The sequence below is a fragment of the Akebia trifoliata genome, chromosome 14 (genome assembly GCF_017979445.1).
Source record: "Akebia trifoliata isolate Shusen 1 chromosome 14, ASM1797944v1, whole genome shotgun sequence".
Lineage (NCBI taxonomy): Eukaryota > Viridiplantae > Streptophyta > Magnoliopsida > Ranunculales > Lardizabalaceae > Akebia > Akebia trifoliata.
In genome coordinates, this window is record NC_141388.1 from 9,176,253 (window position 1) to 9,290,433 (window position 114,181).

General features: G+C 35.4%; 7 protein-coding genes, 2 long non-coding RNA genes and 1 pseudogene across 30 annotated transcripts in view; 9 read left to right on the plus strand and 1 right to left on the minus strand.

The window, feature by feature from the left end:
• LOC147386067 (cysteine--tRNA ligase, chloroplastic/mitochondrial-like) overlaps positions 1–8,642 on the plus strand; it is a 9,899-nt gene extending 1,257 nt beyond the window's left edge. For 2 of the 4 annotated variants that reach the window (XM_086422541.1, XM_086422540.1), the window contains exons 3-10: positions 2,621–2,684; positions 4,908–5,069; positions 5,775–5,945; positions 6,031–6,312; positions 6,404–6,529; positions 7,395–7,625; positions 7,759–7,869; positions 7,952–8,642. In XM_086422541.1, the coding sequence (XP_086278667.1) occupies positions 2,621–2,684; positions 4,908–5,069; positions 5,775–5,945; positions 6,031–6,312; positions 6,404–6,529; positions 7,395–7,625; positions 7,759–7,869; positions 7,952–8,209 (1,405 nt within the window). In that variant the 3' untranslated portion in view covers positions 8,210–8,642. The remainder of the gene's footprint in view (positions 1–2,620; positions 2,685–4,907; positions 5,070–5,774; positions 5,946–6,030; positions 6,313–6,403; positions 6,530–7,394; positions 7,626–7,758; positions 7,870–7,951) is intronic. The other 2 variants (XM_086422542.1, XM_086422543.1) reach the window with 2 other exon arrangements.
• Positions 8,643–19,662: 11,020 nt separating this feature from the next.
• LOC147386068 (Protein kinase superfamily protein) lies at positions 19,663–38,900 on the plus strand. Of its 4 annotated transcripts, XM_086424210.1 has the most exons (14): positions 19,666–20,165; positions 21,645–23,984; positions 24,105–24,222; positions 24,348–24,406; positions 29,932–29,996; positions 31,430–31,523; positions 31,612–31,692; positions 31,823–31,931; positions 35,757–35,829; positions 35,922–36,304; positions 36,417–36,781; positions 36,969–37,245; positions 37,990–38,060; positions 38,363–38,900. In XM_086424210.1, the coding sequence occupies exons 2-14, from the start codon at positions 23,952–23,954 to the stop codon at positions 38,600–38,602; spliced, it is 1,968 nt and encodes a 655-aa protein (XP_086280336.1). In that variant the 5' UTR covers positions 19,666–20,165; positions 21,645–23,951; the 3' UTR covers positions 38,603–38,900. The 4 variants fall into 4 exon arrangements, with proteins under 4 accessions (XP_086280335.1, XP_086280333.1, XP_086280334.1 ...); XM_086424209.1 differs by lacking the exons at positions 21,645–23,984; positions 38,363–38,900 and adding an exon at positions 38,204–38,356 and having other exon boundaries at positions 19,663–20,165; XM_086424207.1 differs by lacking the exon at positions 21,645–23,984 and having other exon boundaries at positions 19,664–20,165.
• A 2,679-nt stretch (positions 38,901–41,579) lies between these two features.
• On the plus strand, positions 41,580–49,560 carry LOC147386069 (uncharacterized). The gene is made up of 15 exons (XM_086424226.1): positions 41,580–41,814; positions 41,960–42,044; positions 42,160–42,197; positions 42,496–42,585; positions 42,683–42,736; positions 43,426–43,503; positions 43,603–43,671; positions 43,756–43,911; positions 43,996–44,122; positions 44,265–44,302; positions 44,786–44,875; positions 44,971–45,075; positions 47,488–47,670; positions 48,953–49,062; positions 49,184–49,560. Exons 1-15 carry the CDS (start codon positions 41,779–41,781, stop codon positions 49,257–49,259), a joined length of 1,335 nt encoding a protein of 444 aa, XP_086280352.1. The 5' UTR covers positions 41,580–41,778; the 3' UTR covers positions 49,260–49,560.
• A 4,938-nt stretch (positions 49,561–54,498) lies between these two features.
• LOC147386070 (putative receptor protein kinase ZmPK1) lies at positions 54,499–57,381 on the plus strand. The gene has a single exon (XM_086424205.1). It carries the CDS (start codon positions 54,745–54,747, stop codon positions 57,217–57,219), a length of 2,475 nt encoding a protein of 824 aa, XP_086280331.1. The 5' UTR covers positions 54,499–54,744; the 3' UTR covers positions 57,220–57,381.
• A 1,087-nt stretch (positions 57,382–58,468) lies between these two features.
• Positions 58,469–65,186, plus strand: LOC147386071 (putative receptor protein kinase ZmPK1; annotated as a pseudogene). Its single transcript, XR_015171857.1, has 5 exons — positions 58,469–59,421; positions 61,580–61,683; positions 62,222–62,552; positions 62,606–63,202; positions 63,820–65,186. The product of XR_015171857.1 is annotated as a putative receptor protein kinase ZmPK1 (transcript).
• Positions 65,187–66,235: 1,049 nt separating this feature from the next.
• LOC147386072 (uncharacterized) lies at positions 66,236–85,522 on the plus strand. Of its 4 annotated transcripts, none has more exons than XR_015172250.1 (10): positions 66,236–66,705; positions 81,624–81,723; positions 82,121–82,370; positions 83,410–83,512; positions 83,601–83,681; positions 83,836–83,999; positions 84,210–84,386; positions 84,483–84,598; positions 84,750–85,021; positions 85,107–85,522. It is a non-coding gene; the product is annotated as an uncharacterized LOC147386072 (long non-coding RNA). The 4 variants fall into 4 exon arrangements; XR_015172251.1 differs by having other exon boundaries at positions 66,237–66,705; positions 83,410–83,508; positions 84,750–84,982; XR_015172249.1 differs by having other exon boundaries at positions 66,238–66,705; positions 84,750–84,982.
• Positions 68,575–81,520, minus strand: LOC147386073 (uncharacterized). Of its 9 annotated transcripts, none has more exons than XM_086424224.1 (10): positions 81,006–81,520; positions 80,547–80,684; positions 71,904–72,031; positions 71,651–71,820; positions 71,264–71,559; positions 71,115–71,189; positions 69,677–69,751; positions 69,340–69,576; positions 68,983–69,207; positions 68,575–68,777 (listed from the first exon to the last, which is right to left on the minus strand). In XM_086424224.1, the coding sequence occupies exons 7-9, from the start codon at positions 69,734–69,736 to the stop codon at positions 68,989–68,991; spliced, it is 516 nt and encodes a 171-aa protein (XP_086280350.1). In that variant the 5' UTR covers positions 69,737–69,751; positions 71,115–71,189; positions 71,264–71,559; positions 71,651–71,820; positions 71,904–72,031; positions 80,547–80,684; positions 81,006–81,520; the 3' UTR covers positions 68,575–68,777; positions 68,983–68,988. The 9 variants fall into 9 exon arrangements, with proteins under 9 accessions (XP_086280350.1, XP_086280345.1, XP_086280346.1 ...); XM_086424219.1 differs by having other exon boundaries at positions 68,983–69,261; positions 80,637–80,684; positions 81,006–81,516; XM_086424220.1 differs by having other exon boundaries at positions 68,983–69,261; positions 80,571–80,684; positions 81,006–81,516.
• Positions 76,210–80,341, plus strand: LOC147386074 (uncharacterized). The gene is made up of 3 exons (XR_015172253.1): positions 76,210–76,768; positions 76,884–78,077; positions 79,964–80,341. It is a non-coding gene; the product is annotated as an uncharacterized LOC147386074 (long non-coding RNA).
• Positions 85,523–89,376: 3,854 nt separating the features above from the next.
• LOC147386075 (putative receptor protein kinase ZmPK1) lies at positions 89,377–92,031 on the plus strand. The gene has a single exon (XM_086424206.1). The coding sequence runs from the start codon at positions 89,479–89,481 to the stop codon at positions 91,930–91,932; it is 2,454 nt and encodes an 817-aa protein (XP_086280332.1). The 5' UTR covers positions 89,377–89,478; the 3' UTR covers positions 91,933–92,031.
• Positions 92,032–100,786: 8,755 nt separating this feature from the next.
• LOC147386076 (serine/threonine-protein kinase ATG1c-like) lies at positions 100,787–112,028 on the plus strand. 4 transcript variants are annotated; one of them, XM_086424214.1, is made up of 14 exons: positions 100,787–101,195; positions 101,613–101,654; positions 101,813–101,863; positions 102,387–102,461; positions 103,596–103,660; positions 105,100–105,193; positions 105,283–105,363; positions 105,494–105,602; positions 108,742–108,814; positions 108,913–109,289; positions 109,402–109,766; positions 109,954–110,230; positions 110,975–111,045; positions 111,191–111,343. In XM_086424214.1, the coding sequence occupies exons 1-14, from the start codon at positions 101,115–101,117 to the stop codon at positions 111,308–111,310; spliced, it is 1,881 nt and encodes a 626-aa protein (XP_086280340.1). In that variant the 5' UTR covers positions 100,787–101,114; the 3' UTR covers positions 111,311–111,343. The 4 variants fall into 4 exon arrangements, with proteins under 4 accessions (XP_086280340.1, XP_086280338.1, XP_086280339.1 ...); XM_086424212.1 differs by lacking the exon at positions 111,191–111,343 and adding an exon at positions 111,350–112,028 and having other exon boundaries at positions 100,802–101,195; XM_086424215.1 differs by lacking the exon at positions 111,191–111,343 and adding an exon at positions 111,350–112,028 and having other exon boundaries at positions 101,155–101,195; positions 101,813–101,958.
• The last annotated feature ends 2,153 nt before the right edge of the window (positions 112,029–114,181 follow it).

Sequence of the window (114,181 nt, forward strand, 5' to 3'; positions counted from 1 at the left end):
CTGAAATTTGCTGGGGTTTCTGTTTGATTTCCAAGATGTCAATGATTGAATATTTCTTCTCCCATGTTTGATTTAAGGCATCTTCTCATATAGTCAATGAAGTCGATGAATTGCTTTTGGAAGATCATCACTTTTATGGGAAAAATAGGGTAGCATTCTACACTAATTTTAAATAGAAAGTTTGTGTAGTTTTAATGACAGGATATGCAATTATTGGTCTTCCAATGTGAATTTTGTTCCATTGGGGCTATAAAAGTAAATTGGGAATTGCTGGTTTGGTGTACTTGGGTAAATCCCATAACAACTGTTAAGTATTTTACCAAAATAAATAAATAAATCCTGCAAATGTTTGCTACCTTTTGGAGAGGAGCTCTTCCGGGGTCGTAATTTTTGCCGAATTTTGTCTCCATGGAGTTGTCATAGGCGGGTCTCAGTGACAGCAAACAAGTATATTTGGTATATGATTTGCAGGGTTTTTCAAGTGCAGGGGAATGAACAAGGTCTAGAGTATTTGGAATGTTCTATATCTTTGGTGGTCATGGTTCTGAATTCTGATTAAATTCTTAGAATTTTGGGGTCTTATTTTTGTCAGTTCACATTTTTAATATGGGTATTCTCTCAACATCATGTTTTTCACATACTTTCCGGCTCAATTTGGTGGATCAAATCCTTTGATAGGGCAAATTGACTAGTTGAGACAACACACACTTAAGATGTGAATATGTGACGGAATAGAGTAAGGAACTGGGGGTGATTCAACAATTCAAGTCTGATTATATTTTCCTAGGTGGTATGTTGCTTTAGTCCTTGTTAACTTTGGAAACCTTGCAGCTTTTCAGAGGCGGGCATAAAATATATTCATTTGCACATACAGTCTCTCTTTGGGAAATTTAGTTGCTTTGGATGCCTAGCTTATGCGATATTTGTGGGTATGCAGGTTGCGATAATGAAATTGCAAGGTTTCTTTGGCCATAGAAATGCTAAGATATAATTGGAGTTGGGTCACCTATGAAAATAAAAATAAATATTGGAGACAGGTTCTATGTACATTTGCTCAACAAAGTTCTTTGTTATTAATTTTATACAGAGGAGAAAAGCTTGCAGTTAATCTCCACACTTGGCAGGCCTTTCTTGTGTTTCTTTGATTTCATATTGTATCCAGTTTGTTGCACTCACTGCAATATTATATGAGCACTTGATTTGCGATTGTTCCATAACAGAGATAGTCCAAGGTTCTTGGAGATATATATAGCAACGCCGAGAAGCTGTTCTTGTCTATGACAAGAAGAGGGCATGTGCTGTTGTGTTATAGTTGAGTTTCACCTTAAGACTCTTTCTTCCCTCTTACCCTATCTCTTTTTCACGCCCCATCCCATTTTTCTGTTAACACTCTTAGTTTTATATAAAATTGAGTGGTGGAACTTGATTTTTGTTGTCAACCCCAAATATTTGGGTAGATGTAACTATTGTGATGATAATTAACACCCCCAATTCTAGATAGAATCGAACGGTGGAGTACAATTGCGTTGTTGACCCAGACTAATTTTGGAAATAAGATGATCTTAAGACTTGTTTTTCATTGGTGAAAAGGATGCATTTTCCTTTGTCAATGAAGAGTTCTTTGAGATATGATTATGGGTTGTAATGCATCAAAACACCATATTAGAAGAATTTGAATAGGTATGAAAAACTAAGCTTTGAGTTGAGAGTTAGTACCACACCAACGATATTCCCAGAACCTTACCTAATCCCTTCCCCACTCTAAACACAATTCTATTATGGAATTCAGTAAGTACTTTGAGCATGCATATTTCCAAACCCACACTCGTAAGAGTACCCCACTTGATGACTTATCAACCCCCAGTTACACCAAATGATGGAAAAGAAGTCACCGACGTCCGACAAATTGGTCAAAGGCTGAAAGTAGGGTCCCGCCCCTTCTCCTATCTATCGGATCTCTTCCTCACGTTCTGTACACATTGCTTACGATCCGAGAAAGCCATGGCTTCTTGCTTCACGCATTCAGTTTCCCACCTCTCTACTTCCCTTGCTTTGTCTGGATTTGATAGCCCATCTCACTTCACTCACCTTTAGTACCCCCTGCCTGCTATTCACATTAGCCCATACTCATTGACCACTCAATAGTCTGCTACCTGGATGGATGGCTTTTTTCCAAAGATTATAGCATTGGAGTGTCTTCATCTCAGCATAAGCAATATTATTTGAGTAATACGTCTTCAAACTTAGTTGCGGGAACCTTCTAGCCAAGGTCATGTTGTCACTTTGGGATCCCATGCCTGCTTCTTCTTAAAATAATATATATATATATATATAGAGAGAGAGAGAGAGAGGCCTCCAAACCACCTATGTGTATCGCTGATGTTTCCTTTTTTGGCATCTACTAACACAACTTAACCACCAAAAAAAAGATTGAAGACCCAAAAAGGAACACCCCCCCTCCCTTCGCATGCATTTGTAAATGTTGTGTTTGTATTTGTATTGAGCACACACAATTTAATGGTTTTGATTTATTTAGTTTGGATGTGGTAGATTAAATCATTTTGTTAGGATGGTTAATTTTTGGAAGCTAATCCAATTTAGTTGGTTGACTTTTGAGCAGATACTTGCAATACTTGGGTTACGAAGTGAACTATGTTCGCAACTTCACAGATGTCGATGACAAGGTAGACCTCTCAATGGAAATTACTAATTTTATTTCATTTCATTATTTGACAATACAAAATACTATCTGATCGTGGAATATTTGATCATATTTTTTTGTGGAAAAGTGGGAAAACTATGTTGATGGATAGCAATGTTATTATTTTTTGTATTTCTTTATATGGTAATGAGCTACTATGTTTATTTAGACTAAGGTCTGTCTTTCATGTACCTACAAAGGGGATTGTGGTTCTATACAAATTGCTGTCACATTCATACTTGACCAGAGTCTGAGGATGTTCCTATATTGTGGACGCTAAAGTGCTAAAATGTATTTGTGTGAGTTCTGATAAAACAAGGTTTCAAAACTCATTTTGAGGCATTGTTTCAAATATGAGAAAAACCAAGATGGTCTAGACTAAAACATTCCTAGACAATCTAGAACATTCAATATTTTGGGTCAGTGTTTTGTTCCGTTATCAATCAAAACCAGAATGTTCCACCGAAACATTTCGGAACAGAACGGAATTTTGAAACATGATCCCGAGTATGTAAATTTTTCCTCATTTTATTGAATTAGTGACATACATAATCAAGGAAGGAAATGTAATCGTGGATACCATTTTTTCTTATCCAATTAAATCAAGGCATGTGTCTCCTCAGGATAATCAAAGATCTATGATACATATAACATCAGGATTATAAAAAACCTGTAGACATCAAACTGCCTACTTGTACATACGTATGGGAGCTTGGATAAAATCAAGAATATGGAGAAATACTAATGATGAGCTCGGAAGTTATATATCCGAGAAGTATTAAGGATGTATAGATCTGCCCAGCAAAAAATGCCGATCATAATTAAAGCATTGTTTGTTAAATTTATTCCAAGGAGAATTTTACTACTCAGATATCGCCAATAACAACTCAATAGAAAGTATAGACCGAGGACATTTTGTTAAAACATCTTTTAAGGCATGTCCAGGCACCATTCACCCCAGGAAATTTATTGCACAAGTCTAGGCACTAACTCAGAACTATATGCAAAGATTGAATAAGATAAAACATTGAAGAGAGTTGGCCTCTTTCATGATCAAATTTTTGTGCATCCAAATCACAACATTAAATGAGATCTGGTCAGAGTTATCGATAAAGTAGAGGTTGGAACATTCTGTGTCAGAAATCATACTGTTTAAATATCTTTTTACATTGCATTAAGTCTCTGAAACCCTTACACCTCTCTTGAATATTTTTAATAAATGTGATGGACATCTTACAAAACACTCTAAGTATTTTACAACAAATCAAATGTCTAGCTTAGAAGACACCTGGACCACACATCTAGTGACACCTATCCACTCAACTTCGCTTAAGAATATGTAGATTTGAAGAGCGGGTTGAGTCACTTTCACTCCTCCTATGTTCACTAGCTTAATCTACAGAACGCATTTGGTGGGCACCCACCGGTGTTTCACCTTCATTCCTTCAACCTGGAGGCTCGAATCCCTTCTATTTCTCTTCCATTTGATTCGAAGATGATGAAGATCAAGCAACGAAAACCATTCAATCAAGTGAAGGCCCTCTAAAGTCTAATCACCCGGAGTACAAATCTCAGGGACATGTGTGGCTCAAAAAACCACTACAGTAATGATTAGCAAATGGCATGCAACGAGCTCATCAATCACACATATAAACCACATAGCTAGTAGAAAGTATAACCCAATCTAGTGTAATACCTGTTTTTGATAGGTCTAATCTATTTTCGCTCACGCTGGTCTCACCTGGATCAAGGAGGAAGGTTGTACAGTTAGGCAGCCGGTGTATACTTTTTGCTGAATTTCTTCACATGCATTTTTTTATTCAATTTTTCTACTCATGCTAGCATATTATGCTTTAATAGAATTTACTTGCCAACCCCATATAGTTGGGATGAGACATTCTTAATAATGATATATGTGCACGTACATGCAATATGATAAATCTGCATGGTTATTGAAACCAAGAAACCTATTAAAATAGTTTTAACAAGTGTCCTGTTACATATTTTGATTTTTCTAGATGGAGGCAAAGAATGCTTTTATATCCTACTGAGGGCAAATATTAGGACTTGGGCATAAATATAATCTCTCATCTTTAACAAAATGCAAAAGATTCATGTTGTTAGTTCTGTGGACTTTCTACGTTTGGGACTCCAAAATACTTCTTATTTTTCTTCAATGATGGATTCTAATTTTGAGCTTTTGCAGATAATTCGCAGAGCAAATGAACTGGGGGAAGATCCATTGAACTTGAGTAGCCGCTTCTGCCAAGAGTTTCTTGATGATATGACTGATCTTCAGTGCCTTCCTCCTACCCATCAACCACGTGTTTCTGATCACATGGACCAGATCAGGGATATGATAACGCAGGTGTTCCTTCTTCACTTCATGCTTCGATCTTTGACAACTGTTCATTAATTGAGTACAAAACAATTGTCTCCTTTTTGAAGGCAAAGGAGCTGCAATTGAAGCATTAATCACCTTTTATTTACTTTCTAACTATCCTGTTATAATGTTATAGTGGTCTTATTATCGTGTAGAATGTGAAGATACCAAAGTTGGTTGCAAGTTGAAACATTAAGGGATGTTCGTTTTATGTTTAACTTTTTTAGTCCATTTTTCATAGGGTTGGGAGTTTCAGAATGGGATGGTTTCCATGGTGGGACCCCTGCCTTGCTTAATATTAGTACTCAATTCATCTTGATGTGGCCCCTACAGATCCATTTAATAATACCTTATAGTTATAAATATGATTTTCCTAAACCGATAAAAGAAATTGGTACTTCCTTTTCAAGGGACGCTTCTATTGAAGAGATATAATACTGATACATCTGTTGGTAATTCCACCAAATGTTGTATTCTCGATACAGTCATTTGCAGTTAAATTGTTTAAAACCCTTGCTCTAAGGTAATCTATCCATACCTATCAAAAAGAGGAACACAAAAAAACAAAAAAAAGGAAAAAAGAGAAGAAAACCCAAAATCAAACTAAGATTGTATGCATGTTTCTCTTATGTTATGCATGCCTTTGAGTTTGTATGGGACATGTTTTTTTATGGTTGGTGTCACTGGCAGATTATTCGTAATGATTGTGCCTATGCCGTTGATGGAGACGTGTACTTCTCTGTTGATAAGTTCCCTGCTTATGGACGGTTATCTGGAAGAAAAGTTGAAGACAATCGAGCTGGTGAACGAGTTGCAGTTGACTCAAGAAAACAAAACCCTGCTGACTTTGCATTGTGGAAGGTGAGAGAATCTTCCTAACACGCTTTATGTTTATAATCCTTTGTGCCTTCATTTAAATTTGACAATGGTTTTCCAATTGTTGTAGGCTGCAAAGCCTGGCGAGCCAAGTTGGGACAGCCCTTGGGGCCCTGGGAGACCAGGATGGCACATTGAGTGCAGTGCCATGAGTGCCCATTACCTGACATTTTCCTTCGATATTCATGGAGGAGGGATGGATTTGGTCTTTCCACATCATGAAAATGAGTATGCTCAGAGCTGTGCTGCCTGCTCGGAGTGCAACATCAGTTACTGGATGCATAATGGTTTTGTTACTGAAAACAATGAGAAAATGTCCAAATCACTGGGAAATTTTTTCACTATTCGCGAAGTAAGCAGTGAACAGCACTTCTCTTATTTAGTGTTTAATTTTTATTGCCAATTATTTTTATTGCGAGACTAACCTATTACTTTTGTTTTAGGTTACCAAACAATACCATCCATTGGCCTTGAGATATTTTTTGATGAGCACACATTATCGATCTCCTGTAAACTACTCGGATTTATCACTTGAAATTGCATCAGATTCTATTTTCTACATCTATCAGGTAAATGGCCCTTATGAATTCTCAAGGAATCATATTTTTTTTCATTGACAGTGGTCTAATAACTTAACTGTGACTAAGAAAATGTTTTGTCAATTGGCTTGCTTTCTGACATGCAGTGTGTCAATTGTGGGACCCGAATCTTTGCCAATCAAATGGGTAGATCATCTGGTCCTACAATACACCCATTAGATGATCCTGACCAATAAAATGTCACTCTCTCTTCGTCCCATTTGTAATGCCAATAAGCTATTCGTTCTAGCTAGTTTTGGCCAAAGGTGTTCGCTAGGCGAAGCCCAAAGAATATTAGATGTTTTCCATCCTTTATGTGCGCCACATCGCAGTGTCTAGGACCCTCTATTCTTTAGCTTTAGTAATGGTTTAACTCCTTGAAAGTGACAGTTTTTCAAGTTTGTGAAGTCTATGATTGTGATATACTAGCTGGGTTGATACTCATGTTCACCTACTAAGAACTAGTACCAACTTTCCTCTATTAAATTGGAAGTAATAATTCCTGGTCCTGATTTGATGGATCCCATCTAGGATATATAGGTCAAAGTCAACCTCATTTGATCATCATTATTATACAGTTTATTACGTTCTTTGAGGACCCAAGATAAACATGAAATTGAACAATGGCAGAAGGTAAAGGTAATGTGCTGATTCGATGTTTGTTGATCATTTGATAGGGTTGTATTTAGACCTAAAAGATCTATGTTAGATTCTCGCTGCGTATGCACCAAATTCTTTTGGATCTACTTAACTTCCATCTTACCTGTACTAAATATTCTCTGACACGAGCACAGTAGTTATGAAAGATCCATCAGGTACGTGAATATGCTAAATGAGCTGGTTGCATGTTTGTTAGACTTTGAGCGATTGTGAAGTGGCTGCATCCCCATTTCGAGAGCGAACTCTCAAGGAGGGAACAAATGCCAGACCGGAGCGAATCACATCTGAGGTGCAAGACTGCATTAATAAGTTGCGCAATGATTTCCAAACTAAAATGTCAGATGATCTGCACACCCAGGATTTCTTGAATGCTACTCTTCAAGAAACTTTAAGGCTCATGAACAAATCTTTAGACTCTCTAAAGAAGGTATGCATTTTTATCTGAATCTAACATTGCTTATATGTAGACACATGCGCACAAAGAAACAATATAACTGTAATGTTTGTGTATACTTATGAAATCACTCAACTTTCTCTCCCATAACTCTTTGCATTGCCAGAAGAAGCAACAACAACCATCATCTTTTCAGTCCCTTATTGCATTAGAGAGAGAAGTTAAAGACGTTCTGAATACTCTGGGACTGATGTCATCATCATCAAGTTATCATGAGGTACTTGAAGGTTACAAGCATGTTTTGTGAATGTTTATAAACTATTGTTCTCTTCTATGAAGTGCTCACTCACCCCAATCAGGCATTTTCAACTGGACAGGTTCTGCTGCAGTTGAAGGACAAGGCACTGAAGAGAGCAGAGTTGACAGAGGACAATGTGACATTGCTCATAGAGGAAAGAACTAATGCAAGGAAAACCAAAGAGTATGCGAAGAGTGACCAAATCAGGCTTGATCTGAAAGCTAAGGGCATTGCTCTTATGGACTTGGGGAAGGAAACGATATGGCGACCTTGTGTCCCGGACAGACTCCTACAGCCCACGCCACCACCTTCAACTTGAGGTATGCAAGCCTGACCATACACCATTCAGTGTTGTGTGGGGGGTGTGAATTACTCTTTTTGCTGGAAAACTATAAAATTGTTGTTGGCAATTTTCTTTTTTATTTATTTTGTTTGTTCCTAGGGTTTTTACAACCATGTACAATGAGGCCGGGACCAATGGCCATGGGTCTTGGGTCAAAGGCCTAACGGCATTAGAATTGTGGATGGTCCCGCTGCATGGAACAGTGACCAAGCAAGCAAAATTCTCTGAGAACTTTTTAAAGCCATTTTATCATGTTTGTGAGGAACCTTAATCTAGAATTCTGGGTTAAACCCATGTTATACTAAAATGAGAAGAGTTGGGACATTGTAACTGCACTTGTCTTGTTTATTCAGATATTCTTGAAAACTGAAGTCTATATAAATTGTATCACTTACCCTCCTATCCACAATGTCACTTTTTGAGAAGTTTTTTGCTCAAGACTTTTTCATTGCAGCACTCAGCCTCCACTGTGTGACATGTGCAGCCTAATGAGGGTAGTTTTGTAAATTTAAGAATGCCCTCAATACATGTGGGCTAATGTGGATTGGGCGGCGCTGGATCCTGTGAGCACTGTGAACCTTGTCTCTTCCTCTTTCTTATGTGGCGACACTCTTGTATATAAAGAGCCAATTTTCACCCTTCCAAGGGGCTATTATTGTCATTCATGTTCAATTTAGTTTACAAAATTTAATATTTACCAAATGATCATTCACACTTTTAGATCCCAAAAAGCACATTTTGGATAAAACCTAGACTTCAAATTACACTATCTCTAGTATTAATGGAGGGGATAAACTTCAACCATTAATGGAGGTCTAAAATCTCATCTGTTAGGTGTATGTTTCGGCAATGTCGGTCCACTACTGCAACATACGTTGGATAGCTACCTAACTCATGTTGCCTTTGAATACAACATGGTCCTACAACATTGCCCCCAGCACTGCACTGAAGTGGTGAATGGTGATGTGCACAAAACCATACATAGTTTTGTCAATCTTTTCCTTGAGATATGACGAGTGTTGTACACACTCGAGAAAAACAATGGTTCTTTGCACGAACAGTATTGTACGAAGTGTTATAGGATGTCAGTGTAGCACAGCTCAATTAGGAATTCTTTTAACTCTCTCCATAGAAGCCTACTTAGTATACCAAACTCATTCATCAGATCTATCTTGACTCTCACCAATCAAAAAAAAAAAAAAACTTCTCTCTCTCTCTCTCTCTCTCTCGCTTACTTGATTGTTCCATTGCACCATTAGCTCTGTCGTTCAATCCAATCTCATCATGCCATCTTTAAAAGACTTTCATCGAAAACTTGACTCACTCAAGAAGAAATTAAGTCTAACTCTGCCCAAGAACCTGTATGAACGAATCACAAAAGATGACAAACATGCAGTCCCAAAAGGCTCCATACCAATTTATGTGGGAGAAGGTTGGAAGAGATACGTTGTTCCGTTGAAGTATCTATCATCCCCAACATTTCAAGAATTACTCAAGCAATCCAACGATGAGGATGAGTTGGACATCAAAGTTGATGGGCCCTTTATCATCTCATGCACCATTGGGATGTTCGACGAGGTGATGAATAAAATGAAGCTATCCATGAAGAAATCCGCTGTTTTCAAGAACGATTTGATATTATAATCTCTTGGATAAGGTTATCCATAGTAGTTACACGAATTAATGCTTAAATGTTTCATATATGTGTGTCTTGGTCATCTTTCTTCCTTTTCTTCATTCTTTTTTCATAAGTTTCTTTGCTATCTCGAATTCAGGCATTTTATTTTGTACATGAACACTCCTTCAATAAAGGAAGACGTGGTTTTGGATAGAATTGAATGAACAAGATTGTTTTGTTGAACTCAAATATTTGGGATAAGGTTTCGTTGAATTCACGAGTATCTCTTGAAACAAGGGAGGGTGACTACTATACTTATCTTGTGCATAGTGGGAAAATTCCACGACTGTAGGGATTAGTCCCATCCCAAAAATGTGGGGGAAATCCCTCTTCTAGGTTTCCTTTGCTTTTAGAAGGAAAAAATGGAAACTTGGCAGAATCTTTGACTGAACAAGGCACTGGAGTACCGTGGCTAACTTGAAATGGCTGAGGCAAAGGGCCTATAGGATATGCACATGGACAAGGGAATGTAGATTAGATAGGAATGCCTATGAAAGTACCTCATGCATGGCTCAGGCATATATCATTGAGATGCCTCGGCCAACAAGATAGGCCGAGGTGACATGATTTTCCTTTGAAAATAACTCAGCCAAGGAAACAATCTGAGGTGATTTAAAGCATGTTCTTCTCACCACACGAAGGCCAGAGAGCATAGCCGATGTAAATTATATTTGTCATCATGGACCTCGTGTAATTGAATAAGCCATGGTGATTATAGAATGTGATAAGCAAACCTACCTATTCAAACCTGGTCGAGGTGTTGTTTATAAAACATACTGATCTTGGGTTGATACAACTGAGCTCTGAGGTCATGTTCCCTGGTTCCATGCACTAAGACTTCCATTTAACGGAGTCTTAGTGCATGATTGTGCATGTTTTGATTGGAATTGGCATTTTGACACATTAAGTTGATGTCAGTACGTATGTTGGGTAAGTCATGATGATTGGTATCAAAGTTTACATTGAGGTAACACGTATGTCAGAATATGCTATAGAATGTGATTTATGTCATAAGGTGGGTGCAAATAGAACGGCTCAAACATTAATGTTCTACAAAGCGAGGCTCAAGTCTAATATGTGAGCCAACTTCTGAACTCATGCATGTGGAAGTATGATCAGAGTCCGTCTCTTTGTATTTTGTAACAAGAGTCATGATTTTCTGTCACCCCCTTTGATATATGCCCCCCTGCACTCTCTGACATGGCATGGGCTAGAACTATAGATTTTTCCCCAGGATACATAACTGTACATCCCCATAAATATGTGCAGTTTTGTACCTCGAGGAAAAATCTATGGTTCTAATACATGCCACGCCAGGGAGCATATGGGGAGCATGTTAGATTGGGGGGGGGGGGGGGGGGGGGTATCATTATTCATGTAACAATAGTCATGTTTCTTTCTCTAAGGGCCATTATAAATACCCACACGATCTTATGTAAGAAAAAACACAAATTCATCAAATAATAGTTCTTATTGTCTAGACCCTAAAAGCTTTTCTTGGGCATGACTAACAAAGATTCAATTATACATGCAATTGTGATTCCTAAGGAAGTGATTCGATGTTAGTGCTTTTTATTGGAATCATCGTTGCTCCAAACTCAGTTTTAGTTGTCAAAAAAGTCTTTTCGGATGGTATGAATCATGGTTCAAAGTTTTTATGCAGTTTAGAAATGTTTCGGCATGGATACCTGATAGAAACATTTTACCAAAATGAGATTTTAAACACTGGTCTAGATTGAATGGCTAGAACCAAAGTAACATTTAATGTGTGAAGTAAGCAAGCCACAGGGCCAAACCTGAGCCTTAAATGGAGGTCTCCAATTCATTTCTCATACACATATATTTCGTTAAGTGTCGGTTCAAGAATCGATGGAGTTTGACAACTACCCAACTCCATGTCCCTTTGTATACTTCATTGTACCCTGATTTGGGCATGTTGATCCATCGATGTTTAGCTTATCTAGGGTTGGCAATGGTTCGGGTCATGTCGTGTTTGTTAAATGTTTAGTGAAATAATAATTTAGCTTATCGAGGAAAAACATCTATGGTTTTGTGCTCTCCTCCATATCAACGTAGTGTTTAACATAATGTCCTCTACAGTCACTTTAACATCTTTCAATTTTTTATAAAATATTTGAGTTACCAATCTATTTTCAAATTGAAGAGTGCTTTTGACCTTCGTCGCATACAAATGAAAAATGACCTAAATACCCTTATCTTCAACCTTTGCAAGATGGTCATCTTCAACCTCCTAGGTAAAATTTCTACCCTACTTTTCAACCTTTTAGATCTATCTATCTAAACCTTCAAATCTCAACAAGATAACATGATTTTTGAAATAGAAGATGATGGAATTTTAGATAGAAAGATCAACTACATTCAACTAGGATTCAAGTTGAGATTGAAAATAATGGATTGGAGATGAGGTTCACTAGACTAATTATTTACCTCATAGCTTGACGAGCTTGAGGATGATTGATTTTTGGAAAGAAAAGTCTCTGTAAATTTGAAGAAAATAGAACGGTTACAAGAAAATCTTTAATTCTTTTGTGTTTTCTATCGATTCACGAAAAAATCTTTAAACCTTCTTTTTCTTTTTTATTTGGTTTTGAATTTTTATACATTTTCAAGGCAAATTTACCAAAACATGCATGATATATCGATTATTTATCAAAATTGTGAGCTGTACATTTTAGTTTCAAAAATGATAATATACCATTTTCGAAAATATTTTATTTTACCAAAACGGTAAAAATAATAATTTTCATATTTTTTGTGGGAAGAATCCTTCTAGCAAGAGATCAAAATATATTATATACAATATCAAAAAGATCATTCTAACATGAGATCAGGAAAGGGTATTTTCAATAGCATAAATCTGAAAATTATTGTGTTTACCGTTTTAGTAAAATAAAATATTTTTGAAAACGGTAAATTACCATTTTTGAAAATAAAATATACAGTGCTCCATTTTGATAAATAAGTTTGAAAAGTTTTTCATTTAGGTAAATTTCTCTATTTATTAAATATAATTTAATAAATACAAATGGGTCAAATCAAATTGAACCTGGGTTGAATCCGATCCACCCGCTTAAGCAAAATTTCGATTTGACCACCGATTTGGTTTTTAAAACATTGAGTAAAAGTTGGGATGGTGTCAACAAAAACATATGTGGCCTTCTCTGCACAGAATAGTAAAAGATTTTAAATAATCTTTTTTTTTTTTAAATATATAATTGAATTTAGGAATAAACTTGATATTGTCACCGTAATACCAACTGGCAAACTTTTTGGGCCCACTAACCTTATGGACCAACTTTTTGTGGACCATATAAGAATATCAAGACGACTCCTAGTCATCTACCATGAGATTCAATTATTTTTTGGAACTAAAACCAAAAGGCCCATATAGATAAATCACCAATCAAGCTGATCTTTTTGTGCTTTTCAAAATAGGAAATTGGGTGAATTAATATAAGATGTTTCACAATGGGATCTTGGGTGAATTGATGTGAATGGACGAGTCACAATCCTTGTTAGCAATTTGAAATATGGCAAAAGTTCGAGTTCTGTTCATTTTTGGGTTGCGAAAATCCGATTTAAAATTCGATAAATGGCAAATATGCGGCAAATGCTTCTTTTTTATCTGTCTCATTTCAAAAATTTGGTAATATTGTCATTATTTTTACAAAGATAAAATAGACATTTGTAACCTGAAAAGGTGGATTCCTCCAAAATTTTGTAGCATGGCCACTTCAAAGTCGACTTGTGTTACACATCACAACTTACAAGTTTACACTTTGCAACATACAATAACATTTTTTTTTTCGACCGAGTTTTATAAAAAATTGTAAAAAAAACTTATATTATTCTTTTTTAACTTAAAATGCATGAATTATTCAAAATAATTCAATAATCTGGAGAATAATACTTTCATTGAAAAGAAATAAAAAATTCGTGAATTTTTAACGAATTAAACAGGAGATTGCTAACAAGGGTCACATTGATTATCTCGCCTGATTGCTTCCAAAATAAGGATGATTCGATCAAGTTACCTCTATCTTGAAAGTGTTCTCTAAATCGATAATTTAATATAAAAAAACCGCTTAGAAATTAGCTATATTAGGCAAAGTACAAGATTAGATTTACCTTCAACTGAAAGTCGACGGACCAATGTTTGGATGAATTAACAATGGAAACTTGATTACATTCTAAATTTTAATTAATTAATTTAAGTTTTGAAGGGTATATTTTGAAAAAAAAAAAAAAAGACTCAAAATTTCATCGTTAAATCATCAATAGAAAAGAATGTTGATACATGTCAAAGAGGGTAAACCTAGTCTAGCATTTTGCAAGGGTTTATCTCTAAAATTGCTAATTTCTCAAGGGGAATTTTACTAAATTATATGTTTCTAAATCACGATCCATAAGGCGAGAATGCAATCAAAATCAAAGTTATACAATCCTTAGTAGGACATCTAACGATTTGTTTGTTAGTGATTTTTGGGCATTTGAACTAAAAAAGCTAAAAAACACGTTTGTTGATAACAGCTTTTGCTTCATCAGCTTTTACAAAAAGTCCAAAACTACATTTTCAAGAAGCTATGTTGGGGTTGCTTTCGTCCAAGAGGCATGAGAAGCCAACACTGAAAAAAGTATGGGGGGTGAAATGACGATTTCACCCCTCATTCTTCTTAACTCATTGATTAAACAATATAATCAATTCGATCTCTCACTCTCTACTACTTTTTAGTCAGCTTTTGTAACAAATAAGATTTTTCTGGACGCAACATCCCAGACTCTGAGCTTCTTCTTATCCTAGATACATAATCCTGACGTAGAAGCTTAAATCTGTTACAAACAGACCCTAAATTTTCGGTCCTACTTCGAGTCGAACTTGTAATCAATTTCATCAAAGACTAAGAGTTCTCATCTTTTTCTTTATAAAACCAAGCTTACTCTATGAGACTCGTTCATCAAAATCTCTCCCTTATCTTTCTTTTTCTCTGTTCCATAACCTTCATACAATCCAATCACGTTTTCTGCCAAAATTGTTAGTCAAAAACTCAGCTCACTCAAGAAGAAATTGAGTCTAACTCAGCCCAAGAACTCATATGAACAAGTCACGAAAGGTGACAACCATGCAATGGTCCCAAAAGCCTTATGTAACATTTTTTCAGCTGTAGATTAATCTCTTTGATCAGATCATCCACAGTAGTCTCTTATGTGATGAACTATTTTTTTTTTTTTTTTTTTTTAAATATTATGTAATGAACTGATTTAATCTAGCATAGTATTTGTATTTCTTTCATGCGTGCGACTTAGTTTGACATTTTGTTCGCTCTCTTGAATTTTATTAATTTATCTATAAACATTCCTTCAATAGTAGGAGCTTTAACTCTAGATAGAATGAATGGATAAGTAAGGTACTTTATCTAATTAATCACAAATTTTTGGGAAGGAATATTTCTCATATAGCGAACTGTTATTGGCACCCCGACTTCACTTATTGCGCTCCAATTTCTTAAATCACATTCAACTTAAAATTTAAACGAGCGGATCCTCTGAAGTACGAGTTCCGTGTAGTACCCTATAGTGACATTAAAGTAGTAGAAATTGACTCCTTGAAAATAAAATCTAACATCTCACACTTGTATGGATCATTGTGTATATATCAGATTTAAAAAAAATTGGCCAAAAAAAAAAAAAAAAAACATTTTTTAAAGCCTGATGAAGGCTTTGAAAATCAGGGGCAGAGCTACATAGGGCCCAGTGGGAGCTATAGCCCTACTGAAGTTTGAAAAATGAATAGAAATTTACCAAGTGGTCTCATTTATATATTTTAGGGGAAGTTAGATCTATTGTATTTAGCGTATCAAAAGCATATGATCATTATTTTTAGATGGATTTACTTAATAGAAGTTGTATAGTTTATAAAATTTTCTTAAAAGTGGTGCTTTCAATGTTAAACTTTTTTTTTTAATTTTTAAATTTCATGATGAGGTGACCCGTAGGGCTAACTAAGGGGTAAGGCAACTAACCTCTTAGATCACCATACCTTACTCAAATCCCCTGAGTACATGCAATACCCCACATATCCAGCAAGTCAGGATAAATCCTTGTGGGTGACCAACAAGGGGGTTTGAACACAAGACCTCTCTTTTTTTGGATAGGGGCCTTAGCTGCTGTGCCCATCACTCATTTGTTAAATTATTTCATTTTTAGTGTAAAAATTATAGATTTTTAATTTTATTATAATTATTCGAATATGTAAGTATCCATTTTAAAAGGTTCTATGACCCCTATTTTGGAACTACTTGAATGGTCCCTTGGAAGTAAGGTCCAATGAATGGAAAAATATTGTTGAACACCATTCTCTAGTTAAGAATAGCAAAAGAATTCTGAGTGTAATCAAAACATGAAAATTTTAACTCTCACCTTTTTTGTTAGGCAAACGGGATTAGTAGTTAGTAATTTGTTGGCACTTTCAAATTTAAGTCTCACAAGAATGGAATTTCCATGCCCGTGTTTGAAAAACCTAATTCTAATTTGAGCCTTCATTCCTTCAAGAATGCAATCAAATGATATGTGGTGGTCGATTTTGTGATAAATCAACTTCGATCACGATTTCATTATTAAATATACAAAATAATAATAAAAACATCGAAAAATAGAGAAGACAATATTTTTTTATGTGATTCGGCAAACGTGCCTACACCCATAGGCTTGGGAAGCCATTCACTAGAAATCTCACGGTTACATAACCTCCTCACCTCCCTCTATTTTTTCCTCATTTTTTCCCTTCTCTACAATGCCCTTAAGGCTTTTAAATAGAAAAATCCTAAAAAGAGCCATAATCCTAATTAAGTTATAATTGACTATATTACATTTATCCAAATTAATAATTACATAAAAAGGGGAAGAATCATTTTAAATTGAGATTATTCCTTAATAAGATAAAATCATCTTCAAATAATGTCTGTCTTGAGATACGTGTTGATAGTGTGAATGGACGATCTATATGGGAGATGATTTAATCCCTCCACATGATACCTTGTGTTCTTTCCTTACAATATGATTTTACATACTTCTTTTAAGTAAAAATGCTTCTATGTAAAAATCAATTTTTTGTAAAGTGCAATTCTAGTGAATCTATATCCTCACAAAGAATATAATACCACAAACATCTATCATCCTTACAAGAGCAAAGATCTGATTTTAATATTGACATTCAATATGTTACCTCTAGATAAGTATTGATTAAGATCTTGATTTGGTGAAATGTAACTCCCATCCAAACTACCTAATAGCTACAACTCAATAGGCTCATGTGGATGTGATTTGGAGGATCCACCTTTTAGATTAGAGCGCGATGATTTTCAAGCTTTTGTTGGATGCGTTTGGGTTGGCACTAAAAGCCTCTAATGCCCAAGTTAGTCTCAAAAGCATTTTTGGGAGATTTTAGGGTTAGAAGTTAGAACAAGGTGCCTTGTTATTTGATTTGTCCTTCCCTAATTAATCGTGCATATTTTGCAATGATTATGATTCTCTAAAATTTTACCTTATCTTTAAAATAGGAATTCCTTAGGTTGGTTCCTTGATCATCTGAGAGAGATGCTTCCAAGAAGTATTCCTTGACAAATGACTCTCCAACAATGTTTCTCTGAGACACTTTGTTCAATTATTTGGACTAGCTCATTCAGATTAACATCGTGCATGAATCCCAAGATGACACATGTAATCATCTGAATCACACAATTTTTACCCTCGAGAGCTACCAAGTTAAAATAGAAAGGAGTCTAGATCGTGTACACCCAGGTGGAGGATCCAACACCTCAATACATGCCACATAAGTCACAATTCAAGGAAATTATAAAAATTAGATATTTTAAGTTTTAATTTCTAAGATTGTGGCTTTGATGCCATGTATTGAGGTGTGGGTGGAGGATTTCAATCCACCAACCCTAGGTGTATAGGATCCTTACTCAACATAAAGAGATCTAAGTTGAAAACAAATATGATCAAATAAATTAAAACAAAGAAAAAAATAAAATTATCTTGTAAGAATAGATGTTGAAAAACCTATGAAGACTAGAGTAGATTTTCGACAAGAAACTTGGATACATTAATAGTGAATTTGATCTCACTAGCTTTCTTAACATAAAAAAAGGAATAAATCCATTATGAGGAACAAATAGAGTGAGCAAAGAATTATTCCTTTGTCTTCCTTGAATTCTCTTATCTCTTTCTTGAGAGATTGATTTTAATTTGAGCATCAAAATGTAAATAACAAGTATTTTATAAGATGGCCGGGAAATCAGAAGAAGTTGAGATCTCAATGGCTCAAATCTCGAGGTGTCTAAATAAATAAATAAAAGTTTCTTCAAATTCCTCAACTTGATCTCTATCGTTGACAAGCCATATGCCACATCATCGATTGGTGCATAAATAACTAAATGATTCAAGACCATGGACACGTGAAAAATAACTTACATAGAAAACACATGTTATCTTTGGAATACATGTTTTGTCCCGACATGGTTAGGGATTGCGTGTTGTGGAGGAGACATTTGTCATGAATCCAATCCCATGCTTTCAAAGTTATTCTCTTTTTGCCCCCTTGACCTATTGGAGCCGATATTTACGATATATCTATAATTATTTGAGAATTTCCTCTTAAGAAATGTAGTTTCATCGTTTTGTCAACTCAAATTAAAGATTAAAGATTGTATGAATTATTAAAAAGCATTTATGCTTCACATACACATTCACGTCAAGAAGTGCTATATGAAGTTTCAACTTGAGGTCACTCCAATGCAACTTTAAAAATAATTTACCATTAGAGGTTTAAAAGCTTGATGATGAGTGTACAAAATGTCTAATGTTACATGTATATGATGACTAGAAGTGTCAATGGATCGGTTCTTATAGGATCTAAAACCAAACTCGTTCATTTTTCTCGGTTCCAATTCTTATCGGTTTTTATTTTTTATCCTCAAATCAATGGACCCTTAACTAGAATCGTCAAAATATTTCTCTTTAAATCGTTCTAATTGTCGGGTTCTATCGGTTCTTATCAATTTTTTTTCTCAATTGATTTGGTTCCAAGTAAGGGAGGAGTTAGGATTTTGCTCATGTGAGGGCAATCGAGTAGAAAAATTTTTGTGAGGACAATTAAGAATGAAAAAAATAGTTGTAGGGGGCAACTAAGAGTTGAAAAAAAAATTATGAAGGCCATGGTGATAGATATATTTTATCCGCCATTAAAATCTGTCGCAATAGTTCACTAATTCATAGACTTTGAAAATTCTTTTGGGGGTAAGTGCCCCCACAACCCTCACTCTAAATCCACCCTTAGGTCCAAGAGACTTGACTTGACTTAAGTCAAATCTAATAAAAAAGGACCAGAGCCATCCAATCGATTTTTGTTTTGGTTCGGTTATGATTAAATGGATACCCATTGACACCCATTGGTGAGAGGAGGAGTGAGGGGCTAGGCAGGTCAATCTTCAGGTTCAGGATTCGGGCTAGGCTGGCTTCCAATTTCCAGGTCAAGGATATTTTATCTAAAATCCGGGTTGGGGTAGGCCTGATTTTGGACCAGGTCAGATTTGACCCAAATAATTCGGGTCGGATCATTGGCTAACGGGTCACGGTAATGCATCTCAGAGCATAACACAAAAGGAGCGTAATGGGCACAGCACGTATCAAAGAAAAGCCCAATTATAATCTATTTATCAGCTAGGCCTTTTGGCTTGATTAAGCCAAAACAAATCCTCTCATTGTCTGATATCAAATCACCAATCTTTAATTAAATGTAAACTAAAGTTCATTACGACTCCATTAAATCAATGTCTCCTCCCTCTCTCAACATCTAAATCATCTCTCTCTGTGATCGAACCAGAAAATTTCTCAGATTTTCCACATCAATACTCGAATTAGGGTTTCTAGCTGGTTTTAGGGAGGAATTCTTCTGTTGTGTTTAGTGGATTTTTTTCTTCTTTAATGGTTATGGCTCAATCGGCGAGCAGAGCTAGGGTTGTTGGAGATTACATAGTCGGTCAACAAATTGGATCGGGTTCGTACTCTCTAGTCTGGCACGCAAGGCACCGAGTCCATGGCATGGAGTTTGCGATTAAGGAGATCGTGATGGATCGATTGAGCAAGAAATTGCAGGAGAGTCTCTTATCTGAGATCGTAATCCTGAAGAAGATTAACCATCCCAATATTATTCGCTTACATGATATCATCGAGGTCGGTGAAGTAAAGTTTGCATTTTTATTTCTTTTGTTCTTTTGGTACTTGTTTAGATCGTTCTTTGTTGTTTAATTATCGATTAAATGTTGAAGAATAACAAGGAAATTCAGCTCAATAGAAATTTACCAAAAAATTATAAACTTGATTAACTAGGTTAGAATTACTAGAATGTAGAAGATGATGCAATCTTGCTCAATTGAGTTCAGGAAGAGCAACAAAGTATTATTAATATGTAAATATGAGTGAGGGAACTTATTGATTTAGATGGACTGAAGCACTTGTTGTGCGCCTTTAATCTGATGCTGAGAGTTTCGGCTTGGCAACCTCCAACAATCCCAGTCTTAGTAAGTTAGTACTTGATGTATCCAGATTACAGAGAACTCAATTTTAAATAGAGGACTTGCTAGAATGTAATAAAGCTTTCAAAAATGGGAAAAGCAAAGGATGAAATATTTACAAGAATTGAGAGAATAGCCTTTGATGGTTGTGTATAATTTTGAACCCTGAAGCAAAGAAATAAATTGACAAACCAAGGCACATAATCACTCCTTGGTGAGTTCATTGAGACATGAAGAATAACCAACTGTCACAAATCTGAAAAAAAAAAAAAAAAAAAAAAATCCTTTACCAACCTAAATTTGGTCCAAAGAAGGTCAAGAAATATCATAAAAATCTTACAGCATACAACTAGTAGCAGGGATATGAGTGAAATAGAAAGAGCTTTGGTTTCTTTAATATAACCATAAACCACAAACGTTTTGTGTTACATTTATGAAGCCCAGTAAACTAAAATTTCTGCCATTGAAGTGCTCGAACAATTGCCTGATTAGAGAAGTTTATAGGTAATGGTGATGTTTTGTCTTGATTTCCGTTTTTAAAGAGTCTAAAGAATGGATCACACATTCTTTACTATTTTAGTTTTGAAGTTGTCTATTAGCTTTGTGAGGATTTTGTTTATGAATTCTTTACTGCATATCTAAGGGTTAGGCATTATGCTCTATTTACTTATCTTGATGTAAATCCATGATTGAAACATCGTGGGATTTGGTTTCATCCTTTGAAATGAGATTTCGAAGCAAGGAGCTCTCGTTGGAGGATGTTATTGTCTCTATTATGGGGTGTTTGGTTTTTTGGTGTAAGATTTATAAAGAGTTTAGGGGTGTTTTCTTTGACGACTTCACAGGCAGATGGGAGTGGGTTTGTAATATTACTCCTGCGTAGGCCCTGGTCTTCTTTTGTTTTTGTACTTTGTGGTCATCTCAACCACTTATTAATATACCTATTTGCATTTGCCTATAAAAAAAGTTAGATGAGTAAATCCACTTTCTTTCCATAATATCTATAGTATGTTGAGAAGATCCTAGGCCTGACTAGATTGAATTTTAAAGCTGATTGTAGTTGGGTTCCGAGTTTCATTTTCAATCGTTCTTGGGGTTCTGGAGTTGGACTAATTGTATAACTTTATCCTATTTGCAGGTTGGAAGGATTGAGTGAAAAGCTTTTCCTTAGGAAGTTCTAGAGTATTCGAGAGGATTATCAAGTTAGATAATGCTAGTGAGCTCAATTGATTCTTATTCACAATTGACGTGGGAAAAATAATGGGGATGACTTACAATAGAATAAGTTTTCCTTAGAAGATTTCATGCAATGCAGGGTGGAATAAGGACAATTGATGTAGGACAACCTAGATTTATTCGATTATAAGGTTGTTCTACTTAGGAAGGGTGGTAGAAAGGCTAACTAGGTGGTGATGAAGAAGAAAAAAAAAAAATCATTTTTAAAGAAAAAAGTATTTTGATATCTCAAATGGCTATATGTTGAAAGAATAAATGCAAAATTTTGCAATTAAGGCTTGAGGAAGGTTTACGGTATTTGGTTGGGGTTAGGTAATAGAGTATAGGTCAAATTTGGGAAAGAGGTTAATGGTATAGTTGTTTATTGTTTAGGAAGGATTGGATGGGTTTCTTGATGGATTCAAGAATTCAAGAACCAATAATTCAAGATTTCTTCAAAATCAAGAAACATGAAAAAGATAGGAAAGATATAGGATTCGATGGAGAAGAATATAGATGATACTGTGGTCTCACACCAAGAATGATATTACATCATGATCCAATCAATGGAGAAATCTCAATAAGAAAGCGGTAAAATATATTTATTCCATAACCTGTTAAAAATCAATTACCCTGCCATATAAATAGGCTTTCTCATATTAGACTCCAAACCCCAATCCTACTATTACTTAAACATTATTGATAAAAAAAAACTATTACTTAAACATTGATATTTTTTACCTTGAGAAGCCAATCCCGTGTAAACCTAATACCTATTTGTATTTTGGCCATAATTGTCTCAAAACTCTTCAGAATTGCAAAATCTTGGGCTTGTTGGATAAGTAGTTGAATAACCTTTCAAATGACACAAAAATCAACTTAATTTTTACGAGTTTTGACCCCTCGAGGCCTAAAAAAAAAAACGCGAATAGTGTCTAGACTCGAATCAAACTCTTAAAATAACTAAAGACAACTCAAAACTAAAAATAATTCATCTAAAATAATCTCGACAAAACAAAAATGATAAAATAAATCTATTTCCAAACAAGTGCAAACCTAAATAATCACAAAAGTTCCTTTGGTTTGTGTCCTGCATTAACAACACCTACCCAATTTAGGTTCCTTTTGTTTTCTGCTTTTCTTTTTGTACTAACCATCGAGGTATTAAACTTACAAGCTATACTATAGAAGTATTTATCAAAAAACCAATTTGGACTTATGCTAGGTAGATCACTCATCGAGGCAATTTTTCTACTTGGACAAATGATAGAGAAAGGAGGAAGAGTCTTCATATAATTTTATTGACTTGGAGAAAACAAACTACTAAATACCTAGAGAGCTAATCTGGTGGGCATTAAGAAAGAAAGGAGTCTAAAATGGATAATATTGACATAGTAAAGGACTTTTATGATAGGATTGTGACTAGTTAAGCACATTGAGAGGAGGTGAATGAGTTCTGAATTACAATTGGGTTTTGAGTTTGTATTTGTTTCTCTAGTTATTGATGAAGTAATTATCCATGTTTAAGAGCATGTATCTTGGTGTATGTTATGTGCGGACAATGTAGTATTAATTGTTGAAACTATCGATGGAATCAACCTAATATGTAAGAGTGTAAATTTAGCAATGGTACCAGGGTGAGAAATGTTTTGTAGAAATTGATGGTCTAGAAATACCTCAAAGCAACTACTTTCATTGTCTTTTATACGTAAGGATTGAAAGATTGAGTCCTGGTTATACATCGGCTACTACTTTTTGTCCTCAAAGAAAATTTTGTAAAACTTAACTCCATTTGCAGTTTGTTGGGGATTTGGAAAGAAAGGAATGACCAGGTGTTTGAAGGAAAGGGAGAGCCTATACCAGCTATAATTATTTCAATTTTGGAATTTTCATTTTTTTTGTTGTAAACTTTTTAAGGTGTTCTAGGGTGTCTATTTTGAGGATTTCAAGAAGCATCATGGTAATAATTTGACCATAGTAGAGATGGGTATTATTGCGATGAATGAGTGGAAAGACTAGGAAAGATGAAATTAGAAATGACTGCATCCAAGAAAATGTAGGAGAAACTCCAATAGACAACTAAGAGAAAGTTGACTAAGATAGTTTGGGCACGATGAACAAAGCAATTACAAATATTCAAGTTGAAGATCCTAAAAGAGTGAGAGGAAGACCTAAAGAAACACACTCAATAACATAAGATTTGTTTCTGGACAAAGGGGAATGGAGGGACATGATTATTTTAGCTGATCTCAAATCGTTGGGGGTAAGGCTCTAGTGATGATGATGATTCTCTGTAACAATAACTAGCCTGTCCCAACCAGAATTTGAAGTCCTCGTTTAATATTTATGAATATTCGTTTTTTGTCTCATATATGTCTTTTAGGTTCCTGGAAGAATACATCTTGTATTGGAGTACTGCAGAGGAGGGGATCTTTCTTTGTACATTCAACGTCATGGAAAAGTTCCAGAAGCAACTGCAAAGCACTTCATGCAGCAGCTAGGTACATCTAGCATTACTTTGGGAACACTTCCCTGATTTCGTTTGGTTGTCATTTCTTCACTTTCCTCTAGGTCTTCTGTCTTCAGTGAGTTCATGTTGTAACATTGTGAGTTGCTTCTACTGCAGCTGCTGGTCTGCAGATGCTCTGTAAACACAATCTCATACATCGAGATCTAAAGCCACAGGTTGGTTCTGGTCTTTTTCATTCAACATCCTTGCTCATGCTATTTTTAAATTGACTGCTTTTATAACTGATGATTCTGTTTCTATCTGGCTGCCAAGTTTAGAAGCAAGTTTATGCAGAAAATTGTGTCTTTTAAAGTATTTAATTGATAATTGTGTTTTCTGTTTGATTTGCTTTATTTTAATTAAATGGATTGGGAATCTCAATGTTGGCTTATATTGCCTAAATGATTAATTTCAGTCTGCTTTCTGATGGTTCATATTTTTATTATTCTATGTCTAAGAGTAGAGTTTATTAAAGATGCTGAATCATATTCTCTTTTTGTTTAAGACTTTTAAGTTTTTTTTCTTTCAATCCCATTAATATCAAGTGAAAACTCTGTAGATTTGGAGAATTTTGGTGAGAACTGGCTAGCTTTTATGACATTGTTTAATTATATCATAAGCATGATCTTTTTAAAGTTTACTTTAATTGTGTTTATATTTATGGATATCAAAAGGATAAGAAATAGGGAATGCAATTTTGAAATAAGGGAGACCTTGCCTAGTTCCTGGGGCATAATTGAAACCTAGGTGATAGGGTGGCTAGCTGTTATGGTCATTTTTTTATGGTCTGGCAATGGCCATGAGTCCGTGACCTTTGCTTGGTCATGTGGGCAAAGCAGTTTGGTTGGATGAGGGGTTCATGAGTGGGGTTTTGGTAGATACACATGGATGGTATTTTCCTACATATGTAATATGTTTGGCCCCATTTTTTATATTTCCATTCTCTAAGTGGGTGGAGGCTTAGCATCATCTTTAAGGAGGGGACATTAATTGACCCCTCCTTGTGGCCAAGGTGTTGGCCACTCAATGAGTGTTCATTGGGGCTGGCAATCCAAGATTGACTCTTGGGATCTTGGAGGTTGTCTTTAGCGTTCCTTTTGGTACTGGACATGCTTTAAGACAATGGTTTGGCAGGAGAGGTCCATTGGTTCACCAGGTTTGCGATGCTGCACTCCATGCAAAATGTTGTGTCACTCTCCTATGTTGTGCCTTATGTTGGGAAGCATGGTGCTCCTAGGCCTAGTTTCCCATGATAGTGTAGCTTGGTTGCACAATAAAGAGGCAACATTATGCCTGGATGCTTCTAGTGGATGATATTGGCACATTGGCTTGGCCAGTGTTTTGTGTGCATTGCAAGATATCGGTTTCCATCTTTTACTTGGATGATGATCTAATGATTATGTTGTAGATGTGGGGGGACCCTTCAATACTTTATGTGCAGGTTGTGTATTCCATACTGTTGGGGCTACGCTTGGATGACTGTTGGCATGATTGACCACCAAACATCCAAGCATGGTTTTGGGTCTGATAGTTACTTGAATGGTTTCAAGGATTGCTTTAGCCAAGTATTGGCTAGAAAACCACACAGTCCCTCCACTTTGAAAAAATTTCAAACCTTGACATGAGGCCATCATGCAAAGGCAGCCATCTTAGTTTCTTAGTGGTCTCCTTTTGATCAGTTTCTCCTTGATAGCAACCGAAAACAAATGAATGCATGGTAAATTCGACAAGCTTAGACGTTCCCTTGCAATAATGGTAGAAACTCTTTTACTAATTTTGTTATCTAATCATTTACTTCCCTAGATTAGAAGTCAAACAAATGTTCCTCCCTAAGAATACCCTCAGTTTACCTCTTAGAACTTCCTTTCTGCTATGGATTGGTGAATCATCTGGATCAATGAATTAACTAAATACTGGCCATTATTAGGAGATTTAAATCCCTTTTGAGATAATTTTGGAAAAAGTTGGATGGCGTATTATAGATAATTCCATATAGGGAGAGGATATTTATAAGAAGAGACCAAAAGAGCATATAGGGACAGAGGGTATAGGATACTAAAATGTTAATTGGCAAGGGTTGCGGAAAAGAAATGAGATGTGGATTACATTCTATGAATTTGTCATCGCATATAGGGAAAGATAGTATAGGACAAAAAAATGTTAATGGACAAGGGTTGTGAAAAAGAAATGAGATGTGGATTGCCTTACATGAAATTGTCATGGCATATAGTTTGATACTTTAAAAAGTGAGACAAACATCTAGGGTCTGTATGATTTCTCTTATGCAGGGAATATGGGCCGGAAAATGATTTCCTTTGGAAAATGCTATTTTTAGGCGTATGATTATGTATTTTCCTGAGAATTCAATTTCCTGCCCTATTTCCCACCCTGGGAGGGAAAATATTTTCCCTTCCCAACCCCCAGGTAAACGATTTCCCACCTCCTAATGTTATTCTCTCATGATTACACCTATCCCCAAAACTAAATATCGTTATTTGAAAACTCAACTTGACTCAGATGTCTATCAAGTTAAGTCGACAATTTGAGAGCCTACTCTAGTGAATCAAATAAAAATATATAAATTTATAAATATTTAGAAAGTAGATTTTAATATTTGAAACAAATTAAAAAAATTGTTCTCCAAAATTTTTTATATATAGGCAAGTGATTAACTTGATTAAGTTTTTAACCTAACTTGGTGCATTTTGGAGATAACTCGATCGAGATTGTTTGCCAAGTTGACTCGATGATTTGGTTCCATTTAGTTTTGGTATTGAATCGCCTTGAAATCCAATCAAATTGAGTCAACTAAGTCAACTCAACAGGTTTCAAAATTATGCTAAAAAGCAACTTTTTTTTTTTTTTTTTCCCTAGTGCAATCAAATGGTGGAATTCATTTTCCCATGACCATATTCCCAAGGAATTCATATTCTCTTGAAGACAAATTCCCTACAATCATACAGGGGCAGAGCTAGGATTTTGTCCATGTGGGGCAACTAAAAGTAGAAATTTTTTTATGGGGGTAACAAAGTGAAAAATATTTTGTGGGGGCAACTAGGGGTGGAATTTTTTTTATGGGGCAATAGCAGCGGATTTTTTTATCCGCTTCTATGGCAATAGCTCATTAATCTGTAGACTTTGAAAATTCTTGTGGGGAAAAGTGTCCCCATTGTAAATCCGCCCCTGATCATACAAATCCATTATGACTTTTAAAAGGTGAACTAGTGGAAATCAGGTAGAATTTTTTTCTTCTAAAAAGAGAAGTGAAATAATTGGAAGGTTATTCCAGGGGGAGGGTTTAACTGTGTAGCATGGGTTAATAATCATGGATGTTTGGATTAAGAAGTGGAAGAGAAGACTGAAAATTAAATGTTCTCAAGAATTTGGTGGTGGAACTTAAAACGAGTAGACAGTCTCTTAGGGAAAAAAAATTTGATAGATGAAGGAAAATGGAATTTAGATGCAAAAAACTATAATGATGTGAGATGAAATGACCAGTTGTATTAGAAGAGTGGTGAAAGAAGTTCTTGGAGATTCTAATGGGGAAAGTCACTCACAACAAAAAATATTGATGGTGGAGGTTGAATTTTAAAAGGTTACCAGAGAAAAAGGACTAAATGGTGTATGATATAGATTTGAAAACTATCAAAAACAAAAGCATAGAGGTTTGCAAGTGCATGGAAGAAACTAGATTGTCCTAGTTAACTTTTTAATAAGATTTTGGGGACTCAAAAAATGCCAAATGTATGGATTAGAAAATGATAAAGAAGAGGTTAAAATAAGAAACAATGATATCTGATAACCAATTTTGCTTAACGCAAGGGAGATCAACTATTGCGGTTGTTGTCGTACGTGGCAATTAATGGAGAAGTTTTGGAAAAGATGAATAATTTACAAATGATTTTTAATGACTTAAAAGACATAGGATGGAGTCTCCAAAGAGTTAATTTGTGGGTATCAGGAAAAAAAGAGTTTCAAGCGAGTATATTGATCTTATTAAGGACATGAATGCTGAGGTTATAACTTGTATTAAAACAGTGGTGGTGTCAACAAAATGAGGGAGTTTCCAGTTACAATGGATTTGCACTAAGGATCTGATAAGTCCATATTTTGCACTGGTTACAGTGGATTAACTGCTCATATTCAAGGAGAGGTCCCTTGGTGCAATTTATATATGATTTAGTATTGGTAGATGAAACCGAGTGGGAATAAATTCAAAACTTGATCTATGGAGGGTATATTTAAAAACTTGAGTTTTAAGAGTACACTATTGAAAATTAAAGAACAATAAATACCCATAAGAAACCACTTCTATTTTTTTAAGTTCAATTATTCATGAAGTTTGGAAAATGTTTAGTAAGTGAACCATAGAATTAGATTTGTGGGGATAAAGTTTGTGCTTTCAGAATATTATGTGATCAATATGGAATTAATTTTTTTTTTTTGATCGATAAAGATAATTTATTGAGAAGAAAACGAGGGGGTCGAGGTGACCAACCCTAAAACAAAGTGAACTACAAGACAAAAGAAAATGACAAAACAAAAGAAAAGGAAAAAACAAAGCTTGACCCCCGAGCTAGTCTCATTGTAACGCGCACACCCTGTCCCAACACACGACAAAGTCTTCAAAGAAAACCCCCTTGAACTCCTTATAAAGTTTACTCCAAGAAAACATGAGCTCCAAAACGGAAAGAATCAATCTTTCCATCGTATTACTTTCCTCCAAAGACTGTCCCCTTCCTCACCGAATCTCCAAAGCCACTTTCCCAACAAAGCCAAATTTATCGAACCAAATTTGTGAAAGCCCAATCCCCCATTCTTCTTGGGCAAACATAACTTACTCCAACATACCCAATGATGTTTTCTCAAACCATCCTTACCATGCCACAGGAAGTCATGGCAGATTCTTTCTAATTGAACTTCCACATGGATCAGCCATGCTTTATAGAGCTGAGTGTTTGGCAGTTGAGAAACTTGTTCATTGAATGATTGTAGCAGAGATGACATTCAGGTATAGCTCAAATGGGAGATTAGATAAGGAAAGTCGATTGAGATGGTTTGGATATGTGTATAAAAGATCAACAGCATCATCAGTTAACAGTACTATGTGCAAGTGAAGGCTCTGTAAGGGAGGGAGGAAGGTCATGAATTGCGTGGATGGAAATTATAAGGATATTAAGAGACAGCCATGGCTGAAGATATGGTTCATAAGAGTTGAATGGAGAAAGTGATTGGTCTTGCCGACCCCATTATTTGGGATTTTATTTTCTTATATGAGAATGCAATTGTATTGACCTCTAATTTTGCTTTCATTCAATTTGTATAGTCTGCCTAGCCTTAAAGGTTGTATAGTTATTTTTGTTGCACAACCTTATTCTGGTTGCTGGCCATTTTATGTTCCCCCATGTACATTAATTATGTTTGCTGTACTTAATACACACCTTGTTAATAAAATACAGATTGTTATTATTCACTACCAAAGCGCACAACAGATGCTGTTAGATGTATAAACTGCTTGTGCCTTTTAGCCATTAAAGTAAACCTCATAATTTTGTAGTTTTCTCGTCTAGTGTGAAATGTGGAACTCTAGTTTCAGTTCAACATGGTTGGTTGGAGTTTTAGTAATGTCAAGGTCTTTTATTTGAAATGTAATTCTCTTGCATCAGTGAATATTTTCTGATATCTCTCATTTCTGTAACAGAATCTCCTCCTCTCCACAAATGACAACCATTCTGTACTGAAAATTGCAGATTTTGGCTTTGCAAGGTGAGATATAAATATGTTCTTTCACATAAAGAATTATTAGTCCTGCTGTTTTTCCCCTTATGAATACTATGGAAACAACAAAAGGATCTCTGCCACTTGTGACCTTCAATTTAGCTGGTCAATATTATTGGATACAACAGCTTCGTGTACAAGGAAATTAAATGAAGCCCCTTTGCAGAAGCATATCGAATGTAAATATTGTTTTCTCTTGGCTTGCTGAAAAATATTTGGAAACAAGGGTTCCAATATTGAAGGCTAGTTATAGGCTTAAAAAGGGACAAATTTTATCCGAAATCCGAGTGATCCGAATCCGAATTTAGTGGGTTTGGTTCCTTCAAGTATATCCAAATTAAAATATGGGTAGATGTCCCTTGATCCGAGTCGGATCTAGGTCGTATAAAGATCCATCCCTATATCTACCAAGATCCAAATGATATATTACCTTGCAAGTATATTTTTATATTTTTCAAACTATCTTTCATTAACCAACAATGGTTGGGTGTAGTGGTCAAGGCCTCTCTTCAAAATGGAGAGGTCTTGAGTTCAAGTCATCATTTTGCTACATTTTAGCAATTTTATTTGAAATAACCTTGAATGTTTTGATATTATCCTACCTGAATTAATTAATTAGGTCGGATCGGATGTGGATATGGATTTAATTAAAATAAAATGGTTCGGATATGGTTTTAGTTAGTAGGATTCAAGTCAGATTCGGATTCAGATATGGATCCGGATAAAAAATCGGATATGTATATGGACATACTCATATCCTTCCCGAACCTGACCTGCTTTAAGCCCTAGCTGGTTAAGTCAATTATTCAATATTACTGCTCAGTAAACAAATTTCACTCTAGGAGGAATGTGAGCTTTCCAAACTTTCAGCACTAGGGGGAGAGATGACTAACTTGACGGGAAATGGAAAACAGAATTAAGAGAACACGACCTTAAAACCTTAGGATCCCACTTCGGCCTCTTATATATCCTTCTCAGGAATTATAACTCCAGGCTTGTCAAAAGAAACTGACAGTTGGTCAATGTTGTCTTGTTTAAGATTTATTGCTTTTTTTTGTTGGTAGATTTATTGCTTTTGATAAATAACAAACTTCAATAAAAAGAAAATGAAGAAACAGTGATAGCTTGAGAAGAGAGTTCCTCATTTATATTATGTCTTCAGTGAAGATGCTGCTCCTTGTCACCCTTGTCCTCTCGCAGTAGTCTCTAATCTTCTTCTTCTTCTTTTTTTTCCTTCTCTTTTTGAATGAGTGGGGAATAATCTTATATATAGTTGAATTGCTATTTTGGTAGCTTCCGCAATTGCCACTTTTTCTTCTTGTGAGATGTAAGAGTTTTCTTTTTGAGGTCGCTAATACCTGTTCAAGGTTCTTGAAGATTCTTCCAGTTAAGGTTCAAACAGTAAAGTTTTCTTTTGGCAGGTCTCTGCAACCGAGAGGCCTAGCAGAAACACTGTGTGGTTCACCACTCTATATGGCTCCAGAAATAATGCAACTCCAAAAGTATGATGCAAAGGTGACATTGAAACTCTTTTCTGTGTAATAGGTCCCATCAAATTTTTTTCTCAAGCTGTTCTTCCATTAACCTTGAACTGGATACGCAGGCAGATCTTTGGAGTGTTGGTGCTATCCTGTTTCAGCTTGTAACTGGGAAAACCCCATTCACTGGAAATAATCAAATTCAGGTCTGGGTACTTTCTTTCATATTCTGTTCTCTAAAGTAGTTAGTACTATACTTGGAGTTTCATTTAGTAGAGTAATCATTATGCTGCCTTTGGCATAACCTAATAAGCCTTCTCATCTCTTGCTGAGCAGTTGCTGCAAAACATTCTGAGGTCAAACGAGTTGCGTTTCCCTCCAGATAGTAAGGATCTGAGTTCTGACTGCATTGATTTATGTCAGAAGTTGTTACGCATTAATCCAGGTATGTTTTTTTTCCCGCTCAGTCAAGATTCTGATTGAAGCTGTAAGTGCTAGAGACCATGACAATTTTTCTTTATGCTAATATTTTGCAACCACCACATTTTTCACTAGGGACCATGATTCTCCCATTTCTTAATTTGGGACTACTAAAGGACAATTAATTAAAGATAAAAGGAAAATCTAGATATGAGAGATCCAACTAGGTCAGCCAGCAAACAAACTATAATTTGGGAATTTAAATGCTTATTTCTATTACAAAACAGAATCCAACTTTAATACTGGTGAATGTCCCATCCTGATGCATATGAGATATGACCAATAGCAAGGGTGGAGAACTCATTGTTGTAACTAGTGCAATAATCACCTCAAGTGGGGATGTGATGTAGGATTACTAGCTCTGATGCCAAAATTGATGCAAGGGCTGCGATTAAAGGAAGGCTCTAATATGGGTTTAGGGCATGGTATTAAAAATCGACATATTTTGATTATTTCGGTAATATGTTGATTTCAACAGCTAGCAAAACGAAATTCATGATACAAAGTCCTTATGTATATGTTTCGGTCGAAATTACTCTTTATATCGGTAAAACTTTCGAGGAATAGCAGATTTTGATCAAAACACTTAAAGAACAGCAGAAAAATGAAACCATTTCCACGAAATATTTCAATTTTCTGAAATACTTCGTTTATATTAAATAATGAAAATAAATAATTAAAAGAAGATAAAAACAGGTGAGAGAGAGAGATAAGTGTCTTCGTCTTCGTCTTCATCTTCATCGGAGAGATTAACGTCTTCCTCACCTTGTTGAAACCAAGAAACAGAGGTGAAGTATGTGGGTTTATCATTCAAGACTTCAACAGTATAATTTGGCTATTTTGGACTATAAAGATTTAAGCTGTGAAGCAATAGAAACATGCCATGTAGAGAATACAATTTGCTAGCGTGATTTATTTTGACAGCGTATCCTCCTTTACAATGAGTCGGGATTTGCTGTCAAACACTAAGAGTGTGTCTTTGTTAAAAAGATGCCATCTGGTCACATTTAATTAACACGTGGCTGTTCATTGTACAGTTAACGTAGTAGCAACCTCATTTGGTAAACCTCAAATCCCAAAAATTATTGATATCCCTAATGTTTTCATACTGTTGACGTGCCTTCCTCGACCTCTGTCTTCTCTAATAGACTAGTGTGAAATGATATAAATGCCCCCATCTCACTTGTGATAAGAAAAGAACCTTTTGATTTTTGTTCCAAAAGCCAGTCATCTTCAAATACTTGAGTAAAATTTAACCCTACAGTTCAACCTTAAGATTCTATCTAAAGAAATGAAAATTTCATCAATCCACCCATGATTTTCTCCATTACTTAAGAAATAATTTTATTGTTACATCCTCATTTTATGTTTTCATGCATGATTTATCATTTTATGAAGTTGGAACAAAAATTATGTAATATTTCTATCATTTCCACATTATTTCCATAATTTTCACGAAATTGTAATTGTTTACACACATGTCGAAATATTTTCATTTCCAAGCTGACCAAAATATTAGTCGAAATCAAATTTTAATACCTTGGTTAGGGACTTTATTGGGCTCTATCTAGGGTTTAATGTTGCCAGGTTATAGGGTTTACTGGTTGAAAATAGGGGATCTATCCCGGGTCTATATGGCTTAAAAAACTTAACTGAAATAACTCTAAAACCAGTATGAATATTGGCTCAAAAGTGCTGTAAATTAGACTAAACCTGGATGTATGTGTCTGATTTTTAGGTTAGAAAAATGGCAAACAAAATTATGCACTTGATGATTTTGGAAGCAAATGGATTGTTGAATAAGTTGCTCAGCTCAAGGAAATCGGATCCATGGAATAACACCAAAAATCTGGATTTCTGGGTTGATTGCAGCCTATAGAGGTGTGGGATGTTCCATGTTTTGTCTTAAATAACTTAGAAACAAAGTAAAATTCCTAAATCTAATATACTAACATACAAATCAAGCAATTGAAAAAAAAACACCTCCTAACAACTCTAATACTTGTTGACCACTCAATTAAAAATAAAAAACCTGCCTAACAAAACTCTTTTCAAGCTTCGGTTACCTATTTGAAAAAGAAGATCCATCTATGTCTGGAACCCATTCTTCCCATCATTATTTCAGAAAGCTCCAATTGATGTGCTCATATTTCTTCTCCAAATCGATCTTGCACATAATACCAGGGATTCTATACCTCGATCTTGAGTCAATACCTTGTTGGCTATCAAAACCTAATTTAAGATTTGACCTTTAATGAAATTTTTAAAAGGAATTTTACTAAAAATTGTAAAGTATGTAGTTTGTTGGAGGTTCATTCTGGCACTATTCCTGTGTCTCCTCCTGTAGTGAGCTGGGCCAACACTAGAAAACATCATTTTAGGGCTGTACTCTCAATGGGCTGACCTTTGGGCCTTCTTGGACTTGCTGAAACTGGCATTACATTGAGATAATAACCTAAATGTGTGATGATACATGAGCTTAAGAATTTTCCAATTTGGTATGAATCTTGGACCTGATTATGAGGGGCAAAAAATTCCATTGAAATCTGACCTTCAGCCTCTGATTTGTGTGCACAGCTCCTGCATTAGGATGCTTGCTTCAACCATCTGATCATGCTAAGAATCACCTCATCCATGACCAAAGAAGCAGGATCGTTAAGAAACTTAATCCAATAATTATATGCTATAGTTCTTGGGATTTTGACCTCAAAAGAATTTGAAAGACTTGGAGATACATCTTGTTGATTATCTAACGAATCTAATTCTTATGTTTCCATATTCCCTAGCAAGGAAGATTGGCTAATTTGAAAGGTCACAAGGGATAAGGTTTTCTTGGTCAAATCTGTTTATAATTCTCTAGTTCAGGTGCCAAGCCAATCAAAAAGTCTCAGTGTACTTTTGGAGTTAAAAAAAAAATACCCTCTTAGGTTTGCTTTCTTCACCTGGTCCAGCTGCAAATAAATTCTACTTGTTAACAATCTTGTCCTGCATATCAGTTCAGTTTACTTTTGTTCCATGTGGAAAGCATTCGATGAGTCAATTAATCAGATTTTTATCCATTGTGATATTGCATATCTGTGTGGTCGTATTTTATGGCATCATTTGTATTCTTTGGATGTTATCCTTTTTTGGTCTTTTCTTTATTTGAGAGTTGGCATTGTTGGATCTTTCAAGAAAGAAGGCACCTAGTACCTTTCGCCATATGCTGGGCATTTGGAAGGAGAGAAACTCTTGAATGTTTGAAGGAAATGAGCAATTGGTTCAAGAGATTATCATTAGCATCTTGGATTTTATATTCATTTTGTATAAGATGATTGAGGATTTTATATTCTTTGAAGACTTTTCAATTCTTAATATGGGGGGCTAAACTGATGTACATTTTCCTCGTTGATGGTCATTTCGACCATCATTTTTCTTAATACACATATTATAATCATACCTCTGTAAAGAAATAAAGTTTGTTTGCAACCATTGCTGCTCTTCTGTGCTCCTGTGCCCTCTTCACTTCATGCAACAAAGATACCAACTCCAACTAGATGTTATTGGATGCGAGGCTAGCATGTACAGTTTTACTAATATCATTGGAACTGGCAAATACTGCTTGATGTTCCAAACTATGAAGTCCCATGATTTCTTTGATACTAACGTCAAGATCATATCTTTGTTTGTCCATAAGAAGATTGCTCTTATAAATGCCCATTATTTATTCTTTATTATGTCTATGCTACAAGGAGTTGGGATAACGCTTTTATGACGACTCTTCTGTTTCCTCATATTTACATGCCTACAGTGGAGCGGTTAACATTTGAAGAGTTTTTTAGCCACCCTTTGCTTTCCCAAAACCAACCAGAGGACAGATTGAGGTAAGCAAGACTCCAATCACATATATTCTTGGGTCTTTCCACTAGTGACACTCTCATTCAATATTTTTGGTAAATTATTACTTTATTTGCAGGGGTAGGACGGCATCAAGGACTGGAGAAGGTTTTTCTTCAGCTGAATGCAGTCTTGGGAGGCATGCAGATGACAGTTCTCAAGAGGATTGTCTGCCTTTCCTTCTAGATGACGATTCTAGTGGTCCTGATGGGAGCCCATCCTTTCCTTCGAGGAGGGCCTCGATGAGGTCTACTTATGGATTTTCTCTCGATACAAAACTTGATAAAAAGGCAGTACCTTATAACACTTCCACCAACATGGATATTGCTTCCAGATATGGTAATGTCACGCATAAAGTGGAAAGTACGGGTTTTAGGCTTGACCACCGTAGATCTTCAGATGAAGATCTGAAAGAACCCACTATAGCCTTCAACCAAAGAACAACAAAGGCTTCTTCCCGAGGTGCCAAGATTACCGGTTATTTACTTTTTCGTATCAATATTACTTTATCCAATTTCCAAAAATGTATTATTACTATAGAATTATTAATGTCTTATTTGCATGGACTTCACAGTTGTGGATTCATTGGAGTTCAGTGATCAGGATTATGTCCTTGTATCTGGGCCCCCACTAGAGGTGTCATCTTCATCAGTAAGTGCATCCAGGCCACACCATTCACCATGCAAATCAGAGAGTTCACCCATGGCATCTGTAAACAAAAGCAGTGCAGTAAGTGCTCCGATGCCAATTATTGGTGCAACAATCAGCAACACGTGTGGGTTTGGAAGCATGGGAAGCCACAGCTCTGCACCTTCTGGGACTTCACAGGGATCCATGGATATGGGAGATGCTTTGGAGCAGCCATCAGCTCACTGTCTGACAAGAATTAGGTCATTGCAACAGTGTGCGTCTACCATCACAGAATTAGTGAATGAGAAGGTAATGTCACAACAAGCCAACTTCTTCTATTGAACCAGTATCCTTGTCTTTCTTCCATAAAAGTCTGTTGTCAATCCTCTTCTATGGCTGCTGTCAATTGGTACTCTACTCATTGTCTATCTAACAATACCTCAGTCCTTTTCTGCATTAAGATTTCTTTGTTGTACTTATCTTTGTTCTTCTAAAGATTGAGGCAGGTAAGCAGTTAGAAGCCTTCTCAATTCAACTGGTAATTCTGGCAATTTGGAAGCAAGCATTGCATATTTGTCATACACAGGCTGCATCAGCTATTGAAGGAAGTCCAACTCAAGAAGCGACTCGAGTCAAGAGAAGCACCAACAAGAAGCAAAGTAGTCCTGACATCCAAGAATGTCTTAATGTTGTCGACTCTCAGATTGAGAGGGAGTTTCTTCTTGAAGTTGGACATGCTGAAGAACTTTCTAATGCTCTAGAGCCTATTGATGGTATGTTTGCCCTTCAATGTTTATTCTATATTACCTACGACCTAGGAAGGATTCAATGCTCTTCAGGGATCCCAGATAGGGAGGCATTCATATTGACATGATATGATGCCGATGTGGGTATCTAGTACTATTGGGTACTGATTGGATAATATTTTTTCCCTGCATTGAGTCCTTGGGAAACATATTATAATATGAATAGTACCTTGTGAAGAACCTTATCATAAGACTTAGTAAATATTAGAATTTTCATTGCATTTGGCATGTTATATATAAAGGGTGAAACATGCTAATTAGCTTTAAATGAAAAGAAAAATTAAAATGCAATCTATCAGGATACTGGATGTGATCATGGAATATGAATTTGTTCTGGATTTGGGGAAATTTAATTAGTTGTAATCCTGCTTCCCAATGTCCCATGTATCTAATTTATCAGAATTTTAGTTTAGCTTTGTAGCTGTGCCTCAGTACCCTAAGATTTGGGGTTGGGAAATTCTGTAGCTTGATCTGTACCTTTTCCTTATCTGTATCCATAATTGGGTGACATTAACTCCTATATATCTCTATCGATAATACCTGCAATGCATGGGGAATATGTTAATATACTCGGGGTAACATAACTCCCATATCTTTATTGACTTGTTTGTATTTCTGATAATAATGTTTTGACAAGCATGGGGAATTGATAAGAAATCATTTTGGTTCCCTTATTTTCATATTTGAAAATCAGCGTCATCATGATTGCAGGAAGTACTGCGATGCCAGATGCAATGGAGATCATATTCCAATCTGCTCTTGCGTCGGGCAGAAATGGTGCTGTGAGTATTTTTCTCTTCCTTCCCGTTAAGAGCGTATCATGCATTCCCATAGAATTTTGAAACAATGCTAATTGCAAAAACTGGGTTTTTTCTAGTCTAAATATATCTTTGAAGGAATAAAGGAATTCTTTTCCTTGTTTTAGATGGCCAGAATGAAATGGTACTCATGTATGGGGTTCAGGCTCTTCATTCCATGCGCCACTCCTTTGAGAAACCTAGGCTGGCAACCAAACCAACATTCTCAAAAAGGAATATTGCAATAATCAGTTGAAAAAAACTCAAGTTGTTTTTTTTGGGGGCAGGTTGATGAGCTGATAGGCGATATGGAGAACGCAACATCCCTATATTCAAAAGCGGTACGATTGCTACTTTTCCTCCTAGTGGAAGCACCTTCCCTCATCCTCAACCCTCCTTTCTCTCTGACGAACTCAGACCGTTTTCGGCTCCGGCAATACATTGATATCCTGAATAACAGGCAAGGCCATTCAAGGTCTCAGAGGATGGCCATTCTCAAGTGTGAGGATCAACAATGCCCACCTTGAAACCAAACCAAGTATTTCTTTCAATGCCTAGGTGGATGTCTGGACATGTTTACTATTGTATAATCATTTATTTGTACAGCATTCTTTTGGCCGAACTCTTGGATGACATGCAAGGAATATTAGGGGTGGATTGAATTGTGTGAATGTGCTCATTTCTCTAACTTGTAGATAACTTTTCAAATGAATCAACTTGTGAAGTGTTGCGCCATAACCAACCTTAATCTGGCATGTATTAGATTCAAAGTCTTCTATGTCGTGATTCATGGTTTTTAATTCCAATTTTCTTTTGGCTTTCCAACTCATTGTCATGGATCTAACAATCAATATTTAAGTTTTAGCTATTTTGGATCTCAAATACTGTACAATTTATACATCAAGATCAACACAAGCTTTAGTAATCAGAACTGATTGAATAACTCGATTTATAACCCCCCCCCCCCTCTGGAGAGCTTACTCAAACCCCCTTCCAATTTAATAAACCCATGAACGATAGAACTGCAAATCAAATGAAACATTAGCCAGATTTGGGAAACAAATGAGAAAATGATCTCCGCCAGTGTTCAAAGTACTTGGCAGGGATTCTAGTTTTCTTTCCGAAGAGACTGCACCTCATCGATTCAGCTTTCTTTTGCATGACTCAATTCATCACACTTGACATCTCAATCTGTAGAATGGCACGAGGGGGCGGGGGTAAAAGGCAAAGCCACCCAAGCAGCTGCAGTTTCTTCAAGAGCGCATTGAAACAGCTGAAGGGTAAAAGATGAGATTTCCTGCTGCGGATCGAGCTGAAGTGGACTTTCTGGGTCTGTGATGATGATTGTAAGACATCAAAACTTTTTCTTGGATGAGCACACTAGAACTGGACCTCTAGCTTAAGGTTGCTAGTGCTATTTTGTGATGGGCATAAATGACCTTATGGGGACGTTAGCATTATCCAACATATTCTTTTTCCATTGTTACTCTTGTCTATTTTGTCTTTTAGTGAAAAAGATAAGGGTATATTAATCTTTTACATAATAAATATAGTTATTATGCCCTTATTTATTTATATTTTATACGTAACAGTATAACACCCCAACATATTTTATGTAGTGCCTGTGATGGGCATAAATGATGTGTCCTTGACACTACACCGTGTGTGTAACTCTTTTTTAAGTTGATGGCCATCGCTTAACTGCGTCACAGCAAAAAATCAATTTTATTGAAGTTTTAGTTGTTCTATGAAGAAGAATGAGGGGAAAAAAAAACTAAAAGAGTAGTTTAACAGACTAAAAATACAAATGCTTATTAAGAAGCTTAAAATTGTCCATCTGCATGACTTTTGGAGCTGTCACCCACAAGAGGTGGTCCTATGATTGAGTTGCTCCAATTGATTTGTAGGTGATTCATGTGTCCGATATAAAGAAGGGAGCATTTGAGTTCTACTCATGGCATGGCTACTAAGATAGTGATATGGGGAGTTCGGTAAAATTTCATATTCTTTTTTTAATTCATTCTCTTTTCTGTCCACAATCTAGGTTTCTCATTTGTCTATCTGCCTGTGCGAATTATTAATTCTTTTGTTTAGGGCTTTATTCTGCTTAATCCATTGAATCTGGCATATATCCAACCCATGGTTGATGACATATTGGGCATCCAATCGGTGCTAGGAAACTAGGCCAAAAAAAAAAAAAAAAAAGATTAGGTAGCTGAGTCATCCGATAAATGGGCCAAAACCACAATATAATCTCATCTCAACGAATCTCCTATTGCACCGCTTCTACTCCGCCTTTTATCATTATAATCTTTAATTAAAGTGTGATAAATAATTTAAGAAATTGAGAGTGTAATAAGTAAAAGTTTGGGTGCCAATAGTAGCTCTCTAAAAATTTTCTCAAGGTGAGGGAGGGGTTTATAATTGTAAAAAAAATTAATCTAGAGAAGCTAACTACTTAATGGGGGTGGGCTATTCGCACCCACTTTTTTGCCCATCTCACCTGCTTAAATGCAATTTTATAATAAATAGTGAAATTACTTGCCACACCCACTTAAAAAAAGACAAACTTTTGTTTGGTAAGAACATATCAAAAATTTCCATTGAGACTCAATCGGATACAACTGAATTTACCTGAAAGAACTTGATAAGAACTTATTGATTGGAATACTGTAGGAACCTACTAAGACCATTTAGATAAATTTAATAGAATCCTATTGAATCTATGTTTGAGTTACCGACCTATTAATTGAAACTTCATTTGAATATATATATATTTTTTTGGTATTAAGATCTTCTAACGACTCCTAGATTAGGAGTTGAGGTTTCCATGATCATTCTTAACCTATTTTGCATGTTCTAAGAGCAACTCCAACACACTTTGGCTTGAGCTCTATATTATTTCCCAATTGTTATTTTATAGAGTCAGAACCCTTCACAAACACTCCAATGCACTTGGAGATTCTCTACTTTGAAATATTTTGGAGAGAAAAGAAAAATAAGAGAGTGAGTTTATCTTTCTTTACTTGTTGCAAGTAAAAAACAATGGTAATTATGAGATATTCCAATGTAACTGAATTTGTCGAGAGTCCTTTTAGTTAGTATGGTTGGAGTGTAAACCCCTTAAATAGGCATAATGACTCTTCATAATAAAATGGTTATCATATATATCTATCAAAATATGCCTATTTGTGTTGGAGTTGTTTCGAGGGTATTGCTTATTGTACCATGAAATCCTTGCTGAAACCTTACTTGAAACTTACATAAATGCAAAGAAGAAAAAGAATGAAAAAGATGGAGAGTCGAATAAGAGATTGAGAGAGAAGAAGAGACTGAATGAGATTCGATTAGGATGGTGAGTGTATGAGTAAAATTGGAACTACTCATTTCCCCCACTTTTTAGGTAGGTGGATAAAAACAATAAGTGGGTGCGACAAGTAAAAAGGTGGGTGCACGAAACTTCTTAAAAACCAATTTCTAATCGCTGTCATCGATGTCAATTTGCAACCGTGATTCTTATAGAAGTGATTCTAAGAGAAGGCGCAACTCACAACCGCGTTCTAACAAAATTAGAAAATCAAATTCCAGTTTGTTTGCCATTTGTAAAATAAATTTTTGAAAACTTTCTGGAGAAACCCCAAATTGACGCCTCTTTCGTTCTTACACGGAGCGATTTCTCTTTGTTTGATTCACTCTTTCAGTAATGGAGGCGCATCATGCATCTCTTGGTCGAAGAACGGTACCGATCTCATCATCATCAACATCATAATCCTCGTTTTCGTCTTTGATGTCTTCTGATTTATAAATTTTCTAATTCTGATTTATAAATTTGATGTCTTCTGATTTTTAAATTTTCCTCATTTAAATTATTTTCTAATTCTCAGTTGGAAGAAATCCGTCAAAAGAGAGCAGCTGAAAGATTAAGCAAAGCTTCTTCCGGACCAGATCTGCAGAACTCGACTCCGTACGGTCTGTCGATCTTCCTCTTAAAATCTACCCTAATTCTTTGTTATAAGAATTATTTTTTTTTTTATGTTTTTCGGTTTTAAACATTATTAATTTGTTTTGTGAATTATTATTATAGAGATGGCAAGATCAGAGAGCTCAAATCGACTCTCTGAGGTAAGATTTTTTCATCCTTGTTCATGATAAATCTTCTTGTTGCAAAAAATTTGATTTCGAGATTATCTGCTCTTCTTTGATAATTAGTCTAAAAATCACAACTTTTACCTTATGTTGAACACATAATTATATGTTATTTCAAGAGTCAAAAATATATATATATTATTTTCAGTATCGATTAAGTTTTGTTCAGAGAAAAATTGATAGTAAGCTGACTCTATTTGTCAATTTTTTGGCTACATTTGTTGGTGAGAATTTTTGTTAATTTGATTTCATTTTTCTGCTAAATCTATCACAGACGGATGTTAATGGATTAGTATCTCAAATTAAAGACCTTGAGAGAATGAACACAGAATTGGAAGAAGAAAACAAGAACTTAGTCTCAAAGGTATCGTTATCGGATCAAAGATGTTTCCTTTTAAACAATGAAGCAAGTTGGCAGTATTGTTTTATTTGCTATAAGAGTTTGCTGTATCTTCTTTCAGCTTCATGTGAAGGAGGTTGAGAATGACACACTGCAGAAGCGTTTAAACGATCTGGTAAATGCTTGGAATTCAATTTCATCTTTTGTTTTATCATCTCCTTTATATTTTGTATGCGAGTGACATTCTATCCAATTGGTAGCTTAGATTTTTTTTTCCGTCAAAGAAGTCCAAAGCATTGTCACCAAGTTGGGGTTCAGGAATAAGTTGGCAAGGGAAAAATTTGAAGAATATGGTAAAATCAGAAAAAAAAATTCATGAAAAAATCGAACTAGGGTTAGGACCATATACCATGTTTTACAATAACAAATCACCTAACCCTATATTAAATTACAACAAGTAACCATAGGTCTACTACACAATCAAGGTTTATATTGTTCAAATTATAAAAAGATGACAATCGTGAGTGTAAGTTAAGATTCTTCAATTGATCTAAATCAATGTCATCTCCATTTGTATCCTCATTATCCTACACTTCATCAATGGTCATCTTCCTTCTCTTACTAGTGCATTAAGGACATCTTTTATTTTTTTTCGATTTAATCACAAAATTGTGATTTAGTTGTGAAGTTCTTCAAAGTCGAGACTTAATGAAAAAGTCGCTATTAGATCGGTGAAGGAAAATATCACGATTTAATTGCGAAGTTTTCAGTAAGTCGCAGATTTTGGTGACTACACTCTGAAAGAATGTGGCTTTGATATGTTTACTTCTCTATTTATTTGCCCCATTCTCGGCATAATTGCAGGAACAAAACAGTTTACCATCACTAAGGAAAACTCTCAGGGATATCGCAATGGAAAAAGATGCAGCAGTTGTTGCAAGGGTGCAGAATCCTACTCTGTCTCTCTTTTAAAATTGCTTAAAATTTGCCACATTTGTTTGATTCTATGCATTATACACGAATTCTGATATTTTAGTATAGGAGGATCTCTCATCCCAGCTTCGAATGATTAAGAAACGTTTGAAGGAGGCGGAAGAGGAACAATACAGAGTAATGCAAATTATTTTTAGCCTTAATTTTTTTTAAATGAAGGTCATAGAGACGTTGTTGTTCTAATGGGTTTTATTCTTGCAGACTGAGGAACATGCGGCAGCCTTGAGAGCGGAATTGAATTCTCTACAACATCAAGCTATGATGGATCCACTTGGTGGCATGTCCTCTATGGGTATCTCACCAGATCATTTGCAAGTCATGGAAAAGGAGTTATCGAATTTGAAATCTGAGTTGCAGGTCAGAATTTGTTTATAATATTTTTGGACCGTCTTCGTGAGAATACTTTATTTATGGGTTTCTTATCGTTGATCAAAATAATAGCAAGAGTCAATGTTGAGGCAAGAGGAGCGACAAAGATTAACAGAGGAGCAAGCTCGAACATCTGCCCTTATGGCTGATAAGAAAGAGCTGGAAGAAAGGCTTGCAACTTTATCCAAAAAGACCTTAGGTAGTTCTCATAGAGTACACGAATAAATCTTTTGAATATCTTGTATGCTATCATTTTAAACTTAAAACTTTAGAAGCCATTTTTTCCGGATGATTTTGTTCCACTAATTGTGGCTCTATTTTTTTTTTTTTTAATGATGCAGAAGCCTCAGAAGAAGCTGCTAGCAAGGCATTTTCAATGGTGAGAAGTTGATGCCCACTTGCAGACTTGGTACACATTGTTGTAGAACTTTGTACACATTCATTGTTGTAGAACTTCCAGTTGACTGGCCACCCTTGGATTCAATGTGTCACTAGAGCACTCTGATTGGATATGTTAGGTTAACAAAATTACAATAAATGATGCATAATGAGTTCATTACTTGGATGTTTACTATTTCTGGTTGACATTTTTTGGGCACATGGATACAAGGGGTGGCCAACCGGATGTATTGGATTGTTTAGCTTGTGCACATGCACGATAGGAAGCCATAATAACCATAACGACCCAGGGCTATCTCCTCACTTCTCTTTCTTTGATGTCCCTTTTCATGTTTACTCCATGGTACTTTATCGTGGAGTAATAAATTGGTATGTTCTAATATATGTAAGTTGTGACACTGATGTAGCTGGAAATGCTAGTATATCTAGAGGTTCATGTTTGCTTGTTACAACATCTTTGCAGGAAGACAAGGAGAAACTTGAGAAACAATTGCATGATATGGCAGTGATGGTTGAGAGACTGGAAATTAGCCGCCAAAAACTTCTGATGGAGGTACCATTTATGCTCATTTGGGCATCTTGAGTTACCTGATTAGGAAATGCAAATTGCTATACTAAGGCGCATTTATTTCATTATCTTGGTGACAGATTGACTCTCAGTCTTCGGAGATAGAGAGGCTTTTTGAAGAAAATTCTAATCTCTCGGCCTCATATGAAGATATGGTGGGAGTAGTGGGCCATTGGGAGAATCAGGTATGTCTCAGGCATGAAGTAGACAAGATGTTTGCTTGCAATTAAATCTATATCTTTTGTTATTTGCCCATGTATATTCAGACCCTCTGTTGCCTTGGTCCATTATTGCAGTTTAGGAACTGGCATATGCCTAGATCCTGTGCTTCTCGTTGTTATAAAGAAATCTAATTGGCATATCATATAGACAATAGGACTTGTCTTCTAATGAGATTCCAGTTATGGGCACTCGTTGTCAGGTTCTGATCCACCATCTTGTATTATCCTGATTGATTTGGTCAGATGATTGTGACTAGCTATTCATTTCAACTCCTTGAATGCCAGAAGAATATGACTGATGGAATAAAGAGGAAAAAAACTAGCATGCATTCCAATTGGGTCATTCTTCAATATATCTTGCAATGTATATGATTGCACATAATGGTCCTTTCTTGCCTGCTTAAAAGCTCAATTGTGTAGTCAATTAAGTTGCATTAGTTTTCTTTGGGCATTGGAAGATTTTGCATTCCAGAACCTTTTTTGTTTTTTTGAATAAGAAAAAAGGTTGTGGGGTTTGGATCTTATCTGTTGTAGTACCATGCACAGATTTTACCAACTATCCGAGTTGGTACCTAAGTCATAACTTTTACATGTTTGGAATTACTACATAATAAAATGAAATTCAAAGTACATTTTGAATTGACTGTAAGAATGATGCCAACGACTCAATGTACCGTAGGTCAATATGCAGAGGTGATTGCGCCTTCTTTCAGTTGTTCCACCTAGTGAAATAGACTTGTTTGGATTATTGCATAATCTTAACCATCTGCTCTGGTGTTTGTTCCCCTTTTTTCGTGGTTCTCACCCAGAAATATAGGACAGGCTTGATTGGATTACTGGATGTTAAATTTTCTTAAGCTACTTACAAGTTATAAGAAATAAAAAAAATAAAATTCTTGATCTGTTCACTACGTTTTACTTATGGCCCAAAAGAATCTTAGGAAGGTGGTCTGGATCATTGTACAAGATTGCTTTTTGTCTTGGGAGGTCGCCTTGGTGAGAGTGATACCCATTGCATGCGGTTAGTAGGTACTGAACCCCCAACATATTTTCTGGATGGTCTACATGGCAAGTGCATCTGAATTGTATTTTGTAAACATATGTATTAATGACAGACATTTAGGATTTTCACTATGCTGCACATGTATCAACATCCGACCGCACCTGGACACTTCCTAACAAGTTAATCCTTATTTAATGGTTTTCTATAGAAATAATTTCTAAAGGAGGGTTGGTATAAATCATCTTCTATACTCTATATATATAAATCATCTACTAATTGTTAAATATAATAAGTGGTTTGATACCTAGAATCTTTTATTATGGTACACAGTAATGTTTTCCTTTACTGTTCATATATTTCTTTCAGTATTTTTATTTACAAAAACTAATGAGTTCAGTATGGTTAAAATATTATATTATAGTAATTGAGTATGGACACAACTGCGTTTTGGGGCTTTTGAGAGGCGCTGTGTTTTATATGTATCTGTGCTGGAGACTGACACACGTCCGTGTCCTTATCATCTAGTTGTTAACAGATTAAAAAAATGGGACCAAATTGATTGAGGGCCAATCAAACTAAGAGGTTATCCTGAAGAAGTCCAGTCAAATAAGGCATGAATCACACTTATCAAAAAAAAAATAAGGCATGAATCACATGCTCATATTTATTTGCCTTTTTTTTTTCTGGGTTGTGTGCTTCAACCAATCATTTTGAGAATGTTTATTTTGATTGATTGCTATTAATTCAACTGTAACAGTTTTAATTGCCAATCACTTATAAATTATAATGGGATTGTTGGTAAGGATGCACAACACTTGCACATCTCTGCATATGTCTGTTTCCGTGTTAAGACAACATGGGGGTTTACTGACATTAGAAAGCACAAGAAAGAGAACATCGAAAGGATCAATTCTCAAAATAAGCAACTAAGAGGAAATTGAAGACTGAAGTAAGAGGCATAGTAACTCATAATTAACAGATCTTTTTTCTCACTTTTATGTCTTTAAGCAACAAATAATGATTCAAGTGAAGTATTTAAAATCTTTTGAAAGGGAAATCTTCATCTATCAAAGTTTTGATGGGCTGATTACCTTTCATCTTTTACCATCTTATGAACTTGAGATCAGGACATGGCTCCGATTTTTAGATTTAGATCCATTGAAGCCACACTACAAATGATGGAGTGCTACCTGGTTAAACCTAGAACCACTTATATTGCTTCTATGCCATCCTGGATGAGCAACTCTGCTTGCATTGCAAAGTTTAGTTATTTCTGTTCAGGCTCAATTTTGTTTCTTTTATTGATTTGACATGTCTATGTTGGTGCTGTAATATTCAGTACTTACAATTTGCCCAACACATGAAACATGCAGGTGAAAGATTGCCTTAAGCAGAATGAGGAGCTCCGTGGCTTGCTGGATAAGTTGAGAAATGAACAGATTAACATGCTGCCTTTAAATGATAAGGATGTTGATTCAGGATTATTGAAAGCTGGGGAAGATAGTGGAAACATGTCAGATGCCAAGACCAATACAGCTGAAAATCTATTACTAAAGGTCAGTTCTTGGATCAAAATAAAACGAGTAGTTGTCCTTTGTTATATTTTATTATTTTAAATGAAAAATGGATTTTAGTTGTTGGATTGGTTTCTCACATTTTGATTCACTGTCCATTTATTCGTGAACTCTGGGTTCATTTCTTGGGCCTCTTTAATTGCTCTTGGGTGTTTCCATTTTCGGTCTTGTCTCTTTTCCAAGAGTGGAACCATAATGTCTTCTCGGGTAGGGAAAGGTACCTTTGGTCCATTACCCCTTTTGCTGTATGCTTGGTATTATGGTTAGAAAGAAATCGAAGAGTATTCAATGGGATTGCTTTGGAATTCCAAGATGTAATTTTGGAAGTAATAGGCTTTCTGTTCTTTTGGAGCAAATTGGGATCCGACTTCGAAGGGGTGGTTTTTGAAGATTTTGTGTTTAGATGAGAATCTTTATGCCCAAACTAGAATTGTCATTGTTTTAATTACTTTGTATTTATCTCTTGTATTGTGGCCGGTTATCTTGACCAGTCATTCTATTTTAATATAATTGATCTGCTTATCAAAAAAAAGATGGATCCCCCCACCTGCACCTGCAGATGTTTGAATGAAAATATAAGGGTGGAGGCCTGGGGTGTGGGCTCAGTTGATCACTTACTTGGTTTGAATCCGCATAGAGAAAGACCCAAACACACATAAAATGCATATGGGACATGGGACTTCAAATGATAATTACTTGTGTGCATACGTGAGTTCTTTTCAATGATTTGGCTTTCCATCTCACTTGTATCATAATCTCAATGGGACACAATAATTTCAAGTTTGGCTTTACATCTCGTTTGTGAAATAAATCCGTTTCGAAAGGATCTGTATCCCATATTTCCATCCCTCGAAAAGTTTCTCAACATGTTCACTGCCACTGATCACTGCTTTCCAATTACTCAAAGAGGTATATGGTGCGTCATTCAGCTCCTCTCATTTTAATGCCCATCATTGAGATCCTACATGTGAGACCTTTCACATCAACTTAACCACCTTATGCATCACATTGTTTTGAACTCGAATGATAAACAACAAATGCTCCAGATTAATGCCCAAGATCAGGATAATAGGGATGGTCAAGCCAATCTTAGACCATTGATTGCTGGGTCCTAATCATGCAAAGGTTTCCCATGCAATGGCATAACTAATGGAGACGTGTTCAGTGTTCCAACCAACATCAATATAATCTTTCCTATTAACTCTGAAAGATTTGAAATAAGTTTTATTTACAAGACCCTTTTGCGTGGGAATTTTTAATGCAGGGGCAACTTGCAAAGGAACAGAGCCGAGCAGAACAACTTTCCGCCGAGGTCATGAAGCTTTCGGTTCAACTTCAATACTCTGTTCAAGCATATCAGAGTCTTGCACGCCTGTAAAATTTTCTAGAGAGCTATTTTCTTCTTGTTCTATTCTATGTTTCACATCTGTTAAAGATCCATGCAAGTAGGAAAGCTGGTTTTCTTACTTCTTCCATTTCACAATGAATATTGCAGCTACAAACCTGTGCTTCGGAACATCGAAAGTGGTCTCATCAAAATGAAGCAAGATGGCTCTGTGGTGGTGCAGTGAATACAGAAATATAACACCCCGTTAAAGATTATAGGTTATGTCGTCCCTTGTGGGATCATCTCCATATTGCCGTTCATGTGGAATCACTACCGATGCATTATCGGTGATGGCTTATTGCCAATGTTCAATTATAATGTATAATTTTAAGGGAGAGCCTCTTTATCATATCCACAAGTCATAGTAATCACAATGTTCCAATTCTTGTACCTAATTTGTTTTGTTCTTTTTATTTGGTGGACCTCCCACATTGTATATCAGGCTGACTGCAAAATTCTATAGAATGGATTTTTATTGATTTTCATCGAAAGCTTTATTAGTCATGATCATTCATGGTATTTATGATCGACTTCATCCTTGTTACTTTGGACTGATCATCATGGGGCTTTAGGCCATTTTACTTAATCTATAAGAGAAGACTGAAGTCGAGGAACTTGTTGCTCTAGCATTCCTCAGCCAGAGCATGTTGGGTGTTTGACGAGAAGTCTGACAGAAGTGTTGTTTCTTGGACTGCTATAATCGTTTGTTGTGTGAAAAATGGGTGAACATTTGTAGAGATTGAGAGTTGGGTATTGGAAATCTAGGATTTTGGGTTGGGAAATCAACGGGTGAGGAATTAATCTCTGGTTTGTGTTCATGCATTGGGATGTCACTGAATATCATGACTTTTTGTAAGTGATTCCGGAAGTTGCAGTCATGTAAGGTTTGTCCATGAGTTGAAGAAAATTTTAATGAAGCCTTCTGTCACGATATTACATTCAACATGCTTAAGGCCCATTTAACACAAGCAATCACCCTCCTAAATGTTTGAGTAAAGACATCAAAGAAACGAAACAGCACACTTAAGAATTTGAAAGAAAATTGTGTTGACCACAAGTTTTTGGATGAATCTTTTTATCATGTTACCTTCAAATTTTCTTTAATTAATCCTTTAAATTACAAAAATACCTTCGCAATATATTAAATGGTAAAATATTATATAACATGCCATTTCTTATTTAATTTTTTTTTTTAAATAATCCTTTAAATTAATAATAAAAACTAATTTTACAAAAATCCTATTTTTATAATACATGTGAGTTTGCACGTGCCACCTGCTAGTTCCTTAAAATTATTTTTTTGTATTCAAAACATATTAAATTTGAATATATTTCAAAATTTTAGGTTTTTAATACTAATTTGGGTGTTTTAATTAATAAAGTGTATTGCGGGTATTTTATCAACAAAAGTTAGATGGAAGTTTTAAAAGATCCTTCAAAGGGTAACATTTCTAAAATTGGGCTTTAAATGGTACATATTTCAACACTAGAGACTTAATGGTTGGTGTTTTTCAAAATTTAGTTTTAATAGTCATTTTTTCAATATTATATTAGACTAGTTTTCATATATCTTGATTGATGTAATCTCTTTAAATACTCTATTAAGGTTTATGCAATATTTATCAAAAAATATTCTCAATAAAATCAGTTTTCTTCATGGTATTAGAAACTAAGCTCTACTAAGAGCTTGATCTTGGTGTCTCTTTCTTCGACTATAGCTCCATCGTCATTGTTGTGTCATCGTAGGATTTGAATCTCTTTTATTTTCTCCTTTGTTATTATTCTAGGGGTTTTTTTTTTATCAATAAAAATCACACCTCTTTCTCTATTTCTACAAATCTGTCAATTCACATATTTATGTTACATGATTTCATTTTTTTCTATCTAAATTCTTTCCAACGAGAGTTCTTTTGATTAAATCGCACAGTCCTACTTTTTTTACTTTTTGGAGAGATCAGGGCAAATTTGATTTAATAAGCCATCGGCTTAGACAGATTCAATAAGAGCGAGATGCGATCGTGATAGACTTCACGGACAGACAGTGACTACCAACAAGCACTATTGGTACTTCAACGATCAATAAACATATCCGTTAATGAGATCACACAATTATTCAATAAAATCAATTACATATTCCTTCTTTTAAGGGATCATGCAATTATAGGAGGATGTTAGAGAAGAAAATGCATTGTATTAAGGTGCATGAGATTCACTTTATTAGTGTCAGTGTATCTCATCACAAATGGAAGGTTTTGATGGAGGATATTCTAAAATATTTATTGGTATTTAGAATATATCAATTAGGATATTCTAGAATATTATAGTAGGCTAGTTTCCACATATCTTGGTTGATGTAATCTTTATAAGTACTCTATTAGGATTAGTGTAATATTCATCTAAAAATTATCAATAAAGTGAACCATAGATACTTCTTTACTGAGATACAGGAGTGAAAAGCATTTATGATTCCTTGTGCACCTCCACATCAGTAAAGTGTGAATCGATGTGAATTTTAAAGTCACTCCAACACGACTCTTGCCAATTTGGTAATCCATTTGAGCTCAACAATCCTTTGTAAGATATGAAATCTTACTAAGGAAAGTATCTTTTTCTCCTTTGACAATGGTATTTTGTGAGAGACTAGCTAAAGTGATTGAAATACCATTGCATTTAACCTCTTGCTCAAAAACTTTGATTTTTCCCCACAAAACCCCTTTTTTTTATTTTTTACTTTGGGTTCTGAAGACAAGATCACCACATTAAAATCTCCGCAATATTTGATTAATTACTCGATGTTTTGCACAATTTTTCTTGTTATTCCAAATCTCTGAGAAGAAATCAAAAAAAAAAAAAAAAAAAAAAAAATCATCTAGAATTCCTTCGCCAAGCAAATCAAGGGTTGGGAAGAGTATGGGTTATTAGGGGAAAATCAAACTCTTGCCCAATGTATTAAAGTTTTAACCTAGAAGATTGAAGAAGTTGAAGACCAAGGGCTTTGGGAAAGAAAAAGGATAAAAAAAAAAGGTGCACATTTATTACCAAAATTTTAAATTAACGTGATGTACCTAGATTGTAGGTAGTCATTTTTTTTTTTTTTTTATGACCTCACCCCAAATCTTCTTTCTTTTGCTTACTCATCTCTCATATGTTCCTATTATAGTACAAATTGCTATTTTTAAAATTTAATTACTTCACCTCTCTTAAAGAGAAACGTTTGTAAAAAAGTTCTCTCACACAGTAAGGGTGTGTTTGGAAACCTCCAGTTGAGTGTGAGGGTTGTACATTCAACCGTTCAACTCTTACGAGTTCAACTTTCGAAAGTTGATTGGGAGATTTAAGAAAACTTTCATGTTTGGTTGCTCAAACTCATGGCACACTCAATTGACTCTCTTGACCTGACAAGTTCAAGAGTCATCTATATGTCTCAAGATACATGGTTCTTTCGGGATTCATTTTTTATTTATTTATTTATGGAGAAATACAATTTTATATCCCGAGGCATACATATTTACAGTTCTCGAATTTGTTAGGAGGGTCGAGTGAGTGTGCCACGTGGTGGTACTCAAATTATCACGATTCTAATATTTTTTTATCATGGTTGAGTGGAAACAAAGGGATGTGTCCCATGAACTTTTTCTCCCCTAACATACAAAAAGTTTGAACGTTTGACCTACTCATCATGACTACTTTATTCTAATACGCCAAAAGAAAATTCCAAAAAAAAAAAAAATGCTTAAATCAAATCAAAGTAAAGATAATTATCTATTCATTTGATTTAAGTATATATATATATATATATATATATATATATATATGGGGGCGTTCAATGGCCAACTTTTTAGCAAACTTTTTGGCAAAACATTTTTCAAAACATGAGTTAGAGGTTTTGGAATGGGCTGATTTTTGGTGAGGATGATCTCTACGGTGAGGTGATCATCATCACCAAAAATCAGCCCATTCTAAAACTTCTAATCCCATCAAAAATAGTTTACAAAAAATTGATGGTCCACGATTTTTTAGCTTGTAAACATGGGTTAGAAGTTTTGGAATGGGCTGATTTTTGGTGAGGATGATCTCCTCACCGTAGAGATCATCCTCACCAAAAATCAGCCCATTCCAAAACTTCTAACTCATGTTTTGAAAAATGTTTTGCCAAAAAGTTTGCCATTGAACGCTACCCATATATATCTATATATATATATATATATGGTCGGATTTTGTTTCTTTTAGTATTCATAGAAGTAGAAAAGACTTACTAAACCCATTTAAGGGATTAGGTCCATCATGACTTGGTCAAACATTCAAACCTTTTTGTATGTACCTGTTAAGGAAGAAAATTTTTTTTGAACCAAATCACAGGTTTCCAACGGATCAATACCGTTTGTTTGATGAAGATTTTCAAATGTTGTTTGAGGCTTCAACCGATTTTTTATTTATATTTTATTTATAAATCTCTTTAAAATAATTTTCTAAAACAAAATAACTTTTCCTAAACGAAACAAAGTAAGAACAAGTCAAAGTCAATGTTTAACGACTTTGACTGTTTAACGACTTTGACTGCAATGCTAATTGGAATATTTCACCATTAAGACTTGACATGACAACCCCTCATAATAGGGCAGTGCTGAAGTGACATTAAAAACGACATTGGTTCTGATGTGGATGTGTGTACTGAGTGATAGATGCTTTTAATTGAGATACGAGTATGATTATGTGTGCCGTCCAAATCAGTAATGTGTGAATCGATGTCATTTTTAATGTCACTCCAGAACGACTCTTCTCCTCTTAAATCTCAGCCATACTCGACCAGAGAGAGAGGAGGATTTTTGTAGTTGGGGGGGACCCATCTGCCTTACCACTAAAGATGGCCTCAATGTCACTGAAGTTTCTAAAATTTCGTTAAATTCGCAGAATAGGACTAACAGATTAATTCGATAACTTCTTAATTCATCGGGAAATATGGTAAAATTTACTCTTTAACCTTAAATTCTATGTTGTACAACATTCAAATCTCAAAAACAAGATAAGATATGGGGTTGAATTATATGAATTTTGGAAAGAAATTCAAATATATCATTTTATGTTTCTTGAAACTTTTCCTCTTTTTTTTACGAAATTTCTACGAATTTATCCAAATTGATCGAATTGAAACCCCATCAAACAAACAAATCTTAACTTTGTTACTATGTCAACAGGCCCTCAAAATATTCACCAAACCTCAAGGCGTACGCCTAAATTACATGTAAAAAACTCAGTATTGAGAAAAGTCTCGCAACTCTTTGAAAAGAGAAGCTTATGAACATGGGGGGAGAGAGAGAGTCCCTCACTCATGTCTCTAAATTGTCATTTTGTTTGGGATTGGTCTTCTAGTAATACTAAATTGTTGTTTAAAGACATCTAGAAAATTAAACAAGAAGACCAGACAGATTCGAGGAAAAGATATCAACGACTTCAAACGCAAAGAAACAATTAAACAAATTTGATTGGAGAAAAAAGATTTGAAAACTATCTATATATAATATGCACATAGCAAACTTCTTCATCAAATCCCAACCCTTCTAAGGGTGTTTCATATATTTTCCTCTTCTTCAATTTCTTGATTACCAACAGAAGAACAGACTTCTCTAAACCAATCAAACCCAAAGCTCCAAATCCATCTCTCTAAAATTATGAGAAACCCATCTCTCTCTATAGTCCTTCCCTTCATTCTTCTCATCAGCCTCATTTGCTTTCACTCTTCCTTAGCATCTTCCAACCCTCAGAGTTCTTTGTATAGAGGCTCTTCTCTATCTGTTGAGGACAATGCAGACCTTCTCACCTCCCTAGACAAAACCTACACCTGTGGATTTTATAAGGTGGGCACAAATGCTTATTGTTTTTCAATTTGGTTCACCAATTCTGCTGACAAAACTGTTGTTTGGATGGGGAACCGAGACCAACCTGTAAACGGACGAGGCTCGAGAGTTTTATTGCGTGGGGACGGAGCCATGGTCCTAATGGACTTTAATGGCTCGACTGTTTGGTCCACCAACACTGTCAATATCAAGATCGATAGAGCTGAGCTCCTGAGCAACGGAAATCTCGTTCTAAAGGACTCAGATGGTAAAATTCAATGGGAAAGCTTTGATTCTCCTACTGATACTGTCCTCCCATTACAACCCATCACCAAGGACATGAAACTGATCTCTCAAAAGGCAAAGGGGGCATACTCGTCAGGTTATTTTAGCTTCTATTTTGATAATGATAATGTTTTGAAATTAATGTATGATGGGCCAGATATTTCTAGCGTGTATTGGCCAAATCCTGATTTTGCTATATATTTAACTGGTAGAACAACTTATAACAGCAGTAGATTCGCTTTTCTCAACGAAATGGGCAGGTTTTCATCCAGTGATCAACTAGATTTTAATGCTTCTGATATGGGTTTTGGGATTAAGAGAAGGTTAACTATGGATTACGATGGTAATCTTAGACTCTATAGCTTGAATGAGTTAAATGGATCATGGGTAATCTCATGGGAAGCTCTCCCACAGCAGTGCCGTGTACATGGTTCATGCGGAAGAAATGGAATTTGTGTTTATACTCCGAAACCCATGTGTTCATGCCCCCCAGGTTTCGAGAGGAGTGACCCAAGTGACTGGAACAAAGGTTGCATGCCTAAGTTCAAACGCACCTGCAACCAACTTCAGAAGTTTGCGGAGCTTCCCGAGACAGATTTCTATGGATTTGATCTGGAGTACCTTGAATCCGTGACACTAGAATTTTGTAGGAATCGTTGCTTGTATGATTGCTCTTGCGAGGCATTCAACTACAAGATAATGGGTGGGGGGTATTGTTACATAAAAAGTGCCCTTTTTAATGGGTACAAGAATGCCGATGCCAGAATATATTTGAAAATACCCAGAAATGTAGAAACACCCAACGTAACTGTTCTTGAAGGATTTGAGCCTACCTGCAATTCTAGTGAAGTTGTACCTGACATGGGTTCTTCCGTTACATTTTTAACTGCTAGTTCAAGGACTAAATGGAATTATCTCTATTGGTTTGTTTTAGCCATTGGAGTGATTGAGTTCCTCTTTATTACTTTGGGTTGGTGGTTCCTTTACAGGAGACAAAGCGAGCGGAGATCACCAGAGGATGGATATCGTGTAATGTTCAATCAGTTCAGGAAGTTCACTTATGCTGAGTTAAAGAAGGCAACCAAACAATTCAAGGAAGAGCTTGGTAGGGGGGGCTCTGGGGCTGTTTATAAAGGAGTTTTGGTGGATGATAGAGTGGTGGCGGTGAAGAAACTTGGAGATGTGATCCAAGGAGAAGAAGAGTTTTGGGCTGAAGTGAGCACAATAGGGAGAATAAACCAAATGAACCTAGTGAGAATGTGGGGTTTCTGTTCTGAGGGGGTTCACAGGCTCTTGGTTTATGAGTACTTAGAGAACCGGTCACTGGACAAGCATTTGTTCTACAACATCGTCAGCAGCACCAGCAGTAGCACCAATAGTAGCAGTAGCAGTGGCAGCGACGGTATTGTTGTTCGTTTGCTTGGATGGAAGGAGAGGTTTAAAATTGCATTAGGGGCAGCCAAGGGTCTTGCCTATCTTCACCATGAGTGTCTAGAGTGGGTTATCCACTGTGATGTGAAGCCTGAAAACATACTTCTAGACTTCGATTTTGAACCGAAGATTGCAGATTTTGGTCTGGCAAAGTTGTCTCAGAGAGGTAGGTCTGGTTCTGAGTTTTCTCGGATCAGAGGAACAAAAGGGTATATGGCTCCAGAGTGGGCCATGAATCTTCCTATTACAGCTAAGGTAGATGTTTATAGCTTTGGGGTTGTACTTCTAGAGATTGTGAAGGGCATTCGGCTTTCGAATTGGGTGGTGGAGGATGGCACAGAGGATACAGAGCTAAGGAGGTTTGTTAGAGTAATGACGAGAAAAATTGACAATGGAGAAGAATCTTGGATTGAGGATATAATGGATCCAAGATTGAATGGGCAGTTCAACTTGAGCCAGGCAGCAACAATGGTAATGATAGGCATCTCCTGTGTGGAAGACGACAGAAATAAGAGACCGACCATGGCTTCGGTAGTCCAAGCTCTTCTAGAAGTTGAAGATGAATACAAAGTCCATATTCCACAGATGTTGTAATTCCTGAGTCAGATACGGATCCATCCTTATATCCACCTAGATTCAAATGATATATTATTTTGTAAGTTATATTTAAAAATTTTTAAGATATTTTTTACAACCAATAAATGTTAGGCACAATTGTTAAGGCCTACCTCAATAAAGGAAGAGGTCTCAAGTCCAAATCACACCTTTAATGATATTTATTGAAATAATTTTGAGTGAATCGAAATTATCTGATCGACCTTAATCAATTTTAGATCGGGTCAGATCCAAATATGAATTTAACTTGAGCCTTTATAAAAAATTTGGATATGAATATACCGGCACCTTCCTAAATTTATAAATTTACTACCATGAAAATGTGTTGACACGTATCTTGGAAAAAGGAAGAATCGAAAACATTAAATAGGATGCACGGAAAGACCTTCTCACTCAATAAGTCTACCAAAGATATATAAAATCAAAAGAAAAAACATAAGAACCACTTATTCGTCCATCAAGACCACTCACATCAGATACACAGGACGTGTTTTCAAGATAGCGACCTATACTAGAAAAGATAAAAAGACTTAAATGCCCTCATCTTTGTCTACATCCTTTTCTTGTTAAAATTGTACAGCTTCAAACAGTTCAACCTCTAAACTAAGTTACCTTTAGAGTTGTGCTGGAGTGGACCCAAGATTGGACCTCATATCGCACATCGATGTGAAAGTGGATACGAATCATAGATAATTTTTCATTCAATCTTGAGAAAAAACATGTTTGCTCTCATACAATTTCACATTATGTGATTTGAAGTCCAATCACCATACAATTTCACGTTATGTGATGTGAGGTCCAATCTCGAGGTTACTTCGGCATTATTCTTACCTTTAATCTTGTAAACATTATGATACCAAATTACCTTTAATCTATTTAACCATATCTTCAATATATTGTTTTGAATCCCATCTTATACTTAAAATCAAAGTTTAAAGATAATTAATTTAAATCAAGGGCTTTTTACCTTAGGATTTTGCTCAAAGGTAAAACTAGCAGGGGCTGTTCCCTTTAGTCGTGTGTTTCAAACCTTGCTTCACGTTGGAAAATTTTTGTGGGATTAGAGTATGCAACCGTAGGGACTAATTCCATTGGTGGGTTATTTATAAGTTGAAGATAAGGATATTTTGATCATTTTATTATTCTATAAAAGAAGACCAAGGTCAAAGAGGCATGTAATCGATTTAAAAATAACTGGTAACTCAAATAATCACCAAAACATGTAGGCCAATGTTGGAAAGGAACAAATTCAATGGACTAGGATATTAGATGCACCATATAATTACTTCTTTCAACTACAACTATATGACCACCATAGAGCAGGACAAGTTGTTGATCAAAAGCTCCAAATCAACCTATCTGAACTCCTCTCTGCAACCATGAGAAACCCATATCCAACCCTTCACTTCCTCCTCTTCATCATTCTCATTTGCTTTCACTCTACTTTTCAATCTTCACAACCTCGTAATTCCTTGTATAGAGATTCTTCTCTATCAGCTGAAGATCATACAGACTTTCTCACCTCCCAAGACAAGTCCTTCACCTGTGGATTTCACGAAGTGGACCCAAATGCTTACTGTTTCTCAATTTGGTTCACCAATTCTGATAAAAAAACCATCATTTGGATGGCGAACCGAGACAGACCTGTTAACGGCCAAGGCACGAGAATTTCGCTACTTAAAGATGGCAAAATTGTCCTAACCGATGCTGATGGCTCCACAGTTTGGTCCACCAAAACAACAAACACCAAGGTCAATGGAGCTGAGCTCTTCGACACTGGAAACCTTGTTCTGAAGGACTTAGAAGGCAATTTTCTATGGCAAAGCTTCAACTCTCCTACTGATACACTTGTCCCTTCACAACTAATCACCGAGAACACAAAACTGATATCTGCAAAGGGAAAGGGAATATATGCTACAGGTTATTATAGTTTCTATTTCAACAATGATAACACTATGATAGTAATGTATGACGGGGCCGAGATTTCTAGCTTGTATTGGCCTAACCAGGATTACACTATATTTCAAAATGGTAGAACAAATTATAACAGTAGCAGAGTTGTGGTTCTAGACCAAATGGGGAGGTTTTCAGCTAGTGATAGGACGGAGTTTAACGCTTCTGATATGGGTTTTGGAATTAAGAGGAGGTTAACGGTGGTAATGAAGAGGAAAAGAGTCTTGGGTTGAGTATATAATAGATCCAAGATTGAACGGGCAGTTTAACCGACAACAAGCAGCAATAATCATAGAGTTGGGGATCTCATGTGTGGAGGAGGATAGGAACAAGAGACCAACCATGGATTCAGTAGTCCACACTCATCTACAAATTGGAGATGAATCAGAAGTCTATACTTCAGAAATGCTGTAATTCACGCAAATAATTAATATGCTATTCTATGTGCATTTTGTGCACAAGTGTTAGAGTTGAGCCAACACATCAGTGCCAGTATGTATATGCATTACATGTATGATATTTTATAAACATCTTGCCTCTTTTAGTGAACAATTTCCTGCCCTCATCAACACCCCGGCCGTCTTGCCCACAAGATCCCAAAAGGCTCACAATTGTTATAGTATTTGGTGAGATGGCATGATCGATCCTACCTTTAAATATCGGAATTGCCTCCTCACAGGGCCCATGTACCCTGTCACCTGAAATCATAGAGTTCCAAGATACATCCCTCTTTTCCATCGATCAAAGACCGGTCGCCCAATTCTTGGACTAATATTTTTTTAATAAATTTACCAAACTCAAACCCGACCCATTTAATAATCATGTCTAAAACCTAAACCTAAGCCCAACTCATTTATAAGTATGTATACTTGACCCGACCGATAACTTGTTTAATAAAATTTTAATCTTTATTAGAAAACAATAAGTTCTATTTCCACCACCAAAAATAAAATATTATTACTAAAAATAAATTCACCTAACCGTAAACCAATATCTACCAACATAAATTAAGTATGACAAAACATATACTAAATTTTATCATAAAAAAAGGGAGATATAAAAAAATTCTTAAATATTTGTTAATCTATTTAAAATTACACGTTAATGACGCAATTACTAAACATGTCAAAATGGATAAAGTAGGTTGACGCCCCTAACCCAGACTCAAACCCATTTAATTATCAAGTTAGATGGATTGAGATTATTATAACTCAAACCCAATTGGACTTGACTCAAACCCATTAATCTCATATCATTTTCGAGTTTGGGATATCGTGTTAAGATTGCCACCCCTAATTTGGCAATTGCACGACTCTTCTAACCCTAAAAATGTGGGTGCAAATAAACGGACCCTTCTTAAATCCATTTAAAGGTGCATGAGGCGAGACTTCGAAAAGAAGCTTCGAAAACTATAAATAAAGAAAAAATGTACCAAAGAAAGTTTCACACTATTAAGTCTTCGAAAATTTAACTTATGTTCCTTTGTTTGAAGTCTATTGGTAATTAATACAAATATACCACTTATTCGTGGATGTACCACCTATTGCTTGGTGGGTGTGGAGTGAAAGAAATAATAGGGCCTTCAATAGTAAGATGAGAAGTGCTAATGACAACTTCTTGGAGATCTTGGGCTTGTTGTACTTATGGTCGAAACAGAACATAGAGTTTAAGGGGACTACTTTTGATGACTTTGTCTTTAGATGAAACTCTTTATGTAATCATTGATGATTTAATTTTTCTTTGTTTTGTAATTATTTGAGAGGCTTCCTCGGTCTCATTTGACCTGTTCATCACCATTTACACTACACTTATGAAATCAAAGTGGCAGCACACTTCTTTTGAAGGGTGATTTAGGTATACTTGTGATATACCCCAAGAGAAGACAAAATGACTTAAATGCCCTCATCTTCTAACTCCAAATAATAATAAAAATATTTATTTTTCTTCTAAAAACTTGTTATCTTCAATTACTTTTCAGTTATTTAACCTTGTCTTCACTCCATCCTTTTAATCCCATCTTAATCCTTTATAAGAAACCCTTTTTAAAAAAAGAAAAATTTACTAAATGGACGACTAAGAGACCGCCTAAAACTTAAGAACTATTTTCTGATGGAAGATTCTCGGTACGTTCATTCTACCAATCTTTGTGCAACAATGGGGACTCGACTTTCCCACATGTTTCTATTTGGGGTCCAAAAGTGCCAAGTAAAGTGGCGTTTTTCACTTGGACGGCGGTTCTAGGAAGGATTCAAACGATGGATTTTCTGATGAGACGCGGTTGGTACGGGGCGAGTTGTTGTGTGCTATGTATGGAAAATGGAGAATCATCGGACCACCTTCTAATTCACTGCAAATTCTCACATAACATTTGGGCTCACTTCCTTAGGCTATATGGGGTTTCAACATGTTTGCCACAATCGGTCAATGACGTCTTCATTGGGTGGTCAACAATTGGTTACTCGTTTAGCGGACCAAAGAGGATGTTGTGGAGTATTACACCTTTTGCAATTTGTTGGGGGGTGTGGCTCGAAAGAAATAGACGCATCTTTGAGGGAAAATGTAAAGACGGTTCAGACACAATTATGTATATTTTGGGTCTTATCTTTTGTTGGTCAAAGGTTTTTCAAGAGTTTAGGGGATTGTACTTCGAGGACTTTTTGTATAGGTGGGATGGGATTTGTTGTTATACGCGTGAGTAGTCCTACTTTGTAAGGCCTCTCCAGGTTGATCATCTCGACCGACTTGGTTTTTTTTTCATGAATGCAATACTATTTATCAAAAAAAAAAAAAACTTAAGAACTATTTAAAAAAAAATGCCTGCATCAGGGTTTTTAAAGGTTTAAAGAAATGGACATTTTGTTCAGTGGTTTATTATTATTATATGAAGAGGGGGAATAAGTTCTGTTAATCACAAGCTCCAAATCTATGTATCTGAACTGTCCTTTTAATCCCATCTCCTAACCTTGAGTTCCTCTTCTTCATCATTCTCATTTGCTTTCACTCTTCCTTCCAATCTTCGCAAACACAGAATTCTTTGTACAGAGATTCTTCTTTATCAATTGAAAATGAAGCAGACTTCCTCACCTCCCAAGACAAATCCTTCACCTGTGGGTTCTATTCACTGGGCACAAATAATTACTGTTTCTCAATTTGGTTCACCAATTCTGCGAGCAGAACTGTTGTTTGGATGGCGAATCGAGGCCAACCAGTGAATGGCCAAGGCTCGAGAATTACTCTGCATAGAGATGGGAAAATGTTCCTAACCGATGCCGATGACTCGACAATTTGGTCCACCAATACAACGGACACCAAGGACACAAAACTGATATCTGCAAAGGGAAATGGAACATACGCTACAGGTTATTTTAGTTTCTGTTTCAGTAATGATAACACTGATATTAATGTATGACGGGCCCTAGATTTCTAGCTAGTATTGGCCTAACCAGGATTACACTATTTTTTCAAAATGGTAGAACAAATTACAACAGTAGCAGAATTGCGGTTCTTGACGATATGGAGAGGCTTTCAGCAAGCGATAGAACAGAAATTAATGCTTCTGATATGGGTTTTGGAATTAAGAGGAGGTTAACCATGGATTACGATGGTAATCTAAGACTCTATAGCTTGAATGAGTTAACCAAATCATGGGTAATCTCATGGGAGGCTCTCCCACAGGCGTGCAATGTTCATGGATTGTGTGGCAGAAATGGGATTTGTGTTTATTCACCGAAACCCAAGTGTTTGTGCTCTCCGGGTTTCGAGAGGCGTGACCCAAGTGACTGGAAAAAGGTTGTAAGCCTAAGTTCAACAGGACATGCGACAAATTCCAGCCGGTAAAGTTTGTGGAGCTTCCCCAGATAGATTTCTATGGGTATGATCTGAATTTCTATCCAACCAATTCACTAAAAGCTTGCATGAAGCTGTGCACCGATGATTGTTCTTGTGAGGCCATTGGCTTCAAGCTAACAGGAGATAGCCCATGCTACACAAAAAGTGCTCTTTTTAATGGGTACAAGTCTCCAAACTTCCCAGGAAGCATATTTTTGAAACTCCCTAGAAATGTAGAAACATCAGAACCCATTGTTCTTCAAGGATCTGAGCTAATCTGCATTAATTTACCTAATAGTTCAAGGGCAAAATGGGTTTATCTCTATTGGTTCGTTTTTGGGAGTGATTGAGATCCTCTTATTTCACCATTTTTTTTGTTTTGGCTTTTTTTTTTAACATGGTATCCCTGCTGGTGAAGGACCAGGACCTGGTCCATCAGGCAATCCATAGGACAGGCCCAACCCAGGTTTCTCAGCCATGCTCGACAAGAGTAATCCATGGCCACATTCACTGACTCACACAACACATGTGGCATTTTAATCAAGAAATAGTTCTCAGTTTGGAACTCACAATCTAAAAGAGAAAACTCTAGTTGTTGGTCTTACCATTGAGGCACACCCTGGTGGGTTTGGCTTTAAGTAGGCGCATAGAGCACAAATGGTGGGTGCAAGTAAAAAAGCCCATTTCTGATATGCAAAATGTGTTCTATTCCCTTGTCAGATAATTTGACTTGCAAAGAATCAATGTTGGTTTTATTTTTATTTTCAAAATAATCACAATTTTCTTTAAAATGCCCAGAAATGTAGAAACATCCAACGCAACTGTTCTTGAAGGATTCGAGCCTACCTGCAATTCTAGTGAAGTTGTACCTGACATGGGTTCTTCCGATACATTTTTAACTGCTAGTTCCAGGACTAAATGGAATTATCTCTATTGGTTTGTTTTAGCCATTGGAGTGATTGAGTTCCTCTTTATTACTTTGGGTTGGTGGTTCCTTTACAGGAGACAAAGCGAGCGAAGATCACCAGAGGATGGATATCGTGTAATGTTCAATCAGTTCAGGAAGTTCACTTATGCTGAGTTAAAGAAGGCAACCAAACAATTCAAGGAAGAGCTTGGTAGGTGGGGCTCTGGGGCTGTTTATAAAGGAGTTTTGGTGGATAATAGAGTGGTGGCGGTGAAGAAACTTGGATTGGAGATCTGATTCAAGGAGAAGAGGAGTTTTGGGCAATAGGGAGAATAAACCAAATGAACCTAGTGAGAATGTGGGGTTTCTGTTCTGAGGGGGTTCACAGGCTCTTGGTTTACGAGTACTTAGAGAACCGGTCACTGGACAAGCATTTGTTCTACAACATCGTCAGTAGTAGCAGTAGCAATGGCAGCGACAGTATTGTTGTTCGTTTGCTTGGATGGAAGGAGAGGTTTAAAATTGCATTAGGGGCAGCCAAGGGTCTTGCCTATCTTCACCATGATTGTCTAGAGTGGGTTATCCACTGTGATGTGAAGCCTGAAAACATACTTCTAGACTTCAATTTTGAACCGAAGATTGCAGATTTTGGTCTGGCAAAGTTGTCTCAGAGAGGTAGGTCTGGTCCTGAGTTTTCTCGGATCCGAGGAACAAAAGGGTATATGGCTCCAGAGTGGGCCATGAATCTTCCTATTACAGCTAAGGTAGATGTTTATAGCTTTGGGGTTGTACTTCTAGAGATTGTGAAGGGCATTCGGCTTTCGAATTGGGTGGTGGAGGATGGCACAGAGAATACAGAGCTAAGGAGGTTTGTTAGAGTAACGAAGAGGAAAATTGACAATGGAGAAGAATCTTGGATTGAGGATATGATGGATCCAAGATTGAATGGGCGGCTCAACTTGAACCAGGCAGCAACAATGGTAATGATAGGCATCTCCTGTGTGGAAGACGACAGAAATAATAGACCGACCATGGCTTCGGTAGTCCAAGCTCTTCTAGAAGTTGAAGATGAATCCAAAGTCCATATTCCACAGATGTTGTAATTCATGCACATAATGCATATAATAATGTGTCTGTTTCTTTGTATTTGCAATAGATGTAGGTGAGTTTAAACATTGTTCTTCATTAAGTGAATAAATTTTGTAAGGAATTGTTACAATAATCAACAAGATATAAGAAATAAAGTTTCTTTGGTCTATAGTAAGGAATTGTTACAAAAATCAACAAGATATAAGAAATGAAGTTTCTTTAGTCTATTGTATCATTACATTCAATCTTTGACTGCTTTGAAGCACAGGATAACCCCAAGGGGTTGTGGGTTTTTTTTTTTCTACCACTGGCTTAGATAGATTAAAAAAGAGTGAGATGCGATCGTGATAGACTTCACAGACAGACGGTGATCACCAACAAGCACTATTGGCACTTCAGCGATCAATAAACATATCCGTTAATGAGATCAAACAATAATTCAGTAAAATCAATTGCATATTCCTTCTCTAAGGGATCATGCAATTATAGGAGGATGTTAGAGAATAAAATGCATTGTATTAAGGTGCATGAGATACACTTTATCAGTGTCAGTGTATCTCATCATAAATGGAAGGTTTTGATGGATGATATTCTAAAATATTTATTGGTATTTAGAATATATCAATTAGGATATTCTAGAATATTATAGTAGGCTAGTTTCCACATATCTTGGTTGATGTAATCTCTATAAATAATCTATTAGGGTTTGTGTAATATTCATCTGAAAATTATCAATAAAGTGAATCATAGATACTTCTTTACTGAGATACAGGAGTGAAAAGCATTTATAATTCCTTGTGCACCTCCACATCAGTAAAGTGTGAATTGATATGAATTTTAAAGTCTTTCCAACATGACTCTTGCCAATTTGGTAATCCATTTGAGCTCAACAATCCTTTATAAGATATGAAATCTTACTAAGGAAAGTATCTTTTTCTCCTTTGACCATGGTATTTTGTGAGAGACTAGATAAAGTGATTGAAATACCATTGCATTTAACCTCTTGCTCAAAAACTTTGATTTTTCCCCCACAAAACCCTTTTTTTTTTTACTTTGGATTATGAAGACAAGATCACCACATTAAAATCTCCGCAATATTTGATTAATTATTCAATGTTTTGTACAATTTTTCTTGTTATTCCAAATCTATGAGAAGAAATTTAAAAAAAAAATCATCTAGAATTCCTTCCACTACAGGAAAAGCGAGCTATAACGACGATTTTTATTGACGGTCAAAGTCTGACCGTCGCTGTAACAACGATTTTATTACTCGCTCCCTCAAACTCTCGAACTCCGACTCTCTCATCTCCGCTGAAACTTGAATTCAAACACTCGAACTCCGCCTCTCTCATCTTCGTCTCTCTCTCATCTCCGCTGAAACTCGAACTCCGCCTCTCTCATCTCCGTTGCTGAAACTCGAACACTCTCTCTCTCATCTCCGTCTCTTTCTCTTCTCCGCTGAAACTTGAACAATCTCTCTCTCTCATCTCTGCTGAAACTCGAAGCCTCTGTCTCATACTTGAAGATCTCGTTTGAAATAGATCTCAAGCTCGAAGATCTCAAGCCGCTGAAACTCGAACACTCTTTCTCCACTGAAACTCGAAGATCTCTCTCTATCTTGATCTCTCAAACGCGTGAGGCTTCAATCTAATCAGATCCGATCTGATCTCGGCCTCCCGAAAATTAAGGTATGTTTTGCTACGTATTTTGTTAATTTTTCTGTCCAATCGATCCCTAAACCCTAGATTTTTGTTGATATTTTGTTGATTTTGCTGTATAATCCTAATTTCTACAGCGTTGATTCTAATTTTGGTTCGATTTCAATCAAAAATCCCTATTTCGAAAATTTGGTTCGATTTAAACTCAGAAATTTTGGTTCGATTTGTAATTTCTCTGTTATACATATTCTGCATTTGTTTTGTGAGAATGATCTCCATGGCTACAAGCAAGGTTTAAAATCTCATTTTGATTATTTATTAGACCAAATCAGTTGTTCTCAATGACCAATTAAAGCCTTACTTGACTTTCTTTGTACAAGATTGATTAACATGCCTGCTTACATTTCTCTATTTGAGGCATAAACTCTCATAATAAACTCATTCATATTAAATTACTGCATGTTTGGTCTGCTGTTAACTTTATATTTCTAATTTTCTTTCTTTTCTGTAATGTGGAAGTTTCACATGCCGGAGCGAGATGTATTTGAAAGTTTGCCTAAATTTTATCATCTCAAGTATCTAAAGATAAGGATTGGTCTTAGTAAAAACCATCTCAATTTGCTGACCTGCTTACTAGATAATTTCCCTAGTGAAGATCTATTCAAATAATTCAAGTTTGAGTTTGAGTTCTTGCTGCATTTCCTGCTGCATTTATTACTCTTGAAGCTTTTGTTTTGCCTGATACACCAAATTCCATATCTCGCTTAACCTAGAAAGCCAAGGTCTGCTTCCCTCTGTCCTCATGTTTTCTTTTAATTTTAGATTGTTTATTTTCGTTTTGTTTGCATGTGGGTTCTTATTTCAGTTTAACCCAAATTTTAATTTCAATAAATTTTTTATCTCCCTTACTGTTTTATTCTCGTGTTTTATCTAGATTTTGAATTTCATATTACCTGTTATCTCTGTATCTAGGATTATATTTTAAGCTCTAGTGTAAAACTTAATCTCAATTTATATCTATTTTAAGCTCTGAGATTCAATTTATATCTATTTTCTTTCTGGGTTACAAAGGCTGTGTATTATTTTCTGTTTTTCTATTGTTAACTTCTGCCTTTGTATTTATTCAGATTTTGTGTTTGAGTTTCTATTCTGTGGGTTCAATAGGAGATTCTATATCAATTTTTGACGTGGATCTTTTCATTCATTGTCTTTATTACTTTCTCTTTTTCTTGCATTGCTGCTCCTCTACCATGTTTGTAGTATCCAAGCTGTATTATATATAAACATTATACTGATGATCTGATATATTGGATACTAGCCCCTGGTTAATAAACAAACAAAAAGCCTAATTTATTGCTAATGAACATCAAGTTTATATCACTGTATTTGTTTATAAAGTGATAACATATGCTGTAGTTTAGAAATGTACATTATACTCACTACGTCATATTTTACAAAAAACGACGGGCCAAAGCCGTCGTTTTTTGAGAAAAATGACGGCCCCCGCCGTCGCAAGAGCAGTTGTAAATATCGATGTCGTTTTTAGTAAACGACGGTTGGGCCGTGTCAAGAATGTGTAGTGTAAAACGACGGTTATGGTCTGTCAAAATAAAACGACGGCCCAAACCCGTCATTTTTTTTGACGAATTTAAATTAAATTAATAGATATAAACGACGGCTCTAAGCCGTCGTTTTTTTGTCAGAATTTTTTTTATAAAATAACCTCAATTGTTTGTCATTTTTAATATTTTTCACCTAAAAAGAAAATGACAATTTCATTGGACAAAATATTGAAATTTAACAAAATAAATAAATACACACAAACAAACAAAAAACAAAAATTTACATTTTTCAAATGGAAATCATTTTCCTTCAAATTTTACATGTACAATACACAGTCCAACATACCCCGTTTTCATGGTGTCGATTTTAATACACATCCCAATGTTTAAAATGGTTTCTCAAAAAATATCTTCTACCAACTTCACTTCACTTGACTTGTAGAAATCAAAATCAACATTTATCTTTCTCGGTCCTTGGAAGAATGACGTCGCGATTCTTAAAGATAACATACATTCCTCCTTACAACATATTGCCGAAATCTGTGGTTGAAAAATTAAAAACATTGTCAGATATATAGTAGTGACACCGACTATCTAAAGCAATCCAAGTAATTATGCAAGAAAGATGAATATATTAAATTACAAAATAAAAGAGTTCTCATAACTATCATTATCAAACATTTAATTATTTTATTATAATTTTTTATGTTTAGTGTCTATCTACAATATAAAGCAAGAAAAGTACCTCTGTTCAGTAAAACTTTATTCGAAATTTGGGCCAATCAATAATATCACCGCATGTCAAATCAGCGAATGTTCCTTCTCCACTCTGTAGAATCACATTCCCATCAAGGACCTCATCTATAAGAATATCGTAACTATCTGGATCTGCATTAGATGCACCAATCACTCTTCCTTCGGCAACACAATCATGTGGTCGTTGTAAGCGATTCACCTTACAAGGACCTGTCTGTATGCTTGGTGGATTAGAATGTGACTCATGATGTGGAGAATCAGGCCTTACCTATAAAATCATGTAGACAATATCACTGCAATAATAGAAGTTCACTCATCTATCAAAAGTAAAATGCCAATGTTATACCTGTGAAAAACTACCGAGATTGGTGTCAGACCGCATTGGTGTCCTAGTAGAAAAATTTGATTGTTGTAAAGTCTCATTCATCTTTTGCACCGCTTCCGTCAACTTATCCACTCTATTATGAAGGATTGTCGTCTCATATGCCAAGGCTTGCTTGTAAGGAATTGAAGCACGCACGGAAGTCTTGGAAACACCTGAACCCATTCCCCGAACACGACCCCGACTATCAGGACCACAAACCTGTACAAAAAGTGTATAATATCAATACCTACTAACGATATGATATCATACTTACTAATATCATAATTACAAAATATCCTAATTAAAATAATGCACATACCACAGCCACGGGGTCATGGTCTAGATCGTTATGTTTATTAGAAGGGTCATTAGCAATCATTCTATTGATGGCCTCCTGCAAAATAAATAATAATTAAGAAATATAAATCATTAGCAATATGTTTGTATTGGCTGGGAATTCTGCCTGCAAGCTTAAACACAATGAACACGGTTCACATTGAAGTAAATCTCTTGCTTATATAGACATGATAACAGGACTGGAAGAGCATGTAGGACAAACTGATTTCAAAACCACGGAGACAAAATGAAGAGATCATAGCCATGTAACAGGTGAAAAATAAGTATTGAACATTTTAAATTCACTCCTAAGATATAAATAATGTATCAACCCAATATACTTAGATGACTTATAAGCTTCAACAATGATGATGGATGAATCCAATATACTTAGATGACAATCATTGAGATAAGAACACATATGCCATCAACTGCAAACAGATCATACTTGATCATATCATCATCACCGTTGTAAATGCAGTTTACTCAAATACACAAGAGCTTTCGTGAGGTTCAATGCTGGATTTTGATGTGACGACTACATTGTCATGCTCCTTGGAAATATCTTTCTTAAAATCAAGGGATCAATTGTATGTGAATAATTTCTGTTAATTAGCATGTCGGGTTGGTTTGAATTCTATGTTGTATGTGTTTATAATTTCTGGTTCAAATCCTAGGCAGCATAAAAAGTTAATAAAAAAGGAAAAAAAATGATGAAGAAGGTGAAGAAAGAGAGAACAGGTTGGGATAAATCATTTAGGATTGTATTAAAATGAATTAAATTGGTTACCAATAACTCTAAAAGAGTTATCGAGAAACAAGTTGCAGGATCAGCCCAAACAAAAAGGCCCATACAAAACTTGCTGTGAACACAAAAAGAGGAATGCATATTTCTCAGCCAACATCTTGAGGTATTGGCCTGTTTTAATACATAGTAATGCTAAAAAAACTATATATCGAGAAATATACAATCTCTCTCTATTCTTTTCCCTGTTCTTGCCTACAATTTGGAGAATTGAGTAGCTGACGTGGACACTTTAGGCTTTGTTCTTGGCGAAGTATTACTGTCATTGTGAGGATGGCATTTTCCTTAAGTCTAGATGTTTTGGCCAAGACATTCTGGAATAAGAACATTTTGAAATGAAACACTCATAGAATAAAATTTCTCGGAGGATTGTTTCAGAAAGGTTTTGTCCATCGACATTCTAGGTTTGTTCTACTTTAGGAGGAGTGTGGGAAAAGCTAGTTAAGTGAAGAAGGAACAAAAAAAAGATTATAGTTCAGATCTAGGTGTGGAAACTCAATGCTGAAGTGTTCACATTCAGATTACAAGATGAATTCAAAATATATATATATAACAGATCAGTCAAACACTAGAACAAAGAGGTGTTCACGAAAATAAATAAATAAATTATTCTCACCGTTTGTTGGCTTTTGGCATGGCTGGCAATGTATATGTCTGTCCTGGTAATCTCCTTATGAGGATCTTCTTTACTCTATAAATGAAACAGTCAAATATGTAAATAAACAATATATACATATTTCATTCCTAACATGATATTAAACTTACCAATTCATCAGCAAGCCGGGCTTGTCCCTTTCTACCAGAGGTATGAGTGTTTTTATTTTCTTGTCTAACACGCTTCCCAGTAGCCCTCAAAGCTTGGCCCTCAAGTGTCGAGTTGAAATCGACAAACCTCTCCCAATCTTCTTTTCTCACGTAATGAGGCACATGTTTTTTCTTTCCGCATCCGTTGGATATTTATCATACACGTTCCGACGAAGATTACTTTTCCATTCTTTCCAACATAAGTTTGCTTTTTTTATTACCCAATCCTTATGCCATTTTTGAATTTGATAGGTGCCCTACAAAGAAAATTAAATAAAATGTGTTATATTTGTAATAAGTCATAGTTATAACAAGTAAAAATAAATCATTTAATACACATGCACTCACACTGATAGACTCCCAAATTTGTTCTTTGAGCCTAGTAGGCACATTGGTCCACCTATCATATATAAGTGGCACATGTGTCTTTACTACCCGCCCAATAGTAGTGCATAATTGAGATGAGTTAGGACCGATTGGTTGCCCATTTAGATTGAATTGAACTTGGATAAGCCCACCTATGAAAAATGAAAAGAATTAACAAAAACGTGATAACAAATATTGAACAAATGAATACAATATATTCACCATTTATACATACTCTCAATCGTAGATGTAGATGCGGATGCGGATGTTGATGCGGATGCGGATGCGGATGCGGATACTGATGCGGATGCCGATGCCGATGCCGTATTAGGAGCGGATGATGATCGGCCAAATGACATAGTGCTGGAATCACAAATAGATTTTCAAGTCAAGTAATTTAAATAAAGGCAATGACAATAAAAATAAATAAATTAAATGCATGCTTACAAAAATTTTCATTCATCTTCATCCATGTTATCATATTCTATGATATCTTCTTGTAGTAATGATGCTGATGAATTCCCATTCATTCTTGCCTCAAATACTAAGGGATCTTCATAAGAATCGACATTTAGATCCAATCTCTTTGGAACTTCCAAGACAACATGCCAATCTTCTGTAGGCCTACTACAATCTTTGCAATAAAATACTTGAGTTGCTTGAGAAGCAAGAATAAATGGCTCATCAACTTCCCTTGTAGTTCTCTGTAACCTCCCTAAATTAACATAAATCAAGTTCGTTTCTAGATCAACTATATATCCGTTTGTATCTTCTATACGAACCCAATCACAATAAAATACTGGTATTCTAAAATCATGATAATCCAACTCTAAGATTTGTTTGACAATTCCATAGTAAGTAACTTCTTTATTAACAACGTTCTTATCCCTGACACTTGACCTGAAGCTAGTCACAGCCTTCATAGAGACCCCACTGTTCTGTGTTGTTTTGTTCATTTCTGAATCCGCTGTACAAAATACATAACCATTTACTTTATATGAAGTATATGAAATAGCTTCAAATTTTGGACCATCAACAAGCCTTTTCAAGGTAGAGTTCTCCTCATTCAGTAATTGTTGTCTAAGCCAAGATATGTACTCCATTGGCTTTTCTATTCTTGAATTACCTCTTTGAGTTTGACAACTAGATACGTGGCTCTGAACGTAGGTAGTGTAATTTCTGCATATAAATGCAACATTCATACATTATGAACTATAAACCATCATAACAAAATAAATATGTAGTAAAATAAAAATTTTCCTTACTTTTCCCACTCAACATTTTCAACTGATTGACGTAGTACCCATTTGAGCGCTTGCTGGTACTGTACATTTTCAAGAAGAAAAACCTTCCCTTTTTTATCAATAGGATAAGCACATTCACCATCAACATCCATGAACGTATCCCTCGCTTTCATATGGCTTCCTCTTTCCTCATTGAATATGTAATTCATGGCATACATCATTGATTCATCCATAAGGTAACATTCTGTAATACATCCTTCTGGATATGTCTGATTCACCACATATCGCTTATATGTTTTCATCTTCCTATTACATGAATCATATATCAGATTGACGCAAAATTTAATTACAAAAATAAATTCATTAATTTAAAATTTTATTTACCGCTCAAAAGGATACATCCATCGATATCTAACGGGTCCGCAAACTTGCGCCTCCTCCGCCAAGTGTACGACAAGGTGTGTCATGGAAACAAAAAAAGAAGGAGGAAAGTACTTTTCAAACACACATAGTGTTTCCACAATTTGATCTTTCATCTTCGAAAGTTCCACACGATTAATAACCTTCGAACATAAGACATTGAAAAATATTGATAGTTGTTGAATAGCAACCCGCAATGGCTTATGACCCTTGAATGCGTACATCAATAACACTGGTAACAATTGTTGCATAAGGATGTGATAATCATGTGACTTTAGGTTCTTGAATTCGTTATCCTCTAAACTCACATTATGTTTCCAATTTGCACTATATCCAATAGGAACCTTCAAATGATACAAAGTTGTACAAATTAATTCTTTTTCCGATTGAGACAATAAGAAAGGAGCTTCTGGATAAGTCAACTTGCCATTCATCTCTACAGGCCACAACTTTTTCCTTATTTTCATAGCCTTTAGGTCTTGACGAGCTTGAAGACTGTCCTTCGTCTTAGTCTTTGTATTCATTATTGTTGCTAAGAGATTTTCTGTCACATTTTTTTTCACATGCATTACATCCAAATTGTGGCGAATAGGTAGATCCTATAGATTGACAAAACATATGTCAGCATGAGTGAATTAATATATACCGCATTACATTAATGTTTAAAAAGATAATCCTAACGCACCTTCCAATACGACAATTAAAAAAGGATCGATCTCTTTGACCATACAGTAGATTCATTCTGATTTGCAGACCTTGTCTTTTTATTGTCTTTTACCTTTTCGAAGTTAGTCTGAATGGTTTTCATTTTGTTTAATACTTCAACACCACTCAAACGTAGAGGATGTTTCCCATGTTCTTCATGCCCATTAAATTGTGATTTTTGACTCTGAATGGATGTCTCGAATCGGATAAAAATCTTCTATGTCCCATGTAAGTAAACTTTTTTCAATGTTTTAGTCATATTGATTCTAGTTTTTCACTACATACAGGGCAATCATACTTTCCTACGGTCTTACAACCTCACAAATGACCATATGCTGAAAAATCGTGTATGGCCCATAGTAAAATTGCTTTCATGCTGAACCTACTCTTAGTATAAGAGTCATACGTTATAATTCCTGTGGACCATAATTCCTTCAACTCTGCTATCAATGGTTGCAAGTAGACATCAATATCGTATCCTGGACCTTTCTTTCCCGGAATCAATAATGTTAAGATAGTAAACTCCTTTCGCATGCATAATGATGGAGGAAGATTGTATGAAACAATCATAACAGGCTAACAACTATAAGAGTTATTATTGTTTCCAAAAGGATTGAATCCATCAGTTGCAAGTTCCAACCGAATATTAGGTGCCTCATCACCAAAATTACTCCATTTTACGATTTACTTGTTTCCAACAAGAAGAATCTTTTGGGTGATTCATGGTTAATACATTGGATACTAAGTCAGAATTTGCATGCCATGTCATGTTTTCTGCAATCTACGGTACACTGTATATTTTTTGCAACCTTGGTGTTAACGGAAAATATCTCAACTTTTTCCAAGGTACACGTGAGCTTCTTGACTTTAATGAGTTCATCGGTTTCCATCTACTTTCACCACACGTAGGACAATTGTCTTTATTTTCATTTTCTCTCCAGTACAATATACAATCATTACGACATGCATGAATAATCTCGTGCTTCATACGCAAAGACTTGATCATCTTCTTGGCAGTGAAGGTTCTATCAGGTAAAGTGTTCTCCTTTGGTAAAATTCTTTTGATTAATTGCAACAATTCTGTAAAACTCCTATTAGACCATTGATGTCTAACCTTCATACTCAGTAATTCAACTGTCACCGATAATTTTGTATCACCAATTCGACACGATGGATATAAGGGTTGTAGCGCTTCTTCCATCAACTTCTCGTACTGAATATTCTCAGAAGAATCATTCTCAACTTGAACATCATCTACATCATCAATTTCATCCATATATATAGATGTACTAGATCCCATATAAGCTTGAGCATCATTTATCATGTCAACCATGTTCGGGACTACATCTTCAATATGATCACTAGCAAGTGTATTGTCTCCAATGTTTACACAACTTCTAGGATGAGTTTCTCCATGATGGATCCATGTAATGTAAGATGTATCGATACCATCACAAATCAAATGAGTGCGAATATCGCTTATCGTTTTCTTCCCCCCGATCAGATTACGACACTTCACACAAGGGCAACAATACCAATCATCATCCCCTAATTTATGTTTATTAGCCTTTATGAAATCAAAAAATGAATTGATTCCTTCCAAGTATTCAACAGAAAGCCTTGGCGCAGTCATCCACGTCTTACTTGGGGGTACGGGCTTCGAAGACATCTTCTAGGTATTCAATACGACGCGTTTGTTGTGTTTTTTGAAATATGAAAATCCTGGATTTTTCTACCCACCCTGTTAAACAAAATAAAATAAAATCATTCTTCATTTCAAATTTTTGCTACTAATTATCCTCTCTCCTTATCCATGCACAAAACTTTCCACATTGTGCATGTAAAAGTGAATTCATATAGTAGTCATCAAACCATATCTTATTTGGATCTCTTAACTATAAGAACTAGACTATACATAATAAATAAATGGGGAACAAAGAAGAAACCAAATGAAGTTCAGCATACCAAGTTCAAGTGTGTCGTGAAAATAAAAATAAATAAAGTGTGATATGAAGCAAGGGAAAAAAGTGCTTCAATAGGCTTAATGGAGCAAGGAATGAGGGGGAATAGGTTATAGCGATTAGTCAATATATAGGATAATCACCTATATTGACATACACCAAGGTTTAAAGTGGATACACTCAGGCTAATAACTGTAAAATAACGGTGCCGTTACTTAACAGATATGGAATCACAAATAGCAGTCATTAGAATCTGTTAATGCATTTTAAAATTGAATTTGGAACTTTTGAAAGTCAAAATCTGATTTGGAGTTTAAATTTGAAATTAAATAATGAAAATGACATACACCAACTTTAATATATATATCACACCTATTGAAATATATATATTTATTAAAAGTAAAAGGGCCTATGCTACCACATCAACTTTTATATATATATATATAACATATCAATTGAAAAGAATTTAAAGGGGGAAACCTCAAAAAAGAAAAGAAAAGGAAGTATTTTGCAACTAAGGCCGTCAATGGATTGGGTTCAATTGTGAGTTGAGGTTAGATGAGAGATTTTTTTCTCGATCCTAAAAAAAAAGGACAATCAGGAATTTTATAGAACCAATCCCACGAAGCTTAACTAGGTAGTTATATAAATTGAAGATGCCTCAATACATCACCAAATCAGCATATGCATGGCTAGTGGACTGCCTACAATCTGTCTATTCATTGTTTTAAAAAGAGTCTTCCAAGTGATGTCACTTGTACAGTAATAATGTGTGCGGTTTTTCAATCAAATTTTCTGACTTCAACATTTTTCAATATTATTCTGCTACATTAACTGAATTCCTTTATTGTTTTTGTAATCTGACCGACAAATTTTTTGTTGTAGTTTTCCAGCACTCTCATGTGAATTTGCCTCAGTTGACGTGAACGATGTGTTGGGCACCGTAAGTTTTCGTTATCCAGCATATATCATTATAGATGTTTATGAAATAGTGATCAACTTATAGTTTTTTTGTTTCTGAATTCTTTGAGCATTTTTAGATGCTCCAAAGGCTTGCAACTGCAAACGGAAGTAAAAAAGGGGAAATAGTTGTATAAAAAAAACCTCCACTTTCCTTGCAATATGTCACTGGTACTCATTTCTGGGCAAAAGAGTCCTGGTGTATCCCATTCTCCATGCATGACCTTATTTCGTTGCTAAGAATAACTACAATAGTTTGATGGTCTGACCTCTTATGCATCTACCCATACTAATTAAGTTATTGGATAAATGTATGGTACATGGATAAGATATAATATTATAATAATGTAAAAAAATGCGTTAGCATTTTGGGCTGCTCAAAGGCACCATGCTAGACACCTTGCACCTGTGTTGGATGCTGTCACTTATGTTCATGTCCTTGTCACATAGGAAAACTTGTAATAGTGGCCATATTAACTGACTGCAAATTTATTAATCGATGTTAATGCAACCTAAAGTGTTTTCCTTTGTTATTACTCTCTTTTGAAATACCTACATGTGTTTTAAGATCTTCAACCACATAAGGAGGTCCATGAATTTGCACATTATATCCTCCATTCCCCAATGGTTACCATATGTAGTTTCTGCTACAATATCCACACATCCTGCATCCATCAATCTAGGAAAAAAAGGACAAAGGGGTATACGACTAAGATTTAGTAAGTACTCCGCAAAACTCTCACCTCTTTCTCAGTAATCACTTCATTTTGAAGATTTTATTTTAGATACATCTGCTTGATATATCATTAGTTTCTTTTTGGTTTTCTGACCATCTTTTGAAACTCTTGTTCACTAAAGGTTATCTATGTACTTCAATTTTTTCTATTGAATTCAATGTGAGCCATAACCTGAATCCAAGTTCTTTTGTGTGCAGAACAGGTTGAATATAACGAAAACAATCCGTAAGTTTTCCATAGATCACAATCTAAAACCAACTGGTTCTGAGTTTCATTCCAGACCAGTTCTGAAAGCTATTAAACATGGAGATGAGGTTGATGGAGAATATGGTGAAGGCTCTGTTTCACTAACTGCTGATGGTTTTGACAGATTTGCACATCAGTAAGTTGATTGAGTCTGAGTTTCAAACCTGTGATTGTGTGTGTTATAGTTGATTTTTTTCTTATTTCAATTTGTGATTTTGCTCTATCACAAATTAATGTATATTATAATTTAAATAAACGATAAATTAAGAGGGCCAAAGTGAAATAGTTTGTATATATTCAAGTCTGAATATAGACAGTTTCAATAATAAAATATGTGATATGGGCAATGTGAACTCCAAAATAAAGCAAAGTTTCTCCCACAACCTTATCCATCATCACCCATGTAGAATGGGCCAGTAATGGGTGTGTACATAATAGAAACGAAACCCAATAGGTCCAACCACCTAATCAAATTCTCAGAAAGATTAGGTTGTAGAAGAGACCTCTTACCAAAATTTATTATTAAGTTGTGTTTCCTTGTTTACAAGAGAAGTAAGAAATTTTAATTCCTTCCTTTACCAAAAGTGATGGTCATGGTGAACATGCCTAGAGAGAGAGAGAGAGAGAGGGCCTCTCTCCAAGTGGATGCACGCGTGGTATGGCACTGCAGGAGTAACTCTTGAGTAAGTCCACGTGTCGGATTTTTAGTGGCCATCCTTGTTTTCACCTCTCAGCAAAAAAGAGAGAAAAGCTGTATCATTTACACCCCGTGCCGTGCCGTGCCGTGCCGTGCCGTGCCTAGCTCTTCTGAGAATATTTACTAGAAATATTTACCAGGTGAGTTGGTTCCATTGAGTTTGGGGCCAAGTCCTCTCCAAAGTCAAAAATTATTTTATATCACAAAATGACTCATATGAGTTTCTGTCCCCACTCACATTGCATTTATTGGCTTACTCGGCCTAGTCAATGAGCTGACTCGGCTTAGTTCACTAGTTGACCTGGTGAGTTGATTCCATTGATTTTGGGGCCAAGTCCTCTTTAAATCCAACCAGGTCGAGGTTGACTCAACCTAGTTCTTAGTTGACAAGTTTTAGAACTACTATAATCACTACGTCATATTTTACAAAAAACGACGGGCCCACTGCTTCTAACACCAATTCCCAACTAATTCAGACCCGTCCATCTTCCAGTGCTGCTCATGTGGTCCCTGACATCCCATGAAACCCCTTATTTTCAGTTCCTAGACCGAAATCTTAGACAAAACCCTTTGTACTGAATCCTCGTTGTCACTCTCCTATCCTGCTACACTCTCCAGTTCTTAATGTCCCAGTCAATCTTTACATACTGGCCCATAACACCTCTAATCTGATTCAAGGAAGGAATTCCAAGATAAAAGGTTAACCCTAGAGTTATCCTTACTTACCAGAGAGAAGATCAATTAGTTCCACACCAGTATGCCTTAGTTGGGCTTGCACATGGAATGTCAATAAACCACCTAGACTCTGCTGAAGGTCTTAGTGCCTCAGTTTCACTCCTGTACACAAATTAAGTATTTGATGTTTAACAGTGACAAGACTTTAACATGACTTAGATTCCATTTCATGTTTTTGTTTGAAAAGTTGTACTTTTTATGATCTACTTGCAATAATTCGTTGTCTATGATATTTAGTTTTTATCTCAAGGATGTTGAAACACACACAGGTTTAACTGTCTTATGTTCCACATTTTTCATTGGTGTGTGAGGTAGGATCAACCCCTCAACGTAATGGAAGTGGCTCTTTTAGTTAATAGATTGAGCTATTGGCTCAACTTACCTAGTCAATTAAACCTCAACAGGTTTGAATTGATTGTTTTGTATCCAATCACTCATACTCATACGTGCTTAAAAATAATACGTTTCTTAGTAAACCAAATTTCCTTCTAGAAACTATATATATATTTTACATTATACTATTGTGAACATTGATTCTTTTTTTTTTTTTGTTTTTTCTGGTTTGCCTCAAATTTGTTTCTATGTTTCAGAAACCTTCATGGGAGAAGACAGCTAAAATAATAAGAGAAAGGTATTTCGTGGTGTCATGGACATCACCAAATCAGCCAATATGCATGGCTAGTGGACTGCCTACAATATGAATCAAAAATTTTATCACAGTTTAGTTGGATCTGAATAAACTATACCTAGTTATGGACGGCACTAATAATATCCATCATGTATTCAGATCTCACGATTGGGTTCTTGATCTCCAGATTCAAGGGAAGCATCAGTTATTTTCAGTTAAGGTTGTTTCTTGGTAAGTCTGCAAACTAGTCCTTTTCCCAAACTTTCTAAGACATCCAGCTAGAAATATTATTCTAGACCTATGGTGAAACATTATTATATTGTGTATTTTTCTATCAAATTCCAGAGTTTTAACGAATATAATTTTCAATACTAATTGATGAATGGAAAAGTTTCATGTAGCACCATACATCAACGAAAAAAAAATGCATAATTTCAAATCAACAGCAAATTTCACAGATGAGTGATAAAATTTCCTTAAAGGAGATAAGCGAATTTTATTCCAAAAACTAAAAAAAAAATCAGTAAGCATCGTTAAAATCATACCAAGAAATCGAGAAGATATCCAACCAGATTAAACAAACAAGCTCAATCTACTAAGCCTCAAGAGATGAGTAGAACCAACGATGAGCGAACCTTCGAATCAATACTGGAATCGCAGAATCCGTAACAGAACTTTGAGATCTGCAAATAAATAAAGGTTAAGAAGTGATCAATCAACATCTGTGGAATAATAATTTATTCAGATCAAACACAAAATCTAATAAATCTTCTTTCTGAATAAGTGGAATTCAAAAGAAATATCCGAATCTTATCTGCATTTTGTTCTCTAAAGATTAAACTTCCTTTAAAAATTTGACTAATGGTGTATCAAATATCAATCAAAGCAAATATTAAAATTAAAAAACAATAAGATAATTGAAGAACAAATCAGATTTCTATTAGAAGCTCTCGAACGGAATCGAATAAATTACTAAACATTAAAAAATAATCAAAGAAGATTACCAAATGGATGTAGAAAACATTACGCCCGAGAGAGAGAGAGAGATCGAGAGAGAACTACCGCGCGAAGCTCTCTGATTCGTAAGTCCGAAAATGAAAATCGCGAAAGAAGAAATCGAAAATGCGATTTGTTCTTTTGAGATTTAAAACTCTAGGGTTTTTTTAAGAGGAAGAAGAAGCAAACGAGAGAAGAAATCGAAAATCCGATTTTCACTCTAGGGTTTCTTTTTTTTGAGGAAGACGATAACAGAGAAGAAATCGAAACTGGTATTTGGTAAAGGTTGGTGCGAAAATAGTGTTACGCTATTTTTATTAACGCCACACCAATCGGTGTAAGCTTAGTAAAAGTTGGGGTGGCAATAGTGATTCTTTTATTAATTAAATGACGGATTAAATTAGTCGTTTATAATCGACTATTATAAACGTCATTAAGGGTTAAATAACGGGTGAAAACCGTCGTATATAAACGACGGCTTTAGTCCGTCGTTTTTTCCGCAATATTTAGTCGTTTTTCACTGTTTATGACGTAGTGACTTATTTCATTGTTGAAAATTTATTGTAGTTGTAGACCTCCTCCATGTTGCTTATAATACTTATTTCATTGTTTCTATGTGCAAATAGGTAGACAAAATCTATGTCAGCACGCCTACCAAGGTTGCAATTCTGGACCACGAAAAGAAAAGAACGTTTGTTTTGAGGAAAGATGGACTTCCAGATGCTGGTGAGTTAATTTCGAGTCAATGTTTCTGTCGCAAGTAAAACTAAAATGGTATCAACCAAGACATTCCAAAACATTGAATGTTTCAGCGTCAAATGTTCTGTTCTGGTTTCATCTGAAACCACATGCTACCAAAGATTCTGAAATGGCAACCCAAAAAAAAACATTAAAGTTACGAAGTAATTCTCCTCTATCCTGAACACGGTATTATGTATCGATATGTACTGTAATTTATTGAATAACACTTACCATTATTCCAGGCTCCGATAGGGTACATTATAATTCTAATAATAAGCAAGTCTCCTTGTTTAGAAACCTAAATGCTCGGCATAATTGTGTACAGTTCTCTAGGATACCATGACTACACATTGATTGCTCACTTGTTTCTTTCCCTCTACAGTGGTATGGAATCCTTGGGACAAGAAGGCGAAGGCCATGGCTAATTTCGGGGATGATGAGTACAAGCATATGCTGTGTGTGGAAGCTGCAGCAGTGGAGAATCCCATCACACTGAAACCTGGGGAAGAGTGGAAAGGAAGGCAGGAACTATCTACGGTTCCTTCTAGTTATTGTAGTGGGCAACTGGATCCCCAACAGGTCCTCCAAGGCAGCTGAATGATCAAGATCTATCTCATGCATATGCTGTACAGGTACACTGCCCATACATTTGATTGTATTTATAGTTTTTTTTTTTTTTTTGTTTTTGTTTTTGTTTTTTTTTTTAAATAGTAAGAGTGTTAGAGCCTGCTATCAGTAGACAAAATGATAGCCCAATCTATAATGCTATAAGTAGCTCTGAATTCTGAGGGATTACATTGAACTTTGTCAGGTCGTTGGTTGTAACGAGTCTATGGTGCAGTGCAGACAATAAGATAGACCCAGAATCTAGGGGTTATGTTGGGTGTATCATGCATGTGACCTAATCTTTCAAAGTTTAGGTTCACCGACACTAGGAAGGAATATGATAGTATTTAAATCCAAGTATGTTACTGGGAAGAGTTCTATAGGTCTTGTGTCTCGTCATGGAAGCATGGTGAACCAAAGTGTGCCCCTAATTGACCCTTTAGTCACACTCTTTGGTAGCATCCATGAAAAGCTTCCTGAGCATGGAAGCATGGGTAGCATGCTTTTTCCCAACTTTGGCAGCATGTTTAGCACCGCAGAGCATCACGGTAAAAATGAAGAATGGGATGAGGGATGGTGAGGATTACACATCTGATGCCGCTGGGAATGATTCTGACGACAATTTGCGGAGCCCATTACTCTCACGTTAGACAACGAGCATGGAAAAGGACATTGTCCCACCCGGTTCCCTTGATTGAAATTAGTTAGGGCACGTTTCCCATGTCTGTACGACAAAATATCTGAAACAAAACTCTTAGAAAGTGGAATTCCTTTGATATAGAGGTTCAAAACTATTTTTCAATTTGCCATGTTATTAGGTTAAAATGCTAGCATTTGCATCTATTAGGAGCACAATGTGTCGTGTGGTTGAAACTTGAAACCAATCATTTTCTTTCCCCTTCTGACATTATGATTTGATTTATATGAAAATATTACTTAGCATCATACTGTCACCAAATTAGTTCAAAAAAAGAAAACCCTGTTATAGGATTTAGAACATGAATGGAAACTTTTTGTGAAAATGGTTGAATCTTTTTGAAGTTGACATCTGTTTCTATGATATAGGCCTGAAAAGAAACTGTCCAATATCGATTCAGAGAATCAAGTACTTAATCAACAAGCACTAGAGAATGGTAATATTCTAAGTGGGGAAACAAAGATGATGTCAGTAAGAATATCCTATTACTTTTGAGATTTGTGCTGCATTTCGTGTTCATATTGAGGAGTTAAATTAATAAAAATTTATTGTGTCTTAGGATTTGAATCTTGTTGCATCAAATCCACGTGAGCCTAAAATTGTGCAAAAGCCACAGAAATCGCTTAAGGAGAAGCAGCAGGTATGCATGAAACACTTGGGACATATTGCTTATCCTTCGTCACATGCTCTCTGCACCTTATTCCATTTTGTATTTAAATTTCCAACGTTTGAGGGTTACTTCCTTTTAGTAATCTATTTTTTTCATTCTGCTTTGTTTATACATGAAAACCAAGACTTACTGATAAAGTGCATTTCACATGACCTGGGATTCTCGGCAACTGGCGTACCCATTGCTGCTTGTATCATATACAAATGCCTTATTCACTGGAGATCATTTTCAGTTTAAAAAACTAGTGTGTTTGACCATATCATTAAGACAATTGGCTTAGCTATAAAGGTATCTCATAATTTTATGATCTTTATCCTAATCGGTAAATTATGATTACAATCATCAGATATATAATACTTCAAATATACAGGATTGATTATTAAATTACATTGGTCTTTCCACCAAACTTCCATTGGTGTCAACTACGTAGTGATTATTTTCTAATCACAACATGCCATTATGTGATTTTTTTTTTCTTCTATTTCTACCTCATTGAAGGGCAAGGATGATAATGGCGTATTATCCTATTGGTTGTCTAATTCATCCACTTTATTGTTGCTCTTCCAACGGACACTAAAGGCAAGTGACGCAGCAAGCTCGACTCCACAAAGGCTTAAATCAACTTCAGCTTCTTTATTTGAGAGGCTATCTCAAGTATGAGGCTGCGGGAATATGGTGAGTTATCCCCCCTCCCCCTCTCCCGGGTGTTGGTGTGTCTTTGCTGTTTCAAATGCTTGTGGTTTAACTGAGCCTATGTGATTCACTTGGCAGGTATGAACATCGGCTCATCGATGATATGGTTGCCTACGCAGTTAAGAGTGAAGGGGGATATGTTTGGGCATGCAAGAACTTTGATGGAGATGTTCAGAGTGATTTCTTAGCTCAAGGTTTGTATTACTCTTTGTGCATGACCTTTCCAAATCCGTACAATACTACATAATTGTTGTATATTGTTTTTAAAGATAATTCCATTGCTTTGAGAAACCAAAGCATACAGTGGTCTGTTTTAATCACAGATTTTTGTTTCCCCACTTGTAGGTTTCTAATCTCTTGGATTGATGACATCTGTACTGGTATATTTGTTGTAAACACCTTTTATATCATTTTTTTTTTGTTTCTTTGTACGTACGCAAGTCTCTGAATAAATTGGAGTTTGGATTGGGATTTCAAGTGTGTCCAGATGGGAAGACCATTGAAGCTGAAGCAGCCCATGGCATCGTTCATCCAATCCTGACGTAGTATTCAACATATGATGGTGATAACAAATAATGGTAGTGGCCCTCAATTAGTATATATAGATATACTGTTAGGTTAGTTTGCAGTTCTTATATTCTAAATACATAAAACTCCTTGAATTTAATTTATATGTATGTATCGACTTGACTATGATCACAGGGCGTATTCACGGGAGATTGTGGCAAAGAACTAGATCATGGGGTGGCGATCGTAGGCTATGGAGCAACTCTAGATGGGACCAAGTATTGGATAGAACTCATGGGGACCAGAATGGGGTGAGAAAGGTTACATAAGAATGTAGTGTGGCATAGCCACTGATGCTTCATATCCTATCAAAACCTCAGCAAATGCAACTAATTAATTAGTTATAATTACTCCATGTCCATTAATTTTTGTAATGTAAAAGTAAAAATTTTTGTAACGTAAAAGTAAAATTAGTAGCTCATCTTGTATCATAATTTGGTAATAGTAACACAATGAATTCTAGTAGAGCGGCATTTGAGTCTTTTCATATAGGTAATTGGGGTCATGGTCATCAATTTCAAAATATAGGGGTCTCTCCAATATTCTGTAATACATGAAGGGGCTGGTGTAAAATAAAAATTTTTTTCTTCAAAAACCTTTACAGCGACGGCCAAAAGCGTAGTTAAGGAGTTAATTAATTTTTTTAAAAACGATACCCTATAGCGACGGCCAATACCGGCTGTCGCTATAAGTCATGTACTAACGAATAGTTGGCCGTCGATATAGGATACAGCGATGGGACTATTAGCGACGACTACCGACGGCCTCCCTGGCCGTCGCTACATGGTTTTTGCTACGGTATTTGTCCCTATAGCGACGGTCACGGCCGTCGCTATAGCCCTATTTTACTGTAGTGTTCGCCAAGCAAATCAAGGGTTGGGAAGAGTATGGGTTAATAGGAGAAAATCAAACTCTTGCCCAATGTATTAAAGTTTTAACCTAGAAGATTGAAGAAGTTGAAGACCAAGGGCTTTGGGAAAGAAAAAGGATAAAAAAAAAGGTGCACATTTATTACCACACTAACTTTCACTCATAAGTCATAACATGTCAAAATTTTAAATTAAAGTAATGTACCTAGATTGTAGGTAGTCATTCTCTGTTTTTTGTGACCGCACCCCAAATCTTCTTTCTTTTGCTTACTCATCTCTCATATGTTCCTATTATGGTACAAATTGCTATTTTTAAAATTTAATTACTTCACCTGGCTTAAAGAGAAACGAATGTAAAAAAGTTTTCTCTCACACAGTAAGGGTGTGTTTGGAAACCTTCAGTTGAGTGTGAGGGTTGTACATTCAACCGTTCAACTCTTACAAGTTCAACTTTCGAAAGTTGATTGGGAGATTTAAGAATACTTTCATGTTTGGTTGCTCAAACTCATGCCAACTCGACTCTCTTGCGTAATTTGTTGGTTTCAAACAAACCCTAAATTAACCATGTCTTCTTTCTTACTCCCATCTCCTTTAAATTATAAGTGAACCACATAGTTTAACCATCTTTTCCCCCCCATAAACCTTTTTTTAATGAGATTTGTAAAACCTTTTTTTTTTAAATGAGATTTGTAACTCAACGGCCTTGCGAAATTAATCTATATATATCTATAATCTCCACTCAAAGACTTTTTACCAACTAAATTAAAGGCACCTTTTCATGACTTTCAATCATTTAATTTTAATATTTTATTAATAAAATTCACTATTGAATATTTTAAATTGTGATAATTTGGCTATCCCACCTGGCACACTCAATCGACCCTCTTGACGTGATAAGTTCTGGAGTCGTCTGTATGTCTCGAGATACATGGATCTCTCGAGATTCATTTTATTTATTTCTTTATGGAGAAGTACAATTGTATATCCCGAGACATACATATTTACAATTCTCGAATTTGTTAGGAGGATCGAGTGAGTGTGCCACGTGGGAGGTAAGATTATCGCAATTCTAATATTTTTTTATCATGGTTGAATGGGAACAAATGGATGTGTCCCATGAACTTTTCTCCCCTAACATACAAAAAGTTTGAATGTTTGACCTACTCATCATGACTACTTTATACTAATTCGCTAAAAGAAAATTCCAATGAAAAATGCTTAAATCAAATCAAATGTAAAGATAATCATCTATTCATTTGATTTAAGTATATATATATATATGTGGGTCAGGTTCAAGGGCCATGTGAGAAAACATGTGAGAAAACTTTCGACGGTAAATAAAATTTTAAAATATGGGTTAGAAATTTTGGATTAAGCTGATTTTTTGTGAGGATGATCTCTATGATGGGAAGATCATCCAAAAACAAAATCAGCCCAATCTGAAACTTCTAACCCCATTAAAAGAGATTTAGAATGTGGACCGTCGATTTTTTATCAATTTTTATCACTAATTTGTAAATCACTTTTGATGGATTTAAAAGTTTCTGATTGAGCTGATTTTTTGTGAGGATGATCTTCTCATCATAGTGACCATCCTTGCAAAAAATCAGCTCAATCCAAAACCTCTAACCCTTATTTTGAAAAATGAAAGTTTTCTCATATGTTTTCTCACATGGCCCTTGAACCTGACCCTATATATATATATATATATATATTTTGATCGGACTTTGTTTCTTTTAAGTATTCATCGTGGTAGAAAAGACTTACTATACCCATTTAAGGGATTAGGTCCATCATGACTTGGTCAAACATTCAAACCTTTTTGTATGAGCCTGTTAAGGAAGGAAATTTTTGGAACCAAAACATAAAAGTTTGCTCCACTGAACTAAACTATGAGTATTGGATTCATCTCCAATTCAACACGACGTCAAACTGTTTATATGAGTATTAAAGAATTTTCAAAAATAATAATAATAATAATAATGTAAAGGACTCATCTCCGCCGTCTCTCACACGGACACATTGGTTTGTTTTCTTAATTTCAAGTTTAATATATTTTTTTGGGAAAATTATGAAAAAAAATTAAAAAAACAAATTATTTAAAAAAAAAAAAACCAGATTTATTGATAATTATAACGAGGATACTAATTCGACTATTAAACAGCCAGTTAAATTCTCTCTCTTCCCTTTTCTCTCTCCTCTTAATTTAAAAAACAAAAAAAACAAAAATTTAGTCCAGTCAAATTATCTCTCCTTTTAAAAATTCTCTCTCCTCCTTTTTTTTCTCTTTCCTTCCATTTAAAAAAATCGAAAATATTATATTTGGCCATCAAATAACCGGTCAAATTCTCTCTCCTCTATAAAATACTCTCTCTTCATTTTTTCTCTTTTTCCAATTTTTTTTTAAAACGAAAAATATATTCGGCCATTACATGGCCGGTCAAATTGAATAAACATTCACCACTTCTTTTCATAATATATTCGAACATTTCTTTTTCAAAATTTCTCTTATTTTATAAACATCAAGATTTTAAGATGATTTAAGATCTTGATTTTAAAATTTTGATCTTGATCCTAAGATATTGATGTTGATCATGATCATGATCAAGATTAAATTGTAATCAAGATCAATTTTTTTAATTGATTTTTCTTCACATTTGAATCTATTTAATGTGATATTTGATTTAGTAAGATTTGTCTAAATATTATTTCAATGATAGATTTAGTGGTTGTATGCGATTTTGTTTAACGGTCAAATTAGTATCCTCATTATAATTATCAATCAATTTAGTTTTTTTTTTTTTTTTTTCCATAATTTCTCCTATATTCAACCATTAAATGGCCGGTCAAATTAGTAAACAAAATCACATAAAACCATTAAATCTATCATTGAAATAATATTTAGACAAATCTTATCAAACCAAATATCACATTAAATAGATTCAAATATAAAGAAAAATCAATTAAAAAAAATTGATCATCACGATCACGATCATGATCAACATCAATATCTTAGGATTAAGATCATAAGATCAAGATCTTAGATCATCTTAAAATCAAGATGTTTATAAAATAGGAGAAATTATGAAAAAAAATGGTCGAATATATTATGAAAAGAAGTGATAGATGTTTATAGAATTTGACCGAACATGTAATGGCCAAATATATTTTTCCTTTTTTTTTTTTTAATGGAAAGAGGGAGAAAATGGAGTAGTGAGAATTTTAAGGAGTGAGAATTTGACCGGTTATTTAATGGCCGAATATAATATTTTCGTTTTTTTTAAATGGAAGGAGAGAGAAAAAAGAGGAGAGAGAAGTTGAGCGGTCAAATTTTTTATTTTTTATAAAAAAATTGAGAGGAGAGAGAAAAGGAAAGAGAGAGAATTTGATTGGCCGTTTAATAGCCGAAATAGTATCCTCATTATAATTATCAATAAATTTGATTTTTTTTAAGAAATAATTTTTTTTTCCCATAATTTTCCCTATTTTTTTATTATATAAATTTGGGTGACGTTGTCATGCAACCAAAGAGGATGTTTCATATATCTTCCTCTTCTCCAATTTCTTGATCACCAACAGAAGAACAGACTTCCCTTAACCAATCAAACCCAAAGCTCCAAATCCATCTCTCTAAAATTATGAGAAACCCATCTCTCTCTCTAGTCCTTCCCTTCATTCTTCTCATCAGCCTCATTTGCTTTCACTCTTCCTCAGCATCTTCCAACCCTCAGAGTTCTTTGTATAGAGGCTCTTCTCTATCTGTTGAGGACAATTCGGACCTTCTCACCTCCCTAGACAAAACCTACACCTGTGGATTTTATAAGGTGGGCACAAATGCTTATTGTTTTTCAATTTGGTTCACCAATTCTGCAGACAAAACTGTTGTTTGGATGGGGAACCGAGACCAACCTGTAAACGGACGAGGCTCGAGAGTTTTATTGCGTGGGGACGGAGCCATGGTCCTAATGGACTTTAATGGCTCGACTGTTTGGTCCACCAACACTGTCAATATCAAGATCGATAGAGCTGAGCTCCTGAACAACGGAAATCTCGTTCTAAAGGACTCAGATGGTAAAATTCAATGGGAAAGCTTTGATTCTCCTACTGATACTCTCCTCCCATTACAACCCATCACCAAGGCCACGAAACTGATTTCTCAAAAGGCAAAGGGGGCATACTCGTCAGGTTATTATAGCTTCTATTTTGATAATGATAATGTTTTGAAATTAATGTATGATGGGCCAGATACTTCTAGCGTGTATTGGCCAAATCCTGATGTTACTATATATTTAAATGGTAGAACAGCTTATAACCGCAGTAGATTCGCTTTTCTCAACGAAATGGGCAGGTTTTCATCCAGTGATCAACTAGATTTTAATGCTTCTGATATGGGTTTTGGGATTAAGAGAAGGTTAACTATGGATTACGATGGTAATCTTAGACTCTATAGCTTGAATGAGTTAAATGGATCATGGGTAATCTCATGGCAATCTATCACACAGCAGTGCCGTGTGCATGGTTTATGCGGAAGAAATGGAATTTGTGTTTATACTCCGAAACCCATGTGTTCATGCCCTCCAGGTTTCGAGAGGAGTGACCCGAGTGACTGGAACAAAGGTTGCATGCCTAAGTTCAAACGCACCTGCAACCAACTCCAGAAGTTTGTGGAGCTTCCCGGGACAGATTTCTATGGATTTGATTTGGAGTACCTTGAATCCAAGACACTAGAATTTTGTAGGAATCGTTGCTTGAATGATTGCACTTGTGAGGCATTCAACTACAAGATAATAGGTGGGGGGTATTGTTACATAAAAAGTGCCCTTTTTAATGGGTACAAGAATGTCGACGCCAGAATACATTTGAAAATGCCCAGAAATGTAGAAACACCCAACGCAACTGTTCTTGAAGGATTCGAGCCTACCTGCAATTCTAGTGAAGTTGTACCTGACATGGGTTCTTCCGTTACATTTTTAACTGCTAGTTCAAGGACTAAATGGAATTATCTCTATTGGTTTGTTTTAGCCATTGGAGTGATTGAGTTCCTCTTTGTTACTTTGGGTTGGTGGTTCCTTTACAGGAGACAAAGCGAGCGAAGATCACCGGAGGATGGATATCGTGCAATGTTCAATCAGTTCAGGAAGTTCACTTATGCTGAGTTAAAGAAGGCAACCAAACAATTCAAGGAAGAGCTTGGTAGGGGGGGCTCTGGGGCTGTTTATAAAGGAGTTTTGGTGGATAATAGAGTGGTGGCGGTGAAGAAACTTGGAGATGTGATTCAAGGAGAAGAGGAGTTTTGGGCTGAAGTGAGCACAATAGGGAGAATAAACCAAATGAACCTAGTGAGAATGTGGGGTTTCTGTTCTGAGGGGGTTCACAGGCTCTTGGTTTACGAGTACTTAGAGAACCGGTCACTGGACAAGCATTTGTTCTACAACATCGTCAGTAGTAGCAGTAGCAATGGCAGCAACAATATTGTTGTTCGTTTGCTTGGATGGAAGGAGAGGTTTAAAATTGCATTAGGGGCAGCCAAGGGTCTTGCCTATCTTCACCATGAGTGTCTAGAGTGGGTTATCCACTGTGATGTGAAGCCTGAAAACATACTTCTAGACTTCAATTTTGAACCGAAGATTGCAGATTTTGGTCTGGCAAAGTTGTCTCAGAGAGGTAGGTCTGGTTATGAGTTTTCTCGGATCCGAGGAACAAAAGGGTATATGGCTCCAGAGTGGGCCATGAATCTTCCTATTACAGCTAAGGTAGATGTTTATAGCTTTGGGGTTGTACTTCTAGAGATTGTGAAGGGCATTCGGCTTTCGAATTGGGTGGTGGAGGATGGCACAGAGGATACAGAGCTAAGGAGGTTTGTTAGAGTAACGAAGAGGAAAATTGACAATGGAAAAGAATCTTGGATTGAGGATATGATGGATCCAAGATTGAATGGGCGGCTCAACTTGAACCAGGCAACAACAATGGTAATGATAGGCATCTCCTGTGTGGAAGACGACAGAAATAAGAGACCGACCATGGCTTCAGTAGTCCAAGCTCTTCTAGAAGTTGAAGATGAATCCGAAGTCCATATTCCACAGATGTTGTAATTCATGCACATAACACATATAATAATGTGTCTGTTTCTTTGTATTTGCAATAGATGTAGGTGAGTTTAAACATTGTTCTTCATTAAGTGAATAAATTTTGTAAGGAATTGTTACAATAATCAACAAGATATAAGAAATAAAGTTTCTTTGGTCTATTGTAAGGAATTGTTACAAAAATCAACAAGATATAAGAAATGAAGTTTCTTTAGTCTATTGTATCATTACATTCAATCTTTGACTGCTTTGAAGCACAGGATAACCCCAAGGGGTTGTGGGTTTTTTTTTTTTCCTACCAATTGAGGTCCTCCTTTCACCATCCCCATGGGGATAGTCTAAAGGGTTCATAACTACTCCTCTTACTGTAGGACACTTACCCAACCAACATTGAGATCCGGCTCTACCCAGACTTTTCTGATTCAGCCTAACTTTTACTATAAGACACTTACCCAACCAACACTAAGATCTGGCTCTGCCCAAACTTTTCTGATTCAATCCAACATTTAGCATAGGACATTTACCCAACCAACACTAAGATCCAGTTCTACCCAAACTTTTCTTATTCAACCCAACATTACCCTACCCACTTGTTGATATCAATGATTGTAAAAGTTCGACTTAACAATTTGAATTGTTGATTTCAATGATTGATGTTCAAATGTTGGGATTGATGATTTATAATTATTCATCTTGACGGTTGTTAGGTGTTGATTTCCAATAATTTGAATCCTCCATCTCAATAATTGAATGGGGGTAAGAGGAATTTATTAAAGGAAAAATTATAAAAAAAAAAAAATCAAATATAATAATTATTTAATAAAAAAATACAAATTTAGTGAAAATTATGAAAAAGGTAACAAACCGGCCATGTAAGGGCCGGTTTTTTTCTCTCTCCATTTTTTTCTCCTTTTTTATTTTTTTAATTTAAAAAAATCAAATTTTTTATACTCTAACCGGCCATTCAATGTCCTCTACATTTCTCTCTCCTCTTTCTCTCTCTTTTTTGTTTTTTTAATTAAAAAAAAAATTTCATTCTAACCAGTCATTCAATGTCCTCTAAATCTCTCTCTCTCTCTCTCTCTCTCTCTCTCTCTCTCTCTCTCTCTCTCTCTCTCTCTCTCTCTCTCTCTCTGTTTTTTAATTAAAAAAATCAAATGTTTACATTGCCATTCCATGTCCTCTCTCTCTCTCTCTCTTAAATTAAAAAAAAAAAAAACGAATTTTTATATTTTAAACGGCATTCAATGTTCGCTAAATTTCTCTTTTTATTTTTTAAATTAAAAAAATAAATTTTTACATTTTAAACGACCAATCAATGTCCGTTGAATTTCTCTCTCCTCTTTCTCTTTCTCTCTCTATTTTTTATATTAAAAAAAAAGAATTTTTACATTCTAAACAACTATTCAATGTCCTTTGAATTTCTCTCAGGTTTTTTTTAAAAAATGAAATGACCATTATTCAATGTCCGATGAATTTTTCTCTTCACTTTTTTAAATGAAAAAATCGATTAGAATGTAAAATTTTGATTTTTTTAATTAAAAAAAAAAGAAAGAGAAAGAGGAGAGAGAAATTTAGACATTGAAAAAAAAAAAATAATTTAGAGGACATTGAATGGCAATGTAGACATTTGATTTTTTTAATTAAAAAATAAAAAGAGAGTGAGAAAGAGGAGAGAAATTTAGGGGACATTGAATGGCCGGTTGGAATGAAAAAAATTTGATTTTTTTAAAAAAAAAAAAAGAGAGAGAAATGTAGAGGACATTGAATTGCAATGTAAATATTTGATTTTTTTTAATTAAAAAAATAATAAGAGAGTGAGAAAGAGGAGAGAGAAATTTAGAGGACATTGAATGGCCGATTGGAATGAAATTTTTTTGATTTTTTTAATTAAAAAAACACAAGAGAGAGAGAAAGAGGAGAGAAAATGTAGAGGACATTGAATGGCCAGTTAGAGTGTAAAAAATTCGATTTTTTTAAATTAAAAAAATAAAAAATGAGAATAAAATGGAGAGAGAAAAAAACCGCCCTTGCATTGCCGGTTTATTACCTTTTTTGTAATTTTTACTAAATTTGTACTTTTTTATTAAATAATTATTATATTTAGTTTTTTTTATTTATAATTTTTCCTTTATTAAATGAAATATGAAGTCCACCCAAAAAATTAAGGGGGTATTTAGATACAATTTTTGTGTCAAGCCTATGAATTTGACTTGAGCTTTTATAAAAAATTTGGATATGAATATACAGGCACCTTCCTAAATTTGCTATTAGGAAATTAAATTGAATGCACAGAAAGACCTTCTCGCTCCATAAGTCTTCCAAAGATATATAAAATTAAAAGAAAAAACATAGGGTCAGGTTCAAGGGCCATATGAGAAAACATACGTAAAAACTTTCGTTTTAATAAAATTTTAAAATATGGGTTAGAAATTTTGGATTGAGCTGATTTTTTGTGAGGATGATCTCTATGATGGGAAGATCATCCAAAAAAAAAAAAAAAAATCAGCCCAATCTGAAACTTCTAACCCCATTAAAAGTGATTTAGAATGTGGACCGTCGATTTTTTACCAATTTTTATCACTAATTTGTAAATCACTTTTAATGGATTTAGAAGTTTCTGACTGAGCTGATTTTTGTGAGGATGATCTTTTCACCATAATGACCATCCTTGCAAAAAATCAGCTCAATCCAAAACCTCTAACTCTTATTTTGAAAAACGAAAGTTTTTTCATATGGCCATTGAACCGCCCCCAAAAACATATGAACCACTTATTCGTCCATCAAGACCACTCACATCAGATACACAGGACGTGTTTTCAAGATGGCGACATGCACTAGAAAAGATAAAAAGACCTAAACACTCCATCTTCGTCTACATCCTTTTCTTATTAAAATTGGTCATCTGTTCAACCTCTAAACTAAATTACCTTTTGAGCTATGCTGGAGTGGCGTCAAGATTGGACCTCATATCGCACATCTTGACGTAAAAGCGGATTCAATTGAATTTCAAGTTCCAGTTGTTGTTCTTGCTCGATCATTGGAGGGGAAAGCTGAATCTGAGTAGAATTTTAGTAATGTTTTTATAAAATTCAAGCTCTCAAAAGGATTTCTATTTATTTTCGATGTATGATCCTAATTTCAAGCATTCTTTTTTTATTCTCATTTTCTGTGGTTTATATATGAAAATTCAACATTTATAGTTGTTTGGGCTTGATCTGAATCTTCTAGAAAATTGAGATGTAATTGGCTTGATCTGAACATGGTTCAGCTGGTCCGAGCTTTGTAAGGTTTTGTTTCTATTAACCTTCGCATCTCTTCCATTTCTATGAGGTTCTTCTCGATCAAAATTGAGTTTCTGACTTTCGATATTTTGGTAGAACCATCCAATGTAAACTCAATTTTTGATTGAGTTGATTTTTTGACTTTGCAATTGTTTGTCCAATGTATGTAAGAATAAATCTGAAACTTAAATATTGATTATCAAATACGGAAATAAAAATAAAGAAAATCAAAATATGAAAATAATGCCCAAAATCCATACCTCCGGCCATTGATTTCGCACACACACACCTTCCACTGATTTTTGTCTCGTTTGGCACTTCCAAACTCGGATACACTCACGTTAGATGGTGTAGACTAAAGAAGATTAAGATAGAGTGTGGAGTTTGGGGACCAAACGTTCCTTTTATAACCAAACTTGGTCGAGGCTTCCATCAAGCACTCGACCACGTTTTGGTTTGTTGCCACAAACATATATCTTAGTGGGTCACGTCTCTAAGCCTTAAGAGACGTGATGAAGAAATCGTGGACGTGGACCACCTAAAGAGCTCCAAAAAATGGGGTTTTATGCTCTGCTGAGAAAATCGGAGCTAACATTCTCCCACTTGGTCCACAATGCAAATGTCTTATCTTAAACCCATCGATAATCTGTATTAAGTAATGAATACATGAATCATGGCGATAAGTCCTCTAATGACGAGTATCATCTTCCATGTATTACAATGCATTTATTTCTTAATATTATACTTAATGTGGTAACATTTCTTAATGAATAAACCCTATGTTTATTCTGGTCCAACACAAATGAAGTTTCTCAAAATAAATTAAGGTGCACATAAATATGAGAAACATTACAATTAGAAGAGTTTCATTAAATAACATTGTTCATATAATGAAAAACTACATAATAGAACCAAGTCCCATATTACTACATGATCCTTGAATTTCAATGGTGGCATGCCTTTAGTTAAAGGATCAGCGATCATCAATTCAGTGCTAACGTGCTCAATGACCACTTTCTTTTCTTTGACACGTTCCCTTATAGCTAAATACTTAATGTCGATATGTTTACTTCGACTTCCACTTTTGTTGTTTTTAGCCATGAAAATAGCAGTTGAATTGTCGCAATACATTCACAATGGCCTAGAAATAGAATCCATAATTCTAAGCCAAGATATGAAACTCTTAAGCCATACACCATGCGAAGTAGCCTCAAAACAAGAAACGAACTCGACTTCCATAGTGGAAGTGGCAGTCAAGGTCTGCTTGGCACTTCTCCATGATACAGCTCCACCGACCATCATAAAAATGTAACCTGATGTTTATTTGCGTGAATCAACACAGCCAGCAAAGTCCGAATCTGAGTAACCAATAACTTTCAGATTGTCCGTCCATCTATACATAAGCATGTAATTCTTAGTTCCTTGAAGGTACCTCATCACTTTCTTTGCAGTTCTCCAGTGGTCTAAACCTAGATTACTCTGATATCGTCCCAACATTCCCACAATAAATGCAATGTCAGGTCTTGTGCAGACCTGAACATACATTAGGCTTCCGACAGTAGAAGCATATGTAATGTTTTTCATTTGTTCCCTCTCAAGATTGTTCTTCGGGCATTGGTTCAAATTGAACTTATCACCCTTCACAATGGGAGCAACACTTGGTGAACAATCCAAACACGCATATGTCGCAAACTCGATTTCCAACATTTCCATAATTCAGATGACGTTTTAGAAACAGCCTTGGTTGGAACTCGGTTTAATATATACACTGCCGTCTTAAGTGCTTCAGCCCACAAAGAATTAGAAAGATTAGAGTTGCTTAACATACTCCGCACCATGTCCAATAATGTTCGGTTTCTTCTTTCTGCTACACCATTCTGATCCGGTGAACCAGGCATGGTGTATTGGGCAACAATCCCATGCTCTTGAAGAAACTTTGCAAATGGCCCAGGTGCTTGTCCATTCTCTGTGTATCTACAATAATATTCTCCACCTCTATCTGATCTCACGATCTTAATTTGTTTGCCGCATTGTTTCTCTACTTCAGCCTTAAAGATTTTAAAGGCATCTAATGCTTCGTTCTTGTTATGAAACATGTAGAGATATATATTGTGAATAATCATCTATGAAGGAGATGAAGTATTTCTAATCATGTGAATCCATGTCTGGACTACATATATCAGTATGTATGATTTCTAATATGGTCGAACTCCTATTAACACATTTCTTTGACTTGTTGGTTTGCTTTCCCTTTATGCAGTTCACACAAGTCTCAAAATCAGTAAAATCTAGAGTACTAAATACTCCATCATTTACTAATCTTTTAATCCCCTCTATGGAGATATGACCTAATCTCTGATGTCATAATGTAGAGGAATCCTCATTAATAACACATATTTTATTACCAGTTTGAACATGTATAGCATTATAAGTGGTATTGTTTTGTAAATTAATGCAATAAAGACTATCAGACAAAATACCATTCCCAACACAATCAGATTTATAAAATAAATTAAATAATATTTCTGAAAAGTGAAAGGAATATCCAAAAGGTACAAGTCTTGAAACTGAAATCAAGTTTCTAGAAAAACTTGGAACATAAAAGGTCTTTTCTAATTCTAAAACAAAATCACTACTCAAAGTTAAACAGCATGTCCCTACAGCCTCCACATGTGAGCCCATCTTGTTTTCGGATAAGATGCTTTACTCACTTCCCACTGGCTTCCTTAGGTTTTGTAAACCCTGCAAGGAATTCGAAATGTGGATTGTTGATCCAGAATCAATCCACCATATGTTAATATTTACATTAACCATATTAGATTCATAACAAACAAATGAGATTGAATTACTTTTATCCTCAAGCCATTTCTTAAATTTGGTGCATTCCTTCTTCACGTGTCCCGTCTTTTTACAGAAGAAATACTTGGAATTTTTCTTGATATCAGTTTGGGGAGGTATTTTACCTTTCCCTTTTTTATTAGCTTGAAATTTACCATTTCCTCGCATAGCCAGCATTGCACTCTCACCCAGTTCCATCATTAGCCTTCCTTCCTCTTGAACACACATGGTCATGAGTTCATTAATTGACCATTTATCTTTATGTGGATTGTAAGAGATTTTAAAGGGCCTGTATTGATGCGGAAGGATATTCAAAATGTAGTGCACCAGAAAGGATTCCGACATTTCAACCTCGAGATTCTTTAATTGAGCCGCAATATCCCTCATATGCATGATGTGCTCACGCACACCTTTGACATAGGGATGAGAACTTCATGATTAGGGTACTTGCGAGTGCCTTCTCTGAAGTGACGAATTGATCATCAATGACTTTCAGTAAGTCCCGGACATTATCATGCTGATCTAAAGAACCACGAATACCAGCAGAGATTTTTATCTTAATGAACATTACGCTGAGGCGATTAGATCGCTCCCATTTTTCATAAAGCGTAATGTCCGCTGTAGAGCTGGTATCGGAAATTGTAGGTGGTTCGTCTTTCCTAATAACATAATCAATGTCCATCCATCCTAAGTGAAGGAGAATTCTCTCTTTCCATACTTTATAGTTATCACCCTTTAATTCAGGAATATCACATCGGATATCAGAAAAATTCGTAGTTTGTGAAGCTGCATAAATTAAAAATTACATGTTTATGTTAAAATTGAAACCTAAATAATTTCATGTTTTACCAATGCAAATCATGCTTAAAAATTGAGTTTAATGATTAAAAATTCCTTGTGGGTTAAATTTTTAATTCAAAAGATTCAATCATTCTTAATGATAGAATAAATCAAATTATTCATTTAATTCATAATTATACAAGGTATATAATTTGATATATATTCTATCTTAGATTAAACTTTATGATAAAACTACCAAATTATTAATTCATAATTCCTGTGGGTAAGTTATGAATAATTTGATATTTTATCCTAATTAATTAAATAAATATAATAAAATTTTCTGTGGGATAAAATTTATTATATTAAGTATAATTAATTACAATTAATATCTAAATAAACTTTATGTGATCCTAATTAATTATAGTTTTGTTTAATTAAAGATGCTGTGGGTATTCTCTAATTAACTAAAATTATCACTTAGACATTATTCATTTATGCTTAAAAAATTATTTTGCATATAAAATTAACTGAAACTAACATGTCATTATTATGCATAATCAATCCTATAATTTTAAGCATAAATTTTTCATCCAAAATTTTGCATAATTAATTTAAGCAAAATAATTAATTCATGCAAACACATATAAATATGAATAAATTGCATACATTAAACAAACTGAAGATCATATGCAAAAATAAATAAATAAATAAATAAAAGATAGGCATGTTACTAAATAAATTCCTAAACAATTATAGAAATTATTTTATTTATTTATTTTATTTATAGAAATTTATCTTCTTCAATTTTCAGTCTATCCGAAATCTATTCGATTTGTATCCGATTTAGATCCGATTTCTATCCGATATCTATCCGATTTCGATCCGATTTGGATCCGATTTCTATCTGATATCTATCCGATTTCTATTCGATATCTATTCGATTTCGATCCGATTTCTATCAGATATCTATCCGATTTGAATCTGATACAATTCATCAGATAAAACTCCAAAAGATTGTTTAAAAAATACAGAAAATTTAAAAATCCATTATCCTTATGATTTCTAACATTAATAAGCATAAAATAAAATTTTCATCCAAAATCCGAGAATCGCAAATTTCAGAATGCAATAAAAAAATAAATAAATATCATGACAGAGATTATGGAGGCTCTGATACCAAATGTAAGAATAAATCTGAAACTTAAATATTGATTCTCAAATACGAAAATAAAAATAAAGAGAATCAAAATATGAAAATAATGCCCAAAATCCATACCTCCGACCATTGATTTCACACACACACCTTCCACTGATTTTCTGTCTCGTTTGGCACTTCCAAACTTGGATACACTCACGTTAGATGGTGTAGACTAAAGAAGATTAAGATAGAGTGTGGAGTTTGGGGACCAAACGGTTCCTTTTATAACCAAACTTGGTCGAGGCTTCCAGGGGCGGAGCCAAGATTTTGTTTTCGTGGGGGCAAATTACAAATAGAAAAAATTTCTGATTTTCTATGGGGGCAAAGCAGTAGAATGTTAAAAGTTTTTGTGGGGGCAAATTACAAATAAATTTTTTTTCAAAACTTCTGTGGGGGCAAAGCAGTAGAATGTTAAAAAAAATTTTCAAATTATTAATACCTCCCTATTAAGTTTAGAAATTCTTGTGGGGGCAATTGCCCCCACTGTAAATCCGCTCCTGGAGGTTTCCATCAAGCACTCGACCACGTTTTGGTTTGTTGCCACAAACAGATATCTTAGTGGGTCACGTCTCTAAGCCTTAAGAGACATGATGAAGAAATCGTGGACGTGGACCACCTAAAGAGCTCCGAAAAATGGGGTTTTATGCTCTACCGAGAAAATCGGAGCTAACAATGTAAACTACTGTTTTAGAATTTCGATTCATTGTCCAGATTTTCTGATATGGAAATCAGGTAATAATAGTTTATTAGTACTATTTTAAAGATATAATTTTTATTAACATGTATAAATGAAATAGTAGTAAGGAAAATTTTCAGGTCATTGAAGGACGTTGTTTCGGTTGGTATTGGCAGCAGCTTCTTATTAGGTCCACTGAATATGAAAGGATACAATTTGTTGATAGTTGTGATCATCCAGTTGTTAGGCTTTGATTAAAATATAAAATTTCCTAAACTATGACTTGGTGTATTAGTATTGTAATGGCAGTCGTTGATTTCTAATTATAGGAATATTCATAGTAATCAGAGGCCATTTTCTTATAATTTCTTATACCTTAATCATCTCGTTAAGCTAATAAAGACTCATCATGCAGCTGGACATTTCTACTAGCGGCAATAGTTGCTTTCTTCAACAGTTGCAGAGGGGTGGTGTTCATGCTTCAATGCTGGTACCTTTTCTCTTTCCATTAATCAGGAGCCGCAATTTAGAATTGTGATACTCATCTAAGCATAATCGATCTTATGATGGTGTTATAAAATGGGTTCTTAGCTGAAATTAGATTGACCTTTAAATGCACCTAGATGAATTCCAATCACTTATAACTTCAACATTTATTTATTGATAATTTAATTTGTCCAAATATGTTCTATACTTGATAGTGAAACCTGCTTAGCTACCTTGTACTATATCTTTATTTTTTGGATATTCAAAAACTTGGAGGTTCCTTTTGTTGCAGCTATGATTTCTGTTGTGGGTGTTTTTGCACAAACTTACATGATATTTTTAACTTCGTATATCACTACGAGTTTTTCTTTTTTTAGTTTAAATATTAGTTTTCTTGATCCGAATGTTCTAACTTGTGCAGTTAAGGAGCATTGCATCCAAACAAGTTGGTCCCAAAGAGCAGGTAATTTTTCTACAGAGGGACTCATATTTTACGGGTGATTGAATTTTTGTTGATTGATTATACTTTTTTGCTCCATCAAGTAGATGGGTTGCTTTTTAGGTATTATTTCCTTTTAAGATATTTCCTTCTCTCTCACACTATACATATTTCTATATCAGGGAAAGATTTATAATGTTTTGCACTTATCAAAGGTTGGATACGATCCTGAGGTTGATTCCTATCCCAATTGGCTGGTTTCCCAGCCATATTCATAGATGTTACCTTCTGTTAAAGCACCTAGAACTTATTTTAAATGAATTCCTATGTAAGTGTTTTCACTAGAAGTCCTATATAGAAATTTAATTTTCTGCAAGAAGACATGATTGCCAAAAACTTATGCCCCTAGAACTTTCAAAATATATAGCCCTTTTTCCATTGATCATAATAGAAAATGATGCTAAGGGCACACACTTTATGATCCATGTCTTGCCACCCGTTATCCCCATCATGAATTACAGGATGTCTCTGTTGACACATGCCTTCTTTGTAATATATTATTATTTTTCTCTTTTTTTTTTTTGTTTCTATTTTTTCCCGTCTCTTGTGGGAATATTCCTAGTCTGGATTTGTTACTCAACACCAAGCACTTGTATGTTTTAAGCCTTCTCTGTTCGGAATCAATTATTTCTTTTATTAGTTTTTGTCATTATTGTGAATTTAACTATTGCAATATTATTTTTTGTAATTTTTCAGAATTTCAAATGTTTTTCATTCATTCAATGGGAGCATCCCTTCTACTCTTGGATTTGTGAAGACTTTGGAAGTTGTGTGAGCATCTCTACCAGCTAATTGACTAAAAAAATGTTTATAATCAGAATCTTCTGCTTGTAAATTATGGTATATGATGAGTATGACATTTCCAAATTAAGGTAAAATGTTCTGTGATGGTTATAATAACTTCTTAGTAAATTTTTCACACTGTTTTGGTGCTATGCAAGTTAAATTTTCTGTAATGGTTTTAGTGTTGAAACCACATAGTTTTTTTGGGTTGTTTGATGCCCAAAATCAGATTGCTTTTGGTGAAGTATGTTAGAAATGACCATGGAACCTCAACTCTTGATATAGGGATTAGGAAATTTTGACAAAAAAAAAATCAAATAAAGCTCCATTCAGTACTTCAGTACCACATGAATCACCCATGCTTTATAGAGCTGAGTGTTTGGCAGTTGAGAAACTTGTTCATTGAATGATTGTAGCAGAGATGACATTCAGGTATAGCTCAAATGGGAGATTAGATAAGGAAAGTCGATTGAGATGGTTTGGATATGTGTATAAAAGATCAACAGCATCATCAGTTAACAGTACTATGTGCAAGTGAAGGCTCTGTAAGGGAGGGAGGAAGGCCATGAATTGCGTGGATGGAAATTATAAGGATATTAAGAGACAGCCATGGCTGAGGATATGGTTCATAAGAGTTGAATGGAGAAAGTGACTGGTCTTGCCGACCCCAGTATTTGGGATTTTATCTTCTTATATGAGAATGCAATTGTATTGACCTCTAATTTTGCTTTCATTCAATTTGTATAGTCTGCCTAGCCTTAAAGGTTGTATAGTTATTTTTGTTGCACAACCTTATTCTGGTTGCTGGCCCTTTTATGTTCCCCCATGTACATTAATTATGTTTGCTGTACTTAATACACACCTTGTTAATAAAATACAGATTGTTATCATTCACTACCAAAGCGCACAACAGATGCTGTTAGATGTATAAACTGCTTGTGCCTTTTAGCCATTAAAGTAAACCTCATAATTTTGTAGTTTTCTCGTCTAGTGTGAAATGTGGAACTCTAGTTTCAGTTCAACATGGTTGGTTGGAGTTTTAGTAATGTCAAGGTCTTTTATTTGAAATGTAATTCTCTTGCATCAGTGAATATTTTCTGATATCTCTCATTTCTGTAACAGAATCTCCTCCTCTCCACAAATGACAACCATTCTGTACTGAAAATTGCAGATTTTGGCTTTGCAAGGTGAGATATAAATATGTTCTTTCACATAAAGAATTATTAGTCCTGCTGTTTTTCCCCTTATGAATACTATGGAAACAACAAAAGGATCTCTGCCACTTGTGACCTTCAATTTAGCTGGTCAATATTATTGGATACAACAGCTTCGTGTACAAGGATATTAAATGAAGCCCCTTTGCAGAAGCATATCGAATGAAAATATTTTTTTCTCTTGGCTTGCTGAAAAATATTTGGAAACGAGGGTTCCAATATTGAAGGCTAGTTATAGGGCTTAAAAAGGGACAAATTTTATCCGAAATCCGAGTGATCCGAATCCGAATTTAGTGGGTTTGGTTCTTTCAAGTATATCCAAATTAAAATATGGGTAGATGTCCCTTGATCCGAGTCGGATCCAGGTCGTATAAAGATCCATCCCTATATCTACCAAGATCCGAATGATATATTACTTTGCAAGTATATTTTTATATTTTTCAAACTATCTTTCATTAACCAACAATGGTTGGGTGTAGTGGTCAAGGCCTTTCTTCAAAATGGAGAGGTCTTGAGTTCAAATCATCATTTTGCCACATTTTAGCAATTTTATTTGAAATAACCTTGAATGTTTTGATATTATCCTACCTGAATTAATTAATTAATTAGGTCGGATCGGATGTGAATATGGATTTAATTAAAATAAAATGGTTCGGATATGGTTTTAGTTAGTGGGATTGAAGTCAAATTCAGATTCAGATATGGATCCGGATAAAAAATCGGATATGTATATGGACATACTATATCCTTCCCGAACCTGACCTGCTTTAAGCCCTAGCTGGTTAAGTCAATTATTCAATAATACTGCTCAGTAAACAAATTTCACTCTAGGAGGAATGTGAGCTTTCCAAACTTTCAGCACTAGGGGGAGGATGACTAACTTGACGGGAAATGGACAATAGAATTAAGAGAACACGACCTTAAAACCTGAGGATCCCACTTCGGACTCTTATATATCCTTCTCAGGAATTATAACTCCAGACTTGTCAAAAGAAACTGACAGTTGGTCAATGTTGTCTTGTTTAGATTTATTGCTTTTTTTTGTTGGTAGATTTATTGCTTTTGATAAATAACAAACTTCAATAAAAAGAAAATGAAGAAACAGTGATAGCTTGAGAAGAGAGTTCCTCATTTATATTATGTCTTCAGTGAAGATGCTGCTCCTTGTCACCCTTGTCCTCTCGTAGCAGTCTCTAATCTTCTTCTTCTTTTTTTTCCTTCTCTTTTTTTCCCCTGAATGAGTGGGGAATAATCTTATATATAGTTGAATTGCTATTTTGGTAGCTTCCGCAATTGCCATTTTTTCTTCTTGTGAGATGTAAGAGTTTTCTTTTTGAGGTCGCTAATACCTGTTCAAGGTTCTTGAAGATTCTTCCAGTTAAGGTTCAAACAGTAAAGTTTTCTTTTGGCAGGTCTCTGCAACCGAGAGGCCTAGCAGAAACACTGTGTGGTTCACCACTCTATATGGCTCCAGAAATAATGCAACTCCAAAAGTATGATGCAAAGGTGACATTGAAACTCTTTTCTGTGTAATAGTTCCCATCAAATTTTTTTTCTCAAGCTGTTCTTCCATTAACCTTGAACTGGATACGCAGGCAGATCTTTGGAGTGTTGGTGCTATCCTGTTTCAGCTTGTAACTGGGAAAACCCCATTCACTGGAAATAATCAAATTCAGGTCTGGGTACTTTCTTTCATATTCTGTTGTCTAAAGTAGTTAGTACTATACTTGGAGTTTCATTTAGTAGAGTAGTCATTATGCTGCCTTTGGCATAACCTAATAAACCTTCTCATCTCTTGCTGAGCAGTTGCTGCAAAACATTCTGAGGTCAAACGAGTTGCGTTTCCCTCCAGATAGTAAGGATCTGAGTTCTGACTGCATTGATTTATGTCAGAAGTTGTTACGCATTAATCCAGGTATGTCTTTTTTCCTGCTCAGTCAAGATTCTGATTGAAGCTGTAAGTGCTAGAGACCATGACAATTTTTCTTTATGCTAATATTTCACTAGGGACCATTTCCACGAAATATTTCAATTTTCTGAAATACTTCGTTTATATTAAATAATGAAAATAAATAATTAAAAGAAGATAAAAACAGGTGAGAGAGAGAGATAAGTGTCTTCGTCTTCGTCTTCGTCTTCGTCTTCGTCTTCATCTTCATCGGAGAGATTAACGTCTTCCTCACCTTGTTGAAACCAAGAAACAGAGGTGAAATATGTGGGTTTATCATTCAAGACTTCAAGAGTATAATTTGGCTATTTTGGACTATAAAGATTTAAGCTGTGAAGCAATGGAAACATGCCATGTAGAGAATACAATTTACTAGCGTGATTTATTTTGACAGCGTATCCTCCTTTTTACAATGAGTTGGGATTTGCTGTCAAACACTAAGAGTGTGTCTTTGTTCAAAAGATGCCATCTGGTCACATTTAATTAACACGTGGCTGTTCATTGTACAATTAACGTAGTAGCAACCTCATTTGGTAAACCTCAAATCCCAAAAATTATTGATATCCCTAATGTTTTCATACTGTTGACGTGCCTTCCTTGACCTCTGTCTTCTCTAATAGACTAGTGTGAAATGATATAAATGCCCCCATCTACAACTTGTGATAAAAAAAGAACCTTTTGATTTTTGTTCCAAAAGCCAGTCATCTTCAAATACCTGAGTAAAATTTAACCCTACAGTTCAACCTTAAGATTCTATCTAAAGAAATGAAAATTTCATCAATCCACCCATGATTTTCTCCATTACTTAAGAAATAATTTTATTGTTACATCCTCATTTTATGTTTTCATGCATGATTTATCATTTTATGAAGTTGGAACAAAAATTATGTATTATTTCTATCATTTCCACATTATTTCCATAATTTTCACGAAATTTTAATTGTTTCCACACATGTCGAAATATTTTCATTTCCAAGCTGACCAAAATATTAGTCGAAATCAAATTTTAATACCTTGGTTTAGGGACTTTATTGGGCTCTATCTAGGGTCTATATGGCTTAAAATACTTAACTGAAATAACTCTAAAACCAGTATGAATATTGGCTCAAAAGTGCTGTAAATTAGACTAAACCTGGATGTATGTGTCTGATTTTTAGGTTAGAAAAATGGCAAACAAAATTATGCACTTGACGATTTTGGAAGCAAATGGATTGTTGAATAAGTTGCTCAGCTCAAGGAAATCGGATCCATGGAATAACACCAAAAATCTGGATTTCTGGGTTGATTGCAGCCTATAGAGGTGTGGGATGTTCCATGTTTTGTCTTAAATAACTTAGAAACAAAGTAAAATTCCTAAATCTAATATACTAACATACAAATCAGGCAATTGAAAAAAAAACACCTCCTAACAACTCTAATACTTGTTGACCACTCAATTAAAAATAAAAACCTGCCTAACAAAACTCTTTTCAAGCTTCGGTTACCTATTTGAAAAAGAAGATCCATCTAGCTATGTCTGGAACCCATTCTTCCCATCATTATTTCAGAAAGCTCCAATTGATGTGCTCATATTTCTTCTCCAAATCGACCTTGCACATAATACCAGGGATTCTATACCTCAATCTTGAGTCAATACCTTGTTGGCTATCAAAACCTAATTTAAGATTTGACCTTTAATGTAATTTTTAAAAGGAATTTTACTAAAAATTGTAAATTATGTAGTTTGTTGGAGGTTCATTCTGGCACTATTCCTGTGTCTCCTCCTGTAGTGAGCTGGGCCAACATTAGAAAACATCATTTTAGGGCTGTACTCTCAATGGGCTGACCTTTGGGCCTTCTTGGACTTGCTGAAACTGGCATTACATTGAGATAATAACCTAAATGTGTGATGATACATGAGCTTAAGAATTTTCCAATTTGGTATGAATCTTGGACCTGATTATGAGGGGCAAAAAATTCCCTTGAAATCTGACCTTCAGCCTCTGATTTTGTGCACAGCTCCTGCATTAGGATGCTTGCTTCAACCATCTGATCATGCTAAGAATCACCTCATCCATGACCAAAGAAGCAGGATCGTTAAGAAACTTAATCCAATACTTATATGCTATAGTTCTTGGGATTTTGACCTCAAAAGAATTTGAAAGACTTGGAGATACATCTTGTTGATTATCTAACGAATCTAATTCTTACGTTTCCATATTCCCTAGCGAGGAAGATTGGCTAATTTGAAAGGTCACAAGGGATAAGGTTTTCTTGGTCAAATCTGTTTATAATTCTCTAGTTCAGGTGCCAAGCCAATCAAAAAGTCTCAGTTCAGTTTACTTTTGTTCCATGTGGAAAGCATCTGATGAGTCAATCAATCAGATTTTTATCCATTATGATATTGCATATCTGTGTGGTCGTATTTTATGGCATCATTTGTATTCTTTGGATGTTATCCTTTTTTGGTCTTTTCTTTATTTGAGAGTTGGCATTGTTGGATCTTTCAAGAAAGAAGGAACCTAGTACCTTTCGCCATATGCTGGGCATTTGGAAGGAGAGAAACTCTTGAATGTTTGAAGGAAATGAGCAATTGGTTCAAGAGATTATCATTAGCATCTTGAATTTTATATTCATTTTGTATAAGATGATTGAGGGTTTTATATTCTTTGAAGACTTTTCAATTCTTAATATGGGGGGCTAAACTGATGTACATTTTCCTCGTTGATGGTCATTTCGACCATCATTTTTCTTAATACACATATTATAATCATACCTCTGTAAAGAAATAAAGTTTGTTTGCAACCATTGCCGCTCTTCTGTGCCCCTGTGCCCTCTTCACTTCATGCAACAAAGATACCAACTCCAACTAGATGTTATTGGATGTGAGGCTAGCATGTACAGTTTTACTAATATCATTGGAACTGGCAAATACTGCTTGATGTTCCAAACTACGAAGTCCCATGATTTCTTTGATACTAACGTCAAGATCATATCTTTGTTTGTCCATAAGAAGATTGCTCTTATAAATGCCCATTATTTATTCTTTATTATGTCTATGCTACAAGGAGTTGGGATAACGCTTTTATGACGACTCTTCTGTTTCCTCATATTTACATGCCTACAGTGGAGCGGTTAACATTTGAAGAGTTTTTTAGCCACCCTTTGCTTTCCCAAAACCAACCAGAGGACAGATTGAGGTAAGCAAGACTCCAATCACATATATTCTTGGGTCTTTCCACTAGTGACACTCTCATTCAATATTTTTGGTGAATTATTACTTTATTTGCTGGGGTAGGACGGCATCAAGGACTGGAGAAGGTTTTTCTTCAGCTGAATGCAGTCTTGGGAGGCATGCAGATGACAGTTCTCAAGAGGATTGTCTGCCTTTCCTTCTAGATGACGATTCTAGTGGTCCTGATGGGAGCCCATCCTTTCCTTCGAGGAGGGCCTCGATGAGGTCTACTTATGGATTTTCTCTCGATACAAAACTTGATAAAAAGGCAGTACCTTATAACACTTCCACCAACATGGATATTGCTTCCAGATATGGTAATGTCACGCATAAAGTGGAAAGTACGGGTTTTAGGCTTGACCACCGTAGATCTTCAGATGAAGATCTGAAAGAACCCACTATAGCCTTCAACCAAAGAACAACAAAGGCTTCTTCCCGAGGTGCCAAGATTACCGGTTATTTACTTTTTCGTATCAATATTACTTTATCCAATTTCCAAAAATGTATTATTGCTATAGAATTATTAATGTCTTATTTGCATGGACTTCACAGTTGTGGATTCATTGGAGTTCAGTGATCAGGATTATGTCCTTGTATCTGGGCCCCCACTAGAGGTGTCATCTTCATCAGTAAGTGCATCCAGGCCACACCATTCACCATGCAAATCAGAGAGTTCACCCATGGCATCTGTAAACAAAAGCAGTGCAGTAAGTGCTCCGATGCCAATTATTGGTGCAACAATCAGCAACACGTGTGGGTTTGGAAGCATGGGAAGCCACAGCTCTGCACCTTCTGGGACTTCACAGGGATCCATGGATATGGGAGATGCTTTGGAGCAGCCATCAGCTCACTGTCTGACAAGAATTAGGTCATTGCAACAGTGTGCGTCTACCATCACAGAATTAGTGAATGAGAAGGTAATGTCACAAGAAGCCAACTTCTTCTATTGAACCAGTATCCTTGTCTTTCTTCCATAAAAGTCTGTTGTCAATCCTCTTCTATGGCTGCTGTCAATTGGTACTCTACTCATTGTCTATCTAACAATACCTCAGTCCTTTTCTGCATTAAGATTTCTTTGTTGTATTTATCTTTGTTCTTCTAAAGATTGAGGCAGGTAAGCAGTTAGAAGCCTTCTCAATTCAACTGGTAATTCTGGCAATTTGGAAGCAAGCATTGCATATTTGTCATACACAGGCTGCATCAGCTATTGAAGGAAGTCCAACTCAAGAAGCGCTTCGAGTCAAGAGAAGCACCAACAAGAAGCAAAGTAGTCCTGACATCCAAGAATGTCTTAATGTTGTCGACTCTCAGATTGAGAGGGAGTTTCTTCTTGAAGTTGGACATGCTGAAGAACTTTCTAATGCTCTAGAGCCTATTGATGGTATGTATGCCCTTCAATGTTTATTCTATATTACCTACGACCTAGGAAGGATTCAATGCTCTTCAGGGATCCCAGATAGGGAGGCATTCATATTGACATGATATGATGCCGATGTGGGTATCTAGTACTATCGGGTACTGATTGGATAATATTTTTTCCCTGCATTGAGTCCTTGGGAAACATATTATAATATGAATAGTACCTTGTGAAGAACCTTATCATAAGACTTAGTAAATATTAGAATTTTCATTGCATTTGGCATGTTATATATAAAGAGTGAAACATGCTAATTAGCTTTAAATGAAAAGCAAAATTAAAATGCATTCTATCAGCATACTGGATGTGATCATGGAATATGAATTTGTTCTGGATTTGGGGAAATTTAATTAGTTGTAATCCTGCTTCCCAATGTCCCATGTATCTAATTTATCAGAATTTTAGTTTAGCTTTGTAGCTGTGCCTCAGTACCCTAAGATTTGGGGTTGGGAAATTCTGTAGCTTGATCTGTACCTTTTCCTTATCTGTATCCATAATTGGGTGACATTAACTGCTATATATCTCTATCGATAATACCTGCAATGCATGGGGAATATGTTAATATACTCGGGGTAACATAACTCCCATATCTTTATTGACTTGTTTGTATTTCTGATAATAATGTTTTGACAAGCATGGGGAATTGATAAGAAATCAGTTTGGTTCCCTTATTTTCATATTTGAAAATCAGCGTCATCATGATTGCAGGAAGTACTGCGATGCCAGATGCAATGGAGATCATATTCCAATCTGCTCTTGCGTCGGGCAGAAATGGTGCTGTGAGTATTTTTCTCTTTCTTCCCGTTAAGAGCGTATCATGCATTGGCCCATAGAATTTTGAAACAATGCTAATTGCAAAAACTGGGTTTTTTCTAGTCTAAATATATCTTTGAAGGAATAAAGGAATTCTTTTCCTCGTTTTAGATGGCCAGAATGAAATGGTACTCATGTATGGGGTTCAGGCTCTTCATTCCATGCGCCACTCCTTTGAGAAACCTAGGCTGGCAACCAAACCAACATTCTCAAAAAGGAATATTGCAATAATCAGTTGAAAAAAGCTCAAGTTGTTTTTTTTGGGGGCAGGTTGATGAGCTGATGGGCGATATGGAGAACGCAACATCCCTATATTCAAAAGCGGTACGATTGCTACTTTTCCTCCTAGTGGAAGCACCTTCCCTCATCCTCAACCCTCCTTTCTCTCTCACGAACTCAGACCGTTTTCGGCTCCGGCAATACATTGATATCCTGAATAACTGGCAAGGGCATTCAAGGTCTCAGAGGATGGCCATTCTCAAGTGTGAGGATCAACAATGCCCACCTTGAAACCAAACCAAGTATTTCTTTCAATGCCTAGGTGGATGTCTGGACATGGTTACTATTGTATAATCATTTATTTGTACAGCATTCTTTTGGCCGAACTCTTGGATGACACGCAAGGAATATTAGGGGTGGATTGAATGGTGTGAATGTGCTCATTTCTCTAACTTGTAGATAACTTTTCAAATGAATGAACTTGTGAAGTGTTGCGCCAGAACCAACCTTAATCTGGCATGTATTAGATTCAAAGTCTTCTATTTTGTGATTCATGGTTTTTAATTCCAATTTTCTTTTGGCTTTCCAACTCATTGTCATGAATCTAACAATCAATATTTAAGTTTTAGCTATTTTGGATCTCAAATACTGTACAATTTATACATCAAGATCAACACAAGCTTTAGTAATCAGAACTGATTGAATAACTCGATTTATACCTGTATAGAATTTTTTTTAAAAAAAAAAAATGGGAAGATTTTCCAATTTACTGAAATTCACCCCCCCCCCTCTCTGGAGAGCTCACTCAAACCCCCTTCCAATTTAATAAACCCATGAACGATAGAACTGCAAATCAAATGAAACATTAGCCAGTTTCGGGAAACAAATGAGAAAAGGATTTGGAAAATGATCTCCGCCAGTGTTCAAAGTACTTGGCAGGGATTCTAGTTTTCTTTCCGAAGAGACTGCACTTCATCGATTCAGCTTTCTTTTGCATGACTCAATTCATCACACTTGACATCTCAATCTGTAGAATGGCACGAGGGGGCGGGGGTAAAAGGCAAAGCCACCCAAGCAGCTGCAGTTTCTTCAAGAGCGCATTGAAACAGCTGAAGGGTAAAAGATGAGATTTCCTGCTGCGGATCGAGCTGAAGTGGACTTCTCTGGGTCTGTGATGATGATTGTAAGACATCAAAACTTTTTCTTGGATGAGCACACTAGAACTGGACCTCTAGCTTAAGGTTGCTAGTGCTATCTTGTGATGGGCATAAATGACATCATGGGGATGTTAGCATTATCCAACATATTCTTTTTCCAATGTTATTCTTGTCTATTTTGTCTTTTAGTGAAAAAGATAAGGGTATATTAATCTTTTACATAATAAATATAGTTATTATACCCTTATTTATTTATATTTTATACGTAATAATATAACACCCCGACATATTTTACGTAGCACCTGTGATGGGCATCAATGATGTGTCCTTGACACTACACCGTGTGTGTAACTTAGTTTTAAGTTGATGGCCATTGCTTAACTGTGTCACAGCTAAAAATCAATTTTATTGAAGTTTTAGTTGTTCTATGAAGAAGAATGAGGGGAAAAAAAAACTAAAAGAGAGTTTAACAGACTAAAAATACAAATGCTTATTAAGAAACTTAAAATTGTCCATCTGCATGACTTTTGGAGCTGTCACCCACAAGAGGTGGTCCTATGATTGAGTTGTTCCAATTGATTTATAGGTGATTCATGTGTCCGATATAAAGAAGGGAGCATTTGAGTTCTACTCATGGCATGGCTACTAAGATAGTGATATGGGGAGTTCGGTAAAATTGCATATTCTTTTTTTAATTCATTCTCTTTTCTGTCCACAATCTAGGTTTCTCATTTGTCTATCTGCCTGTGCGAATTATTAATTCTTTTGTTTAGGGCTTTATTCTGCTTAATCCATTGAATCTGGCATATATCCAACCCATGGTTGATGACATATTGGGCATCCAATCGATGCTAGGAAACTAGGCCAAAAAAAAAAAAAAAACGATTAGGTAGCTGAGTCGTCCGATAAATGGGCCAAAACCACAATATAATCTCATCTCAACGAATCTCCTATTGCACTGCTTCTACTCCGCCTTTTATCATTATAATCTTTAATTAAAGTGTGATAAATAATTTAAGAATTTGAGAGTGTAATAAGTAAAAGTTTGGGTGCCAATAGTAGCTCTCTAAAATTTTTCTCAAGGTGAGGGAGGGGTTTATAATTGTAAAAAAAATTAATCTAGAGAAGCTAACTCCTTAACGGGGGTGGGCTATTCGCACCCACTTTTTTGCCCATCTCACCTGCTTAAATGCAATTTTATAATAAATAGTGAAATTACTTGCCATACCCACTTAAAAAAAGACTAACTTTTGTTTGGTAAGAACATATCAAAAATTTCCATTGAGACTCAATTGGATACTACTGAATTTACCTGAAAGAACTCGATAAGAACTTATTGATTGGAATACTGTAGGAACCTACTAAGTCCATTTAGATAAATTTAATAGAATCCTATTGAATCTATGTTTGAGTTACCGACCTATTAATTAAAACTTCATTTGAATATATATATATATTTTTTTGGTATTAAGATCTTCTAACGACTCCTAGATTAAGAATTGAGGTTTCCACGATCATTCTTAACCTATTTTGCATGTTCTAAGAGCAACTCCAACACACTTTGCCTTGAGCTCTATATTATTTCCCAATTGTTATTTTATAGAGTCAGAATCCTTCACAAACACTCCAATGCACCTGGAGATTCTCTACTTTGAAATATTTTGGAGAGAAAAGAAAAATAAGAGAGTGAGTTTATCTTTCTTTACTTGTTGCAAGTAAAAAACGA

Bases quoted from the DNA above. Each gene is read 5' to 3' on its own strand.
- LOC147386070 (XM_086424205.1), top strand. From the start codon at position 54,745: ATGAGAAACCCATCTCTCTCTATAGTCCTTCCCTTCATTCTTCTCATC.
- LOC147386068 (XM_086424207.1), top strand. From the start codon at position 19,917: ATGGTTATGGCTCAATCGGCGAGCAGAGCTAGGGTTGTTGGAGATTAC. The intron at 24,223-24,347 runs GTACATCTAGCA...CTTCTACTGCAG, and splicing joins GCACTTCATGCAGCAGCTAG to CTGCTGGTCTGCAGATGCTC. The intron at 31,524-31,611 runs GTGACATTGAAA...CTGGATACGCAG, and splicing joins TCCAAAAGTATGATGCAAAG to GCAGATCTTTGGAGTGTTGG.
- LOC147386075 (XM_086424206.1), top strand. From the start codon at position 89,479: ATGAGAAACCCATCTCTCTCTCTAGTCCTTCCCTTCATTCTTCTCATC.
- LOC147386076 (XM_086424212.1), top strand. From the start codon at position 101,115: ATGCAGCTGGACATTTCTACTAGCGGCAATAGTTGCTTTCTTCAACAG. The intron at 101,196-101,612 runs GTACCTTTTCTC...TAACTTGTGCAG, and splicing joins GTGTTCATGCTTCAATGCTG to TTAAGGAGCATTGCATCCAA. The intron at 105,364-105,493 runs GTCTGGGTACTT...CTTGCTGAGCAG, and splicing joins CTGGAAATAATCAAATTCAG to TTGCTGCAAAACATTCTGAG.
- LOC147386073 (XM_086424216.1), bottom strand. From the start codon at position 73,901: ATGCATGTGAAAAAAAATGTGACAGAAAATCTCTTAGCAACAATAATG. The intron at 73,219-73,296 runs GTAAATAAAATT...TTCATGTAATAG, and splicing joins TGGATGTATCCTTTTGAGCG to GAAGATGAAAACATATAAGC. The intron at 72,848-72,933 runs GTAAGGAAAATT...ATTTATATGCAG, and splicing joins GAAAATGTTGAGTGGGAAAA to AAATTACACTACCTACGTTC.
- LOC147386069 (XM_086424226.1), top strand. From the start codon at position 41,779: ATGGAGGCGCATCATGCATCTCTTGGTCGAAGAACG. The intron at 42,045-42,159 runs GTCTGTCGATCT...TTATTATTATAG, and splicing joins GCAGAACTCGACTCCGTACG to AGATGGCAAGATCAGAGAGC. The intron at 43,504-43,602 runs GTGCAGAATCCT...ATTTTAGTATAG, and splicing joins ATGCAGCAGTTGTTGCAAGG to GAGGATCTCTCATCCCAGCT.